The 144,179-nt window shown below is 41.3% G+C and overlaps 8 protein-coding genes across 12 annotated transcripts in view; 3 read left to right on the plus strand and 5 right to left on the minus strand.

Annotated features, from left to right (window-relative positions):
• Positions 1-5,929: 5,929 nt before the first annotated feature.
• rai14 (retinoic acid induced 14) lies at positions 5,930-34,526 on the minus strand. Of its 2 annotated transcripts, XM_079582966.1 has the most exons (21): positions 34,297-34,526; positions 33,047-33,121; positions 17,878-18,008; positions 16,114-16,202; positions 15,725-15,789; positions 15,536-15,593; positions 15,283-15,353; positions 12,420-12,526; positions 12,157-12,320; positions 11,983-12,008; positions 11,541-11,627; positions 11,283-11,372; positions 10,921-11,037; positions 10,499-10,600; positions 8,870-9,529; positions 8,309-8,781; positions 8,044-8,206; positions 7,803-7,970; positions 7,565-7,723; positions 7,422-7,487; positions 5,931-6,890 (listed from the first exon to the last, which is right to left on the minus strand). In XM_079582966.1, the coding sequence occupies exons 2-21, from the start codon at positions 33,080-33,082 to the stop codon at positions 6,804-6,806; spliced, it is 2,919 nt and encodes a 972-aa protein (XP_079439092.1). In that variant the 5' UTR covers positions 33,083-33,121; positions 34,297-34,526; the 3' UTR covers positions 5,931-6,803. The 2 variants fall into 2 exon arrangements, with proteins under 2 accessions (XP_079439093.1, XP_079439092.1); XM_079582967.1 differs by lacking the exon at positions 10,499-10,600 and having other exon boundaries at positions 5,930-6,890.
• A 1,068-nt stretch (positions 34,527-35,594) lies between these two features.
• scarb2c (scavenger receptor class B, member 2c) lies at positions 35,595-50,453 on the plus strand. Its single transcript, XM_079551595.1, has 12 exons — positions 35,595-35,818; positions 36,304-36,461; positions 37,192-37,336; positions 37,432-37,623; positions 37,734-37,825; positions 38,018-38,137; positions 38,549-38,727; positions 38,811-38,929; positions 39,513-39,586; positions 39,783-39,834; positions 39,919-40,071; positions 50,151-50,453. The coding sequence occupies exons 1-12, from the start codon at positions 35,696-35,698 to the stop codon at positions 50,187-50,189; spliced, it is 1,446 nt and encodes a 481-aa protein (XP_079407721.1). The 5' UTR covers positions 35,595-35,695; the 3' UTR covers positions 50,190-50,453.
• A 4,932-nt stretch (positions 50,454-55,385) lies between these two features.
• LOC306959876 (AP-4 complex accessory subunit RUSC2) lies at positions 55,386-65,188 on the plus strand. Its single transcript, XM_079552128.1, has 10 exons — positions 55,386-55,719; positions 58,041-59,318; positions 59,512-59,755; positions 60,254-61,135; positions 62,404-62,480; positions 62,593-62,767; positions 62,867-62,972; positions 63,557-63,603; positions 63,711-64,239; positions 64,322-65,188. Exons 2-10 carry the CDS (start codon positions 58,095-58,097, stop codon positions 64,431-64,433), a joined length of 3,396 nt encoding a protein of 1,131 aa, XP_079408254.1. The 5' UTR covers positions 55,386-55,719; positions 58,041-58,094; the 3' UTR covers positions 64,434-65,188.
• Positions 65,189-65,308: 120 nt separating this feature from the next.
• Positions 65,309-80,530, minus strand: cimip2b (ciliary microtubule inner protein 2B). The gene is made up of 7 exons (XM_079551828.1): positions 80,285-80,530; positions 68,914-69,010; positions 67,166-67,371; positions 66,247-66,401; positions 65,867-65,996; positions 65,520-65,726; positions 65,309-65,434 (listed from the first exon to the last, which is right to left on the minus strand). Exons 2-7 carry the CDS (start codon positions 68,979-68,981, stop codon positions 65,343-65,345), a joined length of 858 nt encoding a protein of 285 aa, XP_079407954.1. The 5' UTR covers positions 68,982-69,010; positions 80,285-80,530; the 3' UTR covers positions 65,309-65,342.
• LOC306959652 (uncharacterized protein) lies at positions 73,217-80,624 on the plus strand. Of its 2 annotated transcripts, none has more exons than XM_079551826.1 (6): positions 73,217-74,074; positions 76,930-77,073; positions 77,207-77,381; positions 77,459-77,550; positions 77,736-77,821; positions 80,521-80,624. In XM_079551826.1, the coding sequence occupies exons 1-6, from the start codon at positions 73,490-73,492 to the stop codon at positions 80,606-80,608; spliced, it is 1,170 nt and encodes a 389-aa protein (XP_079407952.1). In that variant the 5' UTR covers positions 73,217-73,489; the 3' UTR covers positions 80,609-80,624. The 2 variants fall into 2 exon arrangements, with proteins under 2 accessions (XP_079407952.1, XP_079407953.1); XM_079551827.1 differs by having other exon boundaries at positions 77,739-77,821.
• A 731-nt stretch (positions 80,625-81,355) lies between these two features.
• rnf208 (ring finger protein 208) lies at positions 81,356-93,640 on the minus strand. Of its 3 annotated transcripts, none has more exons than XM_079582977.1 (2): positions 93,414-93,640; positions 81,356-83,527 (listed from the first exon to the last, which is right to left on the minus strand). In XM_079582977.1, the coding sequence occupies exon 2, from the start codon at positions 82,781-82,783 to the stop codon at positions 82,004-82,006; it is 780 nt and encodes a 259-aa protein (XP_079439103.1). In that variant the 5' UTR covers positions 82,784-83,527; positions 93,414-93,640; the 3' UTR covers positions 81,356-82,003. The 3 variants fall into 3 exon arrangements, with proteins under 3 accessions (XP_079439103.1, XP_079439105.1, XP_079439104.1); XM_079582979.1 differs by lacking the exon at positions 93,414-93,640 and adding an exon at positions 93,143-93,401; XM_079582978.1 differs by lacking the exon at positions 93,414-93,640 and adding an exon at positions 93,093-93,401.
• Positions 93,641-99,319: 5,679 nt separating this feature from the next.
• slc5a1 (solute carrier family 5 member 1) lies at positions 99,320-107,515 on the minus strand (the record flags this gene model as incomplete). The annotated part of the gene is made up of 13 exons (XM_079551840.1): positions 107,438-107,515; positions 107,251-107,310; positions 107,071-107,175; positions 106,886-106,991; positions 106,185-106,265; positions 105,871-106,079; positions 105,467-105,602; positions 105,297-105,404; positions 105,067-105,217; positions 104,829-104,997; positions 100,835-101,050; positions 100,634-100,748; positions 99,320-99,531 (listed from the first exon to the last, which is right to left on the minus strand). The coding sequence occupies exons 3-13, from the start codon at positions 107,164-107,166 to the stop codon at positions 99,320-99,322; spliced, it is 1,599 nt and encodes a 532-aa protein (XP_079407966.1). The 5' UTR covers positions 107,167-107,175; positions 107,251-107,310; positions 107,438-107,515.
• A 16,754-nt stretch (positions 107,516-124,269) lies between these two features.
• gnaz (guanine nucleotide binding protein (G protein), alpha z polypeptide) overlaps positions 124,270-144,179 on the minus strand; it is a 23,183-nt gene continuing 3,273 nt past the window's right edge. The window contains exons 2-3 of the mRNA XM_079551462.1: positions 135,406-136,710; positions 124,270-125,722 (exon numbers count right to left, since the gene is read on the minus strand). Coding sequence (XP_079407588.1) covers positions 125,378-125,722; positions 135,406-136,128 — 1,068 coding nt within the window. The 5' untranslated portion in view covers positions 136,129-136,710 and the 3' untranslated portion in view covers positions 124,270-125,377. The remainder of the gene's footprint in view (positions 125,723-135,405; positions 136,711-144,179) is intronic.

A 144,179-nucleotide genomic window follows, 5' to 3' on the forward strand; every position in this document is an offset into this window, starting at 1 on the left:
TAGCTGAACTGGGCTCTAGAGTTCAGCGGCTTTAAGGAGACTGACATGGAGTTAAGCCTCTGACTATTGAGTTATACTGAGAGGATATTCCCAGTGCAAACACAGACGCGCTCCATTCTATAATAACTTCCTCAGCAGCGGCGGCAGCTCAGTGTTGAGCTATTTAAGAGAGCTGGCCTTTGAGGAGAGAGGCTTTCCCTTCCCCACCTCTCCCCTCCTCGCTGTGTCTCTCTGTCATTAATGATGTGATATTGTCCCATCTGTTGGGGGAGCAGCACGTGTTTGCAGTTAGGCTCATGAAAACCTTATGTGGAGCGGCTGGCGGGAATGAGAACAGTTCGGACTGGGAAGCCCGGCCGGGAATGGGAACGCTAATTAAATCTCAAGACCACTTCAATGCGCAGGTACTGTACACTACAAAGATATATGACTGATGCAGGCGGAGTCCGCTCCAAGTCAAGAGAACACATGGGACGGGTGATCCTGTGCCACTTTCCCATGTTTTCTCTCCTCCACAATCTTTGTCTTGTGGCTACGAGCCAAATGTTTACATGAACATATTCTCCAATATAATTACATTGTCCTCTCTGATTGGTGTACAAAGTAAGTGCCCTGGGACATGTCTGAATTGACAACACTATTAACATATTTGTAAGATGCCATCACGTAAAGCAAAACATGAGAATATTGTGATCAAAGGCCTTGTTCTACCCACTGCTATTACACCACCTCCAGACAGTTTGCTGCAATCACTCTGTGCTAAATCAAATGCAGAAATAAACATCTCTGGGGTTTGAGTCCGCAGCCAAAAGACTCATGGTTCAGAGAGCCCAGCCATCCCTCTATTTTACAAAGCGGTCTGGAAACATGCTTAGGATGCGGCGTGTTTGATAATTCATAATGTATTGCTGAGACTGTTGAAGACTTACGCCTCGTGGTGTTTGTACAGTAGGTTACTGACTATCATTATTAACCTTCCATAACAATACCGCTCTTATCTGCTTTGTTTGTGCAATTTGCAAACATTGATTTCAGTGACAATCAATATAGGACAAAATGCAGGCTAGTAAAACAACTACAGCTCTGTCATGTAAAAGTTATTTTCAAGGTGAGGTGCTTTGATTGTGACAACGTGGGGGTGTTGTATTGTTGTATTGTATTGTTATATTGTTAAAGGTTGTCACAGTGGGGTGGGAGAGGGCCCGATGGAAGGGGCTGGATGGGAAGTTTTGTTTCCACACTTGCTTCAGTCACAAACATGTTGTGACTGAGGGAGCAGCACACTTTACCAATTTTCGGCTACTCTGTCATCGCATATTTGTATGATTTAGTCCACTGCGATTATTTTCTGTGGGGTAATCTCCAATTCCTGGTTTATAATGATCATTCACAGACCCTGGAAGACCTACAGGATAACATTTCAACTGAAACTGCCAATGTATCAATGCTTTAGAGTGTCAATACATTCATCTGAATCAGTGTGTTGACAATAGATATTAAAAGATATTCTGTATCGCTTTATATTAAGGTGTGCTCGTTGATAATTGATAAGGTTGATAAGCATTAGGATTAGGGTAGGCCATGAATAACCATATTATTCATGGCGTAGCATGAATAACGGTATGGTATGGTATTCATGGTATAGCATATTTGCATGCATGAATCTCATATATATTCATCAACGTGCACTGTCATGACCAAATAAAACAACAAATAAATAAATAAAATTAAAACATGCAATTTTTCAAAGGATTTACATTGTGCTTGAACCAATTAGCAACAAAAGCTGCTCTGAAAGTGTGTTCTCCTCTCGATCGATTCAGTCCAGAGCGATATCAGAGCTAATGTTATTGTCACTGTCACATCAATCAGGCTCCTGTTTTTGTGTCTGTGAGCCAAAGATGACAGTCAGTAGATGTAGATGTCAGTAGACAATAAAATGTATTCCATTCTAATATTCTATTTCATTGTGCAGTTATTTTTATCACAGGTTTAGCACCGTAACCTTATAAAACATAATGGTAATGCATTCAGGATTTCTCTGAAATTTAGTATAGTAATTTGAAGAAAGTACAATAGAACTGAAAAAGCGTGACATGATTCAGAATGTTAGTGTGAATGTCTTTTATATTGCTGTATGTTAAAGTGACTAGATGCAAGTTGGTCATTTTATGCTCACGACTGCCACCTCTGGTCTTAGGCATAACTGCAGCTTCTATATTAAGCTTGTGCATGACGGCACTTCGGACCCGAATGAACAGCTTTTTGAGTGACAGTGCAGGATTTTAGAGGCAGTTGTGGTGAATCGGTCTGGGCTCATTCTACACATTAGGACATGACTGAAAACTACATATTTTTTTCATTTTTAAACTCGGTATAGTCCCTTTAATAAGAATTGTTGCATAATTTCTTTTGAAACAATAATTTGTATCTACCTATTTTTTTCTAAAGTGAGTCCTTTATATAGTTTATTCTTACAGGCACATGTGTGATTGTGTTGTTTTTTATGTGCATGTTGCTTTCAAGTGCCCGCTCAGATGTGTGTTGCGGGCCACAGTAGGCTTGAGGCCAAGTTACATCTTGTAGCAATTAAGCTGCATGCGTCTCTTACGCCCCTCCACTGGTCGACTGCAGGCTCTTGTTTCAAGGCCGTCTCACTCCAGACAAACTGACAACATTTGACGGCTTGGTGAACAGGGCTCAACAGAGCATTATGTTGCTCACATCAGTTACTCACCAAAAAGCTGGAGGTTTACAAACAGAGGGCTTTCACTTTATATAGCAGAAGTCTGTCAAATGTACAGCCTCATTTGACAGTGATGTATTCCTCTGTTGTCTTCATATAGTGTCTGAGCATTCATTACAATCACACCGAAATGTGTTAGCACTTCTGCGGTTTCAGAGCTGAGCCAAGTTTGAGAGTGTCGCAGAGTCAAAACGCTGTTGACAAGAGTTAGGTCGATTCACGCACCAAAACATCTCCAAAGAGGTTGTTATATCGGACCCTGCCAAATACTTGAAGAATGATAAAAATTGGATGTATCCCAGAGTACACAAATTATCAGATTAATTTATTGTTGTTAGGGTCATGTTCAATAGTAGTAAACAGCTAACCAAAGCTGCCATTGGTTCAATATTGCAAGAGCAGATCGGCCTGCTCGGTCTCAGCCAATGATATTAGAGGACAGGTGTAAAGCAGCGTTCACAGAGCAAATAGATTAGGAAATACAGGGAAATGTGCAATGTAAACAAGTCGTCAACACAGTGACAATTTAGGGATTGTCACATAAAAGTGAGTGAATGTTGAAAGCTATGACGTGAGAAGCTGTGGGTTCAGTGCTTTCCTTCTGTGACACCAGGATTGAACAGAATGGTCTCTAACGTGACTTAAAGGGATATTTCAGGATTTTTGACACAGGGCCTCTTTTCCTAGTTATCCAGAGTGTTGTCGATTACTGGACTTTTTTTTTTATTCATGCAGTCCTTATATTTGAAGAGTTAAGTGGTGCTAGGCTAGTGCTAGGCTAGTGCATGTCTATGGTAACTAGTAGCCTGCATTAAAAAACCTCTTCAAAATCATGGGGTCGTCCTCCAAACGTTGCCATAACTGATAATAAACAAGATAAACAACAGGTAATCAAACTACTGTAGATCCGGTAACCAAGCAGATCACTCCACCGCTGCGAGGCTTGCAACCAGGAAACTTAAAAAAAAAAAACACAGACATTTATATGGGTAGTCTGATGTTATAAGTGATTTGCCTCAGGTGCACTGTGCTCAGGTCAGACTGTTTTTAATGCAGGCTACTAGTTACCATAGACATGCACTAGCCTTGCACTAGCCTAGCACCACTAAACTCTTCAAATATAAGTACTGCATGAATAGAAAAATTAAAATATCTCATGAAATCAACACCTAGGAAGTGAGGCCCTATGTCAAAAATCCCAAAATATCCCTTTAATGTCGCAAGGTTTATATTATATACAACTTTTTCATTGTTTTCCTAACGCCCCTGATGGTAATTTTGTCTAAAAGCATAGGCTATATTGACTATAAACATTTAAAGAAATCATCATAATGCAAAATAACGTATTACTTGTATCGTTGGAGTTCCTAAATGCATCTTTTTTTTTTCTTTTTTCTTTTTGGCTCCAGTCTTTTCTCATTTCCTCTCAAAAGGACTCCTTCAGACCTGGTCCTGCTGGGTTTTGACCTGCTGCTGCTACTATTTCTCTGCTGTTCTGTCTGAATTTACTTATGTAGTTGTTACATAGTTGTTCAGTCTGTCTGTTTAGTTTTCCTCATACTTGCATTTTCTTAATCATACATTCAATGACAATGACAATGAAAAGTGATCCTGCAAGTTGCGAAATGTGCCTATAAACTGTGATAGAGAATCGTGATATAACAAATATGTCAGGAATGAGTTTGACCTCAACTAACATATCAATTTAGTGGCTTCCCCTTTGATTGTTTATCAAAATATCAGTCTATGTAGAAATAAAACATTTCCGTAAAGGCCCACTGACATTTTGTATAGCACAGCAGAAGTCCTAAGGTCTCCCTGTCCCCTCGGACCGAGCCATGGGAAAAAAAATATTTACAAGTAGTTGCTGTGTTTGTGCCATATATGTGTGCAGATGTGTTCGTGTTTGGCCAGTGGGCAGGTCACAGGGCCAGGGCAGGAAACAGAGCAGCAGATAAATGACCCAGAATGAGACTGGCAGATCCTGGACCATGTGTGTTGACACGGAGAGCTTAAGCCGACAGGGAAATAAACTACGCTTCTCCATATTTTGGAGCCACTTTTTGAATCACATGCACCATTGGACTTGACACCTCTTGGTGCGATCGAGAGAGATCTGCCTAAATTAGGTTGGGTTCATTCTTATTCCGAAGGATGTGAAACCTGAGTAAGATTAATGGAATATGTTGACACACATTTGTATAGATTGTAACACTTGTGTGTTCACATGTGGCACATAATGGGCCTGTTTGAATCATGATGTAAAATTGCACTAAGTTTTTTGTTTCTTTTGCCCAATTTGCTTTTTTGTTGTTGAAGATGAAGAGAGAAAGTATCATATTCATGGAGATTCAGCATGTCTGTCATCACAATTTCCAGCTTCTAGTCCGGTTCGCTGTGTTTATATTTCCACTGTTGTGGGATTTTCACGGAAAGATGAAAACTGTATATTTTTGGAAACCTTTTGGTATAAGCAATGAGAAAAACAATGTTTCCATTTGCCCTTGTCATTTGGTAAAATTGTGTAATTATACCATTTTTCCATTAAGGGAATTTTGGTCATTGCTATGGTAACACCATGAAACATGTGACAAGGGTTTCATTGACTTTTTTGATGGGAACGACCAAATGGAAGTTTCAAACTACGTTTTTTACTCCCCATATAAATGTTATCACACCTTTTTTCCCCCATATCAGAGTAAATGGAAACATTGTTTTTTCTGATTGCTTATTGCTTAAAGTGTTGCTTAAAGTGTTAAAAAATGGATAGTTTTGATACTCTCCACAGAAATGACATAGTGAATCGGGACTATTCTTTTGTTTTAAAATAAAGTAGTATTTTTAAAGAGCTGACATCCGTATCGCAGTTACAGTAGTGATTGTCTTCATTTCAGGTTGCAACTCATGCCTGCAACCAAAAATCTTATTTTGACTAATATTGTCCTCTAGTGGCCGTTTGTTGTATTTTTGTGGACGTGCCTGTGGCCATAAATCATTCAATTTTGTATCAAATAAAGACAAAAAGAGCAGAAGTGACCTCATAGTCAAGTACGTTGTTTAAAAAGTTTATTACAATAAAAATGCAATAAGAACAGTCTTTATGTCTCTACAAAACAAACATTAGTAATTCAATTTCCCTCGGGTAAAATAGACACTTTGTCTGTAAAAATGTCCTTATAAACAGACCGTTACTTGCTGAAAGAAAGTGTGCTTCGTGATTGTTGAAAATATTTGACATAAAAATAAATACAGTGCAAAGGCCATAGTGTACTAAACATGTGGTCAGTTTGCATTTTCAGACATTATTTTGAGTACCTGTGAAAACAAATGGGATTTTAAAAAATACTAAACGTAACCTGCTCGGTGCAGATACAAATGAGAAGGCAATGGTTATAAATAGCAGTAAAGTATACTTGTCGAAATTGTTTAGGATTAAAAAAAAAAAGTTATATTCAGTTCTATTTAAGTTTTGCTCACAAAATTGTAATTAAAACAGTCCCATGCATTTTGTTTTTATAAAACACAAACACTTTTGTAATTTCAGGTTGGCTTCAAGAACATGCATAAAAAACACATCACAAATAATTTAGATTGTTTTGAAAACTGCTGACCATGACACACGTGGACATGACTAAACAACACTAACACTGGTGCGCCATAAAAACAGACGATCGAACGCAACGCCGACCGAAAGTGATTATAAACAGTAACAGATTGAAGAGGCTGATGAGTGTGCACATATTTACATGAAAGTCTGATTGTTAGTACATCCACAATGTTTAATTTTAAGTTTGGCTAGTGCATAGAGGAAAGGCTCCAGGTTCATAAAACATAACACATCTGGAAGCTAAAGTTGACCAACAGTATCCTTGCCATAAGACTGATTGCTTGATACCTGAAGATGGGTCAAAGAAATTGGCAAAGGCAGCAGAAATATAATTGTAAACATTTCCTCATGTGAAGGTTGTCCAGAGGCATCGTACGCTGCCATGGAGTTTTCACAAACAACTTATGAATATGGGTGGTCACAACACTTTTGGAAAGCAGTCCCCATCTCTCAGCAGGCCTCCTTGGCTTGGCTAGGCATCTTACACATCAGGAGGATCTGCTTCAAGGCTTTCTGGACGTCTTCATCCATCTGCCCCTACAAGCACAACGGTCACGGTTCAAAGATGGAGAAAAAGACAAAACCCCTATTCTGACCAGAACATGTGAAAACACTAAACAGGATGTGACATTTATGAGAAACGTTCCAGAGCAAGAAAATAACTGGGCATGATTAGAACAATGATCATTTGGTCCAAATCCAAAACAGGGCGGAGCTATCACACAGTTCTGGGTTTTCAGCACAAACTGAGGAGACTTGAAAGACATCGCCATCTAGTGCTCAAAAGTACTATATAGAGTTAACGATACAAATCAAATAATGGTAAATATGTTACCAGAAAGTACATTGGTGCGTGTGGCGTATGTAGGGTTTTGATTTTGGGTTCCTCTTACTTTTTAGTTTTATTAATGAACGCTGCATCAGCTGGATTTAACTTTACATCAAAGCATATTCTGTACTGTTACCTTGAGTGATGTTAAGTTGGAAACTATTGCTTTTGTGATGTACATGACCCTGCAGACTTGTAATGTTGTATGTGACAACTGTTACTTTACATAAACAATGTACCTGGACCGCATAGAGCAGGTGCATTCTGTAGACAGACACTATCTCATGGTGCTGCTTCTTTGACTCCTACAAAAAAGAAAACAGCAGTAAAGTTAATTTGACTCGAGTCGTTTGTCGTTTGTATCACATGTAAAAGCACTTACTGCCAGCTGATACTGCAGCTGTTTAATCTGCTGCTGCATCATGTCCGCCTGCTGGACCTGCTGCTGCCTCTTGGACGGAGAGCTGGAGTTGTATGAGAGCTGTGACAGGCTATTTAACGCATCCTTCAGCTTACAGACCTCACGAGACAGGTCATCTATCTGTGACGGGACACAGGACACTTTAGCCTTGGGATCAACGTAGGACTGTCCTTATGAGCCCTGGAGCAGTGGCACTCACCCGTTTGTTCTTCTCTCTCTCCGAGGCTACATGGTTCTCCACCAGCTGCTTCAGTTGGCTCACAGCATCCTGAGACTCAGCCAGTCTGGAGGTCAGAGTCTGGTTCTCCTTCTCCCTCGACATCACCAGCTCCTGCAAAGCTTCTCTCTCAGCGCGATTATCACGAGCCTAAGGAGTTCGATTAAACAAAGTTTTGACCAATGAATCTTAGCGTTACATTTTTCCCCTGACTCTTCTGTACCTGTTGCCAGGCATCAGCAGCCTCCAGGGCCATCTCATCCTGCTTCCGAAGCGCTGCCTGGAGGAGCTGTGTCAGGTGTTTCACCTCACCCTCCAGCTGCTGTTTCATGGTCTCATGCTCTGCATAGGCCACTGAGTCATCAGGGGTTTCATCCTTTGTGTGTCTGTGAGAAGCAACAAGGTTTGTTTTACATTTGTTTTCTGTCACTTTGTCATGTTTTACTACACAAAGCCTCTCAACAAAGTGATTTGCCTAATTTTCTCACCTGTCTTGAAGAGCGTCCACCTGTTGTGTCTTCTGATGCAACTGCTCTTTAAGTGCTTCCATTTGGTTCTCCAGACCTTTAATGGCATTTCCCAGAGAGGCCACAACCTGTGTGTGATCTGTGAGCGACACTGAACTGTCCAACTGCTTCTCAGCCTCCTGGTGAAGCTGTGAAATCTCCTGCTGAGCAGCTGAGTACTTCTGCTCCGTGTCATTGAGAGATGCCTGAAGCTCCACCACTTTACTTTTGAGCACTTCAGTCTGGTCCTCCTGCTGCTTGGACGTCTGTGTGGAAGAGGCACTATCTGCAAGCTGTTTCTGGGCAGCACCAAGCTGGCTCTTGGTTTCACTGTAAGAGTGTGAGAGCTCCATCAGACGCCTCTGCAGGCCAGAGATCACTTCGTTCATCTCACCCTTCATTTCTTCAAAGTCTTTAGCTGCAGCCTCCACAGGAACCGTTCCCCTCAGAGCCTCCTGAACAAGACAATTAGCAAAACACCTTTATGGATAGAGTTTTGTGTGAGCAATCTAACAAAAAGACAACATTCATCTTAACATTTACCTGAAGAATTCTGATCTCCTCTTTGGCCTCTCTGTACAGGTTCTCAATCTGTGTTCGCTGGTCTTTGTCCTTTCCATTGCACTTGTTCTCTGCTCTCCTCAGGGCCTCCTCCAGATGTTTCACTTGTTGGAAAAACTTCTCTTTTTGGGCTTCAGTCTGGAGGAGCTGGACCCTGAGTTGTCTTACTTCATGTTCATGCACCCTCACGTGGCTCTGCTCTTCCTGTTTTTCCTCATTCTCTCCTTGTCCAGTCATAGCTCTCAGCTCTTCCACCTCCTCCAGAGCCTGATGGTATCTCTCTTGAGTGTCTGTGAGTTTGGCTTGAAGTTCAGCCAAACTTTCCATGAGCTCTGCCTCACGCTCTTTCTCTCTCACCGCCTCATCCTCCTCCCGTGACCGCTCCGGGCGCAGCTGGGCCTGGAGGGTACGGTTTTCTTTCCTGGTTTCTAATAGTTTGACCTGCACGCTCTCTAAAGCCTGTCGGAGCAGCTGGATCTCTTCTTTGCTCCCACCATTCTCCCGCTGACTGCCCGCCTCTTCAGTCTCTCCGTCTGCGTGAGATGGAGGAACCTCTAGCTCGTCCTGAGTGGAGTGGAAGGATGAGTTGGAGGTTAGGCTGTTGGGTCGACTGCTGTCTTGAAGTACGTCATTGTGGTATTGCTAAAAAAGAAAAGAAAAAAAGATGGGGGGAAAGACAACTGTAAACTACATATTGAGTCATATGGAGATTCTTTCTGGGCTGCTGATCTGTTATGTGTAATCTTTTCAAGCTCCTCTTTGAGTTTTATTTTAGTTAGTTGCATAATTTAAAAACCCCCTTTGGACAGGTTTTGTAATAGAACATGCATCTGGTTCGTCCAATGTTTTTGCTATGTCCATGTTAAATAAATAAATGAAGGATCTGGACAAGTTTGAATTCATTGTGAAGAAAATATGTAGGTGTTTCAAAATGTAAAAAATTAACTTATATGGCGCTTTTCTACCTTTATCAGACCCAAAGCACTTTACGGTAAGGAACCCACGACCTTCCGATCACGAGACGACCCGCTCTACCAACTGAGCCAACGTCGCCCCCAATACATAATATTGTTTGTAAATCTGTATTTAAGAATATAAAGAAAAGGCTATTGTTGACTAATAAATCAAATACAAATGAATAGCCTGGTTAGCCAGATGGTTAGCCAGCCTCTCAATTTAATAGTGTGTGTGTTTATCTTCATTACTATCCTACTATGCGGATCAATCAATGAACATGATTCATATTTGGTGATGGTGGTAATATTAAAAACAATCTCTATTGCCTTTGTGATGCCATTACCTTGCTTTTTTTTTATTTCTTTTTTTTGTTTGTCTTTGTTTTCTCTTTTCATTTCATGCTATAAGAAATACCTGGGGATTTTTGTTGCTGTTACATAATTGTGGAGAGATATTTGTCCTGTCTGCTTGTTGTTTGTTTCGAATGTTGTTTTAATTTGTTGTATTTTTTTGTTTTCGTTATTTCATTTTCTGTTCTGGGACTTTTGTGTTTAGGACCCCCGTGCAAACGTGACGTCACAAGCCTCAGAGGTCTTGAACAAACCTGTTTCTTAAGGCTTGGTTAAATGTTAACCCGGTTATTAAATAACTTACTTTATTTGTTCCTTTAAGTTGCTGGTTTTCCAGAGTAAGAGCAGTAATCTTTGCTTGCAAAGCAGAAATCAGGGCTGAAGATGCAGTTAGATTGTACTCATCCTGTTACCACGTTCACATGCAAAACAAAGAACAAAATGCAATGTTCAGGAGGACCACTCGCTACCTTCAGCAAAACAAAACAAGCCGTGACATGCCTTAAGCTTTAGTTATACCCTTACAAGAATGCCTAAGGTGAAAAAGTTCAACACTACAGATACAGCAAACATTAAGTTGAAAGAACATACAGTTTTAGTCATAAACCTATTAATCACTCATAGTAAGTCAGAGAAAACACATTAAGCGTGCACATGAAGCAAGACTTAAACTGGTTAATCTCACATTTGTTTAGAAATTAGTCGCACAAATTGATTAAAACTCACTCTTTCTGATTCAGTCCCTGGATGTTCCACAGTTTGTTTTAGGTCTTCAATAGTATCAAGCAACATAATTCTCTCGTCTTGTAGCTCTTTCTGTGCCATTCTTCTGAGCTCATCCTCCTTTGAAAAAGAGAGAGAAGGCAGTAGGAAGGAGCGGGAAGACGAGTGGGAGGGGGTTTAAATGATGAATGAGAAGGAGTATATCCAAGCGAAGGTGAGGGGAGAGAATATAAAAAGTGAAAATGGGAGAGGCTTTAGGCAGCCTGCTACAAACTCATCAATCATAATAGCACACAAAAATGAGTACTTAAAAAAATATCCTATAAAGCTTATTTATCAAGATTAGGGTTTGTTTTAACCTTCACCTTGTAATTGAACTGTTTTGGAGTGTCACTTTTCCCGGACGCAGGAGTGCCACCAGATGTGGCAATTGAGGGAGATGACGGTCCAGAGCTCTACAGACAAACATACATGCATACCAGATTAAGATGTATATATTGTATATCATTAATCATGTTAGTAACAGGCGTTCCACAATATGTTGTATGAGTGTAAAGCAAAACAACTTCCAAGCTGCATTTGACCCGACCACTCACATGCTGCCTGTGTGGACACACATTTACCTGCAGTGGGCTAATGGGAGGTGGAGGTGCTTTTCGTTTTTTGGGAGTTGTGATCCGTTCATCAGTTAGCTTAGCTACTTGATCATGCTAAGGAGTCAGCAAAGAAACAAGAGAAGCACAGAAAAGGATTAGTCTGATTGGTGCTGGTTAGTGTGAAGAGAATCGGTCAAGACTAGAGTTTTACAAAAACAGCAACTATGACATCATTAGGATCCTAAGAGACGAGTTAAATCACAGCTGACTAAGGCGGCGTAGACTATGACCTCTTGGGTGAAACAATGAAACTGCTTTACTTTCAGTTCATCAAAATGTGCAGCAGTAAAACTGTACAATAATGACTGGTTGCAGATTGTTATGTCATACAATGTGGCAAAAAAATATTTGCTCTTTTCATTTGTACTTTCTGACACACAGGTTTGAGAAATATTAAATCTAAAATTACCTGCGGGCTTCTAATAGGTCTTGGACCTGTCAAAAAAGAGTACAATTCATATTATTCAAGTAATGGCATACTACAAGTAACAATTAAAAAAGACACCAGCAGGAGGCAGTGCTGGCCACCTTTTATGATTGCAGTGATGAAGGCTCTACTACATGTACAGTATGATCCCCTCACCTGTGACCTGCTGCCCGCTGACAGCCTTTGCTAGAGCATTTTTGAGCTCAGAGCTGGATGATAGTTTGGCATAGGGACCAACAGCTGACAGATCTGCTCCATGCTGAACTAAAGTGTCCACCACAGCAGCAGAGTTGGACTCACAGGCCAGTATTAAAGCTGTCCTAAAACACAGGCATCAACATCATATTACTCAAGTGCTCAAATTACTAATATCTGGTGTTACAAGCTTTATGTTTGGTCCACGTGTTTTTTTTTTGTACCTGCCGCTCGTGTCAGAAGCATTGATTTCAGCTCCACAGTCCAGCAACACACTGCACACTTCAGCATGTCCGTGTTTGGCTGACAACAGCAAGGGGGTGAGTCCATCCTGGTGGAAAATAAGGGGGAAGGTTTTGTCAGAGTAAGGAAGATTTTGTCAGAGTAAATATTGATTCATGTCTCCACAAGTGCAACATGTCGCCCAACATTTGCTGAACAACATCTGAGAGGACGTAAACAAGAGCTTTGGTTTGGGTATCAATAGATTTGACTAACAATAGTCTGGCTGACAGGAAATCGCTGAATAAAGAATTGTAAAAGTGTATGACATAGCTGCGTGTTATATTACAAGACTGCTGTTTCCAATCTGACCACAGAGAGGCCAAACTATGTAGTGGGTTCCTCTGAGCTTTACCAAAGTCTCAAACAGCTCTGCCATTCTTAAAAGCATTACATTAGAAGCTTTTTAAACTTCTTACAAAAACTTATTATATCCAGTACATAGCAGGCCAGGAGTCACTGTCTTGGTGTTTCCTGTATCAAGAGTAAGCCAGAATATCAAACATGTTATGCCACGTTTCAATACATGCTGGTACATTTCCCTATAAAAACTCAGTGAGTCATGGCAACAATACTAAAACATAAATCAGATGGTGTGTCCAAACAATAACTCAGCCCTTGAGTATATTTTGGAAACTCTACCCACTTCTGATCCACACTGTGTTGAGCATCTATTATTATAGTATAGCGTACACGTAATGTGAACTTTAAGGACATCATGAATACAGTCAACACATTTATGGATTAAAAGGTATTTTTAGGCCTGCACTTCCTGTAAGTGGTTTTGATTGTTTGGCTTTGCAACTTAAAACTACAAAGAACCTTTTTAAAAGAAATTGTGAAGCTCTATAAACATTCTTTGTCCTGCTTACGTAAGATCTGGCAGATGTGCATGTGTCTTTCAATGAAATGATGGATGTTTACTTAAGTGTAATAAAGTTCAGGTGTGGATGCATGTATAAACTTTCACAGACCGGTCCATGTCTGTTAGTCACAAAATATATTTGGTAAAGCTTTCAGACACATGCTCCTCATTAACACCCAGTAGTAGGTCACTCGGATCTGCTCCGTGGAGATGACGAGACGAGGGGCTTTACATTAATTTTGTAAACCATTGGATCTTTTTACCCCGCTAACACTGACAGATGACTTGTAATGAACATTTCAGAGCCTATGAACACTATGTATGTGGGACAGACACACAGAACAACATGGATTAGTTAAATATTTGCCGTATAAGAGCAGTGGTACGGTCTATAGTGCTATATAGTGAGGAAATACAAAATGATGATCATTTCTGTTCTTAGGTTTCATGTTCTCACATCCCTGTTGGGTAAAACCACAAGCACCACTGCAATGGAGACCACATGTCTGCAGAGCCAGAGCTCAGTTCCCACAGTTACTGACCTGCCACTGGTCGGCTACATACTACTCTCACAACATTGGCACTATCAATCAAAATGTTGGCCTTCGGAAAGGGCATTTATTCACTAGGACTTCCATACTTTTGTGTAATTAAAGGTTTTCTGACTTTGTAAAGAACATTCTATGACTGCATGGCATTTTGTTCAGTGATTCTCAACTGGTGTAGCTTCAACTTCAAGACAAGTCAGTTTATCCTAATATATATTATACTACTAATAAAAGCATTTTGCAGTTTGAATCTATTATCACAACACAGTAATTCCTCACAGCGTATTGTTGATTAAAGTATCATCATGAGACTTACAGCGAGAACCAGATGTTTAAATACATATATAAAAAGACACCTATGCATTTTTTTCTGCCTGACATGAACACAATTAACTTTTTAGTTTTTAGGTTAGAATTTTCTAAATTATTTCTATTTGCTAAATAGTCATAAGTTTACATACACTAAGATTACTACAACTTTAAACAATTTGTGAAAACTCAGATGACGATGTCATGTCTTTGGAAGCACAAGTCTGGTTCATCTTTGGGTGTAATTTCAAGACGCCTGAAGGTGCCAGGTTCATTGGTTCAAACAATTATAAGCATAAGAAATGTCCAGCCTTCATACAGGTCAGAAAGAAGGCTGGTTCTGTGTCCCAGAGGTGAACGTGCTGTGGCCTGAAATGTGAATATCAACCCATTCTTCTGGCATTTAACAAATCGAAATAATTTTTAAAATTCTCTATCCATCCATTTTCTTCTGCTTTATCCGGGGCAGTATCAGCACCAGCAGAGATTTTTAAAATTAGAATTGACCTAAAAAAGTAAAAGCTAATTCTGGTTTCATATCAGACAGTGAGAAAAAATGCAAATGCCTATTTTATATATAGTGTATGTAAACATCTGGTTCCCACTGCACTTGCAAAAACAACCCAACAAACTAATCAACATGAAGAAAGCCCATCATGACCCGCTGAAAAGGGCTCCGCCACTCACTTTTGGGAGCCTAAACACACCCTAAACTTGTTTTCCTTTGTTTGCTTTCACAGTTTGTAAAATTTAAATTGACAGTTGTGTGCAAACTCATTCCAAACTTTCCTCACACATTTCAGCCATCCCAGTTCTTTAACAGAATTTATAAGCCTGTTTCACAACTTTAGGGTCCCTCTCTCTCTTAACTTCCCTGCTAGTTCTTGAGCACAAAAAAAAAGACAAATTCCCATAAATGAGATGATGCACATCGTCTTTTCAGAAATGTCTATTACAATTTACTGAAATAGGAAAAACAAATACATAATTTCACTGCCAGGTACAGGGCCTTTAAGATTTTCAATCCTATACAAATAATATAAAGTTTATAAAGGCGTAATTTAGTATATCGAAAGTACTTACGGCATCTTTAATGTTGATTAGAGACTTCAGTTCGCAGAGGAGTTGAACTGTCTGGACGCTCCCACTGGCAGCTAATCAAAAGTGACAAAAAATTACAATTTATCAAACTATTCGCAGGTAAGGCACAAATATTGAGTGCTTTACGGAGCAACAGCGTGGCTATTATGTTCACTCAGTGCGTCACCACGGTTACAATCTCCAAGCGAATAATGTGAAAGCTATAAAGTTAAATAGTGTCAATGCACATCCTTACCTGCATGATGAAGGGCAGTCTTTCTTGAGCTGTCAACGCCATCAATTGGACATTTGCTCTGAAAATTAAAGAAGATAATTGTACATTTTCAGATGAGGTTTGTGGTTCCATGACTTGACTTACTAGGGCTATTTATCGACCTTGTTGTAAGCTTTATTATAAACCTACACATGACCATTTAGCCCTTACCTGAATGAGCTTTTTGCAGCATTCAACATGATCGTTTTTGGCTGCCAGATGTAAAGGACCTAAACCTAGTTAGAAAAAGAGGTCATTAATAGTCATGAGCAAGGCTGCAAAATGTGTCAGAAAATGTGTAAATCTCAGTCAGATGGAAGATGCAGTGATTTTGTGATTAAGTAGTGGCTGATATGGATGTGGTGGGGGTTCACACGTGCTGGTGTTTTGACATGGGACGGGAAATGGACAGTGTTTATCTCACAGTGGGAGAAACAGTTTGTAGTTTGTCGTGCAAAAGCTTTAGAACATGCGCGAAGCTCCGGGCGATGTTAACCTCTCTAACCCCCACCTGTACCGAGCACATTTCCAAGTGTAAATGTGTTATTCAAGGTTTGTACCTGAAGCATCTGTGCTTGACAGGTCGACCCCATGTGAGAGGATAGCCCCCAGACACTCAGTCTGACCCAGAGCCGCAGCAACGTGAAGCCTGAAAAACACAAACATCAAACAATCTGATTACTTTGAGGGACAAAGTATCAATGTGGTCAATACTAACAATATAAAACCAGCCCTCGAGAAGCACCTTATGCATTTAAAAGGGACTATACAGAGTTTAAAAATGTTACAATTATGTATGTTCCTCCCCCCTACATGTCCCAACAATGTCTTAATGTGTCGAATGAGCCCAGACCTGTTCACCACGACTGCCTCTAAAATCCTGCACTGTCACTCAAAACGGTGTTAATTCGGGTCCAAATTGCCGTCATGCATGAGCTAAATATAGAAGGTGCAGTTACATGTATGACCTGAGGTGGCAGTAGTGAGCATAAAATGGCTAACTTGCATCTAGCTCCTTTAAGTAATTACTATGGGTTTCAATTTAATAAGAAAACATTATAAATTATAAATAAAGGGGACCGAAGCTTCCTAGATGGGGAGTGAAATGTTGACATAAATGACAATTGACAATAAAATCAATACCTATAATTGGTTACGGTCACATTATATTATACATGTCAGAAATCTCTTGCTGACATTTAAGCTCGTTTGCCAGGAATTTCTCACCTTTTTGCTCAATAAACGGACACAGTGGCAAAGTCGGAAAGAGCTCTTAATAGATTAATTTACATACCAAGCGAAACACTTAGATTTTGTAAAGCAGGGTAAACCTTTGTGTGCAGGAATGTCAAGTCAATATCAGTCGAGCTGCAAAAGTGCCCTTTGTGACATTAGGGCCTGTCCGCTTGTGCGAATGTGTGGGGTGGTCGATCAATGAGACCGTTTTCAGCTCCGTGGGCAGAATAAAAAGGCAAATGAAATGGTCTTGATGTCAGTCCAACTCGGCCACATGCCTTTCAGTCAGGTTTTATCGCCATAGATACTACTTTGTCCATCATGAAAAGAATGGTGAGAATGTGAGACAACAAAAGTGCTAGAGCTTTATGCAAAAATGTGAAATATGTTGGGACAAAAACCCACAGGATTGTTTTTTTTCAGAGTGCTGGACAATTCATGTTTTTCCTAGTTTATTTTTTTAATCGTTAAAGTCTGTTGAGTTTCTGAACATGAAGGTTGTTAAACATTAGGTCTGAGTTGTGGAGAACAGACACAACAGCAGTGAGCACACAAGCGCCTGTGCAGCAGAGGCCCAGTGCAGAAAACACTGTTTCAGCACAGGGCCATCCATTAAGAAGTCCCAGTAACGCTTATTTTTAGAACTATGTATTTTTAAATGACGTACTGCAGAAAGTACAAATGCCACTTGGAGCATTTGGTCTTTGGCTCAGCACAAATACGCTGTAAACTTTCCCCATTGTGCGTTTTTCTGATGGTAATTGTATCGGTTGCTTCTGTTCAGGCCACAATTTCACTGGCATCGGTTTGTTTGGTTACAACGTTTGTAGATGCGCCTCCCTCCATTCAAGAGTTTACAAAGGTTTTATTGTCATTGGAAGATAAGGCCATCTGTGGGCAACATTAATCTTACAGTCCGATGTCAAAGAGGAAAAGGACAATAGTTCCCTTTTCAAAATGTTGTGCTTCATCTTTTAAATTGTTGTACGTTTTTTAGGTAAAAACCTTGGCCACAACAACAACTACCCATGTTTTGTATGCACAATTTCTAATTTTGTAGATTGAGTAAACGAGTCGTCTGTACTTACGCTGATTTGCCTTCAGAGTCTAGTTTAACAGCACTTGAACCCTTCTTAGCGAGCAGGGACGTCACCTTGTCAACTTCCCCATGTTCAACAGCAGCAAGGAGACGCTCGTCATTTTTATTCCACTCGTTCGTCTGAAACACACAGGAAATAAATGACTCAGAGAGATGTCCAATAATAGGCTAGTTCTTTTTTTCTAACCAATAAATTACAAACAAATAAATACATTTAACTCCCATCACCGCACATAGCTATGATCTATGAAACATGTACATCATGTATATCAGCCAAACGCCGATGTTCTGAGGCTAATAAATAGGACAGACTTCAATATTTTTTCTATATCTTTAATGTTGTTAATAACTCAGTTACTGTCAATACAGTGCACTACTCTAGATGAGAAAAACATTTTAAAAATCATATGGTGAGGACTTTTTAAGAATAGACTGCAGCCCTTTTCCACTAGCGTAAACACATTCAGAGCAGTTGAAGTTACAGTACAGAGTTCACGCAGTACGTTGGTTCCGACCACCTGTGCAGATCAGGGGACTCTCCCGGATTAAATTTGACCTGATAGCCCACTGACCTACACGTGATAAGGATGTAAACTCACTGACTCCTCGAATAGCTGTTGAGGCACACTGACTGTACCCCATTTTAGGAGGCCACTAACCACGCTTAGTGATACGGAGTGTAAATAGCTTCAGTGGCTCACATCCAAATGCAATGCTGCTGGACACTTTGCACAGCTTGTGGAAAAAGCAGGGCTCCGACACAAATAGCCTGGATGTTCACCTCTAAGGCAGGGGTCTGACTAAATCCTGTGAAATTTGTTTGACCTGTAAGAAATGTTCATTGCTTGGATCAGTGAGAGTTTCGAGATCACTGCCTTTCCCAAAAGGACGCCTGGAAATGTGATTCTCATCCAGTTGTAAAATGAAGCACATACAGTATTTGATAGCCATGACCCCTTGTGGTGTGGACTTCAAAGTGGTGCTCATAATAAGAAATACTATTTGGGGCAGCCGTAAGATGAGTAGAAGGTGCCACATATTGGATACAAAGGCTCAGCTGAGCTCCGACAGAGACATACGTCTACCAGGTGTCCTGTAAAGGTCTGTAAATACTGTGCCACGTGCCCAAAAATATCTCAGTGAGTGAAAAAGATGTATCATCGCCAATAAATCTATAGAAGGATCATTGTCGTATAGAGTGTTTTAGATGAGATCATTTAAATGAGGGGATGTCCTTGACGTCTAATCACTCTTTCAGTGTTTGGCTCAGTGGAACACAGTAATGATGATCATGTCAGATACTGTTGTGGGCTTCATAGAGGTTCAGCCAGTTCAAACTTTGAAGAGCCTCATGATTTTCACACTGACAACCATGTGCTGTTCAGTCAGCAGGCTGGACCATCGAACAACTACAAAGAAAGTTGGGCAAAACAAACCAAAATGGAATCCAACAAGCATTCTCTTCCAAAGCAGTGCCCAATAATCCCTTTATCTTGTGATGAAAGGAAGTTACATTTTGATCACGTTTATTCTGTCTGACACAAATGAGACATTTTGACAACAGATACCTCAAACAAAATGAATTACAATTGTGTATCGTGTAGGACTACAGATGAAAATTAACATAGTGCTAAATCTGGTGCAGCCATCTTATTAATGTAACTGCACACTGTCCTTTAAACTAAACCAGATATTGGTATTTTAAATATGTCACACTTTATGAGTCAAGCAGGAATCTGTAACTAAATTCTTTACCGGGTGTTTTTACTTCATCTTGAAATGCCATCATGATGTACCCTGTAGTTCTTACAAGCTCTCCTTACAGAAAAAGCCACAAGCGCCGCTGTAAAAAGTGGTGAACCACACAAACCTGCAAGAGGCCTGAGAGGATCCTGGTGTAATAATGTTCACTGTGGTTTCACAGAGCAGAAGTCTCAGAGTCATGGTTGGACTCCAAAACAACTACCCCATGTTCTGATTCTAGTTTTTTTTACTCTCACTTGGCCACATTTTAGGTCATGCTGATGCTGCTTCAGTGATGAAGCCATTTTGGCATCAGTTTTACTCCATAATGCACATTTTAAAAGGTTTGCCTCACATGACCTCAGACTTAAACAGTGGCTTCGACCTCCTTCTTAACCATTATAGTTTTTTCTGGTTATTCATTTTCTCTAAAATATGTTTGCAAAGCACAAGTACAGACTTACTTCATCTGTATGGCTATGTAAACTACTTCATGCAAACATTTCAGTGCAGCCCCTGTGTCTGTCAAATGTTGGATGTTTGAGGATAACCTTTAAAAACTTGCAAAAACAGTTGAAATCACAGAGTTATCTTTAAGCTACAGGGCTAAGAACTACTACACACGAGGGAATAAAACCCAAGACATGAACACTACCTTGCCAATCGAGTGTTCAACGAAAACTATTATGAAGTGACGTTGCTCTAAATGTGCATGACGCATTGTATTGGACAGGTTTAAGTGGAGCGGAATGCACTGCTCCACTTTCAGCCACATTCCCATCTCACTGGTATGCCAGCACAGCGGATAATGAAGAGCTGTCGAGGACACAATCAACTCAGGCCAAGCTTTACAACAAGTGGCGGATGAAACTATGCAAGTTTCTCCAGGACAAAGAAGCGCCATTGGTGGAAGAAGTGGGAAAGAATAAAGTTCCCACATACAATATAACCTCTGAAGAGACGACAAACTCAAAGCAGCGACACTTGTAATTCACACCCAATAACGTTCAGAGTCTAGATGAGATAGAAAAGTGTCTGGATTGGATTCCCGGGCCATGTGGCTGGTGTTGGAATTTGCATCTTATCCTCGTGTCTGGATCAATAATCTAGGCACTTCAGACCACGGATGGCCCAAGGGAAAGATCTGGAGGTGGGTCCCACAAAGCCCGAGATCAAACCTTCTTCTCGCTCTCATTTACCTTGGTAGTCTCTTGAGCGGTGATAACTGTGTTTAGACTGGATTTGGGGCGTATTTGTTCCCTCTCTGTCTTTAGCTTGACACTCATTGGACGTATAAAGACTTCTGTGATAACCCAAAGTGTTTCCTGTTTGTCCAGGCCAGAGGCAGTCGACATGGTCAGAGTCAAAAGGAGAGGGGGGGGGGGGGGGGGGGGGGGGACGGGAAGAATCAATGAGCTGCTTGGAAGTGGCCTGCAACAATAGGAGTTTGGGCATGAATAAGCTCTCTTACATTTCCAGTTAGTGGATCTGTCAAATCACATCTTTAAGAGAAGCAGTGAAACACAGGTTTGTGAAGGAAACACCAGGAGACCAGCTTCCTCCTGCGGCTTTGTAGATTTAGGAATTTGTGGACTTAATCCACGGCACCATGCTTGAATAGTCCAGCAATACAAATATTTAAAAAGACAATCCCTATTAACATCATGGCACATGATGGACAAGCGACATTGGCTGCAGTGCTTGTATGCTGGACGCTGTATTGTAAATAAAGAAACTGGATCCAAGAAATATACACAGAAAAGGAGAGCTCCATATTGACACGTATAATAGGATTCTAAACCTAATTCTTCCATAATAGACACACTGAATGTCTCATGTCAGAAGTTTATAACTGTGGCACAAGGCCCACATAGACTGAAGTGGTATTCAGTACGAAGCCTTTGAAGATAAGGCACTGGAGGCTGTGATGTTCATGTGAACAGAGCCGTGCCACCAACGTGCTGAGAAGAAAGATAAAAGTGAATAAATGAAAAGTAGGTTAGAGGAGGAAATATGCAAACGACTCAAGCCTCCAATGGAGAGTAACTCTTGAACACATAAAAGGGATTGTCTTGTCTGCGCACAGAAAGAACCGTGTCCATACAGGAAGCATCGAGGAAGTGGGAACAATGTACTAAGAAAAAAAACTCTGCAAAAGTAAGTCATTTCCAGAGCGTCTGCCCTTTGATCAAATGGTTGTTAACTTCGGCCCCTTATCTCCGACAAAGCAGATGCTCGAATGTCCTCAAACAATGAGTCCTTTCTGCGGGCCACAGCTGAAAGCGCTTACTGCCCTCCATGGCACAGAACACGCTGCTTTCACATATGCACACGGCACAATAGTTCAGCAGGCCCTGAAACTCGAGCCCACAACAAGAGACGTTAAAACAGGCCTGTTCAACCAAAACCAGATGGGCACTGTCTGAATAAGAAACGTGCCTCCAAAACTGACCGGACTCCGTGCAGTTTTGGACAATAGTGATAGTTTTAGATTTGCAATTAATGTTTTAAAACCACACGTGTAAGTGTAGGGGCACGATCCAGGATAAACCGCCAGTCTGCACTGACCAGCCATGTTAAAAAATAGCTCAAAAGCAGCACTTCCTTCTGACACAAATAGCTTTTCCTGGGCCATAAATAAACAGTGCTTGACTTGGAAAGCACCCAGCCTCATTAAGGCTCGCGGCCGCTCTTAAACGGGGTGATAGTAGAAATGATATTGTGTTTTCACCTAAATCGCGGACGAGGGTATATTAAAAGTTTCTGTCAATAGAATTAGCAGCAACGTAAGAGGCCGGTGCCAAACATTTGAAAATGAACCGTGTTTCACCCTGAATCCATCCATCTTCTTGCAGTAATATTGTTCTAGTGATGCGGCACAAGCCAAGCTAAACAAACCGCTTGGGTCGGTCTGGAGACAGGGTCCGGAGTGCTCGACAGGGTGTGGGGTTTCTCTCATGCATGCCTTCTGATTCATTTGCTATTTCCTCATTTATCGCAGCTAATTCCTTCCTAGTTTTGCAGGAGCATTGCAAAATCCATGAACTCTGGTTCTTATCGCACACCTTTCGACAGTCAGTATTTTATCAAGTGGAGTCTGTGTGGCTGAATCTATTTGAGTTGTCAATTTTACCAGCAGTAGTATCAACTTTGTTACCTCTTTCTCCCCAAATCCCCCTGTTCCCAACCATTTTCTCCTTTTAGACCAGATTAGTCCTGATTAGACCTTGATCTAATCCAGGGAGTTCTTGGAATGTGAAATATTTTATGAAGTACTTGGTGAGAAAGTTTGAGAACCACTGCTCAAGAACAAGAAGTGACAAAAGAAAAAAAAAGTCATTCATTCTCCGCAATTCAGTTTGGATTCCTTTCATCAGAAGATCTGGGGTCCCACTATGGAGCTTTGGGGACCCCGTTTTGGTTCCCAAGGCCAAGGTTTGAAATCTGCCGTTTCCCACCAGTCTAAATCTGCATATGATTTTTAAACCAAATCATTTGACGTAAAATCAGCTGTTCGCCCACTCGCAGCAGACAAGCGAAGATGTGTATGAACATAAATAATCGTGGACACACACACACTGCTCCCCTCTAGGCTCGGAGCTGTATGTTGCCAGTGAGCAGGAGGTCAGGCTGTATGTCTGCGGTTTATGTAAACAAATGATAAGGAATAATGAGCTCCCATGGGGACTTCCTGCTCTAATTTCATCCGAGCTTCAACACACAACGGGGCCAGAAGATTGAAACAAAGTCAGTTTTTTGAAAAAGTAGTAAGGCAGGCACTGAATGATATGATGATAAAAATCGTGAGTCTGCAAGTTTGGAGAGATTGGGAAGTTTTGGGAAGTCTCAACGTACTTTGGATAAGTGACAGGGAAATCTTACTACTCACAGTGAAGTATGAACTATGATCAGCAGCAGCTTTAGCATTTAGCATGAGCCTGAACTTTGAGGAAATAAAGTAAACATTTCCACATTACGGGACAAGTTTCAATGCTGGTATTTTCTGAACAACAAAGCTAAGCATTCGTTGGGTCCTTCATTTGGATTTGCCAACTCCTATCTCGTCCCAGTTACATTTCCCTTCCTGCTTGAGATCAGGAACATTTAAACAGACTCAGGAGCCTGCCAATTTGTCTGGCCAGAATTGCACCCTTTCAGGTTGTGAAGAGGCAGCGTGAACCACTTCACTTTGTCTATTCCTAAAACAGAGGATGCTAATTATAGGGCGTGGCCCAGCACTTCAAGACCAGGCACTCAGTTTAGGAGGCAACATGTGTACTCCAAGCTAGACAATACATCGCCAAATTATCGTTATAGCAACATTAGGTGACATGACGCAATATGTCATGATAACATTAATAGTATAAGTTATTGTTTTTTACACATACAGCTTAAACAAATTAAGTTTTACTCAGACTTGTCTAGTTTTGCTTAGTTTTTGTTCTAATCTGGCCATGTTTGACACAGATTGATCGAAAAACAAACTGGTGAAATGCTGATGGTTTGGTATAATATCGCTATGATGTTATTATTGCCATCAGAAATATATTAAGTCAATGCAAAGATCAGGTATCCTCTAGTATGGTGCCAACTGTCATGCGTTACCATGGAGATCAGCTGTGATACGTCACTTTGAATACCGATAATGAAGTTATCAAAGATTGCAGTCGAATACTCTATTCTTTGCAAGATGCTGTAAAATGACATTTGATAGGCCTTAAAACTAAGTAACTAAGTAACTCACGCCCCTAGAGGCCATATGTGCCACTGCAGGTGTCGTAGCATGTTCGTGAGAGTAAATACTACGCTGCCAGAAAAGACAAAGGGAGAGAGGGATATTGTACATCCAAATTACACAATGGAGATTTTTTTTTTTCACTCAAACTTGGCTGTAAATACTGTTAAAGTGGTGCTAGCCCACAGTTAGCTTCACCCTTTAGCTTCTTCTTCGGGATTCTATTAGTGTGTATTGGGGCCTCTGACCCGGAGGCAGGAATGTTGCAAAAAAAAATTCTGGCCAGGGACACTAGGGGGAGATGAAAGAATAATCCCATTAACACTTGTATTACCCCCAGAGGGACTACAGAAAGGATTTATTAAGGTAAATAAGTTACTTGGTTCTTATTTAAACACATAGCAGTAGCACTAAATATAAAGTCTGGGTATAAAACAGTGGTTCAACAGGACCAATATTACTGTCGATAAATGGATTTGTAAGAGCCATTACCAGTGCTTGAATCGACAAAACTCTGAGGATCAAACTGCAAAATGTTTTTATTGTACTTAACTTGAAATGAATGTTTTTTTTTGACTGGGTCACAGATTGTCATGATAAGCACAGGTGTTAATAATAAAACATGCAGTGGCTGAATTATGTTGAACCCAGGTCTCGGTTGCATTAGCAATGTTATCAGCAACACCTGCGCAGTTCCTACAGGGACAAGGTGAAGTTTATCTATATCCATGTTTGCTTTGCCAAATTGGAGTAATGAATAGCTGGTTTGCTTTAGTTTGACTGGAAGGCATTAAAGCCACAGGCACAGCGTAAATCTTAACAGCACTTCTAACAAGGAGAAGTGCTCATTTAGCAAACTTTTCTAACAGCGCCGATAAATTACCTTATCAGATTTTATTACTCACCAGCCATCGACGCTGCATATCGGATATTACTGCAAATGCTAGTGTCAAACAGAACTACTCAGCTGCCTGCCTTTCACACTTTTATTTTGAGTGGTAGGCATGCTGCAAAAATATGCTATATATAATACAAGTATTTTTGCCTAAAATGCTGACGAATGATTAGCTTACAGGACAAACACAATGCAATGTAGAAAGCCGTCTAGTAAGTGAAAGATAGCTTGTAATTGTTGGAAGCTTTCCGTGTGTATAGAAGTGGTGCTGGCTAAAAAGCGGTTTTGTTTAATACTTAAGAGATAGATATTAATGAGTTTCTGTTATAGCCCTGTACGACGCTGACTGTTCTACAGCTGCGTTACGTCAGATTTAATAAACCAATCGTGACCCTGTTTGAGCCAGTTTCGTTAGAATTACACTGCCAACTTAGAGTTTGATTAAACATTTCTAACAATACTCCTCATACTAGAGCCTAAATAATGTTTTATGCTGGTCTGATTACCCCAGTCTGTGTGAACCAGATTAACTAGTGTCTCCTGCTGATACCCCCCTGATCCACCTCAGCCCCAGATTAATGTTGGTCTGTCTGGGGGGTTTTACTGTCACTTACTAATGCCATATAGCGCAGCAGCCAGAACAAACCACACTGTGCCAAAGAGTCCAGCCAGGCCAAGTCCAACAGAGCCAAGTGCAGACTGTTCAGGCTGTGTAAGGCATTTAAGAGAAGCCTCAAGCCCTCGCACATTTTAATGTTAATACCACTCGCATTTTTGACATTCACTAATGTTTATAACATACTTTTGTGCTGAGAAACACTCAGCCTTCAAGCACACACAGAACAAGAATCTGTAAATGTTTTCTAATGAACAATACATCACATGCTGTTCTTTAGAAAACAGAGAAGCAGAATCGAAAAGAACAGAGACAATTACCATAACATAACGCGTGTCCTGCCAGATCAGATACACCTTGTGTATTGTAATTGTACTTCCTGGTAGTTTGCAGTAAGTGACTCTATCCCCTATGAGTAAATTATCCTAATTTGCAAAAGCTCTGTGTTGACATAAAAGTGTAAAGTTTGTGTCTATTGTACTTATAGCAACACTAAGGAACTTGTTTACCTTAATAAATCCTTTCCGGGATTCTTGGGGGGTAATCCAAGTGTTAATGGGATGATTGGGGGTCTTTCATCTCCCCCTGGTGTCTCTGGCCAGAAAACCACCCTGGCAACTTCGCTGCCACCAGGTCGGGGGCCCAATACACACTAATGGAATCATGAAGAAGAAGCTAACGGGCGAAGCTAACTGTCGGCTAGGACCCCTTAAACAGTATTTACAGCCAAGTTTGAGTGAAAAAAATGATCTCCATTGTGCAACTGGATGTACAATATCCCTCTGTCCCTTTGTCTTTTCTGTCAGCATTTACTCTCACGGATAATTAATGAGTAAAAAAACACAACATGCTATGACACCTGCAGTGGCGCTTATGGCCTCTCGGGGCATGAGTTACTTAGTACTACTTTAACGTCAAATTCAGAAAATAAAGAAATTAGTCAACTTGCTAGTAAACTAGAAAATATCAGAATTTCCTCATAATTTTAAGTTTTCTTAGTCTGATTGTGTCAATAAAGCAGACTTAATATTGTGGCTGCTCTACATCACTTCAGTGAAGGATACAGTTCCATCAGAATCTGTATCTGTATCTGAAGTGCTCACAGCCAAGAGGTGCAGCCGAGAGAGTTTGAATCCGTCGGGCAGCTGTGCACAGAGAGAGGAGACAGAATAATCCATCCACGCATCAATTAGACACAGAGGCGGATGATGAGGGGGGTGCATGTCTCTGCATATACACCATGGGAAAAACCGGCTGTGGGCTTTTTGTGTGCGTGCATGTGCATGTGGGGAGAAGACTTGAGTAATCTTGCTCCGTCTAGCAGCTGGGAGGGGTGGGGGTGGGGGGTGGGGGTTTCTGCTTAAAATCGTGTAACACTAGGTTTAATAGCAGAACTCCTGTCAGGACCACAGACACAGGATTACTGTTGTGCACGTGCACACGCAGACTGCTCACGGATGTAATGCGCTCGGGGGTGTCAGTGAGGGGCTGAGAGTAAGATAATTGTCTAAGCAAATTAACTCATTTAGAGAAGCTCTGTTAAAACAGCATGGCACAGCTGATAATGAGCTCAAGGCAGAAGTGCATGACTTCATAAACAAACCTCAAACTGGCTTTAAAATGTATTTTTAGATTTTATGACTGTGTTGCATGTTTTCCATCGTACAACAGAAGGAAAAAGGCGCAATTGGCAGTAAAACACGTTTAACCTGAATGAGAATTAATGCAAAGGTTACTGCACACATTGTACCATTCACAGCCTTACATGTAGAATCTTGAGAAAGAAGCGCCGTCTAAACAGATTTTGAATCAAATTGTGATTGTGTCTTTGATCAGTCTCAGTTATCAGCAGAGCGCTTTTGTAACTGGTAGATCTAAAGTCAATCCTGCAGCAGAAACAGCCCTTTATTTTGAGTTTGGACTTTGAGAAATAAAATGGAAACTATTTGTGCGTTCACTTAAGCTGAGGGTCATTTTGACATTTCTCATGAACCACAGGCAAAGTCAGAATTATTTTGTCCTTATTTCTAAAAACTTAATCAAAAATCCAGATCGATCAATGTGATTTTTTAACATGCCGCCCAGCCCGAAATTAAGGACAAACGTTATTATGGGGGGGTTGTCGTTGACCGTTGCCGTTATTGTACAGATCCATGGCTGAAGAATTTGGATGTCTGTTCAAGTTACCTTTCACGCTTCCTTGTTTAACTTTGTTCAACTTTTTGTCTTTGTCTTTTAATCCGTACGCTTTGCCTTGGTTTCTTTTGGATAAAAAAACATGCCCTGACTGCACCTGAACACAGAACAGTTGTTTAATATGGTATAAGAAGAGGACGTCACAGCGCAAGCGATTCTGACAGCCAAAGCAAATATCTTTATGTAGCTTTTGTACATTCCCAAATACACTGTAAATACACTGTCTCTATTATTTCATTTGAAAGCATGTTAACTCTTTCATTTGGAGCAGTGTATAAAGCACGCAGAGTGACATCGCCTGCTAATTACATGTCCAAATTAGAGACCTTTTGGTGCATTGAGTTGCCTTGTGTATGAAATGCACGGTATATATAAAGTCGCCTGGACACAGCATTAAAGGAAGTTATTTTGTTGTTTTAAATGATACAAATTTAAAATAAAAAATCTTTTAACATTATTGTTCTGTTGAAAGGGACTATACAGTTTTTTTTTTTTTAATTATGTATTCTCCTCCCCCTGCATGTTCCAGTCATGTCCTAATGTGCAGGATGAGCTCAGACCTGTTCACCACAACTGCTTCACTGAAAAAGGTGTTAATTCGGGTTCGAAGTGCCGTCATGCACAAGCTTAATATAGACGCTGCAGTTACAAGTATGACCTGAAGTGGCAGTGGTGAGTATAAAATGGCAAACTTGCATCTATTAAGCTGTGTACATATATACAGGTGTGTTAGAGCTGTTTTTTATTGTCTGAAGAAGGGCTAAGGCCCGAAACGTCACTAACCTGGGGAGCATTAAATAAGCTTTGGAGCGACTAAGTTGTGCGGATCTTTTATTTATTTGTTTTTGTGACATTTTCCATTTTTTGATCCTGCACACTTGTTTAGAACTGTGGATGTGCGTGCCTTCACCCACTACCAACTTGCATCTAGCCCCTTTTAAGGTCAGGTATCGGTATCAAAAACCCAGTACCGGTATCGTAAATGACCGTTACGACGTCACACACACACAAAGAGTTCTCACAGGAACTCCTGCATCTCGCAATTTTTCTGCAATTGGCAAAGATGTTCAAGGAAAGCGTAGGAGACACTTGGCCAATCAGCGTGCTGTCAGCAGTGCATTTGATGACTACAAAGGTTCACATGGAGAACGTCGGTCTGTTGGCGCGCTCCTCGACAGTTTGCACAGTATTTCAACATGTTTCCAAAAAATCAGACAAGCAAGGCAGCCACAAAGGAATCACAGGAATCCTGCGGTAGGAAAGGTCTTTTGAGGTCATGGAAGTAAAGGCATGTTTGACAGAAAAAGCACAAAAAAAAAAGAAAAAAGCACACAGTCGTTTTGTCGCAGCTTCGTGTTACATTAGCTTGTGTTGTAGCGAAGCCCAGCTTGCAGTCCCACGGCAGATATTTTTAAAACTAGATGACCTTCAAACAAACCCTCAAGTGCCATGTACATAACAAGAAAGGAGGTAGTAGGAATTAGTCCAACTACCTTTTAAAACTTTTGTTATAGGAAAAACTCAACTAGCTAACGTCAAAAGGGTAAATGTCCTGTGATTTTTTGTAATATGAATGACAATGCATGTTTTGTCATTTAAAGCAGAACTAAGTAACTTGTTTATCTATATCAATCCTTTTCCTAGTCCCTCTGGGGGTTATACACGTGTTAATGGGATGGTCTCTGGCCAGGAAACCACCCTTGCAGCGTTCCTTGCCCCTACCCGGAGCCACCAATACGCACTAATGGAATCACGAAGAAGAAGCTAACAGGCTTATCGGGCAAAGCTAACTGCGGGCTAGCACCACTTAAACAGTATTTAAAGCCAGGTTTGAGTGAAAAAAATTACCTCCATTGTGTAATTGAATGTACAATATCCCTCTGTCGCTTTGTCTTTTCTGTCAGCGTAGTATTTACTCTCACGGACAATTAATGAGTAAAAAAAACGCACATAACGCACTTATGGCCTCTAGGGGCATGAGTCACTTAGATCAGCTTTAAGTAGACAAGTTGAACAAAGTAAAAAGACTGAAAGATGAAAAAGACACAGAATTGATATTTCCAGTATCTACAAACCCTAAAACGTAGATCTTAGGGTTTTGGGGTTTAATTTTTAGGTCAGATTTTAGTTGCAGCTTTGTGGAATCGTCAAAAACAGGGTTATTTTCAGATGTCCGTCCTGCTGTAAGGTCAAGACTCCCTTCAAGTGATTCTTATTATTCAATATGATTCCATCAGCATTTATGAAACAAGACTCTCTAACCTCACAACAACGACACATCCAAGTGGTGCAGTCAGTTTTCTTTCTTTTTTTTCTTCTCAGATGATCGTCACGTTGTGGTTCACCTCTAATTACAATTTAACCAATATCTTGACGTCATGAAAAAGGAATGTCTTAAAATGGAAGATTACAAGGGAGACATTCCAGTGTTCTGTTACTGACTCACAAGGCTTAAAATAGAGTAAGGAAATGTTTTGTTTCATAGTGTGGTGCCTTTTCGGTAATTGCTTAGTCTTGAAGAAATGTTAGCTTTGTCCACAAATAACTTCCACTATCTGCTTCCTCCTCTGGACATTCTCCTGGCTGGTAATTTTGGACATTGAGCTGCACAAACAAACCAAAGCCCGGCTCAGATCTTGTAATGTAAAAGAAAAAATTGGAATGGGCCTATCCGCATGAAACAAAAAGTGGCACAAATGTAGAGATCGCAAAGACGTTACTGTGAGGCACTTTTTAGTCACAAAACAACTCAAGACAAGACAACTAAGACAAACCCACTCGACCATCGGAGCAACTGCTTCATTATTAGGGTGTAAATGCTTCCGATTAGCTGTATTGTTGAGTTTTCTGGGATGGCAAAAGAAGAGTAGAAGCAAATGACTGATTTAACAACATCAAAGCGCCCAGTTATTTGTCGGTTAAAGCAAGACATTACTGTAATTTTGTGTGAGACCTTCAGGACCATCACAGCAACAGCTTCAGTCTGGTTTCCAAGCAACATCCACATCCAACTCTTCCTTTTCATCTGCAAACGCCTACGTATGGCTCTTTGAGAGTAGACGAGTCTACTACAACTGCCTACCTGCCTGTTATTCGGTGTGAGGACAGGTAAAAAATGCACAGACTTATGAAAAACTGCTGCGTCCTTGAACTTTGCAGAACATTCTCCTGAACAATGACCACCTCTGTTCTCCCCCACATTCAAACCAGCTGAATGAATTTGCAAAAATTATCTAATAATATGCCTGCAAGAACATATGGGGGGTTCAAAACTGAGAAGCAGCCAGGGCATCATTTTCTTGAAAGAAAAGGAAAAAAATACAAAAAACATAGCAAATCACTCATCAGATACTGTCGATCTGATGAGTCCTGTTGTGGAACCATATTATTTTTACGGGTGTATATTATGTAAGAGAAAGAATTTACTTGAACTTGCAATGCGCTTTAATGTGAGAAATGTTCTTGAATGTAATATTTCCAGTTTTGTTAAACATTATTATCTTATGTCTGTTTCTCTTTAAACGTTCCTTCCCGTGCCATTTTCTATTAAAACACTGTTTCAAAATGTGCTTCACTGATGTGTTGTGTAAAATATATCAATCAATAATAACATATCAATAAAACAAAGCCTTTTTACTTAATAAAACTGATCAATCTTAAAGTTACACAGTTTTCTTGAGTGAAAGTTGTTGCTGTACGTTTTCACATGATGAACAAGTCTTAAGTAACACTACAATTTTAGTAGACCCAAAATACACTCACAAAAAAGTTACTCAACAAAACGGAAACTAAACGTAGCCCTACATAAGCCCACAGTAAGAGTTTTGCTTCTGGTGTTCATAACTCTTTCTTTGAAATACTCTGAGTGTCCTCAACTCCTCTTCCTGCCTCTGCACACACACTTTAATCTTTTAAAGACAGTCTTCATAACCAAGCATTTCCCTCACTCCGCTCCTGTGGACACTCCCTGGAACATGCACGTTCATCCGGGATCCCTGCCGACTTTTTCTGTCCGTCCAATCACTCTGACGGCGCATGAGTCAAGCCTCACTTCCTGTCGGTGTAAAGTACCGGTGTAGACTCTGACCCAGTGATCCAGTCACACAGAAACCACTCCCAAATCTGATTCACGCTCAGAAGGATCATCTGCAGACACACCATGGGGCCTGATGCCTTGGAGAAGAGCTTCAAAAGTCATCATCCCAAGTGACTCATGATGAGGCTTCAGTTACTTTACTAACAACGTAAACCTTTAACCCTTTAAAACCCTTTTTAAAACTTTCTATCTATCTATTACGCATGAATGCAAACATAATAAGTCAATGGTTTGTTTTAGCTCTGGCTGTTGGTTCAGAGAAAGCACTCATTGTTGGTCATTGAAACACATATGGAAGCTTTTACTTTTCAGTCCTGTCTTGTGACAGCGTTAGGACCCCACAGTGACCCTCAGAGGCTTTGGCTAAAACCACTATTTGTCTTGCTTTGACCCACATTAGAGGCTGTAAAATCAATTTGAACATATATGGGTCAACTTTGGCTTAGAAGAGTGCTTTGATTGTATTAAAATACTATTGTATCCGAATTAGTATTGTTTAGGAAAGTTTAGGTCATTGAATGAAATAGTGAAGTTCTGATATACTGAATGGAATAGAAGTTTATTTGTATAGCACTTTTCACATGACACGAGTCACCCAAAGTGCTTCACACAGGAGGGGATTATATACGTGTGAACCTTATTTACAACAGAATGTTATGTTTCACTAAATCGAAAGTGGCAAAGGTTATAAAGACCATTTAATTGTCGTCATATGAAGCACAATGTTCCCAAGCCCTTAAGTGCTGCTGACCTCAGAGTTGGGAAAGTGGCATAAATCATAGTTTGAGCTACACAGACTGTGAGTCAGCTGCAGACCCTGCAGAGTCCACACGTGCTGTGCACATAGCAGCAGATACCTCACACATGTGTTACTTACATCAGTTTTCCTAAACTTGGCTTTGAGGCTCTTCATGTTCGGTCCGGTCCATGCATTCGCCCACTTCTTCACTCACTACAATCAAAAGAAAACAAAAGGTCTTTTACATACTATGTATGACATGTTGCCCCATGACACTGCTCTGGTCATTAGCAGGTGTCAGCCATGGACCTGGGCCCGTCCACAGCAGTGGACACACGACTTGGTGCTTTAAGAGATCACTCGTCTTAGGTGAAGAATCTCACAAAAAGAGCAATTCTATTGTTCCAATTATTTGTTTGCATTTACTTTGTTAAACTAACGCATTCCAGAACAACTGCTCTTTCTTATGACAAAAGCAGTATCTCCTTGAAATACTTAAAGGCACACTTCGCACAATTTTTTACTATATTGTTGCCAATATAAAACATGCTCCTGCACCAGTGAGACCGAAAATTATATTTTTGCAGTGGGTAATCAAAGAATGGATTTGTATGAGGAACTAACCTGTTTAAATCTCATATTTGGTCAGCGGCTCCATGGAGACGTCCCCAACCCAGCAAAGTTACAGTCCGGTCTCTGGAGAGGAGAGCCACTCACAGAATACACACGTTTGCTTTCATTTTATTCTTTTCATTGGGTGAAATGTTTCACTGTGTGGCTTTAAAATATTTATTTAGCAAACAACACATAGCCTATACATGCCATGTAAAATAACGGGAAAAAGTAGATGGAGCCTGTGGTCAGTAAGGTGTGAAAAGCTTCTGCCGCCGGTGGAAGCGTCGAAGATTGTCATGTCTGATTGTCAAACTGTTTTCTTTACTGTCTGCCCAACTCTCTCCCTTTTTAATATATCGTGCAAAATGTCACATTGAGCCGATTTTACATCCAAAGGGAGACAGTCATTGACAGTCGAGCAGCCTTTCTTGTGCAGTTCACGCTTGTTTGTGACATTAGGGTCGAAGAAGTTACTCGTGCGCGCATCAAAGTGTGCATGTCATCCCAGCGCATTACAGATCACAGACATTCACCTGGCGGAACGAGCTCCGGATCTTTTGTAGACAGCACCAAATGCACGCTCTCCATCATTGGGCACAAAACACAATATCAGATTTGACTCTGGTCAAGAGCGCGGAGCCGCTGAACAAAGCTGTAGGTACATTGGGCTGATTTAGTGCCGGCTGTAACCAGGGCTGACAAGCTTGAGGTGATCGCGCGCACCGAATAAGTTGTGGTAGACGAGCCTTTATAAAACCACTGGACCCTCTTACCTTGATACTAGACGGAGGAGCTCACACACAGTCTTGGCGAAGGATTGAGCGGCAACAACAGCATCGGCGACTGGACGGCGCGAGTCGCTGTCGAACAGAGCCGAGAGAGGCATAAAGGAGGAGAAAAGTGTTTGGGCTGGCGCTACCGGGGCAGCATACATTAAAAGTTGTGTTGTTCACTGAGCTCAGCTGCTGCCTGCCTTCGCTCGGGGCTCAAAGGCAGTCCGTTTCGGTGCGGTGACGTCACTCAGCTCCCGCGAGCGCAGGCTCCATTGTGATTGTTCCCCATTCTTGAGGTTCAGTGCCTCAGGGCAGGCCAGCAGCACGAGACACCTCAACATTTTACACATGACCAGTGACCACAGCACAGTGCTGTATCATGTATGCCAATACAATCTCACATTCGTATCTAAACGAATCTACCTAAAAAGTAAACGGAGCCCCAACCCGCTACACAAATTAGGATTTTCGGCATATTTTAGAGCCGGTCGCGCTACAAAGCCGGTCTGGACTAGCTTAGTGTTAAAATTAACGTGTTGTGCCTACGTACTCTGAACTACATTTTCGCTTTTGCGAAATAATCATGTATATTAGAACAATCAAAGTTGTGTTGGGTTTACAAGTAAATTTGGTCTGTATGTATGTGGCGCCATCTAGCGGTCACTGAGGGAAAACACTTTTTCCAAAAATGTTTACTTCAGAATTCTTATTATATATATATTTTTAAAAGAAAATCCCGTAAACTTCCAGATAAATAAAATAATTTATTTTAATATATAAATTAGCTACAGTTTTAATTTGTTCTGATTTTAAATGTCTTCATTTACATACTTCTTTTGTATGTATTGATCATTGTATTCTCTCATATTGTGTAGCTGGAGACACCAAATGTTCATAAATAAATGCACAAACAGACAAAGAGCTCTAAAGAAGCTATCTTCTCTAGATCTACCTTTATTAAACCAGAGATCACACCAGTTGTTTTGCAGACTGTTCGTGCTCAGGTCAGCACACTGGTAACGTAAAATGATCTCACTCGCGCTGTCATGTGATAGGAAACAAAGAGTGTATTACAACACGATGGAAATGTCATTCCGATTAAAGATCTCTTTTCAGCGTTGTTTAAGCTAAATGGTCTTTGGTGTCAAAAACCCAAACTTTCATGTTTATAATCGTAACCACAAACGTTACCGGCGCGAGAGGTCAGATCATTACATTAGAAAAGGGGCGGAAACCCCGGAAGTTATTGGCCATCGTCCACTGACGAAACCGGAAATGGTCGACAACGTATGTTTAATACGAGGAAACGGACTCATCAAAATAAACAGCGTACTGTCATTTCTGTTTGGCTTCGCGCAGCGAGTGACCGACACTAGCTGTTGAATAATATAGGTCAAATATGTTGCTGAAATCATGCTGCATTTACAGCACTGGAATACTTTCTATCTTAATTCTTATTTTGGGCATTTCATTGGTGTTGTCTAGTGTGTTTCCACACTTCCTTCAGGCCCTGGTGAAAAAGGTAAACAAAGATATTTTCTATGCTACTCTTAGCTTCAGATTTGTGTCTGTGTAGTGACCGTTACAGCCTTTCAATCAGCTTTGCTTTTCTGGTTTTGTTCGTAGTTTAGTTAATGTTAATGGTGTATGTCTTGAAAATGCGTCAGTATCTTCTTAACCTTTTGTCTTTGAATATGTAATATTAATGTTATAATAATCGTATATAATATGTTATATATGAGCTGCTTTATTATGTAGAGATGAAATATGAGAAAGTGTTTCATGTTTTTCAACACGTTGTTATTATTCTGTTTGACAATCCAAAGTGTGTTAGCTTACAAAGATAAAGTACCACAAAATAACTTAGTCTTGTACTTGTCTTGGCCTTGTGCAATGCCTGGTTTTATCATGGGATGTGTAGAGTGCTTAATCAGCAGCATATTCAGCTTAGAAGTCATATTTGCTTACTGCAAGACTATCTGACCCACTGCTATTTGTGTTTCACAGGAAGTAACTTTGAAGAATGGCACTGAAGCATTTGATGCATGGGGGAACCCACCAGCCCCCATTTACATGCAGTTTTACTTTTTTAACCTGACTAATCCATTTGAGGTGCTGAATGGTGACAGGCCGGCTGTAGTGGAGATCGGACCATACACGTACAGGTAAACATAGCTGCCAGTAGCACAAGCTTGATCAACATCCAGCACTTACACATAATACCCAGCGAATATCCAACCTTAAACATACTCACTACCAAAGAACGATTCAGGCTTATTTCATTGTATGTTGTGCACGGCCCCATTCTTTGTTATTTGTTATTGAGCAGATTGTAACAGTTAATCTTCTAAAGCAGTGGTTCCCAAAGTCAGGTCCAGGGCCTGTGTGTGATTAGGGGGGGGGGGGGGGGATTTGAAAGCAGATTTACAGTAAATGTACTTTTATAATCATTGACATGAGTTCAATTATGAGTATTAAGGTGCAAAACATAAATTATTTCAACTAGAGTCAATTATTATTATCAGAGGGAGACCCCGTGTGACCTTTGCATCAATAAGGGCTTTGCGACTCTAAACATAGATAGATAGATAGATAGATAGATAGATAGATAGATAGATAGATAGATAGATAGATAGATAGATAGATAGATAGATAGATAGATAGATGCTTTATTATCAGATGCAAGGATCTGAATTTTGTTTTGCAGTTCAGCAGCTTCGTATCAACACAAAATACAGACAAGACATACAAATGTAAGACAATTCACGAAGACATTATAAACAACATTATGAGCTCCTCATTTAGTTTCAGGATGGACTGATGAAATGTGTTTTTTAATCTGGATGGAATACAAATGAAAACATTTAATTGTATATACATATTGTTTCTTATTAGGGAGTACCGGCCTATGGAGGAAGTCACCTTTTTAGATAATGGCACCAAAGTGTCAGCTGTCAACACCAAGACTTACATTTTTCAGCCAAATATGTCACGTGGCCCCGAGACTGATTTGATCAGAACTGTTAACATCCCTGCTATGGTGAGGCAAATGTATTGTTAATGATGTGTGACTGAAAGGCTTTGATTTGATTTATATTAAATCAATGTAAACATATGTGTCTAATTTATGAGCAGACTGTCATGGATACTTTCAAAGACGATGCCTTTGTATCCAATGTGATCTCGGCCTACATGAGGTCCACAGGGGAAGGCCTGTTCACCACCCGAACTGTTGGGGAGCTGCTGTGGGGGTATGAAGACGGCCTACTCAAAGCACTCAAGCTGGTCAGACCATCCCTAGATGATGTGTTTGGACTCTTCTACAAGGTTTTTGGCTACCAATTTTATATACTGACTTCTGCATTGTTGCATGAGATTTCCTCTCCGATATTTTGTGTGTCTTACATATTTGTTATTTATTTTTCTCTAATTTGCAGAATAATGCTTCCAATGATGGAGAGTATGTTTTCTTTACCGGCCAGAAAAATTACAAAGACTTTGCTAGGGTGGACACTTGGAATGGTAAAAGGTAAAACTACTTGTCCTTGTCTGAAGAATTAAAGTAATTACAATCATGGATGCTGTGATAATATTGATTGTGTCAATGACAAAATTATTAGATCTTTTATCTACTCTGCTTGATGACAGTTAGTGCTACTTTTTCTTGGCGTATCACAAAATAGAGTTTTGGAGAGAATATGTTTTGTGTGTGTTTGCATAGCTCATTGGATTGGTGGACAACAGAGGAGTGCAACATGATCAATGGCACCAATGGAGCCTCTTTTCATCCTGTTATCACCAAAGATGAGACTCTCTACATGTTTTCCTCTGACCTGTGCAGGTTAGTAAAACAAAGGCATTTAAAATCAGCTGTGTGACCCGTGTCTGGGTCAGTCTCTCAACAAGGCTAATCCAGTCAAAAGTCCACTGGAGTCTTTTTCTTGGGGACTGAGTGGATTAAGGACACTTATTTAACCTGAGGTGACTCAAATAGTTTCAATATAAGCCAATAATTCTGCATTGTATTGTATTATTTTACACACAATTTCTGCACATGATCATAAGATGCAATAGCATAGAAAGTGAATTGCTTGTGCTAATAATGTCTCCATTTCAGAATGACTATATTTGTGGACATTTTTTATTTGTGTTGAAGAACATGATGGCTGTAGGGACAGTAGTGCAGTTTCCCTTGCACAATGGAGCTGCTTGATTTTGTCTACTTTATGTGACTCATCTTTTCCTTGTCCAGATCTCTGTATGCAGTATACGAAGAGGATGTAACAGTAAAAGGCATTGATGGGTATCGTTTTAGTCCTCTGAGCCAAGTCTTTGCAAATGCGACTGTCAACCCAGACAATGCTGGTTTCTGTGTCCCTGCTGGAAACTGCCTTGGCTCTGGAGTGCTCAATGTCAGCGTATGCAAACAAGGTAATTTCGTACAAGTGACAGTTAATTCACGATTTAGTGCATTGTAACATGTCATTATCTTTACGCATTGTTCTTTTGTTTAGGAGCTCCGATTCTGATGTCCTCTCCCCATTTTTTCCAAGCTGATGAGAAATTTGTCCGAGGTGTCTTTGGCATGAGGCCAAACAAAGAATGGCACCAGACCGCCATTGATCTTAATCCAGTAGGTTTTCTTAACCACTAGATGGCACACTTGCACAGCTAGAATGATCCATGCTCCTTTTTAAACAGTGGTTAAAAATTAAATCATTGGTGCATGACTCCAAGCTCCCGCGACTGATAAGCACCTCTTATCAGGGTTAATAGGTGACCTCGAGGTAAATCTTTAATCAAGGGAACATTACTTGGCCTTTTGAATTTAACATGTTTCTTTACCCGACAAATGCATTTGTTAAAGGAAAAAAAGATGAAAAAAATAATACAATAATGGGTAAAATTTAAGGACTTTATTGGAAAAAAGAGTTTATAATAAGAAGATCTTACATTATTGTGACTTTGAGGAGGACAAGATCGTTCACTTTCCCGACCAACGGCTGAATGTCACTCAGATTCAGAGCACAACTGAACTGTAGACGCCTCTTTCAAATCTCTGCATAGTGTGTTAAATCAAAATCCCCGAAGGGCCTAGTTTGGCCTGTGAGTCCCACTTTGAGCACCCATTAAGAAAAAGCAGCTTCAAATTCTTAAAGATAGACAAGAAGAATATTAAGATTTTGTTTTGTTAATTTCTGATTTTTGTCTTGCAGCTGACAGGCATTGTTCTGCAAGCAGCCAAACGCCTTCAAGTCAATGTTTTTGTACAGAAAATAAGCACTTTCAGGTAAGTTTCAAACTCCATTTGTCTTTGATCTTCAACATTAGTCACAGCAGAGTCTGCCACCATCATCATTATGAACGGACTTTTGGACGCTGCCAACTTCCTTCTTATGAATGCACTTGACATTTTAGTTTACTGTAAAACCTGCTTCAGACTTTCACAGAAAGTGTATGTTTATTTGTTGTTTTTTCTGTTGCAGCCAAACGGGCAACGTAGACACCATTGTCTTCCCTGTTGTTTGGCTCAATGAGGTTTGTAGCTGAATTTTATACACAATACAAAAGCAATGAATGTGATTTGGATTTTAAAATGTAATACTTTCCTCCTGGTTTCAGAGTGTTGTCATTGACGATGGTTCGGTGCTGAAGTTAAAGACTGTGATGCTTGAACAGGCGGTTGTGGTGAATATTCCCTTCATGCTGATCGGTCTGGGCATCCTCATTGGACTGTTGTATATGTTCCTCATGTGCCGTCAGAAGATCCCTGAGGTAACTATGAAATCCTGGCAAACAACATTCAACATTCACAACAATTTGCCTCAATGTTTCCTTATCTTGCTTAATTTATTCTGGGTTTAAGTATTTGTTTACTTGTCAAGACCCTGTACCTTGATTTGACTTTCTCATAGAAGAATAGAATCTCAATTTAAACTACCTGCAAGTAGAGCTGATGTGCTGTCAGAAGGCTAAGTGTGATCTCTGTTTCAGGCAGCAGAGCTTTTAAACTAATCCTTTTGAAGAGTCAGGATGTCAGGAATGTGTTAGGAAAGTGTGGACTGTGCTTCATTCACAGTTTACACTTAGCTTTCTGTCAAGGTTTGAAAATGGAAAAAATCAGGTACAGAGCCCTTAAGCATTAAAATATCATGTTAGAATTTAATAAGTATTGTTTAATATGTAGGGTATGAGGGTTTATTAATCAATTAATCTGTTTATTAATTAATTAATTAGGTGTAGATTAGCCTTAAAATTTAACGGGGCACCAGTTCGGAAAGCGAACAAAATAAAAGTAAGAATAGGAGGCTAAACTACAGATTTATCTGAAGGAAGTGAGGTCTTGGACGTACACATGGACCCTTAGTCTGAATAATAAACACAGACATTACCAAAGCAAACTGTGGTTTATGGAGGTTTAATGATCAAAATCAATTAACAGACGGCATTAAATATTAAAGTGCAAACAGAATAACCTAGAAGGCTAACAGGATGAATAATCAGATAAAATGTTCTAAAATTGTATCTGAAAGTCAATAAGGTTTTCTGAGAAGTTATGTGAGTCTTATTAAGCCAGGTCGGTGAGATACGCTTACGACCGTGAGAATGGTTTCCACGCCAACATGGTCTGGTGTTCCAAATCCTGGTGTCCGACGGCCTGTGGTCTCTCGCGTGGCGATTCTCAAGCTGATGTAGGCGAGGCTGGGGTCTCTCTCTCCAGCTCCTCGGGGCCTTGGGGTTTGGATTGACCAGCTAGACTCAAATTGGTTTCGCTGAAAGCTCAGCGATCAAAAATGTTGTTGTCTTGTAGGAAAAATGCAAATGTTCTTAAAAGAAGTAACTGGTAGTTACAAATCACGTCAAACGACGGGCTCCAACTTAGAGTTCTTGTGGTCCATCTGAGACAAAGGAGAGGTCAGAGTTCAGCGGGGGATGTCATGCCATGTGCTCCCGTCCGTCTCTCTCTCTCTCCGGTCCAACTCAACTCAGAAGCGGTTTCAGAAAAGAAAAGCAAGGGTAAGGGAAGTTTCTGGCTATTTCTCCTTCCTTTATACCAAGGGGGCGGCCCCTTTTTCTCCGCGAGATTCGACCAATCCCTTCGGTCCGTAACTCGATATGACGATCCCAAGTGGGAATGTCTTTGGGAGAGAATTCAAGAAATACATTTCTATTGCGATAAACACATTAACAACTTCACAACTTTCCAAACAACATTTTGACAGTTTGTTTGTACATTGCGTCTTTGTTGACCTGGGGAAGAATTCATCATTAGAACAGATTGGTTGAGTTCATTCTCACTGTCCATGAATTGAAGAATTGGCTTATTACTCAAATCGGATGTTTGAGATTCAGTCTTTAGTCCAATTCGAAGGTCAATACAGAGTTCTCATCTCTGGTTGTGAGGGTTAGGATAGATCGTCACAGTCTTTTTCTCCTGAACTGTATTCGATCTTATCAGCCATTCACAAGACAGGAAGTGACGACATCCCAAAAGTCATAAAATGGCCTAGGAGTTTTGGAGTGGGGGTTGAGCTGCTCTCTGGAATGCGTTAACAATGGCGAAAGGCAATAGGCGAACCTTCACACGCTACAGTCCCCTCTTCGTGGCAGGCTCCACCCTACGGCGGAGGTTGGCACGCCATTTCCGTGATGTGATGGGATGGCCGTTGACTGAAGACGATGCCCGATGTTCATTGACACAGAGTCGGCTCAGGTGTTTGCTAACTGTGGCAATATTAGGCTAAATGTGTGTAGCAATAGGCAAGTGTGTTTACAGACTAGGTTTAGTCTTACGTGTTTGTTGCTGTGGCTACAATCTTAGCTAGAAGCTACATGTGTTGCATTGTGTGCAACTATGCACGACTTAAGTCCTAAGGGTTCAGGTTTGACACCTAAATTTGGAAAAGCGGTAGAAGCGCTAAATTTACTGAGGCGGTCCATTGAAAAACAAAGTCTCTAGAGTTGCTGATATCTAAGGCTGCGAGTTCACCAAGATTTTCTTTACAACAAAAGATTTTGCACCATGGATTGAAGAGTCTTAAGCAATACTTGAGCATTGACAACGGACTGCTGATTGAATGGTATTCTGTTGTTCAGAGTTTAACTGCAATCAAACTGAAAACAAAGCCTCAATGGTTATGACAGCATGCATAGAGGGTAGCAGAGGTTAGTGAAAAGTTTAAAGTAGCTCCCCCCTTTGGTTAGAGAAGGAATTGCTATTGAAAAACTTTAGTGATTGCTATTGACACTGAATAGACTGGCTAGTGTCTATTTACAAACAGGAGCTGTGTTTCCTGTTTATTTACAAGTGTGCATCTGGAGCACCAAGTTCATCTGTCCAGTGGACTAGATGTTTTGTTTCAGAGCTTGGAGGCAGTTGCGATAACTTACCTTGTTCCCTGATAACTTACCATGCCATACTGGTTTGGTAATGGCAGGTGTTAAGTGTCTCTGTTTTTGGAGATCGTTCTGTTTGTCTCCAAACATTTGGTTTGTGGGCTTTACCCATTTCTTCAGACCTGATGTCTGACATTGGCTGCAGGTTGACCTGTTAATCGTGCCTTTATCATATGCATTTGTACATGCATGTGGGCAGCAGGATTCCTTTTGCCTTATTTCTCGCATTGTCTGAGTGCCTTTGTGGGCTGACAGAGAGGATTTATGTGCTTGAGCCAGCGCTACCCCCCTGTGGTTCGGGTGCACCATGAGCATAAGAGAAGTGAGTGTGTCCGGGCCAGGCTGGATCCGTTGGCGGGACCAAAGGCCGAAAACATAAGGTAAGGATCGTTCACAAGCAGTGTCTGTGTTAGGGACGACATTGGAGAAGGCATCAGACCGAGGTGAGGCAAGGTCTGATAAGTGTGAGCAGGGAAGCTCAGAAAGGGTGGAGGAGGGGGTTGAGGTGGCCAATGAGGCAGCGTGAGGGGCCACAATAGAAGATAGGGTGGGAAGGGTGGGAAAAGGCTGAACAGAACCTGGCTGGGTGAGTTGGGGTTCTAGGCTAGCCTTTAAAGCGTTGTCATCAACGACTGCCTGCTTGGATAAGATCTTCAATGAACTTTGAAGTTCATTGTTTTGTCTGGGGTCACAAGGGTGACCTTGAGTCTTCTCTGGGTGCATTTGTGGACAGTTCAGCTCAGGTAGAGCTGTGTCCTTGTACAAGAAGTTGGTTTGGGGTCTCCAGACGTTATTCTGAGACTGAGTTGGGTCAGAACCTGACTTCTTGTGTTTGTAGTCCTTATGTTTTGGGACAGGTGTATGTGTTAGAGTGGCACACTGAAAGATCTCACCATAATTTCCTGGATGTGAGAAAGGCCAAGGTTTCAGCACCTGTGCATAGAGTATTGATTCTTTGAAATCAATAAGAGGCTCAAATCGATTGAGGAGATCCTTTCCGATAAGGAGAGGCATCATATCAAGTGGAGACACAAAGAATGGATGGACCACTGTCATCGGTCCAATTGTCAAGTGAATGTACGCCATTTCTGTGAATGCAGTTTGAATGTCTGCATATGGCTGGATTTCAAGGAAGCAAGAGTGAAGATTTATTTTTCTTCTTTTATGTTGTAGTGCTTCCTGAATTTCACTAAAAAGAGAGGTTGACATTATGCTGACGTCAGCACCTGTGTCAAGCATTGCTTCCTCTTGGAGAGCATTCTCAATAGTGGTTGGCATGTAAAATTTTCCAGCCAAACCTTTTTCAGTGAGATTACACAGAAAACGTTTGAAAGGTTGTTTAATTGACATTTTATCACAGCTCTGATGGATTAAAGAGGCTAATGAGGATAGCTCAGCTTTACCATCATTGTCTGGAGTTTGTTCAATAAAAGTGTCATTTTCATCACTGAAGTGAGTCAGATCAGCTGAGCTGTCAAGTTCACTGACTTGGTTTTGAAAGCCATGATTCTGATTTCTTTCATGTTCTCCTGACGAGAAGAATTGAGAATTTTTGTGTATTCGGAGATGCTTTGTGCTATCCCGATTTCCTCTGTTCTTTCTGTGATGAGTGTAATGACCCCCCTGTTGGAGATGCTGCTTTGTTTGGCACTGTTTGCCATAGGCGGGGTTTTGCCTACACTCAAGTTCAGGGCTGGAGAGCAGCGTTTGCTTATGCTTCTCATTTGTCTGTTGATATTGAGCCGGTTTTACTTCACTTCTGCGTTTCTTTTCTGGAGAAGAACGCATGTTTGAACTGCTTGACTTGCAGTTTTGTGTTCTTATCTGTTGTGAGTTCTTTAACTCGAGATTAAGAACTAGGGAAGGTTCTGGATGTTTTATCATCGATTGCTTGTGTTTCATGAAAGCACGCATCGCTAGTTCACGAAGCTGGTAGCTCGTTTGAGTAGCGGGATCTGCGGTGATGCCAAGGTGGTACTTTGTTGTGGGATGAAGATTTAGAACAAAAAGTGATTTAAAGTGGAGATTTTCCTCCATCTCAAGTTCATTCGAACTGAAGTAAGCATCGCGCAGTCTGCAGTAATAAGCCTGTGGAGACTCTTGTCGAGTCTGCTTCACATTTAAGGCTGCAGTTAGGCCAGTAGTCAGGCAGTTTGAGAACTCTTTTGTGAGAGCTTGGCAAAGGCGACCATAGTCTGCCTTTGTGTGACGCGCCTGTCTATCAATGAAACTTCCCACATTTCTACTTGAAGTAAACCTGATTAGGTAAATTCTATCTTCTGCTGTAGAGTCTGGAAATCTACGCAGGTAAAAGTCAATGTCATTTAAGTAGGTGCTTGTGTCGTTAGCACCATCAGACTTGGGTTCAAAGCGAATGACATGTTGTGCAATTCTGTCAAGATCTTTGATTGGAACACGATATCCACGCTCAAACTCACCAGTGGAGATCTTGACGGGATCGTTTGTTTCCTGTGAAGCATAACATTGATCAGGTGGCTCAGAGATGAGCCTGTCCAACCGCTGCAGGTGCGGTGGCTTGGGGTTCAATGTTAAAGCAGGTGGAGGAGAAAAGTCCCTGAAGAACTTCTTTGTTTTCTCCTGAAGTGTTCCCAGGGGATACACTTGAGATCTTACTCCTTTTTCAGGAGGATCTTCTTGCTCTCTTTTAAAGCTCTTTTCTTCCTCACTGATCGTGCGCTGTAGCGTCGTGTGATCTATTTTAATCTGAGCTGCTGTAAGCTGGCTCTGAATGTGAGTTTGTTTTGTTTTGTCCTTTTCTTGGTTTTCTTGGAGAATCAAAATTTCCGATTTTAAATCTCTTACCTCTAGGGTGGCTTTATTGAGCAGGCACTCAGACCTGTTAAGGTTCTGAGTCGTCCTGTCTAGCTCAGCATGGGCTGTCACTAGCTCCACTTCTCGTTCCGAGAGGGTTCTGCTAGTTTTGTCAAGTTCTGAATCTGCAAATTTCAGTTCTTGCTCTTGCTCGAAGAGTTTTTGTCCTACCTCTTGATGTTGGTTTTCTAGATGTTTAGTTTCTTTGTCATTCATAAGCTTTGCATTCTCTTCTTGGAGAGAGGCATTTTGTGATGCAAGTTCATCATTTTGTCTCCTTGTGTCTGTCAATGCTTCTTGTGTTTGTTTAAGTTGTAAATGCATTGCAACTGCCATTTTAGCTAACAATGTCAGACTCTCCTCTTGTTTTCCTGTAAGTGATGTTATACTTACTAAAGATGTAATTATGGATTCAAGTTCAGAGGGATCTGTTCCCTGCATTTTGTCTACACAGTCAAGGACGTCTCCCTGGCCTGGTCTGTAGACAGCGGCTGTAGACAGGTTCTTTAAGTTTCCAGGAGGCATGTTGCTTTATCAAAGGTCTGACAACTTTAGAGTCTGACTTGACCTTCTGTGGGTCACAATGACACAAACCAGTTTTAATTGTGCTTAACTAAAACCAGGGTTGATAGATGGAATGAAGCAAGACATGAAAAGGGAATGAGACAAAAATGAATGAGAAGAAAGGACATGGACATTTTGGAGAGTGATTATTGAATTAAAATCAAATTAATTAATTAAATTCAATATCAAAATTTGACTTAACTGATTGGTGACTGTCCCGCAGTCAGTCAGTTAAAATTGATTTCAAGAGGTGGATGAAAATTCACTAAGTTTTACTTAGAGAGGGTGACTTTGAATTGAGCCCTTTAGCTTAAAAATTGTAAAATTTTATGTGTTACAATTTGAGATTGCAATTTAAATTGCAAGGCTGAGCATTGGTCTAGATAAAGGCAAATAAGAGCTTGTAGTGTGGCCACAAAACAAGTCATTAAGTTAGACCCAATCAGAGAAGACCAGTTAAAGCCGAAGACAAGTGTTAGTCTTGAGAAGGAAGAACAGTACAGTAACTGTTAAAGATGGAAAAGGACAATGTTTTGGCTTTATTTTCAATAAAACAACAGTAAACTAAGGTACAACTGAATGTGTATATAGTTTAAGTTTTATTGTCTAAGTTACTCAAGTAAAGCTTACTTACTTGGAAGAGAGCGTTGTGATCAAAGCTCACTTAAAATCACTTCTGCCTCTGTCTCCTCCTTCACGGTAGGGGGCAGTGATAGTGGCACAGCCTTCGGTAGGCGGGCTCTAAGGAAGTGATGTCATTAAGACCGGCCCACTCTGGGGAATGATTGACTCATTCTGGCGCCAAGGGCCAGGGGTGAAACATCTCCTTGACCAGAGCTGTAAGGAGGGGGTCTCAGGGGTGTTATCTGAGCTCCTGCAGGGGAGGACAGTTTAACACCGATGCAGTTTAAAGTTACAATTTCTGGAAAACTCGCAGACAAATTATATTACTTACTGCAAAATACAGGTAATTTTTAATACTGGAAAATTCGCAGCTATTACAATTTGATTACCTTAAGGCCTTTGAGAATTGTGCTTTTGATAGCACAAAGAGAACATGCATGTTTGAAAGTCACATTTAAAATAATGTGCTGCGACCTATAAACGGTAGCATTGAGAGAGAGTTGCGCAGAGAGTTTTGTTTTCAATGGACACCTTTAAAATGCATTTTCTTTCTTTTTCAACAACTTTTTGATAAGATTGAACCTCAAAGTTTGCTTTGGAATGATCAGTGATCATTAATAACAGATAGAGTTTATGACGCCTCACACGGGGCACCAAATATGTAGGGTATGAGGGTTTATTAATCAATTAATCTGTTTATTAATTAATTAATTAGGTGTAGATTAGCCTTAAAATTTAACGGGGCACCAGTTCGGAAAGCGAACAAAATAAAAGTAAGAATAGGAGGCTAAACTACAGATTTATCTGAAGGAAGTGAGGTCTTGGACGTACACATGGACCCTTAGTCTGAATAATAAACACAGACATTACCAAAGCAAACTGTGGTTTATGGAGGTTTAATGATCAAAATCAATTAACAGACGGCATTAAATATTAAAGTGCAAACAGAATAACCTAGAAGGCTAACAGGATGAATAATCAGATAAAATGTTCTAAAATTGTATCTGAAAGTCAATAAGGTTTTCTGAGAAGTTATGTGAGTCTTATTAAGCCAGGTCGGTGAGATACGCTTACGACCGTGAGAATGGTTTCCACGCCAACATGGTCTGGTGTTCCAAATCCTGGTGTCCGACGGCCTGTGGTCTCTCGCGTGGCGATTCTCAAGCTGATGTAGGCGAGGCTGGGGTCTCTCTCTCCAGCTCCTCGGGGCCTTGGGGTTTGGATTGACCAGCTAGACTCAAATTGGTTTCGCTGAAAGCTCAGCGATCAAAAATGTTGTTGTCTTGTAGGAAAAATGCAAATGTTCTTAAAAGAAGTAACTGGTAGTTACAAATCACGTCAAACGACGGGCTCCAACTTAGAGTTCTTGTGGTCCATCTGAGACAAAGGAGAGGTCAGAGTTCAGCGGGGGATGTCATGCCATGTGCTCCCGTCCGTCTCTCTCTCTCTCCGGTCCAACTCAACTCAGAAGCGGTTTCAGAAAAGAAAAGCAAGGGTAAGGGAAGTTTCTGGCTATTTCTCCTTCCTTTATACCAAGGGGGCGGCCCCTTTTTCTCCGCGAGATTCGACCAATCCCTTCGGTCCGTAACTCGATATGACGATCCCAAGTGGGAATGTCTTTGGGAGAGAATTCAAGAAATACATTTCTATTGCGATAAACACATTAACAACTTCACAACTTTCCAAACAACATTTTGACAGTTTGTTTGTACATTGCGTCTTTGTTGACCTGGGGAAGAATTCATCATTAGAACAGATTGGTTGAGTTCATTCTCACTGTCCATGAATTGAAGAATTGGCTTATTACTCAAATCGGATGTTTGAGATTCAGTCTTTAGTCCAATTCGAAGGTCAATACAGAGTTCTCATCTCTGGTTGTGAGGGTTAGGATAGATCGTCACAGTCTTTTTCTCCTGAACTGTATTCGATCTTATCAGCCATTCACAAGACAGGAAGTGACGACATCCCAAAAGTCATAAAATGGCCTAGGAGTTTTGGAGTGGGGGTTGAGCTGCTCTCTGGAATGCGTTAACAATGGCGAAAGGCAATAGGCGAACCTTCACACGCTACAAATATGTATTTCTGAGTGTTCTGAGTTCTTGACTAATGCTTTAGCATAGAAAGGACTGAAGAAAATTGCCAACTATTAGAAAAAAATAATAATAAAGGCGAAGAAGAAACTTTATTTATATAGCACCTTTCACAGATAAAATCACAAAGTGCTTCACAAGACACAAAAGCAACGGGCTACAGAAAGATATACAAAAATATACACAGAAACAGTTTACAGCCTCGTCAACTAAAAGCTCGTCCGAAGAGCCATGTCTTCAGCTGTTTTTAAAAGAATTGACAGAGTCGGCTATATGTAGTGACAGAGGAGATTTAGGAGCAACTGCTTCAAAGGACAAGTCTCCTCTGGTTTTAAAGCGGGTCCTCGGGACAGTGAGGAGGTTCTGGCCTAGGACCTAAGGGACTGTCTGGAGGAGTGGGGGCAAAGCAGGTCAGACACATACTGTATTTGGGAGCCTTACCTTGCAATGCTCTAAAAGTCAAAACTAAAATCTTGAATTCAATTCGAAATTTGCAAGTGCGGCCAGAGCCGAAAGTATAAAATGGGAATAATGTGTCTAGATCCTGTTAAAAGCCGCGCTGCAGCATTTTGAACCATTTGGAGACGATGCAAAGCAGATTTGTTAAAACACGCAAAAAGGGAGTTACAATAATATACATGAGACGAGACAAAAGCTTGAATCACCAATTCAAGATCAGTGTTGGATAAAATTGGCAATGTTTCTCAAGTGGTTAAAACAGTTTTTGACCAGAACCAAACGTCAAGATTTCTGATGCACCGAGGAGCCCAGAGAACCAAGGTGGTTCACAATTGAGGAGATTTTTTGTCCTGGAGCAATTATCAAAGTCTTTTTAGAATTCAACTGAAGGCAGTTTTCACAAAGCCATGTCTTTACACTAGAAGACAATCCATTAACTCTGACAGTCTGACAGTCTGTGCATCTCTGACTCCTTAAACGAAAAGTACAATTGAACATCATCAGCACAGAGATGATAAGAAACATTTTAAAGCTGATGATTTTTCCAAGAGGGCTGATGTACAACAAAAACAAAATAGGCCCCAAGACGAATCCCTGAGGAACACCATCAGACATAATGTTATTTATACACGCAGAGAATGTTCTATTGGTCGAATAGGACGACAACCACTTCAGGACTGTCCCAGATAGTCATTATTGAGTCTCTGTAACAACAATACAGAATTTGTAGTGGTGGGAAATGATCAGTATAGTGTCCAGTGAAACTCTGGTCTTTAAAAGTGCAGCTGTTGGGTTTCATGTTTTGTGAGATCTCAAGACTCACTGAATCTTGAGACTGAGCGATGTATAAATAAAGTTAATTGTATCATTTCACTTTATATTTTTCAGAGTACTGCTGCTGAAAGAGAGCCCCTTCTCTCGTCATAGCACTTAAACGAAGCATGTGAAGTGATCCTCGACTTCCCAGTGCTACTAGTACCACTAATGCCAAGCGTTGCACTCATTTTACAAATGTTTATGGAATGAATTTTATAATGTGTACATAGGTGTCGTTTTGGCTGGTTTGTCCTTTCAGATTCAGTTAATTGGGACTTTTTTATGTACAGAAGCCAAAGTTTTATTTCATGCAAAAATCTATTAGGATATATTGAATTATTATGTCAATAGTTTTAACACAGTCGCCACAGTTTTTTTTTTGAAGGCAATTTTGTATCAATCAAAATTGGCAAACTATAAAATGCAAATGGAATAAACTTGACCAATTGTAGTCACTCAGCTAAACTACATAAAAATCACTCAGAATATATTCTTTATTCAAATCAAACTTGTTTTTGCTTACAAATCTTTACCGTTTGGAGACCGGCAATGACACAGACGTCAAAGAGTTTAACAAATGTAATGTATGAACAGTTTGCAGTGAGATAGTTAACATAGATAGTTGTCCTCAAACCCTTCAAAAACAAAAGCTCAAGATCCAATGAGGGAAAAGAAAAGGCCTTTTTTGGCGAGTTATGTTGGTGAATAATTGAGCTTTTGACCGGAGTAGTATTTCTGTTGTTGCCTGGTTTATTTTTTTTATTCCACTTGTCTGACTGTATTTGTGACATGGTGCTTATATTTGTTCATACACACCACTACATCACTACAGCTTCTGCAGAAATATTAAACATCCATAGGTCAAATATCTAACAGTGTGTTTTGTTTACTCAATGGAATTCTAATAAACAGTAATCCATTTCGTGAAATGTGTTGACTGTCATTGGTGTCATGAACCTCACTCTATGCTGAAATATGGCTTTTGTTTTATATAAAGCAACAGGCTAACTGTTGAACCCACAAGGATTTGCAGAGGAATCTTGCTGTTGAGTCATAACAAACATGTTATGATGGCATAATGTGACACCGCCACACTCTCCAAATCAGATCTTACAACGTGGAATGTCCTTAATTGCCAGGATCCAGTGCACTTTGCCCCTTATTAATAAACTGATAAGAACCAGCGCACGGCCAGTTTTGCAAATCACGTCAATAAATTGCTATTCCGAATATCAATGTCTAATAGTGACTCCTCCTATATTGGAGCCTATAATACAGGGCAGAGCTGGCCCTGCTCAGAGCAGCTCACCGGCTCAGCATGGCCCCTCTTCAGCACACCATTGTTGTTCTGTCTATTGTCCTGGTGTTGATCTCTGCTGTCCAGGTAAGGCACCGTTCTCCCTCAAATACTTTAACATGTTCATATTTAGGTTTTGTTGTTGTTGTCATTATTGTTTTTATAAGAATATTTTTGCTCATATTTACAGGTTAATTCAATGCCTGTCCCGGAAGACTGGACTGGGGTGATAGTGAGGACAAAGCGTTCCTTGTTGTGGCGCTGGAACAGTCTGAAAGCTATTGGGACGAGCTGCAGGGACCACTCCGAATGTGGCACACAGTACTGCAGGTACGTTACTGCTCTTGACTTGAGCTCTGTTTTTGTTGTATCAAATTAGTTTACATGTTATTTGACTTGTGGGGGTGTTGCTTGTTATACTAATTTTGATTAATTGAAAACATTTGATCTCCACAGAAAGAATATATGTTCCTTTTGGACAACGCCTCTATATTGAACCCTGATCCTTCATGTCAGACTTCGCCATGGACCAAAGTTACCTGTTTAGGCTCTGAGAGAGGACTGCTTTAATCACAGAGCTGTAAAACTAATCTCATCTGACAGTGAACAAATAGCTGTAATCCCTGGCACCACCATCCCGTCTATGTTCTGTTTTAACTGTGTCAGTCAAGATGTGCTCTCTGCATTTGGTTTTTAAGAAAATAGATGTACAGTATTAAAAAAAAAAATCATGAAATATTTTTTTCTTTATTGTGAACTGTAGCCTGCATAATGTGAATTTACGATATTGAGTGATGTGTTTGTAACTGTACTGCTAAAGCATTTGATATAAAACTCTTTTCTTTTTTACAAATTTGAATAAAAGGGCATTTTATTATGCGTGGGGGTGGGGGTGGTGGGGGGGAATATTACAAAAAACAGGCAATACTAAACCCTAAATCACATAAAGCCTAGCGACTTACTGACTAAGAAACTGAGCTAAAAAGCCATGGAGTGTCATTTACTTATTTGGCCTAACCAGGAGAGTCCCACTGAGATTTCCAGGGGAGTCCTAGTCGCAGATGGGGAACACGGGGTGGCCCCTGTCCAGCTCGGGGATCGAACCCGGGACTTTCTGGCTGTGTGGAACGAGCTGCACCACAGTCCCGCCCAAATATAGATATAAGGCATCTATTTCTGCCTTTGTTTTGGGCTTTGCCAGTTGGCATTGTTTGTTTGTTGTTGGCAATCTTTTATTTTCTGCTCTATTTTTTCTCCCTTTTTTGAGAAAATTTATGAATTTTCAAACTGCAGAAAAAAAACGGGGGCATTATTAGCACTGAAGTTAAAACAACTAAAGTAAAACCTGTATATCCATGATACAGGATCGCGATGGATCATATATTTTTGATCAAGACAAAATAAACTCAGCGTTTCACTTATTCTATTACAAATTGCATATGTCTGAATGTAATGAGGGCTGCAATGCAAAATGATATATCACAATATATCCCTCCCTCAGGTAAAAGAAAAAGGTCAGGAATTCCTGGAAGCAGACTTGGATGAAAATGAAATAAAAGGAGCCATTAAAGCCCCTGCTCAGGATGTCAGTGGCATAGAGTTTTACAAGTGTTTCCAGGATGTCCTTTTTCCAATTCTTTTCATTTTATATAAAGATATGGTTGTAGGTTGAAGATTGTGTCATGTAATTACAGAAGCCGAATCTCTTAGTCATCCAGCAGTTTGCATCATTCTCCGACGCTGAAAAAGCGTTTGACCGGATTGAATGATCATATTTATTTAACGCACTATTGAAATTAGAATTGGTCCTAAATGTATTCAGTGGGTCAGAGCAATGTAATAAACCTGGCATCTCCTTTTTGGCTTTTGGAGATCCACAAAACAAGGGTGTCCGGCCTCGCCAAGTCCATTTATCTTAGCTTTAGAACTCCTCGCTTGTGCCATCAGGTTAAACAAGAACAAATCTGGAATCACACTTTACAGTCATGATTTCAGAATGAATCTCTTTGCTGACGATGTGCTCATGACTCTTTCACAACCAGAGGAATCAATCCCTCACCTACTGAAACGTATTATAGTGATTTTGGAGATCAAGTGAATGCTTTCACATATTCTTCAATATAAAAAAAAAAAACACATCAATGATATGAAAACCATGAGGGATGACATATCTAGGTATCACTATAAAATCACCAGTAGACATCATTACTGAAATAAACTTGCCAAAACTCTTTAAAACAATAAAAGAAGATTTAAAAAGGTTGTCAGATTTTGGAATTGTGAAAATGAACATAATGCCACGTCGTTCTTTCCTCTTTTCCTCATTCCCTATAAAAAAAAACACAGAAATGGTTCAATGACATTAATATTTCTATATGAAATTTCCAATGGAGAGGAAAGGTAAAGATTAATTTGAAAAAAGAAAAAATGTCAGTTTCAAGGGCACAAGGGGGGTTAGGAGTACCAGTTTACCTTCTTGTATTATTTTTCATCATTGTCAGTATCCATTGTCCTGGGCACACAAAACCGACCTCCCAAAACCGACCTCCCAGTCCCACTGATGGTTAGACCAAGAAATGGTGAAGGATAAATGTGTCTTTGGCCTCACTATGGTGTCACCCTAAACTGGATAAATGATCACCTTTTCTTGTGAAGTAGAACCTGTTAGTGGCCTATTTACAACAATCCATCGTTCACAGCTGGCAACAAGCCGCTTACAAATGCAATCTGGCAAAGGAAAAATAGAACACGTTTGGGCCAAGTTGTGTGAGATGGAGAGTTTATACCATTTCAGGATTTACAAACAAAATTCACTGTTTATTCCAATATTTGCAATTAACATGGATGAACCTCTTGATTCTCAATTGAAAAGAATAATTAACGGTAGGACGACGGCATCGAAAGTCTACAAGTTATTATGTCCATCTATCTTTAATTGTAATCAATTCTAGACCAGACGTGGGTGTAATTATTATGTGTAAGGGGCAATATGGAGATAAGATACAGATTATAAATGTAAAGCTATAATGGACTCACGGCATTTTCCAAATAATGTTGTTTTCTTTTTTGTGGTTGATATTTAAAGATCCCATTTACATTCATTGTAAAGGTAACTATGTGATGCAGTAGTTCTCTGCTTTTTCACACCCAATGGGACATAATCTGCTACTACTGCAGCTTTACCCAAATCTAAAAGCTCCTCGACTGGAGCCTATAGGCCAGCGCAATGCCTCATTTGAAGGCTAAGAACTACAAAACTGATTGTGACTCTTTTTTTTTTTTTTTGCATTGTCGCCACATTTTTGGTCATGTTTTCTTCTCTTTTTCTGTCTGGTTTTCGTAGTTGTTTTTGTCATATTTTTTTTTTCTCACTTTTTTAATTGTGTTTTTGTCAAGTGTCATTTTCGTCGATGTTTTGGCACTTTTTTTTCAAGAGGCTTGGATCAAAAGTACAGAGCGCAATTGTGATGCCATAATTGTGTGCTGCTCCCCCTCTCCCCTTCATCACACCATGGTTTGTTGAAATTTGTATTCATTTGTATGTATTGTTCATTTTTGCTTATAATATAGAATATTTCAAAAATAAATAATAATAAAACATTAAAAAAAATCACCTCAAGGGGAAAAAAATGAAATGGTTTGTTCATACTTTCATTATTTATACATTTCATACTTGCGATGCTGACTTCAGTCCCTGCTGAAACCACTAGAGGGCGAAACTTCCCATGTTTCCTTTATAAAACCATTGGGAAACGCGTGAAAAGAGTATTTTTCCTGGTCTCTGTTAGATCTTTTGTCTTCACGGTTGTGGAAGTGATGTTTACATCAGCTCCTGCGGCTCTCAAGGCAACTGGCAATGATTTCCTCATCATTTACAAAACGTATAGAAATAGGTTATCACTGTAGAAACATCTAAAGAAGTGAACTGCCTGCATCCTCCCTGGTGCCAGTGAGTGGACGAGCGCCAGTGCCTGCTCTGTTTCCATTGGAGCAGAGCGTAATGACGCAGCGCCTCATCCAGCGCGGTGCTGAGGTGGTGGGTTGTTGTGGACCGCTGTTTGTCCAGAGCCGATGTCGGACCGGTCTCGTGTTACCCAGATGTGTGAGTTATAAATCGTACGCATCAGCTTTTACTTAGACAGCGGGAATCAGATCTGCAGCACAATGAGCTTTTATCACAATGGTGGTCTGGATTTTGCGCCGCGCCTCGTCACCATTTGACAAAACATTTGTTTCAGTTTAGTTCTGATTTATCGAGCTTTCAGGAAACCTTTGGAGCCAAAGTGAAGCTGAGGACGATTATGGACAATGGAAAAACAACAAACGAGCTCAAGCTAATTTTATGTAAGTATCTTATGAGCCTATTTAATCACAATGTAAAGATGCAAATGTGCGTAATACTGTATTATTACTATATTATGATGATGACTGTTCTCTTTGCCCACCCTCATCTTTTTATACTCGCACGCTCCTGGAACGACGCTCTTTATTTGTTTTTCTTTGTTTCACTAGGCTGTTCACTTTTATTTATTTGCTCATTTAGCCCACATAACTTCCTGGTTAATTGTTTCACAAAAGGCCTAACTAAAGCACATTGTATTGTCTCTGTGAACCTCAACGACACATGCAGCTACTGTCAAGCTAAGATGTTTCAGCTTCCAAAAGGCACAGCCAAGGAAGCCATCATCAGATTGCTTTCAGAGGAAGAAAACTAAGATGTTTGAAAGGCCTGTCTGAATCCAGTCGAAAGTCAATGGGAAGATTGAACCTTTATCATTATTGTGGTAGAATGGGCCAAAAGGATATACTGAAGTTTCATCTTCGACAAAGGCTTTGTTTAATATGAAACACATGTATTTGACTTTATTACACATGATAATTCACTCACATGTATGGCTCATTGCTTGAGTTACTCACATCTCACCTGTTTACTGAGGAAAATAGTGCGTTATGTGCATTGGCAAAAGCGCACGTGCAGGTTTACTGACTGAAAGTGCTGAACATTTCAATATTCATTTTCAATTCCAGTTTTATTTTCCAATATGGTGTCCACAGTCTGTTTGTTAATACCACTGTAACATGGCGACTCGTAGTGTTGTCCCAAAAATGAGTGGAACTGCTTCAGTGTAAACCAGGAATAAGGGGGCAGAGTTCTGATGATGGAAGCGAAACATCTTCTCCGCTCTTCTTCAGTCCAGTCAACGGCAATTTGAAAGTCTCCACTGCGATGGGAAAATTCCTGGACGACTGAGAGCCTACACATACAAAAGAATACTGCATGAAGGGCAAACCTGTATGCAGCTAATCCCGTACCAGGATATAACAATCTGCCACTCCAGTGTCAGTCAAATGACAAAATCTGCTCTCCATTTCCCTTCCAACTATCTTCCACTTCTATAAACATGTAAGAGACATAGCGACTGGGCTCCTCTTTTGTGTCCTCCTCACAGTCAGTGTAAGTGGCCTACTTTACTGCAGCGTCGAGCTATTGAACTGTTAAATAAAGTCAAACGAATTAGGACTCTGGTGCTCATAACGGACTTGAACTGATGGAGTTATTACTGAGTGTAGCCAGTTTAGGGGGAGGTTGTGTTTATGTGTCTGCTGTGTGGAGAGAGATTCTATTTTTGTTGCGAATGTTATTATTATACGTTTGACTGAAGATTAGGCTCTTCACATTACATAAATATATCTGGTGTCTTGAAATGGGCTCGGGTTTGTGCAGCTCAGAGAAATGTGACTCTTGCTCAAGGATCAGACTCTGCCTATATAATACTCACGTGAAGATCCGAGAAACACGGGCATAGAAATATGTTTAGATTAATGCGATTCACAACTAGTGAATGGAATATTTAAATGTGCTCTGGTGAAAAAATGTGTTTAACCGGTTGTATGGACAGCTCTCGAATGACATAAAATAGATCCCAGCTCCCGCAAATGCACACTGTCGTTGTGTCCTTGGGCAAGACACTTCACCCTCCTTGCCTCCAGTGTCTGCGTACATTGGTGTATGAATGAGAGTGTGTTTGGGTGACTTGCTGTAAAGCGTTTGGGCCCGATGAAGGTAGAAAAGTGCTGTATAAGTTTGAGTCCATTAACCATTTACCATTTAGATGTGTCTATAAAAGCCCCTGTACTGCGATAACTTAAATTAGACTAAGGTTATGACAATCAATCCACACTTAAAGTTGTAATTAAGCTGGATCAAAAAGAAAGCACAGTGTGAGAGGTTTAGAGATCACACGTTGCCCAATTTGGTTGCATGATGCACGAGGTTTTGATTTAACATTGTAATACACAAAGACAAAAAGCTAAGACTTCCCAAAGCAGGGGAGGATTCTCTGTCCATTCCTTGTTGTACCGAGGCCAGCGAGAAAAGACTAGTCCCTCTGTAGTTAGTCTGCTGTGCTGCTGCCCTAGTTACAGAGGCGCTGAGTAAGTGTGAAGCAGTGGTTGGTTGAGGCTCTGTGGGGCGGGGTGTGTTTAAATGGCGGTGGGCCACGGTACATTATAGAGACTAAACTGAACAGAAGCACAGTCTCATCGTGCAGCTGTATTCAGATTGCACCATCTCGTACCACAGCTGAATTCTTACATTGCTTCAGCTCAAAATGTAGTGCTTTTGACTTCTGTAAATCTGAAACAAGTTTTACTTTCTTTTGCAGCACCCATGTGGCAGTTATGAAGAGCATCCCGATTATCCATCAACATTTAGCATTATGATTGGACCGTCTCGCCAGTCGGGAGACACACTGATCGCCTTCCACTTCCCTCTGGGGCAGCTCCCCTCGTGGCAGCTCCCTGTGCAGGCCTTGTGCAGCTCCGTGAAGAGGCCCAGCCGCTTGTGCACAGCGGGACTGACCCGAGCTGTGTCCCTGCCTGAGAGGGACTCTATCAACAGAGAGCATGCTGTTAATGCTGTCCACAGACATTCCTCCAGCTATGCCAGTCTGACAGAGGACCGCGCAGAGGAGGAAGGCACCAGTGACAGCAGTGGCAGGTACGAGCCCTCATCCTCCCCAGAGGACATCAGCTCTCAGCTCAGGAGGGGCTGCTGCCAGGGTAAAGCCAGTGTGCGTTCTCACAACTCCTTCCTCCCCAATTCTGAAATGGATGAAGATGAGGGAGATGAAGACAGTGATGGAGATAATTTGCACAAATATCATGAAGATTCTTCGTTTGTTTTGCACGGAAGCACAAACTGGCCAGTAAGTAATGATTTAGCAGACTTAAATTGTTATATGGACAGTGACTGGGGAAATGACGCAACTACATTTGGTTCTGAGCTTGACCAAGAATGGATTTCAAACCAGCCAAGCCAGCTGGACGATCTGCGGGCAAAATGTCAATGCTATCACGTGGGTGATGCCAGCATTTCTCTCATGGCGAATGGACAGATCCCAAACCAACTGACAAACAGCAGGTCCTGCTGTATTCACAGTCTGCAGAAGTGCTCTCCGGAGCTGTTCTCTAACAGTGACTCCTCTTGTAACAGCTCTGAGGGGGTCTTGGTCAACTTCTGCTCTATTTACAACAGAAGCAACAATCCTGCTACTCCTTTGGACCTTAGCAGTCCCGCCTCAGAGCCTGAAGAGGGTTCGGTGTTTCTAAACCTCCAGCCTGTGCCACACAGTCCACCACATGAGCACTCAGTGGAGGTGGGCTGGTCCCCTCACAGCCTGGACTCCAACTGTAACCTCTGCTTTGTGGAGCCTCTGCCTGCAGGTCTTTCCTCTCTGGAGGCTTCAGATCTGAATGCCTGTCTCCAAAGCCGAGCCGTTCTGCCCACAGGAACCAACCAGAAGTACTATAAACTCGTGTCATGTGACCTCTCCTCCCAGTCACCCAGTCCTGCCTGGGCCAGTTCCACCAGCTTCCCTGAGGGACTACGCAAGAGCAGCCCTGCCTCTGCGGAGGACCATCAGCAAAAAGATCATGACAAGGTACATGGATTTACTATGTTCATATTAGAAAATGACACATAAATGAACAGCCCAAAATACAACAGGTTGACAAGCACAAGTTTATATTTTATATTAGAACAGAAATAACATTGTCTAAAAATTTGTTGTAATAACAGCATGATTACTCCCATGTACAAGTGAGTCAGTGAGTGAAACTCTGGCGTGTTAACAGGACAGAGTGGAGCATCATGTGGAGGGGTGCCTCTCTACAGTAGATTTCCCTGTCGCCTCTACCTCCACAACCCCCTGCAGGAGGAAACACACCAGCCTCCAAAGCCTCCTCCACGCAGCATGTTTGCTGAGCTCCAGCCAGAGCAGCCCACCAGGCAGTAAATGCCAGGGTACAAGCACAGCGACTACACCACCATCTGGGCACTTGGACCATGATCACAGTGATGCACGAGCCACTGACAAGGGTAAGAAGTGATCACTGTCATTACAGGATGGCAACAAGAAAACCTGTACTTTAGAACAACAAAAGACCGTAATGTCACCCATTAAGCGCACACTTTTATTCCACTATTATTCCAGTTGTGGAATAAAATTTGTTTCATCATTTAGTATTTTGAAAAAGCTGCCATTTGTGGAATAAAAATAGCGTGTGCTTGTAGGGTTCTTTTTCACTAAAATCGCAGCTCAAGCTGGTTAGCTTTACCTACTGTACTCGCAGTATGTGTGGACATGCCACACCTCATGAAAGTGCCAAACCTCCAGAATTGAGCCACTAACTAATGGAGGCCTTCACAAGCACTAACTTTGACCTGGAATTTAGGAGCAATTTTGTCTTGTCCTCAATCTCAAATATTGAACTATAGAGCTTTTGTTCATTTTAAAATGTTCTGAACTTTATTTAAATGTGATGAAGCAGGAGTTGATGTCACTTAATTTCTCTCCCTTGCTGCTCGTCCTTACAGGAATGTGCTCAGGGCCGTCTCCTGTGCTGCACTTCACCAAAGCCCAGCGGCCGACCTCGCTCCCCATCCAGCCGTTTGTTCTGGCTCCTACAGAAAAGCCTAATCCTCACTCTCAGCCCCTGGGCAGCCTCTTGGAGCAGTACATCCAGCAAAAGAGCAACAGAGGAGCCAGTTCCCAGGCCAACTTCACTTTTAAGGGCAAGAGGAGCCAGTGCTTTACTAATCTGCAGCTCTCTCCAATGGGCAGCCAGTGTCCCGTCTTCTTGGAGCCCCCCTCCAGTTCGGACACCTGTTCCACCTGCACCCCGAGCCCGGACTGTTTCCGACACGTGTGGAGTCGCTCTGGGATCAGTCCCTCCATGCTACAACCGCCAAAACTCACATATGATAAAACCAGCCCTTACTCTGACAAAGATGTGCGTTTACCCCCAAATAGAGCCACCCTTGTAAAAATCCCCACCTACCGCAATCTTATCCAACTCAGTCCCGAGCAACAAGACAACAGGTTAAACAGCTCTAAATGCAGTAGTTCCAACAGCTCTGTGTTCGCCATGACCCCGCCCACCTTACCTTTAACTGATGACCTGGTGTCGCTGACCCCGCCCTCTTCTGTATCCGCCCACTGTAAGCTTCCCCAGGATCACGCTGAACCTGTCAGCGGGTTCCTCCGCAGCACCCTGACAGCAGCAGCGTCTTCAGTGGCTCCTCTGACGTCTCTGCTGAGGTCTTGGACTTCCACCGGGCTCAATCCACAGCAGGACTCTGTTGGAGCCAATGGCAGACACGCCCAAAGTCAGTGCAGCGAGAGGCCGCCTGCAGAGTTCTGCCTCTCCCCGGATACGTCCTACGAGTCTATGTCCATCAGCCATCTTCAGAGGAGAGGTACGAGTGAGTCAGGGCACTATGTGTGTAGCTGTGATCATTCAAGGCTGGTTTATATATTTGTTCACTAACGTAAAGGGGATTGAGATTCACGGCTCAGTTAGATTCATACGTCAGCTGTTGGATCCCGACTCCAACCAGTGAAGACTCTCTGGCTCCTTGGGCAAGACACTTCACCCATTAATAATGATCCACAGTTTGTAAAGCCAATACATGCCATCGTCAATGCATTCTTTTTTATATTAATAATTGGTTTGTATTGTGCTCATGGTCACAATAACCTATTTGGAAGATGAATTTATTGTGCATGCTTTGGTTAGTGGGGGAACCTGCTGCACCCAGAGGAAACACAGGGAGAACATACAATACAAACTACACATGTCCTTTCGATCTGGGGGTGGGACCTGGTACCTACTTACTGTGAGACAAGAATCTAACCACTTAGCCACTGTGCCTACTAAAGATATTGGGAAAAATGCATTACTTACTACAGCATTACTACAAACAACGATATAATAAGTCAATTTGATAAAGGTGGATGTTAACTCTGTCCTTTAACTGCGTGGACACATTATACCCGGTTGAATCTGTGACTGGACTGTATCTGTGATCATGAGCTGTGAAGAACCATGGTAAAGGCTGACTGTGCTGCAGCCTCCAGTCCCCTGAAGGGGCTTCCTCTCAAACATGACCTATTTTTAACTCTCGCGGCTCAGGATTGGCTGAGCCCTCTGCTGTGTAGCCTATGTGTGTAAGACTCTGATGAGACCAGGCAAAGATGAGAGGAAACGATGAAGCACACGCAAAGCCTAATGATTTAATATTCTCTTTGTCATTTCACTTTAGGGCCACAATATGCAGCCAGTTTAATGATAGAACATGCCATTCTGGGATGCACTGGTCGTGGTTTAAGCAAGAGCACTGGAGCACTGCAGGCAGCATCCACACACATTAAGAATTTACTGTGACATTTGCAGTGACGAGTCAGAATGATGTGAAGGAGCGAAGTCACTGAAGATAAACGCTCAGATATTCTGCACATTTCTGCACTAGGATAATCAACTGCAAAATACTTTCCCATGATTCATTGCCCTGACCCAGTTTTGTGGAAAACGCATTGAATTTTTTATTATGTCAATCCACCTTGTGCTTCACTGAAGAAAGCACCAAATGATGATGTTTTATTTGCATTCTGTCCTTTGTACTTAGGCAAGTAAATTATGACACATTAATTACAAGCTTGTGCATTTCCTGCTCACATATTGTAGGTTTGTTGAGGGCTGTTAGCAGAGCGGTGGATTTGATCCTGGTGCATTTTGGCAGCAGCCGAGACCCAGAGGAAAAGGTAGGATTTGGCACACCATAAAAGCTCAAAAAGACATTAATAATAAATAAAGTATCTTGTGACATAAACATGTATAGAGAGCAATTACTAACTGTTTAAATTTGCAATACAGATGCGACTGGGTAACAGCTCCTGCAGCCCGACCATTGCTGGCCTGGTTCTTGAACATTTGTGTCCATCGATACAGAACATTCTGGAAGACGGTCTCAGGGACCACAAACTAGACCCAATTATCGGTCAAAGGCGAACCCACTCGTGGAGGGTTGTGGAGCTCTCCACCAGGATAGGTATGTGGTCAATGTGTCTTTGGCTCTTTGAACAAGTCCAGCAGTGTTGCATGTGATTAAGGCTTTGTTCATTTTGGCGTTTTGTTACTTGTGTTACAGGCTCATCCACCAAAGTGCTCAACCGCCTGGTCTCCAAAATTGAACAGTATCCACAGCTCACAGACCACTGTATGAAACTCAGGGCCTTCGTCATGGGACTTCTCAAGTAAGAGGAGTAACCGCTCACACCAAATACACCACTTAAACAGAACAGATGAATAATAGCTTACAGAAAGTTACATTGTTTTAGTAATACTCTTAAATATGTTCCCTCTGGGACAGGGGCTCCCCTGAAAAATGCCGTCAAGGCCTTTTTACTTTAGATGGACTAGATGCAAGTTGGTCATTTTTATGCTCGCTACTGCCACCTCAGGTCTTACGCGTAACTGCAGGTTCTATATTAAGCTCGTGCATGACGGCACTTCGGACCCGAAGTAACAACTTTTTGAGTGACAGTGCAGGATTTTAGAGGCAGTTGTGGTGAACAGATTCTGAGCTCATTCTACACATTAGGAAATGGCTGGAACATGTAGGGGGAGGAAAATACTTAATTTTAACATTTTTAAGCTCCGTATAGTCCCTTTAAAGTAATGGGAAAACATGAAAGAAAATTAATAAATAATATATGAACTCCAAAATACACATTATGCAGTAAAATATATGTAAATGCCAAGTGTTTGTAGCTTTGGAGCAAATGTTGGAATGTTCTTTGCTGTTGTAATTGTGTTTTGTTTGTATTATTATGTGTAGCCTCAGATCCTTGGAGTTCTGGCTTAGTCATCTTCACGCTCAAAAAGGTAAGATTTTTGTTGCCTATGTTTTATCGTTACTGTTATTTGTCTTCACAATAATTTCACTTCATTTGAAAGATTAGCTCATGTATATTTTTCTGCTTCTCCCGTAGATGTGGTGGGGATACACTACCACTCATGGGGGTTCCTGTCGATGTCGCTGGGACGCTGTCAGCCGCTCTTCCAGGAGCTGTTACTGCTGCTTCAGCCACTCTCGGTGCTGCCATTTGACCTTAACTTGCTTCTCGAGCCCAGACTCTTGTGCAACAGACAGCAGCAGTGCCCCGAAGACCAGGTCTCTCCCCCAGCTCCTTCATCAGGCCTGTTAGCCACCAGTTGGCCACTTTTGCAGGCTGACAGGAGGGAGCACAGTGCCCAACAGATACATGTCCACACCTTTCCACATCAAGAACCTGAGCCTAAAGATGGTGTGTCTGAAGGCGAGGACTGTACCCAGGGTGAGGCTGACCACTGGTCCCAGATCAGTATGGAGAGCAGACAGGACGAGCGGAGGGACACCTCCATCCTAAATGAAGGTCCGTGTCAAAGTGGCCTACGCTGGGCCAGTCTGTTTGGAGCAGCAAATCTTTCAACAAACCCAGTCATGGTTTCGCAAAGTCATACTAAAGAACAAAGCAAACAGTAAGAAGCATTTTGTTCTGTAGGATTGAATTACATATGAACTACTCAACAATGCCATAATCTAGAGTATTTTTGTCTGCAGGTTCAGCAGGAGACCATCAGAATGGCTGCAACTGGACACATCACAGCTCGGACTGTTGGCTCAGTCCCTCATGTCCATGAGGCTTGGAGTATCTGTGAGCCATACACATTAAAATGAATTGTGAGAGAGAACACCTTTTTAATAATGATACAAAAATCTCTTAATACACAGCGCTCAATCGCACAAATATTAAAGTTATTGTGTAATCATTATCAATATGAATTATGCTTATTGATATTTTAGGTAATAGATACATTGTATTTATCTATTGAGTATTTTAGACAAATTCTATTTGATATCAGTACAATTTGAATCTGTTTTTGCACTAGCAGACTCCAGCAGTCAAAATAATAATAGTCATAACTTTGTGGTGTACCACTTAAAACTGTACAAAATAGACTTCTGCAAGGGCAACAAAACACATTGTTTTTGTCATGAATATCTCTTTATTATAAGTATCTTTGGTAAAACTCTGTTTCCTGTGACTGATGTTTTTTATTTTTATCAACATGGTCATGTTTATCCTAGATTAGAATACAGTGTCATACTATGTTACTAAACACAGCCATGTCCTTTTCTGTATATTGTTTTCAATGTGCTTGATTTAACCATGGTTGCATGGCCTGCATTATAAAAAACCTGAGGTGCTATAATCTTTACTACTTCCTACTGTCTCACCCTTCAAGGTTTTGGACATTGTAGCAGTAACTCTGAAGTGTGCAAGGTTTGTCTTCCAGTGAAATGTTAAAGTTCATAATAAACCGCCATCTAGTGGCTGATTCAGGAATTTCGGTGTTGGAAATAATATGGAAACACAAGTTGTATTTTTATGCAAGCATCTTATTTTGCCAGATGACAATCAAGTCTAAAATTAAAATAAAACGTATTTAATATTGTGCTCAAGGAGTCCAGAAGTTCTTTGTTCAAATCCCACAAGCCATTTGATTTTAAATTACCTGTGAGAGTTGACCTAGATGATTTTTTTAGGTTCTTTATTGGATACAATTAGTTTTTGCCATCATTACTCTGTCCAAGCAACACGTTTGTTGCCACTCTTTTCCAGTGCTTTCTGGGATAGCTCACCAAATGTTTGTCCATACATGAATCTGTATCCTATACATCAGCAAACAGAGACACAACTGTTATACTGTACGTGTTATTTATGGTTCATAACCTGTGTAATGCCTTTGGCACTGACCTGGGATATGCCCTGTGAAGGATGGCAGCACTGCCCTGTTTGGGTGGTGGGGGGTGGAGGGTGCAGATCTATTCAGCCTCTCGACTGTTTGCAGATGTATAGGTTCATTGCGCTGCTGTTTTCCAAACTGGATCAGAGCCGTCTTTGTAGTGGTGGGGTAGCCATTTCCAATGAGAAAGCGGGCCTTTGGCACATGTCCCGTGAAACCTATGCAGACACATCAAGTCAGCAAATGTTTACAACTTTGAAAATAGGTTTGACAGTATTGTATTATCATATATGTTTATTTCCGTCGCCGTATGTCCTGGGGGACTTGGGGTCACTGTAGACCCTTCACTTGTCCTTACCTGGAATAAAATACTTGTGTGGGTTATTATCATCCATAGAATATGGTCTGCCCATGGGGGTGAAGGGCGCTGAGGGCTTGTAGGTGATCACAGTGTTCACTGCTGTCAGTGGAGGCGATGGTCCATGACTCTAAGGCACAACAAGAGTTCAGAGGAATAAACTGTATGATCAAATTAATAGGTAGCTCAACAGTTAATTTTCTCATAATTATTTTTTTGGATCTTTGTTGTCATGATGTCAATCTGAACTGTGTGTGTTGGGAAGGTGACTTGCTTTGTGCCTGTATTATCTTACAGTGAACTGACACTATGGCATGGATAATTAAACGAGTGACCCGTATCACATGGATATAAGCAGTAGAAAGCACACGAGACATTACTTCAAACGCATGCCCGGAGTACTCAGAGATAATAGGCAGTTTGGCTGACTTCTGCTGGCATTTCTGCTGCTGCTCCAGGTAGAAGTCAGTGAAAGCTTTACGGCACACTTCTCCATAGCTGCAGGCAAAGTGGCTCTGACTTTTTGGAATGAAACCTAAACAGGAACGGACATGAACAGGGTAACACACGTAAACACAACAAGTGGAACAGTTGATGCTTTTTGTAACTATTTGGAAAATTGAAAGGTGCTTTCAACTCCATATGAGGATACAGACACAAGTTATTTTTATTTTTTTTACACGTTTGCTAAATTTAAAACAGGATTAGGGAAGTAAGAGAGAGTCCCTGTTAATTTCCAAACTAGTTTTAGCCAAATCTGACAACTCAATGTGGGATCACTCTGGGTCCTGATTGAATTATCATTTTGAGAAACAAACCCCCCCAAAATGTAAACGTAAACAACTTAAACTTTATGTGTTTGCGAATGAATTAAGAATTACAATTGTGATCAGTAAAACCGATATTTGATTTCATTCTGTATGCCTTATATCTGGAGACGCAAATAGGTCATGTTCAAGAAACATATAAAAAATCAATCAATCAAACTTTCCTCCAGTGTCTTTGAATACCAGGTGCAAATTATCCAAAGCTAGGAATAATGCAATTATACAGAGATAAAGCATAATTGTCCTTTTGCTTTGACTTTCTACATTTACAGAGTCACAATGCACCCATTTTCCAACTCATGACACGCTTAATAATTCATACGCTGAATGGAGCACATGCAGTTCACACACAGGTTAGCCAGCTCACTATTGTTGTTGAAGCAACAATGTTGTTAAGCATTATGATCTCCACAGAGCAATGTTTCCATGGTGCACCTCTTATTACCTCAGAGTGCAGGTATGTAATATCTACCTGTGTATCCTGGAATCATCTTCCTGACGTGACAGTCTGAAATGCTCCTGCCGATCCCGGAGCTGGCAGCCTCTTTGGAGCGGGACACCCCGGAGAGCATGAGGCGGGTGGAGTGGTTCACCTCAGGACTGGAGAGCAGCTCGGACGTCAGCTGGCCATACGACTTCCCAATTTGGAACTTCAGCTGTGGACAGTGTCCTCCATACCTGAGCAACAGAAGCTTGATTCAGCAACAGCAAAACACAAGGCTATGAAAGACATAATCCATTGTATGTTTAAGCCCATAACTGCAATGAGCAAGAAGCAGCAGTCAGGACAGGTGTGTTTCTGAAATTATAAATAATAAACAGTAACTTATAAGTAATTTTATAGGCTATTTTAGTTTGCCATGTTTGTTTGTTATATACTATATGCTTGGACTTTTAAAAATACAAACAAAAAAAGACCTACTTCTACTTATTTTAAATGTGTTTTCGCAAATTAGCTATGCCTTGCCATTCTACATTATTTTTGTAACAATAAACAAAAAACAGCAAACCAGCATTAAAACTGGATTGAGTAATTTGACTATATTTAATTTGCTACATGACCATCAAAGTCAGCCTAGCCGACCCTTTCTGTCTAACATAGACTCTCTTGCTTGAGTAGCCCCTTGGTTTATACAGATGAGTAGTTCTGAAACCTTTCACACCAAGTATCTGCTCATGAAAACCAGGACGCGCCATTTGATTTCAGTATTTTTAGGGTTTCTGGTAAGTTTTGTGGTTGGAATGTGTCTGTAACCATGGAGATCCATCCGCAGTGAACACCTAACGTTACCATAAACCCTAATAAACAGTTGGTCCCACCCAAACAGCCACTGGGTCACGGAAATGTCAAATACGCATTCATGCACGTGTTTAATGAGGAAAAATAAATCATATATGGAAGTGAACTACATTTTAACCCCTTAACTCCCACCTGAACCGAACACATTATCACCAGCTTTACCCCAATCCAAAAGCTTCTGGAAAAAAGGTGTGAAAATAGCAACAAAACTGAGACGAAAACAAGGGTGAAAATGTGAAAAAAGTGAGAAAAAATTGACAAAAAAGTGACAAAAAATGTACAAAAAATGTACAAAAAAATGACAAAAATTGACAAAAATTTGACAAAAAAGTGAGAAAAATTTGACGAAAAATTGAGAAAAAATGGACGAAAAAGTGACAAAAAATGGACAAAAAAGTGATAAGAATTTGACCAAAAAATGTGAATAATTTGACGAAAAAGTGACAAAAAATTTACCAAAAAATGACAAAAAAAGGACAAAAATTGACAAAAAAATTACAAAAAAGTGAGACAAATTTGACGAAAAAGTGACAAAAAATGGACAAAAAAGTGATAAGAATTTGACAAAAAAAATGCGAATAATTTGACGAAAAAGTGACAAAAAAGTCAAGAAAATTTGACAAAAATGAGATGACTGCCCAACAAAAAAAAGTGATGAAAAAAAATCTGATGATGTGAGGAAAAAGATCAATTCAGTTTTGTAGGTCTTAGCTTTCAAATGAGGTGTTACACTGGCCTACAGGATTTGGGTAAAGCTGAACTGGAGTAAATGCTCTCGGTTCAGGCGGGAGTTAAGAGGTTAACTACCATTCACTGCCATCTTTCACACTATAACGTAAGCCTGATGCAAACGAGTATTTCCCCCCCATTACTCTGTATGATATTTCCGGTCATCCTGCGCGTCTGTGGAGAGCACTTACCCCGGGATGTAGTGGGGGTCCGGAGTGAGAAGGACTTTGCTGAACTTGGGAGGGTAGGTGGTTTCCATGTCGAGCGCTCCGCAGTGCGCCTCTGTTGCTACACATTCAAACACAAACAAAACTGCATCGAAACCAAAGTTTGTGCGCACGACGACAACGATGGCGCCTGACCCTGTGTAAGACTGTGGACAGCGGCGCACCTGCTGCTGCTGCTGGGTTTATGGGTTTACCTCCCGGAGCCGCGCACGGGATTAGGGCATCGCTGTAACATAAACGCCGACTGTAACAAGTGAATTTCTCCTTTGTGAGATGAATAAAGGTTTATCTTATCTTATCTTATCTTATCTTAAAGCTCACTCTCACCGTGTTGTCTGCTCATCAACTCGGGCTGATGGGTCACTGGATCAGATAGCTCATTACAAACACTGTGGGGCATTCCGGGTTATATTCAGGAGCAAGCTTGAGGGATTCAAGTTAAATAGACTTCGGTGTTCCCAAAATCCAAGCCACAGTGGGGGAAAATGTATTACACTAGCAGACTAAAACACACACTGTGTTTGGGTCACCGAAATAGTGGCTCACATGGGCATGGTCTTTCTTAGGGTGCAAACAGGCCAGAAGATGAAGGCACCTAAAGGGAGGCACCCCATACCCCATCATTAATACGATAGCCATTGAAAAACAATAAAATTACCACATAGCAGGGGCGGACTGGCCATGTGTCCATTCTGGAAGAGCACAGAAGGGCCACTGGCTCTAGGGCCACCAGTCCCGCCTCAACCGAGCTTTACCCAAATCTAAAAGCTTAAAAGAAAAACATCAAAATAGCGAGGAAAAGAGGATGAAAACAAAACAAAAATGTGAGAAAAACACAACAAAAAATATGACAAAAATGACGTGACAAAAAGTTTCCATCACTTTTGTTTTGTAGGTCTTAGCTTTCAAATGAGGCGTTACATTGTTGCTCTCCAGTCGGAAGCTTTTAGATTTGGGTAAAGCCCAGTATAAAAAAACATGAATCTTAAAGGAATTCCGTGGAGTATGGTGTGCCACAAGGTTCAATTTTGGGACCATTATTATTTCTTATTTATATTAATGATTTTGCTTCTGTTTCTACGACCGCCTTTCCCGCTCTTTTTGCTGATACCAGTCAAAAAAATAATAATAAAAAGCCGAACTGGTGAAAATGCACTCGTTAATGTTAAGGCGGGAGGTAAGAGGTTAAAATATGTATTTGTGGAAGTGCACAATTACGCTAATTTGGGCCAGGCTGGTCAGAGTCCAGGGCTGTTTTTCAGTCCCAGTCCGCCCCTGCCACATAGAAATTTGATGCAGATTCAACAAAATAGAATAATTCTGAATAATATGTAGCCTATGTATGTATACCCACACCACATGATACTCATTTCAGCATGATCAATTATTATGATTAACAATGGCGAATTATTATCTTTATTATTACTGTTGTTCTTATTCTTTTTTTTTATAGGAACGGAGAGAAATCAGCATTATTAAAGCCTGGAAAGTTGGCTTTACAATCCAGAAGTTTCCCTTTGGAGTGAATGTAAGTTTGTCACCCCCTCTCTGTGGATTCAATCACTGTGACTCTTATTTGGTGATGTTGGTGTGACCAACAGTGTGGGTCTTTTTTGTGTTCTGTCTACCTGTCCTTTAATTTTCTTTTTATTCTGCCAATGTAGAAGCATCCACACTATAGTATTCTACAACTCATGTGTTACATTTGGCTTTGGTTTTACGATGATTCAAATACCTGTCCATACATGTTTGAATGATGTACATTTGTCAGTGTGAATTGCCACTTGAGTTTATTACTTTGGGCCTTTGTAGAAAGATAAGTCAGAGGTAAGTGGCGCCTTGGCCTGATTACTATAACAACTTATCATCCAATAAATGAAGGAAAAACAATGTAATTATCGTCAATACATTAATTTACATTATTCCTTTTCTTTTATCCTATTTTGTAATACTTGAACCATTTAACTGGAGTTAACTGTGTTTAATGCTGTGTAAATAGAACAAAGGATTACTGAGATTTCCATTTTTTATAGGCAAGTTTCAGTGGCATCGAGTGGTCCTCAATATTTTCCTGCCTCAGTATATTGAACTTCAAATTTTATGACAGGTCCCGTGGCTCCTCACAGTCTTAGAGCAGGAGCACACCAGAAACAGAAGACAGGGAGATCATTCTCTGTCACTGAGCTGCTTCGTCACGAGAGCAGTGAAACTGTTGCACCTTGATAGCCTACGGAAACAAACGTGCTCTATTGCTCAACTCGACATCAACAATGCTGTGTGTGCTCAGTAGGTTATCACCTGTAGTCAAAGTAAAGCAAACTTATCTCAATGGACCTGCTCCCAGTTATGGATTAGAGGTGAGCCACTCAGAGCGAAGGTTTAGTATAGACAGCCATAATAAAATAAATGTATTGTATTCTATTGTATATACCGGGTGTGCCTTTAAAGATTGGCATTAGGTTTTAGCCACTGTTATTAACCTGTTACCAACTTACTCTATCTTATTAAGACGTTGTATTATCATTATTCATTTTTAAAACAATCTCCTTGACGCCCAAAGGTGGATAATTACAGGCAAAAATGTCTTACAGTATAATTCCAATGTGTTCTGCTTGTTTGGCCCATTGCAAGATTAGATTAAAGGTGCATTTTGCAACTTCTTGTAGGGAAAAACAGTTACCATTAATGTGTATTTGACCTTCTTTCAGTGGCCCAGTGGCTGTAGGGGTGGTTAGCATGGCACCTTTTTACTTTCCATTCCGGTTGCCTCTGGGATACACCAGGACTTGTTGTTATTCAGGGTTTCTGGCAGGTTTTCACTGCTGATGGATCTGTGTCCAGGGTTGACGTATAGACACCATCCAGAAAACCTATACCGGATATCTTAAAAATCCATGCTAACCATACAGCCACTTGGTCACAATCAGATAGACTGTAATATTATATTTTTGTATGCATAAAAAGTTGCATAATGCACCTTTAGATAATGTACGTCTTCCTCCAGTTTTGCTTTAATATTGGCCTAATAACTGCAGATAAAGAATTAAAGGATGAGGTTATGTGAAGCTGTTTAAGAATTGGGTACAATAATAAAGTCACGCAAAAGAACACGTTGATAACATTTCATCAGAAACATCAGTCACAGGCCGGTACAGAACAAAGAGCGGCAGATCTGCAGGTCACTGTAGCGTACAGTCTCTTTGAGCAGCAGACTGTGGCCGGCTTCAAAATAACGCTTTTGTTTTTCCCTGAATGTGACTAAGGCTCGCGCTGCGTTCACTGACCTGAGCTGTCGTCGTTCACCTGGGAACGCAGATTGTATCAGCCCAAAGACATTCTAGACATTCCTCTATTGCTCTCTCATACTATATCCTCCTGCTCTGCCCCAGTGACCAAAGAGATATAACTTACTGTTCACTCATAGGGCTGCACAGTATTGACGTGTGATTTTTTTTTTTTTTTAAAGCTGTGGTAACCAAATTATTTTCTAGAAGTAGAGTGAACTTCTTTTGGCGCCAGATCAATGCCCATGTGCGCTGTTGTGTGTCTAAATGTAGCGCGAACAAGGAATAAGAGGCTAAACTATAGCACAGCGTTAGCATTAGCGGTCCGCCCTGTTCACGTCTCGACTCGGTCTCGCTTTGAACTCCGACTGAGACGAGCTTCTAATCAACTCACGAGGGTCTGTGAGAGCTAGAGTTAAATACTCAGCTACGCCTTTCGCGGTTTGATTCAGGGAGTGCTGCTTTAAGTTCGAGTTCATTGCACATTTTAAACACTTTCTAACTTCCATAACAGAATCACATGTGATCATATATTTGCAGAGGTACACGGTTCCGTAGATAAATCCTGATGGAAACTAAGTGTGTGTATTTTTTTCTGATTATTATATTAGGCTGCATAATAATGTTGAAATTGACCACCAACAATCTAGCCTTATGGTCTTTAAATGGGAGTGGGCCAGCAACTTTTTGGTCGAAAAGTGCTCCAGTAACTCTTTACAAGTGATTTACAAATAAAGCACTGCCCATAAGTTATATACTGAGAAAAGACAGAGATTTCTCAATAACGTTTCCAGTTTCACCGCTGGCTGTAAAAAGGGGAGATGCTTTTAAAGTTAGATTCCACTGCACTGAACCTGGATAAATGCCTTTGCTGGAACACAAACAAATTACCATTATCAGCCCCATCTAAGACAACGGCGCAATATGAGTCACTCTTACAGCTTGTTTTAATTACATGTTTTGAATTTATGCTGGGCGGTGCTGGATAAATCCGAGTTGTCAAATAGCATTGCAGCTGAGTCAGTGCTTTTCTCAGAAATAGTGGCAGGACGGAGCGGGTCTCAACTTGCAGCAGGGAGCCATCTGACAGGACAAGCGCTGATCTGAAGGTGTGGTGAACCAAAAGGAGGCGGGCCAAAGAGGATGTTTTGAATTCTGCATCACCGGCTCACCTCTGTGCCCTGTGTGGGCCGTCCCAAACCAACGTGCTTCATTCCTCGGCTGCTCTGTGAACGGCTTGGATGTAGTTGGAAGACATGAATTTATACCGGAGTTTCGGGAATCTTATGGAGGCCTGGGTGAGCGAGGCGACCCCGCGTCAGGACTGGTCTGAGCGTGCCGAGGACGACCCGCCGTCGGACGTGGAGACGAACGTCCGCTCGGAATCAGTGGACTCAGGAGTGGAGACTGCCAGCTCGGACAGCTCATTCCCAACCCCGTGTATGTCGGTGGAAATGGATAGGCCGACATTCACACTGGAAGGTCCAGACACTCCGATGTGCCAGTCTCCTGTCCTGTCATTGCCAGCTCCATCGTCGTCATCCTCTTCTTCACCTTACCTAATGCCCAACAGAACAAAGGTAGAACAAGCTCTGTCAAGGATTGAATCGCTAAAGGACAAGAGGCAGGAGGTCACAGTGGATGAGGTGGTCAGGAGGAGGCCCCTGTCATCTCTGCTGCCCAAAAGACACACATCTGATCTGATGCGAGGTCAAAGATCAGGCAGCTTTGCGCTCAGGAAGACTCCGAGTCCATCTGAGTTGGCGCGACAGATGTCAGAGGTACCGAGGCGACCTCAGTCAGCGATTTACGACAGGCAGACATCAGACACCATACCAGAGGTGAGACTGAACTATGTGCAGAAAACAATGCACTCTCCTCACTTTGCTTGACATCTGATAATTGTGGTAATTCCTCAAAATGTCTCAGTGTGTCTGGACCCGGTAATAAACTAACAGATCAAATTCCCCAAACCCAGAAAAACAGCATTTTTCCCCGAATGTGACGACATTTAGGGTTTTCATGTTGAGGTTATTTGGAGTGGTTCTCTCGAACATTATGCACAGAAAAATAAATAATGTGTCTGTTAAAATTGCTTATTTAATGCTTGTTCAACATCATATATAGTTTAGCACAAAATAGCGACTAGCAAATTTATTAAAGATGACCTGAGAACACCTGATAAGACATAAAATGCCACACAGGGAGCCATAAAATAAACAGTCGTGTAGGTTTTAATGTTCCTTAGACGGATTTTCCATTGTATGAACTAGTCATGTCCTGTTTTGATTTTGTGAAATCTGATGTGTATTTATTATTTTTAGATGAGTGTTTGAGAACTACAAAGAAAAATGAGCCGGGTATAGGGTGTTAAATGCCAAACAGCCCACATATACTTTCAACAACGACCTCCCAATTTCAAACATTGCCTGACATTCGTAAGCCGTCTTTGCTTTATCTCATGACTGACTGCTTCTTTTTGTAGGGCCTCAGCGGTTGCTACATAAATGTCAAGCCTGTATGGTCTTGCACGGGACAGACTGAACTTAAAAGGGAAGTCTTAAAGAAAGTCACCGGAGTGCACACAGGCCTCTACTTTACCTGTAGTTAAAGGGTTGCAACACACAGGTAAAGCCAGCGTCACACTCAAATTAGGCCGGGCATGTCTTTCATGCTCACGGGGGTGTCTGCAGCGTCACAAACCAGTCGGCCCGGGTAACATACACTCAGAGGCATTTGAGAATAGAGACCTACAGACATCTCTAGTGTTTTCTGTTGTCTCAATGAGAAAGACATAAAGGCCACATGATGAAATCTCAGCTTTATCTTAAATTCTTTTGTCAATATTGTTAGAAAACAAAGTCATAAGCTCTTACTGCTTTGGAGTTTTGCCAAGATTTATTGTGCCAATTCATGTCATGCATCGAAACAACTGGATTAACTGGAAGACTAGTTAATTAGCCTAAACCTGTTGGTTTAGTGCAAGGGCGTAGCAGCATCTCTTTCTTCATAAGGAAAAGATGCCAGGACTAAGAAAAATAAATCACTGCCGTAATTATTTTATGATGGACTGATGGATACTTGTGCAGAATTGGATCATAGTGCAATTGTGTTACTGTTCAAAAATCGCTACCTGAAGAGATCTATTATAGGTTAAGTTGTGCAGTTTTGCAAATTTCTTGCCACAGTGTTCGAAAGGAAAACAACTTGAACAAACAAAACAAGCCAAAAAAAACAACAACTTGATATTGTCATTGTTTGCGGTGGAGCAAATAAGGAAAATAAAACCCAAAGTCCAAAATAACAAAATCCAGAGATGACAAAATGGTGAAACAAAACTTAAAGGCACCAGGGCTGACACTGACAATGACAAGGGAAAACACAGGGGTCTAAATACAGCTGAAACTCGAAAATTTGAATATTGTGAAAAAGTTAGTTTATTTCTGTAATCCAACTTAAAATGTGGAACTAATATATGAAATAGACTCATGACATGCAAAGTGACCTATGTCAAGCCTTTGGGCTGTGAGAAAATCATCAAAATTAAAACAAACAAAGTCAAAATTCATAAGATTAGAATGTTACATGAAATCAATACAAAAAAGATTTTAAACAGAGAAATGTCGGCCCTCTGAAAACTATAATCAAGCATATAATGATATGATGATATAATCAAGCATATAATATGTACTTGCCTCCTTTTACTTGAATTACTGCCTTAATGCGGTTGCGTGGCATGGATACTCTCAGCTTGTGGCACTGCTGAGGTGTTGTGGAAGACCAGGATGCTTAAACAAGTGAAGTCCATGTCAGGATTGATCTGTGTGTGGTGGCTCTTGATGCACTGACTCCAGCCTCAGTCCACTCCTTGTGAAGCCCCCCCACACTTTTGAAAAGCCTTTTCCTGACAATCCTCACCTTTTGAGGCATTTGTCAATGATGATTTTCTGCACAACTGTCAGGTCAGCAGTCTTCCCCATGATGGTGAACTACTGAACCACTGAGAGACCATTTAAAGTCTCAGGGACCCTTTGCAGGTGTTTAGGATTCATTAGCTGCTGACAGTGTGACACTTTGAGCTACAATAATATAGTCCCTTTTCACAATATTCCAATCTTCTGAGATTTTGAACAAGCTGTGAACCAAAATCATCATGCAAAGTGAGATATATCAAGTCTTTACTTGTTATAATTTTGATAATTGTGGCTCACAACTTGTAAAACCCTCAAATAAAACATCTCAGAAAGTTAGAATATTTAGAAAATGGACTGTAAGGCCACAATCATCTAAATTAAAACAAACAAAGCTTTGACATCTGTCACTTTGTATGTCATGAGTCTCTATGTCATATATTAGTTTCACATTTTAAGTTGTATTACAGAAATAAATGAACTTTTTCACGATATTCTACGTTTCACCTGGAACAGGGAACAGGTACATCAGGGTGGGGCAGGCACAAGGGAGGCAAATTAAAACGCAAAGAACATGAACAGGCACTGGAACAAGAACGCTACAACACCAAGTGGGAACGGAACGTGAACCATGACAGATATGTGTATTCAATCAATGTGCCAGGACAATTAAAAATCTCCAATAACTTGAAAATAGTATAGTGCTATAGCTGTTGGATCGTAATAATAGTTGATCAATTCTGTCATGTCATCATTTTTATTCCTGTATTGTCACTTGTCCCCAGGTGTTTTTTGGAGCAAGAAAGTCCGAGCTAAGTCCAGGCCTGCAGTATCTGGAGCAGGTTTGTCAAATGCTGGAAGAATACGCCAGAGAGCAGCTGCAGCTCAGCACTCAAACTGAAGCCATAGAACAGACTCGGGAGGAACAGGTGAGCACACATACTCAATGACTAATATGCCCCTCTCCTCTGTGTTATAAACATATGATTCACAAGTGAACTTCTCAGTATTGTAGAGTTGGTTCATAACAACAGTGTCATTCCTATCTCCTGACTCCTTTAGGATACAGGCACGTGTCGAGCTGCGGCTGTTGAAAAAGAGGTGCCCACATTTCCATTCCTGGAGAAAAAACAAGGGGACACCTCATCTAGTGTGCGTCTGGAGAGAAGAGAAAGACCCTACGGCCACTTCAGGCAACGGTCATCCTCAGAAACCAATCTGGCAGCGCTGCATTTACGTGAGTCGAAAAGGCTTGGCTACATGTGTGACTTGTTGTGACGTTTTGTGAATCATGGCGTGCGTGGTATGTTGCAGGACAAATGAAACTTGATTTCAAAGACCACAATTTGAGCTCTCGCGACCTGCAGGAAGCCGCTGAGGAGGATGAGGAGGATCAGGAAAATCAGGTAATAGTGGAACTTGTATCACAGTGTCTCATGGGCCTAGGAGAGAAAAACTTGATCTTTGAACCATCAATGAACCTGGAAATAAATCTGAGCTGCCATTTCATTGACATTGAATGAGAGCTCTCTGTGAAGCTCGTGTTGCGCTTTGTATTTGTGAAAGCTTAATTTCCTCTGTATGTTTTCAGCAGTGCCGGAATGATGCGTTAAACAAATCAAAGAGCTACTGGCGTTTCAAGTTTGGTTCTGTGAGAAGAGTGGAGTCCACAAAGAGGTGAGGTTCCTGATTGTCTCCAGTGGGGGGCAGTGTTAGCCATGTCACACAATGCATGAGAGCGGAGCCTCCTTGTCAGGTCCTCAGGTGACTCATCGCCACATAATACAACAGGCAGTAGGGTGGTGTCTCCACTGTTTTTACCTACGTTATCAAATATGTTGACTTTATTGACGTCTTAACCCCCACATGAACCGAGCATATTTTCACCAGTTTGGCTGTACCCAAATCTAAAAGCTTCCTGAAAAAAAAATCATCAAAATAGCGTCGAACATGAGGATGAAATGCAACAACAAAGTGACAAAAAAGTGACAAAAATGAGACAAAAATGCAACAAATAAGCGACAAAAAAGCAACAAAAAAGCAACAAAAACATGTTAGAAAAGCAACAATAATACAACAAAAGAGTGACAAAATGTGGCAAAACAACAAATAAACCACAAAAACAGAAAAATGCGACAACACGACAAAAAAGTTACAATCACTTTTGTAGGCCTTAGCATTCAAATGAGGCGTTACACTGTGTCTCCCCAGGTACTGGAGAATAAGCACTCTGTTAAGGTGGCGGGGGGTAAATATAACTGCCCCAACTTTTTTCCTGATCTTAACCATTTCTAATTTGTACCTAAACTTATCACAGCAAATAGCCACATATCACCATCAAATATGCTATAGAACCTTATGGCATTACAGAATAAGGTGATGACCATTGATCTAATAGTATAGATCAATGGTTATCAAACTTTTCACGCCAAGTATCACCTTATTCAAGGGACTATACGGAGGTTAAAAATGTTAATACTAAGTATTTTTCTCACCCTACATGTTCCAGCCATGTCCTAATGTGTAGAATGAGCCCAGACCTGTTCATCACAACTGCCTCTAAAATCCTGCACTGTCACTCAAAAGTTGTTACTTTGGTCCGAAGTGCCGTCATGCACGAGCTTAATATAGAAGCTGCAGTTACGTGCAAGACCTGGGGTGGCAGTAGTGAGCATAAAACGACCAACTTGAATCTAGTCTCTTTAAAGTAATAGGCCACCGTTTTTACATACTAAGATATGTTCTTAGCTCACTTTAGTCGAGTTAATATATCCCCGTCTGGTCTTTGTCCGCGCGCTCTGTCACGCAAACGGAGCACATACGCAGCCTCTCCCACATGTCACATAGCTCCAAAAAAGCTCACGATAGAAGCTACCAAGCTCTTCCACGTGTTCCCTATTTAAATAAAGTTACGTGAAGTGTTTTCATGCGAAGTATATTTACCCAGAAATGTAGCATGTCGATTTTATAAGCAAATAAAAAGGGGGACTATATTGTGAGGCGTAATGATACGAGGAGCACAGCGTCCGCGTAGTAACTCCTAAAGACTTCCCCCGCTCACTTCCGTCAATAACCTTTAGGAGTTACTGCGCGGACGTTTTACTCCTCGTATCATTACGCCTCACAATATAGTCCCCCTTTTTATTTGCTTATAAATTCGACATGCTACATTTCTGGGTAAATATACTTCGCATGAAAACACTTCACGTAACTTTATTTAAATAGGGAACACGTGGAAGAGCTTGGTAGCTTCTATCGTGAGCTTTTTTTGGAGCTATATGACATGTGGGAGAGGCTGCGTATGTGCTCCGTTTGCCTGGCAGAGCGCACGGACAAAGACCAGACGGGGATATATTAACACGTCTAAAGTGAGGTAAGAGCATATCTTAGAATGTAAAAACGGTGGCCTATTCCTTTAAGCGTCTGACCTTGCAAGCACCACCTCCTTATAGACGCCAAGCCTTGACTAAGTTTAAATCTGGACTACACCGGGTCTGAAAAGGGTCTAAAATAGATTTAAATTGTACTAAACTGTGTCGTAACTGGATCAAACTACATCTAGACGAGAAAAAACTTAAATCCATCACCAAAGCATTAACCTGTTACTTGCCATTGGGATTAGGTTTAGGATCAGGGGTTATGGTTAGGAACGGTGAATGTGATGTAAGTTGTGTTTCACTCACACAGATATTACACATATTTGTTGAAACTAGAAGGTCTTGGCTTTCAAATGAGGTATCACACTGGCATATCGACTGTAAGCTCTCCAGTCGATGCAATTCGAGATCTGTATATGCATAATTGGAGAAAATAACTCTAACTCCCTAACCCTAAGATGGCAGATAACAGGTTAATGAAATGATCTCTAACGTGAATGAATAAAGCCGCAGGTGACCCAGACCAGATGACCATCAGTGGGACACAGTTTGAGACCCACTGCTTGCAGATCTATTTCACATCTTTCTAAGTCCTTTAAGTACACCGTTATGAAAGCATGTTTGAAACTGCTAATAAATCTGATCAAAATCACAAAAGCAGATGATAAACGAGGCAAAGTGATTTCAGTTTAGAATTAAATTTACTGGGCTCCTTGATGTCTTTCGCTCTAAAGTAAACCTTCATGATAATCCAGTCAGGTACCTGTGAGTGGGCCCGACACTGGCAGTCTAAATCCAGTCCCACTTGATCCGCGGTGCAGCCCTGCAGATGGCAGTCAGCCACAGACTCGCTGGGCCTCACATAATGCACAGTCGATGAAGAGGAGTCTGTGGAGCCTCGCATCTGTTCCTCGTGAACACTGTGTCCTTGGTTGCGCACACTGCCTCAGGACTTTCGCATTTTCAGCCCTGTGTCTGATGAATTTTTTATCTGTGAAGCCAACAGACGCTGCCGTTGGAGAAAAGCTCCACTCGCCGCCGGTTGACTCAGTTGTTCAGGAGAAGAAGGAAAACGGGCCCTGTTTAACCGGACTGTACGCATCGCCTTTATTTATTCTGCGGGACTGTTTACTTGTTTACACTCTGCGTTTCCTGTGGAAGTGCAGAAAATATCACTGTATAATTGTAAAGCATTGCCATGTAACTGTGTGATTTTGTAATATCCATATGTAGCATTCTGCTGTTGTTATTGCTATAAATGAACAACGAATCGAGCTGTTGTTCTGTTATGCTGCCAATATGTTAATGTGGTCCTGGCACCATATCCTTCAGACACTCCTTTGTATGATCGGGCCTGAAATATAATGACGGAAGATTATTTGTAGCATGTAACAATTTCAAATATTTCTAACCCTGAAAATTGTGTGTCAGTCATTGGATTTCCAGGCAACATTATTCGAAGTGATTCCAAATAAAATGAATGAATAAATTACAGTCCCAGTTGGATTTGGATTTGAAGACTTGAAAACAACTGTAAATACATTATCTTCAACGACTGGCCATTATAATAATCGCGGTGCAGGCCTTTGCGGGAGACGTTTTCCAGCACGATGAGAATGAAACGAAAGTTATATTTAGAAGCCACACATTTCAGATTCATAATATATTTTGCTCTTTATTCACCTAGATTGGGGGGGGAACAGATTTCCCCTGGCATTCGCATGTAGAGATGTCAATGACAAACACGACCAATCAAACAGAGAAGGTGAATTTCCAGTCCATACATAAAATACAATATTTACTTACTATATTTGTCCAGCAGTAGCAGCGTTCGTTTATCCCACACAGCGTCCTTCTGTGCTATTAGAGATAAGTGTGGAGGGGCTTATTAACTGGTGGTGGTGAGGGGGGGGGAGAGCTTATATCAGAGTGGCCACAGGGGGCAGCATCGAGTCATGCCTGCAGTACCCCCCACCCCCACTGTTAAACACTGTATATAAAGATGGGCAGAGTGGCGGGTCTCATGGTTTAAGCCCATTTGTCAGCATTTACAGGAGCTGCTGTTCTGGTGATTTGGAGTATGGGGATAACATATTACAACCTGATAGAGAAGTCGCTTTTGTTCATTAAAATTGATATAATGCACGACAATTACCTAAATCTGTTTGTGATCACTTATACATTATGCATAGAAATAACCTTGTCAGCAGTGGAAGGATAATGCTTTTGGTTACATTGTGCAGCTAGTGTCGGGGGATGTTAAGAATAAGTTACGCAACACATTCCTTTCAGGTGATTGTTTTTGATGATCGACTCTCAGCCTCTACAGACAACCTCATGTAATATCTACATGCTGTGTGTTTCAGATGTATTGTATGCGTATAGATGTGGCAAATTGTGTTGCCTATTCTGCAGTCGGCCACTAGGGGGCGATGGTGTTGAGAGAGAACACTCTGTCCATGTTTATGTACAGTGTCGGTGACTACATGATGCCACAGGTGGACAGGGGGTTGGTGATGTGGCAGGTGCAGGCTGACTGGCAGTACTGGCGCACAGTCTGATAGCAGCTGCGGTCCGCCTCACCCCCCCACTGTACTGGCCCGTTGGGGTCAGACGGCAGCCGGCTCAGGATGCTGGTGTTTATGGCCAAAGCTGCCAGGCCATAGTCAGTGAACAGCACGGTCTCGCGGCGGCACGTGGGGCACGAGATGAACTTGTACTTGGGACAGGACTCGTAGAGAATCTGCAGGCACTCCTCACACACCGAGTGCAGACAGGACAGGATCCGGGGACGCTTCCCTGCAAAGTTGTATGTGTGTCCACAGGTCGGGCAGTCCAGGGGTTCGCACGGCATGACGGGTCCGGAGCAGGAGGACGACGACGAGGTGGAGGAGGAGGTGGAGGAGGAGCGCAGCACGTACTGGTTCACAATGACGTCGTCCATCTTGTAGTGGAACTGGTGGTAGCAGATCTCGTTGGCACTGGGTTTGCGCTGCGCCAGGAAGCTTTGCTCCCTCCGCATGATGGGGGCCGGTGGGGGCAGCATCGACCTGGGAGAGCTTGTTATGTCCAGGGTCAGATCACTGCAGGCCTGGTTCACGATGATCTCGCCCTCTCCACCACCATCCCATGCCACTCGTGGGGGCGGAGCATACCGTGGTTGGGTGACTGGCACAGGGCACTCCCTCGGAAACTTCTCTGATTGGATGATTTTGACCGTATCCATGGGGATGGTGACAGGCTGGCGCCGTAGGCAGGACATTCGCCTTCTTTAGTTGGAAGTGAAAGATTAAATGTTTTCTGGCTCTACCTTGAGTTCAAAGGGAACACTGGGCGTCTTTTTTCTGAAGTTAGCCATTGGATGGGACATGAGGGCGCAAGGCTCTGTCCATCATTCAGTCTCTTTAGGTCTCGGTTTAGCACAAAAGTTCAGAGCACCAGAAACTGCACCAAATTTAGAACAGCTTAGCTAGCAGTGTTGATAGAACCTTGTTGTTATCTAGCTTAGAAAGAATGTTTGCACATAGGAACAGTTAACACTTAGCACCAGATCCCACTCACTTATTACATGAATAGTTAATGTGCACAGCAGTACAAGGGTTATTATAGTCCGAAGGGGCTGTCTTTAAACTGTCCAGGAGGTGTTGTCATAGACTGTATGGAAAACTCCAGCTACTCAGGCTTATATTCACATTTACCTTTTGCATGAAATAATGGTTTACTTCCTGTTTTTGGCAATCCTGGGTGAGACTTGTCTCCCCTTGGCTTGTTGTTGGGCTCAGGGTGGTCAGTTATCCTCCTCTGACCCTCTTGGAGCAGTCTTGATAAGAAAAGGGAGGTGTCCTCAAAAGCTGCCGGAATAACTCCTCTGATGCAAAGCTTTTAAATTCCTGTGCGGAGGGAGTGGAGTATGAGACAGTCTCCCCAAGTGGCTCAGAGTTGATAACAGTCTGGAACGGCTTGTTTTTACCCGGATGTTTCCTTAGCTGTCTTCTGTTCCATTTATCTGAAAGAATAGGAAAAACAACAACAAACATTAGTTAATATGCTTTTTATTCAGGACATTATTATACTTTGCCACATAAATTACAGAGAAATGTGGGCACACCTTTGGCATAAAGGAAGACGTTTGCCGTAAATCAGCAAATGCAACTACAAAGCCATCATTTGACAGCATTAGATCAACATATCTACAACTGATACAAATGTTAAACAACTATAAACTAGTCCAGTTGACAGAGATTGTTGTTTATTCATCTTTTGTTAATGCTAATGGGTCGCGCCACCGCTCTGTCTCAGCATCAGAGCGTAACAAAGACTTGCTAATTGAGAGATACTACAAACAACTTCACTCTCTGAGCTAAAAAGGAACTTCTGCCAATAGAAGCAAAGCGTCTTCAACTCACAGGGCCACAGAGTTAGAAGTGACCCAGCTCTAAGTTTCACTTTTGTCATTTGCTCGGCCCATGAGGCGACTGTCAGCGTTGTCTTGTGAACCACTTCCTGTCAACATATCTTTGTGTGCGAATGTGTGGGATCTGTAATATTGATACAGAAGTAAGTATTTCAAGAGTTTATTCAAACTTCAATTAAGAAAAAACATTTGAAATCATGTTTTTTTCCCCTCCATTTAAAGTGATAGTCTGTAAGTTTGCAAAGTGAGGAGAGCAGAGTAAAATGTGAAAGTAAACAATCCAATTCCTCCCCTCTTTAACCAGAAAGCCCTTCTTAGTTTGGAAAATGTGGAGAACAGGAACTAGATTTTCAAAAGTAGACGGCCAAGCTCCTCCCCCTCCCTCTTGATTGGACCTGACAGGCTGGTTCACAGGAAAAGCATGTTTCATTGGTCGACGCGGGAGGATACTAGACTCTGATTAGCTACTGGGATCCGGGTAGGAGGGACTTTACAAAAAAAACAAACAGATATATCATTACTTACGTTACATCCAAATGCAAGACATGGTGGTAAATTTTGCACATTTTTATACAATTTGTAAAACACTCAGACTTCCAGACTATCACTTTAAGTATACATTTAAATGAGTTGCTGAAATCTGGGGAACATTGTGCTTCTTCCTAGTTGGCTTTTTGCCGTGTACAGAGCGCTCCAGTGCCATTGTGACCGTGTGTGTGCGTGGGCTCCCGGCAAAAACAACAAGTGAATAGCTGAGGAAAATCAGAGTTTGCATCACACAATGGGATGACACATCATTCACAGTGTGCGCAGAGTACAGTGATGATTCATTAGAACCAGGAGGTGACCTACATGCGGAGGAGAGCGCAGAGGAGGCGAGCAGAGGAGGAGGAATGAGAGGAGGGACACAACTCTCGACACTATTTATGGTTTGTTTATCTGCACCTCTCTGTGGTTTCCTGCACCCTGCCCCCAACTGGAGATGGACCAAAGAAATAAAGAGGTGCACCTGACACATGCTCGCCATGGCTGCAGAATAATCCAATTTGTCTGTCTATATGTGGCACCGCTACCAAAGGGGATCGATATATATTTCTATTTTTACCACCACGCCAAGACAGACCCATTCATTTCCCACGTGAATCGGTTTGAAGCTCCATTCATGAAATGTAGCCGGGCTCCAGACTGACCTTTGGGGCTGATCGAACCGACGATGAACCCAGGTTTTTCATGCAGGTGCACCAGGACATCATTTAGGCCAACCACTTAAGAAATACTTCAGTCCATCTTCTATAAAACCAGGCATTTTTGCGTAATGATAATTTAACAGTGAAATTATTCAAAAAAATATACCTATATATTAACAATTACATGTAACATTAATTTAAAGGCACACTGCGTAACATTTTTGACTATACTGTTTCCATCAGTGCAAAACATGCTCTTAATGACCAGCTCGACATAGAAAATGCGATTTCTGCAGTGGGTCATCAAAGAATGGATTTGGATGCGAACATAATCTGTTTAAATCTGTCTTTAGTCACATCTCCATGGAGACGAGCTGGAGACGCACCCACTCCCGGTAAAGTTACAGTCATGTCTTAGGAGAGCTGCGCCGCTCACAGTAAAAGCTCACGTTTGTTTGTACATTTATAAGGAATTTTTCAGTGATGGAAATATCTGTCGTAATATATATTTTTTAGTTTCAATTTTAGTTTTTGGGTAAAATCTTACGCGGTGTGGCTTTAAATTAAGACCTTTGTTTTATTATACCATTTTAGCACTGGGTCACGTCTATGAATAATTATAGCTTAATCTGTGTGCTCATCTATTCAAGCTCTGACTATTGAACTCATCAAAAATGACATGAAATGGTTTCCTGTTGAAAATATTAGTTTTTTTTTTTTTTTTGCTTTTTGCTGCTAAAATAAACAAATAAAACAAAACAAAAAACTAGCCACAATTTATATATAATTTTAAAGCGACACATTACAGTACAAATTGTATTAAGCCTTAAGTTACTTAGAGTCCAGTTCACTATGTATTTTTGCTGGATTTTTGTGGAGAGTATCAAAACTATACATTTTTGTAAACTTCATCAGAAAAAACAATGTTTCCAAAGATAGCAATAATAACATTTATATGGGACACTAAAAAACATAGTTTGGCAGAAATTCACAAAATTTGGCAGAAAATTCCATTTGGTCGTTTCAATCAAAAAAGTAAATGGAAACCCTTGTCATATGTTTCATGGCGCTACCATAGCGATGACCAGAACTCCCCATTTACTCTAATGAGAAAATGATATGAATGCACAAGTTTACCAAATGACAAGGGCAAATGGAAACATTGTTTTTCTCATTGCTTATACCATATTATTTTCAAAAATATATAGTTTTCACACTCTCCAAGACAATCCCACAACAGTCGAAATCTAAACATGTGAACCGGACTATTAGCAATAATCCAGCGTATCCCCCTCGCGTTCACCTGACTGACCAAACTGGGCGGACATGTGGATCCTTTTTCCAGACACGTTTGAACCGTCAGAGCTGAATCACCCTCCGTCTTTGTGAGAGCTGCACTATGGCAACGCTTCCCCCAAAATAGCCTCTTTTTTTTTTTTTTTATCACTTTCTCATTCTCCGAGGCAGTTCGAAGGCATGAAAGAAGCTTAGCAGCAAACCTAACCTAACAAGTGTTCGTTTCTACCAAGGCACGTAAAGCATCGTGTCAACATTAAACTACATAAATGCAATGACATAGCTTTAATATGTTTAAAATCACATATGTTATGAGCTGCAGCAAGCGTGTTATTCCAGTGCTGCAGCATTTGTCTTCACTTGTAAGTCACCAATACAACACATGACTTATTTCTAGTTTAACCTCTTAACCCCCGTCCACCCCCGAGCACATTTTCTCCAGTTCAGTTTTACCCAAATCCAGAAGCGTTTCGGCTGGAGCTTAGAGCCTATAGGCCAGAGTAACGCCTCATTTGAAAGCTAAGACCTACAAAACTGATTGCCGCTTTTTAGTCTCATTATTTAAGCATGTTTGTCGTGTTTTGGTCACTTTTTCATTAATTTTTTTGTTTTGTTTGCTTGTTCATCATTCTTTAGTGTTTTTTTGTTATTGTCGCTTTTTCGCTGAGTTTTTATCACATTTTGGAAGTTTTTTTTTTTTCGTGTTCTTGTCTTTTTTATCGCTTTTTTTGTTGTGTTTTTGTTGCATTATTGTCACTTTTTCATCTAATTTTTGTGACTTTTTTCATGGCTTTCTTGTGTTTTTGTCAAATCTTTGCCACTTTTTGGCAGCTTTTTCATCTCTCTTTAGTCGTGTGTTTCTGTCGCTTTTTTTATTGTGTTATTGTTGCTTTTCCGGCACGGTTAAGAGGTTAATAACGGTAATACACTGTAAACACTTTCCTCTTCCATGTTATTTCTCTGGTCAACCATTGTCTGATAATATACACGAAATAGATAGATAATAGTTAGAAAGTGGGTCCGAAATAGGCCTAAATTGTGTCCAAACTCGATGGATCAGAGACATCATATATGAAATAATCCTTAAATCGAATAAATAAAGTCTGAGGAAATGAGGGCCCTGAGTACCACCTGCAGTTTGACAACCACTGATCTAAGCTAAACAATCACAATCAGCCCTCTGACATATCTGGTCTAGACACGAGTGTGTAAAAACATCTGAAACGACATGTTAGTGCTCAGGCAGGGCTCGGGTAGATAAAGTATCCAGACTGCATTAGGATCTGTGAAAGCCTCAGGGGGGGGGGGGGGAGACGGTGCAGCTAAAATTACCTTCTAATTTGGTGACAGCTCTATGAAAATGCCAGATGAGTGATGCGCACGGCCCGCTGATGGGCTAACCTCCTCCTTTAATCGACCGAACCCTCTGCGCTTATGTAAGAAGCTCATCTCCGACCCGGGCCCCGCTGCAGCGCTAGCACAGTCCACAGAGTCAGACATCATGTGTGTTTGTGGCCCTTGGATGCTCTCCCCCTCCACAAATTATTACACTAATGAAATCATCGCAGGCATTTGACCTTGTCATCACAACTGAGAGGCGGAGGGGGCAGCTGACCACAGGCAACTGACCAGGCTCTCTCAGCTCCAGATTCCTCATGCCATTAAATACAATCTACGCAGCTTTATTACGTTCACCGCTGAATATGTGAACAGGAAGCACACTGAAGGCTTGCACCACATCAAAGCGTCGGCAGGAAGTCGAGTCTGTTGCACAAACGCATCTCAATGTTCAAAAACTCTACAACATGGCTTCAGTATCTATATATGAACTCTCGACCCACTGCGCTGAACATGGCAGTGTTTGACTTTTAAGATGCATCTTTTAGTAAGTTCAGTATATTGTTCTGCAATACCGATACTGGATAATATATTCTTCTTTCAGGTTTTGTTTTATATAATTGAGCATGCCTTTCCAGACCCAGTCCTTTTAGTTTAGGCACAAGATAGGCTGCTCTCTCTTATACTGTACATACCGTATTTTCCGGACTATAAGTCGCTCTGGAGTATAAGTCACACCAGCCAAAAAAATGCGCAATGAAGACGGAAAAAAAAACATATAAAAGTCGCACCAGCCTTGGCAACTACCTGGGCATGGAGGCGTAACTGCACCCTTGACAAGCCTCAGCACGTTGTTCAAGCACCCATTTGTAAAGTCGTTCCTCTAGCTGTGGCCATCTAGCTTTTAGCTCGCGATTAGCTTTTGTTGTTTTCTTCATTGCGGTAAAAGTAACCTCCGCTTTTCGCCAGCTCGATTGCTGCTCGATTACCTGTTGTTGTTTTTAACATTTTCAGTAGTACAGGCGTAGCAGATACTGGTACAAGCATGTGAAATTGTATATTTTTATGTATAAGTCACACCTGAGTATAAGTCGCACCCCCAGCCAAACTCTGAAAAAAAGTGTGACTTATACTCCAGAAAATACGGTACTATACCTGTATGTAATAAAGAGAAAGCGCATTATTTTATAAACAGCATGTGAAATAAACAAAAGAGATGACTACAATTAGAAAATTAAATAGCGGTGCGGACTTCATATGATAATCTCTTCTTCCTCACCAGTAAAGATGAGGCAGCAATGATAAGAACTAAATATAATTATGACGAGTTTGTTTGGCAATAATAAAATCCAAGCTGCTTACCCCACAAACAGCCAGTGCCCACCCAAAAAAAAAACCATCACACACACTCATCCTTATTCTTTGGCCACTCCATTCCCAGCATCATCGCATACCAGAAAACACTGAAAACAACACTGTGCCTCCCTGCTATCGGACACATTATAGCCGCACTATAGTGACGCCAAACAAAGGGACACACATATCCGGAACATTCCTCATTCTCAGTTATGATGGCCCCCGGTTTAGCTCTGTGTCCACCGGCGCGAGGGGAAGGGTCTCCGGTGAGTCATAGACCTGCACGCTTCAGCCGGCCATCAATAAAAACCTCTCGATCGTTCCCACCTCTGTCGCTGACAAAGAGCGGACGGACAGAGGAGCCTTCACCGTGTGCCTCTACACAACAGCCTGGCAGTATGTGAGGCATGTCAGCTATGTCGAGATTGGGATCCAAATTCGTGTCTGAGCTGACAAAAAGCAATGCCACAACCTCACGCACCGCGCTGACCCGGGTGGGATATCACAGCGTGTCAGGGTTACGTAAGGCAGGACGACCTCTGTGAGATTTGAGGAGATTTATCATGTGTTAGGCCTGACTTTGATTTACAGTAGGGAGTACAGAGGGAGAAAGTTTGTATTTTTGTGTCCTACAATCCAAGGTTATTCGCAGTAAATGTTAAACGTTTCAGGTTTTGGTTAGTATAGGTAATATCATAGGACAAAGATGCAGCATGACTATGGCAGACAGAGCTGGTGATGCCCCAGAGTCAGGTTTGAGGAGGAATGAGCCCACTCACTGTATGGACACATTTTCCTTCTATTGACTGGGTGAAAGTTGTATGGCTTAACCTCTTAACTCCCACCACATTTTCTCCAGTTTGGCTTCACCCAAATCTAAACACTTCTCAACTGGAGAGCAACAGTCTATAGGCCGGAGTGACGCCTCATTTGAAAGCTAAGACCTACAAAACTCCCCGCAACGTTTTGGTCCCCACGTTTTTGTCACATTTTCGAAGCATTTTTGTCGCTCTTTTGCCGCTTTATTGTTGTTTTTTCATCACCCTTTAGTCATGCTTTTTGTTGCTTCTCCGGCTTTTATTGTTGCTCCTTTCGGCCTGTTGTGATAACAAATTTGAAATTCGATATATTGAGGCAGGAAAGTATCGCGATTAACGATATTATTGACTAACGATAGATACTACTCTGAGGCATAAAAATTACAGTAAACCTATTTTTGTTTGTTTTGTGGTTTTGCTGAGGGGAAAAAGAGAGTCTTTAGAGAAACGCCGTTAGCATTAGCCCGTTGCTAACATGTAGCATCACGCTAGCATTCTCCGTTATTTATGTAATTATGGGCTGTTGAACCACTTTGCTCCTCTCCATGTCTTTGCATCTTTATTTAGTAGAAAACTATATTCATTATTCAGCATTTGTTAAAGTAGTTTTTGAATAATTAGAGAAAGTTTAGATTTTTCTCCAAATTGTTTTCCCCCTTAACTGTTTTCAAACATGACCATATATGGGCAATACCAGAGATGCCGTCTGTATATCATATCCTACCACACAAGCTGCAATAAAGATGAAATATAATGTATAATTTTGCGTCAGTTAGAAGTCAAAGTTTTACAAAGAAAAACATGGGGGGGAAACACAAATGTACAGACGACAAATATCGAGCCCAAAAAATGCATCGTTTATCTGTAAACGATGAGTTGATACAGTAATTACCGTGACAGCCCTGCGCTCCTTTGACGCTTGATGTTACGTTTTCATCCCTGTTTTTTGTTGTTACTTTGCCCCTTTTTTTTCCCAAGAAGCTTCTAGATTTGGGCAGAGCCAAACTGGAGGAAATGTGCTCGATTCAGGCGGGGGTTTAAGAAGTTAACCTCTTAACACCCGCCTAAACCGAATGCATGCTGTCCTCTTTGGCTATAGGCCTGTGCAACACCTCATTTGAAAGCTAAGACCCACAAAACTGATCTTTTTCCTCGCGTTGTTGCTGTGTTGTGGTTTTTTTTGTGTGGAGTTTTTGTCATTTTATTGTTGAGTTTTTGTCACTTTTTTTTTTAGTCACTTGTTGGTTGACTTTTTGTCACATCTTTGTTGAATTTTTGTCACATTTTTGTTGAATTTTTGTCAGTTTTTAGTTACGTTTTCGTCACATTTTTGTTGAATTTTTGTCACATTTTTGTTAGATTTTTGTCACTTTTTTTGTTGCATTTACATCCTTGTTTTCTTCTAATTTTTTGTGGCTGTTTTGGTGCTTTTTTCCCCAAGGAGCTTTTTGCTTAGGCTAAAGCCAAACTGGAGGAAATGGGATCCCTTCAGATGTGAGTTAAGAGGTTAAACTGGACATGTTCTCCCCGGGTCTGCGTAAGTTTCCTCCGGGTGCTCCCTACCACTTTGGGGAACGACGGATGGAAAAAAGCCCATGGCGTGGCGTGTTTACATGCATGAGTCCCGTGTGTTCATTAGCATGCACTGTCCCAAATAAACAAACAACAAATAGATAAGGTGGGGCAGTTCCCAAGTTGGAATATTCTCTCTATGTCTCTGTTTCCTCTGATTACTCTGTGTTTTACTGCCATACCACTTGAAACATGTACAATAGCCTCCCCTTTCAGGCCATGACTCCCAGTAAAACTTACTCTAAACATCAGTGGAAACATTCCTGGTCAGACAAAGGTCGAGTAATGTGTAAAACATGTATAATAGCAGTTAAAAGTGTCCAATTCCTCTAATCAGGCTGGAAAACAAATCCTTTTTTCGCGCTTTGTTCCAGTGTATGACTAAAACTCAATCATCACACAGACTAGAAGCATCCGCCATTCTGCTGTATTCATGCTCCTATGGTGAAAACACTCCGCACGCAACATTGCTATGCTCTCCTCTGTCACCATTTGTTTTTGCTACATTCTAGAGCACTTAGAGTAGCCGTCGTATTTTTTAATAATTCATCTGACGCTTACTCACATCAACAATCAGCCATTTTGCCTCTCTATTCATTTACACCGAGTGCTCTTTGTTCCTGCCTGTGTAAGCTCCCATGAACGACATGGCAGAGCTGCTCAGAGCAAAAACACAAGCTTGGCTGCAGCCGCCTTTGCACATATACGAAGACCTCATGGGAGATTTATGAGGAAAAAAGGCTCGACAAATACCCGGCTCTTCAATAACAACAGTCTCTCCATCGATTAAGGGCATTGATTGATTTTATTTCTTACTTTTTTTCATCAAGTCTGCCTCACCCCAGGTTGAAGGTGGACTGTTGATGTTGTGACTTTGGCGCTTGCAGATGAGTTGGACAAAAATATTTGGGCAGAGGATTTGTTTTATGTGGGAGGGGTGCGTCCATGCAGGAGAGGCTGTTATGCAATCGCAGCATGGTGTATAGCCCCAGTTCTGGACCGCAGCAGCGATATGTGGCACTGTAGATGCCCTAATGCTGCTGACACCTACAGAACACACCGTTCCTACTGTCCCTATCACCCCCCCCCCTCAATCTGCCCCCACCACCAGGCAGTCTACGTACACAGTCCTGCTAATGTCACAAGCGCCTATCCAATACCATCTAGACCAAACACACTCATGACCTATTCACATTTATGACCATTGTTTGCATAGGTTATCAGTCATGCCACACGAGCCATAACAACCCTCATCACACGCAGAAAGTCTGGCATTCAGGCACACTATTAAGCTTTAAATTGTGTTGGTTCCTCATCCAAGATTAGCTTCATAATCCAATCATCTTTTTTTTACACACAAGTTACACTACACAAGAATGCGACTTCCATGTCATGCCACCAAAATGGAAGCCCATGCTGCAACGGCCGTGTAACTCTAAGGCAAGGTATCACACGTATCACTGAGATTTAAAAGGATTTCAGCAAACTGCCACACCTACAGAATTGCACGATTCAAAGCAAAATAGGGATGTTATCCACACAGACCACGGCTGAAGCTAACGCATGCAGCCTTCTCTTGTTGTCAGTCACCTGTTTGCCCCTGCACACTCAGATCATTCCAGAGCTTTCGCCTAAATCACCTCAGTCATGCTCCTCTGTGAGAACAAAAGCCCAGGTCATGGTCTGCGGCTGGTGCTTGTCAGATGAAGAGGCTCTGGCAGATACAGCCGAGCCGTTCTCAAATGGAGGAGATGTAAGATGGAGGCAGCAGCTGGAGGTGAAGGCGTCATTTTATGGATGAGATGATCTGCTGCTGAAATGTCCCTGAGAGCTCACGCCTTCATCTCCCCATCCCTCCTCACACAGAGTCACCCGTCTCACACGTGAGGTCCGTGAATCCAGTGTTCCTACCTGAGCCTCAGTGCGGTCTTCTTCATGTGTTTCACCCTCTCCTCTTCCTCCTCTCTCAGCTGCCATTCATGTCTCCTACATCGGCTCCAGCAGCATCACACATGCGCAGTCACGCCACACACACACACTCAGCGTCTCTGTGGGCTCCGGCTCTAGCCTTATGTGCAGGCTGCTTGTGCCTGTCACCCTCCCCCTTTCTCTCTCTCTCCCTCCTCCTCTCTCGCTGCACTGCAGTGCCTCTGCAGACAGCATCACATTTTCTAGTTGCTGGAGGATTGTTTTAACCAATGAGGGGCCTTGCCATCATTCACCAGCACCCCATCTTCAGCTTATGCATGCAGCCTCATACATGTCTCTGTACACAAAATACATACACATTGTTTTTAGAGCAACTCATAAATCATAATCAAAGTGGACATATGCACAGACATATGGCCAGAGCAGCAGCCCAGCACACAGGAACTATGACCACAAATAGATCTACTGTAGTGTATGAGTGACATTAAATGACCCCAAAAAATACCAATATATCTAGATACTACATAGCTAAATGAAACTTTTTTTTTATGTTTTAATGTGACTCAATACAGGTTTCAGTCAGGCAAGGCTTTAAGGAAAAACTTTAAAGGACGAGTTGAACACAGTGCTGAAAACCTCTCTGTAAATTTAGTCAAATACTTGGAAACAGCGGCAGCGGCCTAATCGCCCTGCATACACAAGCAGGGCATTGCATAATCTTTGATGCTGACCAATATCTAATCCTCAGATCAAAGCAAAAAGGCTTGATGTGATTTAAATGTCCAATCAATCTAAGAGGGTTACGTTTTGCATAATGTCGGTGCATCATGTAATGACGGCGAAACGCAGACCGTAAGATTCTGTACTCATTCAACACGTCAAATATTCCATTAAAGTTTATAAATCAAACCTGCAACAAACAGCTCCATCAGTGTTTTTTGTTGTTACATTCGTAGTTAACCAAAACTATATGTGAGAGAGTTCAACGTAAATGTAGGCTCTACTATCTAAACCATTCAAGAACTTGTTACAATGTTCTTTGCACAGTGCACCTAAAATATATGTATTTATTATTTATGCATCTTATGATTTAAAAACATTAGGGCTTTTATGCATCACTCTGCAGCAAAGGCCCCAGAAAATAGAATTCAACAAATGACTTTCCTTCACTTCAACATATGCTTGTGTTATGTTGTTATAACCTGTTGCAATGAAGAAACATATTTCAACATGTTTCCTCTTTCTGCACTGTCGACATCGGGGGTGACAGAAACCTGATGTTTCCAGCTAAACCATGGACTGCAAACACACATTTTTCATTATTATTACGCTTGAGGTTAATTCTCAATCCATCTCTTCAAGCTCTAAAAGCGTTGTGTTCTACCTGCTGACGTCATGAGGTGGGGGCTCCTCTGTTCCTCTGTGTCTGCTGTCCAGCCCTTCACTCAAACGACCTCTATTACTTTGTCTTTCATGCAATGTTTTTACGCTACGACCTTTTAAAGAAATATAACTTACTCACGTGCTATAAAGTGACTCCATATTCACGGAACATCTAGAATAACAAACAAACAAACCAGAATGGGCCTAAATGAATGCATGAATAGTTATGAAAATATTAAGGAACGTGCTCTGGCAATGGTGGTTGTGCAGAAGATGAAGTGTTTTCTGACCTCACAAACCACATGTTGAAGCTATAGGAGACTTACGGCGTCTTACGCAGCCGAACTTAGAACACAGGCAACAAAATGTGGTGTGGTGTCGAGCAAACAAGTCAAGACTACCCAGAGGTAAATGCTAACTTCTTGCCTGCCGACACAATAATGCAATAATGTGATGAAACCTCTGTGATGCATTTCCTTCCCACTAGAGGGCAGCTTTGACACAAACTATCTGCTCTTCTAAACTGGATATTTCAGTGCGTACCTTGAAAACTCCATCATTTCATAAACTGGTGAAACCTCAGTATTTTGATATAGTTTGTTTTTAATTAAATATTCTCATTTTATCTGCTAATCTTATTAACATGCAGAAAACTATGCAAATCAAATGTATTTTACTAGCTGGAAGACTGGTATTTGGAATAACAAAACCTCCAACCTATATTAATTTGTTAGATGATGTAATGAAACACATATCAAATTTGAATTAAAAATCTTCTTATAAACAAACTGTTCTTCTGAATGTGTTCCCATGTCAATTCTATTAAAAAAAAATATATATATATATATATATATATATATATATATATATATTTGTTTTGTTTTGTTATAAAATACAAAATAATAATAATAATAATAATAATAATAATAATAATAATAATAATAATAATAATAATAATAATAATAATAATAATAATAATTAAAAAAATATTTTTTTTTTTTTATTTTTTTTTTAAATACAAAATAAAAAATAAATAAAAAATAAATAAATAAATAAATAAATATTTGGTTGGGACGGTGCATTTTAACGAAAAGAAACACGCCTCACTGAATTACCATTGTATATTTATTGATTGTCATTTCTCCCTCCTCCCCATTTACATTAGTTACTTTGAAAGAGACGTCTTCTGAGTCTCCTCTGGTAGAGCACGTTCCAAAAAAAGGCAATATGTGGTGAAGAGCAGATAAAATAAAATAAAGTTAAACAAAAAGGTGTGAAACTCGGGCAGAGCAGCAACAAGTCTCCCCAGTGCTCCATGGCCTGTCAATCAAAGGGCAAAGACATAAGGCTTTAACCATAGACTGTATATAACACTAAATGTAACGTAACACCGGCGTGATTGAAAGTATTGTACTCTTCTCATCGCTCTTACAAGAATAAACTGTATTTTTTGAAAACAATAAAAGGATTTTAAGTTGTATTTGACACGTGCAAAGTCTCCATTGGTTTTCCATGTATCATTGACTCTCCTGGAGTGGCCACTAGGAGGCGGTATCGCAGCGATGTCAGCCCCCGCCATGAGAACCAAAGAGAAGCACTTTCCTCACCCAACACTGCTACACAGTGATAACAGTGACAACAGGCTAAAAGAAACATAACTGTTCATATTCCTCTATGAAGCACTTGAGCCATGGAGAATGAAGAAGTTTCTAAGATGCAATGTGACGTTGGCCAATTTTGCTGAGTCAATATTTGTATCGGCAATAAAACAGTTATAAAACAATGAGTGCAATTTCAAAGAACCTCAGTGACCAAGTTCAAGGCCACAATAATAAATGATTGCAAAGTTCTTTACATCATAAAAGCGAGATAGCATCAAATAAAAGGCAGAATGACCAAATAATTGCTGTCATTAGGCCAATTATGTTTGGGGTCAAGATGCAGGAAGTACCACAACCCATTCCAGTGATACTTTTATTCATTAACACTTAAAACAACACCGGGACAAACGTGAAGTCTGTGGGATGTGAAAGCACGCATGGACTTTGAGATAGATCGATGAGGTAGCAAACACAATCATTCTGAGAAAGACAAAGGAAATTTTGTTAAAAAAAAACCCATTTAAACAGATAATATACTGTTTAACCAAAAAAATGCAGGACAAATACTTCAAACGTACAATCCCGTACAAAGTGTTTAAAAACATAGAATCCACCATTTTATATCACAGGTCATCCGCAGGTTAACGTTATGACAGCTTTTTATGACTTAGTTTGATAGTGCCTGTGGTAATCATTTAAAACCAGTGATGTGGTCATTTTCTGTCTAATTTCTGAGAGGTATAAATGTATGTTTTGTAAACTCCACCTTTTAGAATAATTGCAAAATCTTAGATATAATTTGACATCGCTTTACTGTGAATATATTGCAGATGAATGGAGTACACCTACTGGTTGCTTGATAGGTAATTAGTAACTACGAGGTAATAGTTACCCAAGTTATCGCTGCATTACATCATAATAAAACGTGAATAAAGGCTAATGGTTGAACAAAACAAAAATGGAAAGTACGGTTAGGTAACTGTGAAACTGAACATAATGGCACGAGCTGTTCTTGGGAGTGTATTTCCCACCCACATCCATGTTAATTCTGCCTAATGGCTAAAATAGCCAACAAAGCAAAATAACTCCAGGCACTGGCTTAGGTTAGCTATGACATCCACAATAGGGGAGACCACATGGGTTGGTTGTCACATTGCTTTTTAAAGCCACCCTAGGGGGCGCTGTCACTTGATTTTGTTATACATGCATTTCCAATGATATCAAACATAGTTTCAGCAGCCATTTTAAATACCAAAGTAGTATTATGCAGTTCTACAACATGTAACAATATCTCTACTCAGGATGAAAATGAAAGGCAACTGATTGACAGCGGCATTTTTATTTACTCGTAATCACTGCTCAAGAAGATAACATTTAAAACACGGCCCCAGAGACGCACGTAAATGTGGCACAGATGTAGCAGCTCTGTCTGTCGAGCTACAGCAGGATTTACTAAGATCTGCTTCACTCTGAAGACTACATCAACACATCAAAGACGAAACAGAAAACCTTTCACTGTGATTATTACAGTTTGTTATGTCAACAGTCTCAGTCTGAGTCAGTGTTTAAGCTGCTCAAGACGTTAGCATGCAACCGGTTAGCAACTGTCAACAGCTTCAACACGATAAACACATGTGTGACTCACATCTATGAACACTGAGGAGATTCTACAGTAACAGCTCAGCTCTGACCTCTATCACATGTTGTATCCAGGCTAGATGTTTGGAGTGTTCAGGGCTTTCTTTTGGAGAGGCTTATCTTGTTGAAGACTTACTAGTTTCTTCACATAAACGTGCACTCTATGGGGCCGTGTTTTAACTGTTTTCTTCTTGAGCAATGATTACGAGTAAATAAAAATGCCGCTGTCAATCAGTTGTCTTTCATTTTCATCCTGAGTAGAGATTTTGTCACATGTTGTAGTACTACATAATTCTGCTTCGGAATTCAAAATGGCCGCCATAACAAAAAAAGTCACATGACTGAAAGGCATGTATAAGTTAAACATTGTGTTCCTCCTGCTGTAATAGGTTTCACCCAAAACAAACATTGACATGAGAAGATGATTTGTCTTTTTGGAGGGTCTGACCAGTTGTTCAAGTTTACTATGTTTCTGGATTTAAAAAGCCTGTAGGTGGTTTCTGAAAAAAAGAAAGAAAAAAAAATCATACCATAAAGATGATAGCTCTGAGTTGAATGATTATTAAGCTTTGGAGCTAAAGTCATGCTTGTCAGTTGGGGCTGGTTGTCTAGCCTGGGGAAGGGGCTGGTAAAGTAATTTCACACAGTTAGTTCAACTTAGTGGGAGGGACACATCGGGCATTGTTCAGTGAGCATTCTTAATTCATCTGAATAACAAAACAACAAAAATCCTATTCATAAAACTAGGGACAACCAACCCCACACAGTGTGACACCCGGCCCTGCACGTGCGGGGCAATGTTACAGTCAAGATGTCTTTTTTTTTTTACATCATCACTTGAATGTTGTGTAAAGTAACTTGCAATGTATAAGTAGCATGCAAGTATATTAATCAACTAGTAAGTGAGCATGTGGTGCATCTTGTAGAGACAGCTGTATCTCACAGTAAACATTTATTTGTGAAAGTTCTTGTCTGTGGCAGTAACTTCTAACAAGGGTTAAGGCACAGATTTATAATACAATCTAGATCATGGTAATTCAATGGAACGAAGCATCCAGCTGTGGCTAATAGGACGCTACTTATTATTGTGACTTCTTTTAAGTTTGTTTGATTTATATGTGTGTTCTGGTGAGAGGGTCCGTCAGAAGTGAAAACCCACTAGAAACTCTGGAAACAACTGATCTTGGCCACTGTGATGAAAGGCTCACTGAAAGGTCAGCACACAGAAAAAGTGACATAATGCAGCTTTTAGTAAAACTGTGTGTTTTATGCGTAAAATCCGTGGAAGAAGACGGCCACACAAAGCAGGAGGAGGGCGTTGGCGTTGGCCACGTTCCTCCAGAGCGGGACCTCGGTTGTGTCTGTCAGCGCCTTCTTCATCTCGGCCTCTTCCTCTGGGCTCAGCTGGACGCTCTTGTTCTCCTCCAGGCCGCAGAAGCACATGATGGCCCTCTTGCACAGACCAGGCCGTTCCTCATCTGCAAAAATCCAGACCACATTGTAAGTGAAGCCGCATCATTTCATCAAAAACTATTAAGCCTTTCTTAGTTAATATGGTTCGCAAATAGGAATACTTTTTTTCTTCTTTTTTGCTTGGTTGGTTAAATAACAAATAACACAAGAACAAGATAGGGTATAGCTGAAAACAGTATCATACAGGCAGTTAAAGGACAAACTTCTTAACTCAGAAATGTCAAAAAAAGTGACAACAAGACGAGGAAAATGATCCATTTACATGTGTTTTGTAGGTCTCACTCTGGCCTACAGGCTGTAACCGTTTAGATTTGGGTAAATGTGCTCATTTCAGGTGGGAGTTAAGAGATTAAACATGGACTGTGACATAATTAATGTGATATGTTTAAACAATAATGCTTTAAAATGACAAAATAACAAAAGTGTAGTTCCTCCTCCTCACCACCAACATGCACGATCAAAAGAAGGAAGCCCTGATACCAAATTATTGATTCTGAGATAACCGATATTTCCCAGCAGTTGTAAATGGGAGGAACTATTAAAGGTGGAGTGATCGGTGATAACACTAAATTTGTATCAGATAATTCTGTTTACATCAGAAGCTTAATGAGGGCAAATAAATGGAGATCAATCGTCAATCATCCATTTGTGTAAGACCTGAGTCATTCTCTACAGGACTCTGACTATGAAAGAATCAAGCAGAGACCGAGGTTTACCCGTTTCAACTTTAAACGCTTTGTAAGGCCATTTTGACGTCCAGATGCAATGCCACAAGTGATACAGAAATCAAACAAGCAAGAAATGATTTAAATCTTTTGTAAAACTGAAACTTTACAGGAAATGTCAGTAAAACATGTAATTGGATCTATTTTGGTTCATGTTTTTTGTATTTTTGACAAACCTGGAATGGAACGGAATAAAGATTGAGCTGTGTTATTATTTTCAAAGCAAATGTCATGCTTTTAAATGGCATTTAAAGACAGTCCATTTATTGACTTTTAATCTACACTTTTTAGTACATGTTATACTTTAATACTGACACACAGTACTGCACCCATTGCTTTAAAATGCATTTCATTTTTGGAGAATATCAGTAAAAGGTCTCACCATGGTTTGTATCGTCTTTATTCATATCCTCATCTTGATTGTCGACCCAGTCATCTGCCTCGATGTCGACCCGCTCCTCCGTGCTGTTCCTCAGACTCCAGCACAGACGATGCAACTGGGCAACACCGAACATGACGGTTACGATTTGGTTCATGGCGTCATTTACAAATAGAGCTTAATGTAAATGGAGTGTGCACATACGTGCTTGTCGTCAATGGGTTTGGTCATGAGGGAGATTCCCAGGATGAGGATACAGGAGAGTGTGAACAGAATGATGCCGAAGTACAGATAGTGGACGCCGCAGATGATGGTGGGGCAGTCACTGGGGTTTACACAGCTGCCGGTTCCGTAGATAAATTCTGCAATCATTCGGGTCAGACCAATGACCAGGCCTATCATCAGGCCGTAAAAAGCACCCTGAGAAAAGAAATGCAAGTAAACAAAAAGGGCTAAGGGGCTGTTACATTGATTTAAAGTGCATATGACACATGAGTCACAATTTTTGCTAAAACATACATAGCATATATTTAAGATTTTACTAAAAAAAAAAAAAAGTACCCAGCTTTCTATAGTTTCACCAAACAATTTTAAACTGTTGCCGTGCCAACCATGTTATGTCAATGGGAAATGAGTCAAAGTGCTGTATGTTAGTGAAGTGATGATGTCATCGCTCCGGGTCCAACTGAGCTTTAGCCGTATTTAGCCATAATGGGATTTAGCTGATTTTAACCTGCTGTAGAGCCGACCACAAGGCTCTTTGTGAACATCTGATCACAAATAAATATCACATTTTCTCTGGATTTTCTTTAGTAAGTCTTTTCTGACATTAATTATAAAATGGTTATTTCCATACACAATAAAGTCACACCACACCTCCACCTGAGCACCCACAGGACAGAGACACCTCCACCTGAGCACCCACAGGACAGAGACACCTCCACCTGAGCACCCACAGGACAGAGACACCTCCACCTGAGCACCCACAGGACAGAGACACCACACCTCCCCCTGAGCACCCACAGGGCAGAGACACCACACCTCCACCTGAGCCCCCACAGGACAGAGACACCACACCTCCACCTGAGCACCCACCGGGCAGAGACACCACACCTCCACCTGAGCACCCACAGGACAGAGACACCTCCACCTGAGCACCCACAGGACAGAGACACCACACCTCCCCCTGAGCACCCACAGGGCAGAGACACCACACCTCCACCTGAGCACCCACAGGGCAGAGACACCACACCTCCACCTGAGCACCCACAGGACAGAGACACCTCCACCTGAGCACCCACAGGACAGAGACACCACACCTCCCCCTGAGCACCCACAGGGCAGAGACACCTCCACCTGAGCACCCACAGGACAGAGACACCACACCTCCCCCTGAGCACCCACAGGGCAGAGACACCACACCTCCACCTGAGCACCCACAGGACAGAGACACCTCCACCTGAGCACCCACAGGACAGAGACACCTCCACCTGAGCCCCCACAGGACAGAGACACCTCCACCTGAGCACCCACAGGACAGAGACACCACACCTCCACCTGAGCACCCACAGGACAGAGACACCACACCTCCACCTGAGCACCCACAGGACAGAGACACCACACCTCCACCTGAGCCCCCACAGGACAGAGACACCACACGTCCACCTGAGCACCCACAGGACAGAGACACCTCCACCTGAGCCCCCACAGGACAGAGACACCTCCACCTGAGCACCCACAGGACAGAGACACCACACCTCCACCTGAGCACCCACAGGACAGAGACACCACACCTCCACCTGAGCACCCACAGGACAGAGACACCACACCTCCACCTGAGCACCCACAGGACAGAGACACCACACCTCCACCTGAGCCCCCACAGGACAGAGACACCACACCTCCACCTGAGCACCCACAGGACAGAGACACCACACCTCCACCTGAGCCCCCACAGGACAGAGACACCACACCTCCACCTGAGCACCCACAGGACAGAGACACCACACCTCCACCTGATCACCCACAGGACAGAGACACCACACCTCCACCTGAGCACCCACAGGACAGAGACACCACACCTCCACCTGAGCACCCACAGGACAGAGACACCACACCTCCACCTGAGCCCCCACAGGACAGAGACACCTCCACCTGAGCACCCACAGGACAGAGACACCACACCTCCACCTGAGCACCCACAGGACAGAGACACCACACCTCCACCTGATCACCCACAGGACAGAGACACCTCCACCTGATCACCCACAGGACAGAGACACCTCCACCTGAGCACCCACAGGACAGAGACACCACACCTCCACCTGAGCCCCCACAGGACAGAGACACCACACCTCCACCTGAGCCCCCACAGGACAGAGACACCTCCACCTGAGCCCCCACAGGACAGAGACACCACACCTCCACCTGAGCCCCCACAGGACAGAGACACCACACCTCCACCTGAGCCCCCACAGGACAGAGACACCACACCTCCACCTGATCACCCACAGGACAGAGACACCACACCTCCACCTGATCATCCACAGGACAGAGACACCACACCTCCACCTGAGCCCCCACAGGACAGAGACACCACACCTCCACCTGAGCACCCACAGGACAGAGACACCACACCTCCACCTGAGCCCCCACAGGACAGAGACACCACACCTCCACCTGAGCCCCCACAGGACAGAGACACCTCCACCTGAGCCCCCACAGGACAGAGACACCACACCTCCACCTGAGCCCCCACAGGACAGAGACACCACACCTCCACCTGAGCCCCCACAGGACAGAGACACCACACCTCCACCTGATCACCCACAGGACAGAGACACCACACCTCCACCTGATCATCCACAGGACAGAGACACCACACCTCCACCTGAGCACCCACAGGACAGAGACACCTCCACCTGAGCCCCCACAGGACAGAGACACCACACCTCCACCTGAGCACCCACAGGACAGAGACACCACACCTCCACCTGAGCACCCACAGGACAGAGACACCACACCTCCACCTGAGCACCCACAGGACAGAGACACCACACGTCCACCTGAGCACCCACAGGACAGAGACACCTCCACCTGAGCACCCACAGGACAGAGACACCACACCTCCACCTGAGCACCCACAGGACAGAGACACCACACCTCCACCTGAGCACCCACAGGACAGAGACACCACACCTCCACCTGAGCACCCACAGGACAGAGACACCACACCTCCACCTGATCACCCACAGGACAGAGACACCTCCACCTGAGCCCCCACAGGACAGAGACACCACACCTCCACCTGAGCACCCACAGGACAGAGACACCACACCTCCACCTGAGCACCCACAGGACAGAGACACCACACCTCCACCTGAGCACCCACAGGACAGAGACACCACACCTCCACCTGAGCACCCACAGGACAGAGACACCACACGTCCACCTGAGCACCCACACGACAGAGACACCTCCACCTGAGCCCCCACAGGACAGAGACACCACACCTCCACCTGATCACCCACAGGACAGAGACACCACACCTCCACCTGAGCCCCCATAGGACAGAGACACCACACCTCCACCTGAGCACCCACAGGACAGAGACACCTCCACCTGAGCACCCACAGGACAGAGACACCTCCACCTGAGCACCCACAGGACAGAGACACCTCCACCTGAGCACCCACAGGACAGAGACACCACACCTCCACCTGAGCACCCACAGGACAGAGACACCTCCACCTGAGCACCCACAGGACAGAGACACCACACCTCCTCTTTGCTGTTTGCTGTCAATGGAACTGTCAACAGTTTGGACCCTGACTTCCTGTCAGTAGCTTAAAAACTGAAGTAAAAATAACTTTCTGCCCAACATTTCTTCATTAAAATTGCTGCTTCACTGAATATTGTCCATCAAAATAAGTATTTTCAAAAGCATTAAAACCCGTCATATGTACTTTAAACATATTTAAACATATTTAAACATATTTGTTGAACCAAAAACCCACAAAAATGTGCTGAATACTCCATTAATACAAGCCTTAAATTTGAGCGATGTCAATATATTTCAGAAAACAATTATATTTTTGTTCTATCAGCCATACTTTTTTCATCCGATGTGTTTTCTGGGATTCCGCAAAAGCTACGTGTGCATATTCTAATCTAATCTAAAAATAAGTCAGTTACTTACCGCCTCATTGACGCGCTTGCAGAAGATGGCCAGCATGAAGACGGCTGCGATCGGAGGCGTCAGGTAGCTTGTGATCGACTGAATGTAATCAAAGAGCTGTCCACTCTGAGCATTTTGCACCACTGGGATCCAGGCAATGCTCACACCAATCAGGACCAAGATGAAAATTCTACAGCAGAGCAGACACGTTTCTTAAATGATCAGTTCAGTCACAGGTGTAACTTTTGTTTGGAGTTACCTTCCAGCGATCATGAGCTCCCTCTCAGAGGCGGAGCGTCGGACCTTGGTATAAATGTCCATAGTAAAGAGAGTACTGGCGCTGTTGAAGATAGAGGTGAGAGAGCTCATGAGGGAGGCCATCATCACAGACAACATCAGACCACGCAGACCTGAAATATATACAACACATCATAGATCGAATGTAGTATGTGAATATTTTTATGTTAATATGTGGTTTATGCAACCCACCATTAGGCATCAGGTCCACCACTAGTTTAGGATAAGCAATGTTGGTGCAGCCCACACTGGTGCCACAATATTCTTCACATAAACTTGGAACCACACATGCTATTTCATCTAAAAGGACATGTAAATCAGTGAAGATGTTTGGTGATGTTGAAGAAGCACAGAGATTTTACCTGGATATAGAATCCTGCTGATCATTCCAGGGAACACCATCAGAAACATGGGCAACAGCTTCAGGTAACCACACAAGACACAGCCTCCTTTAACATGAGACATATTCTTGGCAGAGAGGCAGCGCTGCACAATAACCTGCATTGATATTTGATATTGTTAGTTTTGTCATTTTATGTGCGCTATTCCATGTCTTTACTTTTATTCAAAGGCAAAGAAGTACTACATCTTATTCCGCTGATCATAGGAGCGTTTAAGTAAATGGATGTTCTCTCTGAAGAGGTAAAAGGCACTTTGCGTGCACAAGGGCAACACCATAAAAGCATCAACAAATCAATTGGATGACCTGGTGATGGTCTTTATGGCGATCATTACATGTGCCTCGTCATCACGGTAATGTACTGACCTGATCTGTGCACCAGTACCAGGTGGCCTGAATGGTGAGCCCAAATACCAGGCCAGGCCATGGCAGGTCACCTGTGATTGCATCCCTGAAAATATGGAAGGAATCTGCACGAGGCTCGTAGCACGCTGCACTGATGTTAGTTGTAACCGAGGGCACAGCTGTCATGTAGCGCTCCTGGAACTGCTCATAGCCTCCCACCTCATTGAAGGCTACACACAGGAGAAAATAGGTATTTTTAGGAAATTGAAGGTAAATGTACTTGATAATTCTAAAAGCACATTATGATTCTTCAGGAGATGGAGAAAATGTATTACCGAATCCCATGAGGATGAATGATCCAATTATCATGATGATGGTCTGTAGTGTGTCTGTGTAGATCACTGCTGCTAAACCCCCTAAAACACCGAGCGATGAAGAGAATTCATTAAAGATACAAAGTATGTTGAAACACAAAACACTCAATTCACATTTCAGAAAGTGCCAGTGAGCAAATTCAATTGTGCACATAAGAAAAGTTGTTATCAAAAATAAAACAAGGGAGCAAAGTTTACACTCTGAAATACAGTTCTGGGATTGTGTGTAATTTGTGAATCAAGATTAGAAACCTCATCAGTTAAACAATAATTTGATTATGTTTATGAGCAAGTCACTAAATAACATGTGAGAAATTCCAAGTTTATGATATCTTGGAGTTTTTATGATGATGAATGTGTTTTCATCAAGTGCCGTAATTACTTCATTAAAATCAGTATGAGAAGTTGATTTTTGTTGGAGTGTGCAGTGTTATGTCATAGCTGTTGTTACAGTAAAACTCAACAGAAGGCCAGCTCTTGCTTATCACCTTCACAGGTGATTAACCACAAAAACACACAGCCAATAAAAAACTCACTTCTCTACAAACGGTTCTGGTAAGACTTTGCCCTAGACCTGGAGCCATTCATAAAAGAGATAAGACCACGGCTTGTAGTTGATTTTGGATGAGTTCAATGGAAAAGGAAGCAAACAACACAGATACCTGTGACAGTGTATAGTGCGGTAATGGCCAGCAGTGCAATAATAGCCACGTAGATGTCCAAGCCCAGGGCCAGGTTGATAAAGATGGCACCAGAGAACATGTCTGCCTTTGAAGAGAACGTGTGCTTGTTATTGCACTTTGCCGAGAGTACTATTAGATTTGATTGTGCAGACAACTGGACTTACTGAGATCTTGGTGAACACATAGAGGGCGAGCGACAGCACGGACAAATAGATGCGGATGCGCTGGCCGCCAAACCTCTTCTTCAGATACTCAGGCATTGTCACAATCTAAACGCACATAAAAACTGGATTGAAATGACACTGGAAGACGTTTCACAAAGGAGTAAGAGCAATGAAGTTTACCCCAGCCTTAATGTAGATGGGCACGAAAAGCCATGCGAGAATGACAACCACAATGAGAGCCTGGAAAAAACATTGAAAAGAATCCTCTTGGTCATGTTGGTCTTGTATGTAGAAGGTCTGACCATATGATACTCTAACATGGTTAAACCGTAAATATAAAACATTTGTGTAACAGGAGATTACTTACATTCCACTCAAATCCACCAATAGCAATACCTGCGGCTGCACCTGTGCCTGCGATTCCCACAAAGTGACCACTGCCGATGTTGCTGGCAAAGAGAGATGCTCCAATCTGTCAAGGCACAAACATATTTAAATAAATGTCTTAAATGAGAACATAACAATAACAACAGAGTTTTGATGAGAACAAACCAAAATCCATACAACAAAATATCGTAGGCTAATTCAAGACTTACGTATGTTTGACCCCAGGAAGAATAGTCTTTATAGAGGCTAATTGCAGTCCAATGATAAACAATCTCAAACAATTAAGCATTTTTCTTATTTTCTGATAAGGTCACACCCACCGGCCACCACACCATGCTCCTCCCGGCCAGGAAGAAACCACCAACTGTGGACCGGTTGGTTCGCACCATAGCCTACAACCAGACCAAAATAACAACCAAGAAATCATTGTGTTATTGTGATTTTGTTTTTTATCTTATACTTATGCACAATTCCACTTTATATGTATTATCAGTTAAAACCACTTCCCAATGTTTTTGTATAATATTGGTCAACTATCATGATACTAAACATTATTCATTAATCTATTGCATTGTGGAAAATACAAAGTAGAGTATTTTTATTTTTATTATTTGAAAGTACAACTTACACACCCAAAACTCAGGTTAACAATTCACAGAGACTAAGAAGAATGGTCAACTGACTTACCCAGATCCCGACAGCCAGCACAACCACAAAATATATCACAATGACAGATATATCTGCTGCATTGTTGAGCACCACACTGGATGTGCCATTTCTGGCAGCAGCCTTGGTGTAAGAGAATCCAAAGTAATCTCGAGACATGGTTACGAGCAGAACACAGCAGACTGTCCCGGTCCAGGCACCTGTGGCTGTGCACCTCTCAGGTGGAGGAGTGTCTTTAATCTGTGTGGAGTACGTGTGACTGGGGGGATGGCTCAGAGGGAAACACATTACAGCAATCAAAGATAAACATTAGATTGACCATACAAACTAGAACAGAGCTTGGCTGCTGTAAAGTACAAAAATAATAATAATAATAATAATGATAGTAAAAAAAATCTCTTGCATATCATCATGAAAAAACAGATTTTATGTTTATATCTTATTTCTTTTTCTGAAGGTAACTGAGTGATGAAGTGTTAATATTGCATTCTTGTATCATTTATGTTTTTGTGCTGTTGTTTCCAAAGAATCTACAAGCGTAAATACGAGCCACTAGAGGGCTCTATAGTTTACCAGGAGCAGCCCTCTGAGCCAGCCTTGTAGGAAACAGATTTACATTTCAGTTTCATTTTCAAAATATCACTTTATTTATTTGACTTTAAATGCCTCAGTTGCCTCTCCATTGTCTATGACAACAAAGTATGGGAGGTGGCAGCTCTTACTGTATATCAAAATAAAACAATTTTATAAAAATTAAGAATACAAACAAACTGGGGACATGTTCTTCACCATGTGACCAAAGGCAGGGAACAAACTACTACAAACAAACATAAAAGTACGGATGGAACACGGAGACCTCATTGGGATGACTCGCTCAAATGTGCGAGGACACCTATCAGTGATTAGTGATCACATTGATCTGTTCTGAAGTAAATGCAGTCATCCTAAACATAGTCATAAATAACCTTGTGCAATAAAGGACTAGGTCATACAGTTACTAATGTTATGAATATGAAAGTGTACTTCAGTCATAATTGCCAAGCTCTATTTTACAAGCACACATAAAGGTATACGAGTGACTTGGTGGACTTATCAGTCTGATGCTGTTATGGCTGCTTGAAATCTCTAAATGGGGACAATCGATATTCACTTGAATGAGAATCAATGACTGGAATGAGGCCAAATCTCTGCAGATTAAGGCCCATACACAGTGAAATTTCAGACCTTTTCACCAGATAAAAAAGCTCCAGCCCGCGCAGGCAGAGACTTTCACCATATGTAGTTGTATTCATCGGATATCTTCAAAGACAACACAAACCTGTGAAAGAGAAACAGAGAGAGGGAGCGATAGAAGAAACTGATCTTCTGTAACAAGCATAGACTGTAAAGGTAAAGGGACGATACTGAAGCTGCATTTGACAAAAACCATCATTTCACACCGTTCTGTTTGATCAAATCAGCAATATATGGAAAGCCTTGTCACTGCTGTTTGGATATTTATTTAACCAGGATAAATCGACTGATTATTTGATCAGCACACTGCTTTTAAATGTAGCCTAATTTGTGAGTTTATACAATGCAGAAACACACACACACGTTTTATTGCTGCTCAAATGCTTATTAATTATTTCCAGATACACAATGGGCCCATATAAAATGTAAGAAAATTGATAAGACTACACACAGCTTTAATTTGTAATTGTGGAAAAACAGACGGTGTGAGATGACGGTGAACCTATAACAGCATCAGCAGCTTGTGCTGTACTTACAGAGGGAAGTCCAAGCCAATCCCGTCCCGTATACCCGTGCAATTAAGTTGATAACCAAGAATGTTTTGAAATTTGGTTTAACTTAGAAAACCTTAGAGCACTCCAAGAGTCTACTGGACAAGGAAGATTAAACATATTGCAACATATCAGCAAGTCAACAAACAAGAACAAGTAGGCTCTAATGCTTGGATTTAGTTAGTTAGTTTATTATAAATTATTACATTGATCAGACTGTCAGTGTCGGTCTGTTATCATGGACTTGTGGACTGTTGTGAGCGAAACCACCTGTGCTTGAACACCAGCAAGACGAAGGAGATGGTGATCGACTTCAGGTCAGGAGGAAGAAACTACCACACACTGCTCAACATCCAGGGGGAGGACATTGAGGAGGTGGACAGTTTCAAGTACCTGGGTGTTCACCTCCACAATAAACTGGACTGGTCTCACACCACCAACGCCCTGTACAAGAAGGGCCAAAGTCGCCTCCACCTTCTGAGGAGGCTGATGTCCTTCGGAGTGAGCAGGCCTCTGCTCAGGACTTTTTATGACTCTGTGGTAGCCTCTGCTCTCCACTACGCTGCCGTGTGCTGGGCCCCGGGCAGCACAGAGCGGGACAAGAACAGGAGGGCCCCCCTGGACTCTGTGGAGGAGGTATGGGACAGTGGGGCATTAGCCAAGCTCACCTCCATCATGGACAACACCTCCCACCCACTGCATGGGACTGTAGAGGAGCTGAGCAGCTCTTTCAGTGGAAGACTGAGGCACCCTCAGTGCAAGAGGGAGCGCTTCCACAAGGCCTTCATCCCCACTACTGTCAGACTGTACAATAAGACTGTAAAATAACATGTGCAATAACCCCTTTGCAAAACTACGTGCAATCATCTCTGTATCAGCGTCACTTTATTCTCTGTATTATTAGTGACAACTACACTAAGACTGTAAACTTTGCACTGCCAATGCTGACCTTGATATCTATTTTTTATGGTCTATTCTGATCTTATTGTATATTTTATTTTGTTTTTATTTTCCTATTGTTTATATTTCTGCCCCCTTCATATTTTTGCTCCCACTCATTGTACATAAGATACCTCCTTTTTTACTATTTAACTGTCTATTTTGCAAAAGGGATGATGATGAAAGTACAGGTAGGGTCGGTGCTTTGAAGTTAAATTGCTTCAACCTACTCCTCTGAGCTTTTTCTACGTATAACTGAAAGCGTGAATGCTAAACTTAACCTAAATAAAAAAGATCATCAGTCCAGCTTCAAGGACTAGTGTGCATGTTTTACCACCAGGGGGCACAGTTTCGCACGTCTCCATTTGACGCTTGTCCTCGGGGGCATTTGGGCCCAACTCACAGTATGGTGGAAAAGTGACATCGCATCAGCCATTGCATCCATTTCTAGCTTTGACTTTTTTCTGTTTTCTCTACAGTCGGATACAGAGCGACTTTCAGTGTTTGCTGCCCAAGTAAGTCAGACTTGAGATGACACAATTTGACAAAAATGTTGAGTTTCCTGTGACATGATCGACTGATACGGCTCTGCCTTCTCGGTACTTTTACACCCTCCATATGAAAGCGGTTAAATCAGAAGATTATTTCATATTTTTCTTTCCGCCCTTCGCTCACATGATTTATTCTCTGTTTATGTTTCCCCTCTCCATTTCTACATCAACAAGTGCAGTCTTCAGCTGTAAGCCCATAGGCTCCAGTCCTAAAATGGCCATGAATGAACCTGCCCTGAAGCTTCTTTTTTTTGTTTTAAGTGGGGTCATGGGTAAGTTGCATTTCCTTTTCAAAAAGAACAATTCAGCTGTTTAAGTAGAATTATACTTTTTCTAATAAGCTAAGATCAGGCCACATTTGACAAATGAAAGAAAGAAACTGGGCTAGGCTAACACCACGTGGCAATACCTTCACACATGAGTAAACAGAATGACGGAGGCCCGTGTGTCTCATATCAACACAACTGCTGCACTTCACACATTCGTAGTTTAGTGGCAAACTAAGGAAATGCAGCACTGCTGCTGTTGAAATAATGAACATCTGGACAAACAACATTTGGGAGAAAAATAATACTCAGGAGATGAGCTCACCTTGGCTTTTCGGTCATTTTTAGACCAGGCCACACATTCTTATTAACCCTCAAATCAAGTTTCATTTGTTAAGACCAAGTTTCGTTTCTGTGGGAGCTGAATGAGCCTGCTTCCTCTGAACTTTGACTGTGTAGCTATTATTTTCAATAACATAGATGGCCTTTACCATGATTGATTGATTGATTGATTGATTGATATGATTTGATCGGGACAAGTGTGAAAAATAAGTAATACCACATTTATAGCCAGGGCTTATTTGCGGCTTATTTGGTCTGCCCTGTAAGGGTGAACATAACTGCAGCAGATGAGATTTAGACACGTCTCAACTCCAAAAATTCCACTTTTTAAAAGTAAAAGTTGGGGGGGATATGTGCTAGATCAGGGGTGTCAAACATACGGCCCGGCCCGCGAGATGATTTAATCCGGCCCCTGCCCTGTAGAGCATAAATTCCAGAGTATGTTGAAAAAAAAAGTCTCTAGCCCATTCCTGTGCGAAGTTATGATTTTTTATGATTTTTTAAAGAATAACCAGTATGCTAGGGGGCCTTAAATGTAAAAAAAAAAGGAAAAAAAAGACGTGTCCAGCAGAGGGCACTGACATAATAAGAGCTCAGGAAATGAACACCACATTATATAGCCACCTGGTAAATGGACAGTCTGCCCCAGGGCTGCTGTGGCTTCAATAACAGCTTACCACCACCGAGGGTGGAGTGAATGAATAATGACTACTATGTAGTACTTTGAGGAACTTGTGACACAGGCTTGTAAAGTGCAATACAAGTGTAAGTGTACAAGTGTATTAATGAAGCTACAGTTAAGTTGGGGTTTTGACCAAATCACAGCTTATTATTATTCATTTATTGGGAACATTTTCTCTACTATATGCGGCCCGCGACCCGCCGTGGGAACTTAATTTCGGCCCACGACCCAAAATGAGTTTCACACCCCTGAGCTAGATTGTGGTCGTTTCTAGACGTTGTGATTGACAGACTTTAATGTACACTCATGTACTGTGTAGTAGGTAGAATACAAGGAGCATTTTGGAAAATGTAATTTCCTGTAATGCATTTTATCCATCCATTCTTTTTCTTTAAAAACGTTTTCCTTCAATCTTTTGCAGACACGTGATGAACAGCTGCTGCTGGAGACTGCTATATTGATGGCAAGTCATGTGACACCTTGATACAGCACCACCAGAACGGCGTCATCCAGTCGGCCGGATGTGACGTCAGAAAGTGCAGCATGAAGAGGTAGAATGTTTATGTCTGTATGGCAACATTACTGTCAGAAATCTGACTCACTCATGGCTCATTGGCACAACATGGACGGCAACCATATTGTGCCAATGGGCCTTGAGTCAGAATCCTATGAAATGTCCCCTCTTCCTATGTCACCGATGTTAACTATATCAACATTACCAATAATTGTCATTAAATTGTCATTTTACTGGTGTAAAACTATGATTAATTCTTACCACAAGCAGAAACCCATCAGGAATAAATATGAAAACTGGAACGCCCAGTAGTCTTTGACACTGGCTGCTGATCAGCTGTCCAAATTCTGTGATAGTGGTTCTCAGTTTGGGTCCAGGTCCTCTGCTGCTCAAGCTGTCCAAACTCTGCAGCCTGACACAAAGTAGGACATTTCTCTCAGGAGTCCTGGCCTCGTGTTTTATTGTGCCAATGATTCTACAGTAATTAATTCTTCTTAAAAAGTAGATGATAAGTTGTTGAATATTATGTGTAAAAAAGCTTGAGGCGTGGAGAGTGTCTTCCCTGCGCTCGCTGCTTCATGAACCTTTGATGACGTCACTTTGTGGAAACAACACACGCTCCGAGTTGCGACTCACCAGTGCACTTTATCCTGGTTAAGGTTAAGGTGGTTCCATCACCAGTAAACAGTGCTTCAGACAGGGCACAAACGTAAACCTGCGAGCCTTCAAAAGTGTTGGCGCTTACCAGTGTTTTGACCTTCAGGAATGTCACATTTAAACTGTCTACACAGTTTTCTTCAGGCTGAACCTTTGCCAAAATATGTTATGTTGTGATGTTGTGGAACGGTTGTGACATTGAAAAGTCTAAACTGAGGTTGGAATGAATCATGGGGCTGGAAAAGGATTGTCTCCATGGAAAATAAGATAAACAAGATAAATTAAGAAATGGTCGCAGCTGTTTTATGTTGATGTGAATTAATGAAGATTTACTTTCATTTGTATTATCTTGCCATCAAAGCAGGCTTTTAATTGATAAAAGGTACATGGGGAGGGGGCCGCACAGTACATGGTTTACTCAATGTTTTACTTGAGTTCCATTTTAAACTTCAGTTTTAATCCAGGCCTGGTATCATTGGAGGGTCAAACATTAGGAAAGTTTGAGAACCACCGCATTATTTTTTTATTAAACCACTTCAAACCACAAACCAATTCAGCTTCTGTTATTTTAAAAGCTAATTCAACCACTCTTTTATTTAGTGATTTTTTTTTTTCATAAAATGATTTTGACTCTTTATAAAACCAAAAGATGTTTCTCTTATTTTACCATTTAACAAGACATGAAACTGAACTAATCATATTTGAATCGATTTTGTACATCGATTCACATTTTAAGCAGTCAGAAATCGATTTTTCCCCTTAAGAGACCTAGATGACCCAGATGATACTAAAAAAATATATATATATGGGTATTTCCCCTGTGCCACTGAGTGTGAAGCGTGCACCCAACGGTCTGGCCTGCACCTTTTGTCTGCGCACATCTGTCACTGTGCAGAGTGTTGCATCTCGCCCTCTGCTCCCCCCCTGCCCTCTTGTGTGGCCCCTTGTCATCCCCACAGCACGGTTTGTGACCGGTGCAGAGTGGAGCAGCCGATCATTGGTCAGTAGCGGCTTGGTTTTAGCCCAAAGACTGCAGGGTGTTAACTAGTAGTGTAGTTTTTAACCGGCCCGCCCGCTTCTCTCGCTGCCCACCCACAAATCCTGGCGCCGCTGCTGGTGTGAAGGGCTCGAGAACAACTGCATCACATTTATTTATGTATCACAGTTAATTATTTATTTAGTACACTTGCAATGGATGGAAACGTGATCTTTAATTATCACAATTCGAATAACTATAGTAATGTTACGTCTGTACCACATACTCAAACTGATAAATTATTTAGAGAAAGCCTTTCTGACCAAGTCCATTATATCTTTGTGTTTGTAATGTACATCTCTGAGAAAAGATGCAGCTGTTTCCATCAAGTCCATATAGTCCATGTGTTCCCTTGCAAACATATCAGAGGTGATCTTTTAAATTTCACATGAATAATTTTCAAATGAACGTGAAAAAAGTGTTAACCTTGGGGCAAAACCACAACAGATGTATTGGGGGGCCAGACTTCCTACTCCCAAACGCAGTTCTGAACGTCAGAATTAATTTGATTTAAGTAGTGTGAAAGAAAATCTGTGTACATTTTTGAATTGCATGATTTTATACCTCACACATTTTTGTTTTTTTAAATAATTGGAGCTTTTGAGTATGGCACCCATCTGTTGTCAATATTACACCAATATCTCTTTTCCAAAGGTCAAGAATTGATTAAAAATAGTTGGACATAACATCTTATAAAGCTTCGATACTGCCTTTTAACATTTGGATACTCTTTTCAATTGAGATTTAAGGGGTTCACCCATATGTTTGACTGCATAAAATAAAATAAATTCTGTTTTGATTTCCTGAAATGATATCAATTTTCTATCTTTCACAATTTGGCATATTAGGTTTTTACTTTGCCAAATTTTATTGTAAGCAATGGCCGCTGGTTGCTCTGTTTTATGATCACGACACTGGGGGCCGCCATTGCTGTAGTACCTCCATATCGCCACTAGGCCCCCATTGAAAAGCATTGGAGTTTAGACATCTTAAAAACAACTTTAACACCTGGTTTCAATTTTTTCAACACTAGACTAGGCTAGACATCCCTCCTGAGAAAACGCTGGGTTAGTCACAATTTATGAAACCAGGCTGGTTTTCGTAAGAAGAATTTTAGAAATCTCGTACTTAATGAGGGTCGGACTGTTAGCATTGGAGCAGCGCGAGCTACACGTCACGCAAGGGCCGAGTCTACGGTGAAGATCCCGCACGTGTGTCCTTTTTAGGAACATGCTTCATCAGAGCTGGGGAGGGGGAGCCTGTAAATCCGCCATGAATTCCCCCATGACCGTGGTCATTATGGTAAACGGGGAGGAGTGAGCAGAAGCTGTCCATTTATATATACAGTCTATGTTCGTAAGTGGCTTGTTGCCAGCTGTGACAGATGGACATGACCAAAGTGAAAGATCATTGTGGAAATAAAGCTCAACCTAATTCTGAGGATAATATTAAGATTAACTGTTCATACATATGTTCTTCTCATCTCTTTTTATCAGATAAAGAAGATTTCTCATTATACACTGTCAAAAGCACAGGGAAAGAAGAATAGTTTTGATTAGAACATGTACAAAGAATTGTTCACATACCTGCTGCAAGCCTGCGGTCAGATGTACGAGATCACAATTTCACAAAAATCCTTCTTGTGCAGCTCTTGATTTGTTTTAGTCCATGCAGTCAGCTGCCAATCATGTGGCAGAAATGCTCTTTGAATGTTGCCGACATCAACAAGCACTTTTATTAGTGTGCTTTCACCCGCACAAAGTGTTTTCGAACATTATTTTATTATTGTACCATTTTGGCACTTCTTAGCCAATCAGCAACAATGCTGCTAAAAGTCTGTCCTCTTCACAAGAAAGCGAGTTTAACATGAGCCATTCCAGACTGGTAACACTGTGCTAATATTATTTGCACTATGATATCAATACGGCTTCTGCCAGGTTATACTTTCCCTGTGGATTTACATTTTGTTTTGATATTCCTTACAGGTTTCACTGATCCCCTCAAGCACCACATGGATACAAAACCCAAGTAAGTGCATCATGGTAGGTGATTCACAATCAAAGCACACAATTGCAGTCTGAAGGCTGTGCCTGTTGTAAAGCTGCGATTCTCAACTGGTGGGTCGAGACCCAAAAGTGGGTCACGGAACTCTTTTCAGTGGATCACGAGCCCATTCCAGGGAACTTTTCAATATTTTCTTTTTCTATGGAGCCTGTTAAAATGTATGTTATTGTGTTGTTTTGATCATAATTAACCTCATAAAGGAATAGGCCACCGTTTATATTATGTTCATACTTGAGCTTAGACAAGTTGATACGTACCTGTCTGGTCCTTGTGTGTGCCCGAGGAAGTCTCTTGTCTCGGCACTTCCGCTGTATTGACACTTCCGGTCGAGCACGAAGCCCGTTCATTTAAACGGAGGACGAGGGGAAATGTTTTCCGCTAAAATCTGATGTTTAGTCGATTGATTTGTGTAAAATGTCCAATGTTCATTTGCACCAACATGTCAACACTGCACCGTTTCTCTGCGTTGCCTGAAAACGGCTTTGTTTTCGTTTAGTGACTGATTGTATCTGGACTTCTCCAGCCCCATGTTAACTGATAGGAAAAAAAGAGGCGAGCACAGTTCATGGCAGCGCTCACGCGAATTTCCGGAATAAGGTGAATAGGAATACATTAGGAGAGGCCAAATGCTAACAACATCCTTGGTCGTTTTGCGTGACTGAGGGCACGCACAAAGACCAGACAGGTGCGCATCAACTCGTCTAAGCTCAGGTAAGAACATATCTCAGTGTGTAAAAATGGTGGCCTGTTCCTTTAGTTTAAAGCAGTACTAAGTAACTCATGCCCCTAGAGGCCAAAAGTGCCACTGCAGGTGTCGTAGCATATTGCGTTTTTTTACTCAGTAATTGTCCGTGAGAGTAAATACTCTAAATACTTCGCTGACAGAAAAGACAAAGGGAGAGAGGGATATTGTACATTCAATTACACAATGGAGATGATTTTTTTTTGCTCACACTCGGCTGTAAATACTGTTTAAGTGGCGCCAGCCCACAGTTAGCTTTGCCCATTAGCCTGTTAGCCTCTCTCTAGTGATTCTATTAGTGTGTATTGGGGCCTCTGATCCGGTGCAGGAAAGTTGTAATTGTGGTTTTCTGGCCAGAGACACCAGGGGGAGATGAAAGACCCCCCAATCATCCCATCAACACTTGTATTACCCCCAGAGGGACTACGGGAAGGATTTAAGGTAAACAAGTTACCTTAACTTGTTCCACACAAATTTGTATTTTCCAAATTTGTGTGGAAAATACAATATTGTATACTTTATATGACAAATTACATTTTTATTTGGGTGGGTCCCCACTCCCGAAGCCATGCGACTTGAGAACCATCGGTTTAAACAATTAAAAGAAACTAATTAGAAAGGACGCTCTAAAAAGAATAGCACTCTGTATTGAGTCAAAATTGTTAAGATATCTGGGATTAGTGGCACATTCCATACAAAAGCCAATGGAGATTTTAAAATGTAAAATACTAAGTGTCATTATTTGTAGCAAGATGCAAGTTGAAACATTTTATTATGTCGTTTTAACCAATGTAAATCTGTACGTTGCTGACAGTTCACAACACATGGAGGATTTTCACCATAATGTTCAACTTATAACATGTCATCCTGAACTTTATACACTTTTATTTACCTTTTATTTTATGGAGCTATGGTTGTATTACTGACAGTCCACATTTTATTAGAAAACTGTGGCAGCTCATGCAGGTAGTGTGAAAGTAAAGCAGGCATAATAGATTTCAGATGGGCCAGGAAGCCGTTTTGTGAGACCAGAGGCATAAAGAGTCATGGTTCACAGAGCCAGATGCCAGGGAAGAGTCGAAAATCAGGCAGAAAGCAGATTCATTGAGACACTGAGAAGGCGGAGGGTTCAAGTTGGCTCATGTGATTGTTACGACTTCACTTTGGATGGGATTAAGGAAGGAGAAGAGTATGAGGCCCAAAGTAAGGCAAGAAGGGTTTTGTCTCCGCTGCCCTAAAAGGAGAGCTCTTGATTTGAAATTTGAAATGATTTGACACCACAAAACAGGGGGAGACAGTCCGTAATGTAAAGTCCTCAAATATGATGCCATACTGCCTGACTGCTACATGGTTTTGTTTGCCTAGTAGTCATTAGGGATGCACTTATACCACTTACTTCAAGTACTTTCTTTTGAGTACTTGCAGAGTACAAGGCATTTCTTCAAACATTCAAAAGTGTACGCTATAGACGGTTTATAGACTTTCACAGCAGATTGGTTACTCACTTTACTCATTTACATTTCCTTGAGTAAAGCACATCAAGTGGCATCGGTTTCTGGTATCGGGACCTCGTGAATGAGTACAACTATAGGTACAGGCATGTGGTATACCCGATACTGGTATTGGTGTATCCCTTGTAGTCATAGCCAAGGTCAAAGAGCAAACATGAAGAGGCCCACAGAGAGGATAAGATGGTCAATACGTTGTGGAGGCCACTGAGGAGACTAAGGATAAGATAAGGAGTTCGCTGTTGGGAGAGATTTGGTGAAAGCTGAGGACACAGGGACATAGATGTGATCACGGGATAAGCAGGACCTCATGGAGAGTTAAGGTCCAGCATCTACACAGTGGCAAGAACAGTTGTCTTCTCAATAGAATGCGTTGAATGTTACAACATCTACACTCCTTGATTATATGGGGAATTGTTGTGTTCTTGTTCAACATCAACATTTCAAGAGTGAGTGCAGAGGTGAAGAGTCATAAACTTTATAAAACTTTATTGAAGACATGAAAACTTTTGAAATGGTGGACTGCACGGCTTAGGCAAAAGTACTACATGAATGCAGTAAGAGCTGGATTCATTGACAAAATCCTAGGGGCCAGTTCCATGTTTTACCTTGAAATATGCTAAAAGAAGCTGTAGTTTGATGTATGTGTCTGTTACACATTGGGCATGTCTTTGAAATAAACCTAGACAATGCGAAGTGCACGAGCACATTCACAACATACACAATGCAAAACCCATTTCTATCTCAGCTGAGTACAAACACACATGCAGGCGTCCACACAAAAGTTTCATGTTGTTCAGTGGCTATTTAGGCTGTGCAAAAGCTTCTGTGAGCAGAGGCAAATCCAAGCATACAGGGGTGGGGCATTGTAGTGGAGCCACTGATAAAGAAACTGTCAGAATAAGCAATAATAAAAACACTGCATGGAAAAACAGCTCATGTTCAAAAGACTCCCGTTCCATTTTTTCTGAAGGAGGCCCCCCGGATCCCCTGCCCAAACATACAGTCTCAGTATAACGTCTTTGGTGCACAGACTGTAGCCTTAAAAATACATTTTTTAAATTCTATGACTACAGAATACTGATCAGACTTCAAATCCAAATGCAATTGAGTTTCATTGGTTCAAACAATGATGGAAATGACCAGTCATCACACAGATCAGAAAGAAGAAGCAGATGGGTCCAAATGGACAATGATCCAAAGCAAACTGCCAAACTGGTTACAAAGTGGCTGAAGTAACAAAGTCAATGTTTTGAAGTGGTCGTCTAGTCTAGTTGAAAATGTATGAGCAAAGCTGAAAAGGCATGTGCATGCAAGGTGGCTACAAATGTGACACATTTACACCAGTTCTGTTTGGAGAAATGGACCAAAACTCCTGCAACTATTGTGACTTGTTTCACTCTGGATGATGACAAACTCTTACCGGCTTCAGCATCTTCACCAGGTCTTTTGTATTTGTTCTTTAGTTGATATTCACATTTCAGACACAGCACGTTCATCTCAGAGACACAGAACCCATCATACAGAATCTGTATAATGACTGGACATTTCCATCTTTTGCATAATTGTTTTAACCAGTGAACCCAAGGATGAACCAGACTTGAGCTTCCAAGGTCATGACATCGTCATCTGGTCTTACACATACAAATTAAACTTCTGACTTGTAGAAAGAAGCAAAAAAAATCTATAAGAATCTATCTCTCTCTCTTCTTGCATTTAGCAAATAGAAATTATTTTCAAAATTGTATTTGATCTAAGAGGAAGTGAATTCTGGTTTCATGTCAGACACTCAAAATGCATAATGTGTCTTTTTATATAGTGTATGTAAACATCTGGTTCCCACTGTGTGGCTTTGATATTACCCTACATTTTCAAAAGTGCAACATTTTGAACTAGTTGTAGTAGTTTTAGGAAGTAGTTGTAAATTTTCAAGTAGAATAAACATATTTTGATAGAAGTATTAATAGTCCCACAGCGAAAGTTAGGCTTCACTCTGACGCGTATGACTGATTGAAGTGGCCTGCCGACTAAAGCGTGACTTGACTCGACCCCATAACCAACTGACTTGCTTGGGACTTGGGACCTGGAACTTCATGACTTGGACTTGACTTGAGGCTTGCGTTGACTTACTCCCACCTCTGTTGGCAGATCATCACACATTTTCTACATATGTCAAAACTTTTTTGTGCCTTGGCCATGAAAATGTCAGCTTCTACTCAAACCAGGTGACTTAGACTCTCTGCAAAAACAGCATTTCATTTTGGATGAGTGAATGTTGCGACCATCCTCCCATTCATTGCTGGCACAACCCCCAACCACATGACTGTCACAAGGCATGATTTCAGGGAAGCTCTGTCTAAAACTCGATTATAATTTATGTTCACTTCCTCCATGTCTTCAATGAATCGATGGTGAATGTAGATGTGTACAGAAGATGTTTATCAGCCAGTTGAGTGTACACAATTTTATCACATGTCGCTTCATGGGAAATGTTCAAACTTGTACACAAGCTGAGCAGATATGTCAGCTCCTACATTGGATCAAAAAAGACTATTTGATGTGTGGGTTTGCCTCATGAGCTTGTACATGTTTTATTGTGCCTCCTCAGATCGTGTGTTCTCTCTTTCTTACAAAATCATTTCTTATCTAATTTGTACATGTTTCTCGTTTAATGCTTTACCGTGACAAGCATCGAGGGTCATCTGGGGTTTAGACACCAATTAGAGTGGAATCTGGACATACACTCTCGTCACATCACACATAGGCCAAGTTCATTCAGGAGTAATTTAATTGCATACTTTATGTCTGCATTACTGTTGCCCCAGTGGCTACATTGTACAATGAGGACAAACAATTATTATGTCATGATCTTGGACAGTGGAGCACGCAGAGTGAATTTGGACAGCATGTTCTTTTCAAAGTGGCAAATATTCTGATGCAGGGTGATTTGGGAAAAGAAAGAGTAGAGGTGTTGACCAGTTTTACACAGCAGATCACCATGAACGCAAGCTCTTGTCGCTCGAGCAGTTTTTTGTTGCCCACCTTAGCCTTGTAGCGCAAGCTCATGCTAGCGTGGTAATTATTAGTGTTGTTCCGATGCTATCCGATTCCAATACCAATTCTTACGGTTAGTGCGCACATACCGAGTACCAGTCCAATAAAAACAACCAACAAGGCCAGTGAGAAAGACTGTAGAAGCCTAAAAGCACGTTGATGTCCTGCTTCCCTTTAAAGACTTAGTGATGGCATCAGAAAGGTGACATCAGTGGCTCACGCGTTGACAATGAGACTCGCACATTTCACCTCTATTACACACTCACATACCACACCTCACATTTCACCTCAAGAAAAGTGCTCCAAGATTTAATTTTTGAACTTCATTAATGTGACAAATTATATTGGCCTCTTTGGGGTGACTTGTTTGATCGACCACAACCAACATCTCCGCGCTCACGTTTGAGCTTCACCTTCTCCCCAATCCAGTCTTGTGTTTCTGTGGGAGACGGCTGCTGTCATGAGCGGGTGCGAGGAGAAGAGAGGTCTGCTGCGGGGGCTCCAGTCATGTGTCCGCTTCGTCTCAGCGAGCCATGAGCAAAAACATGATGAACAAGTTTTATTTTATGTGTGCAGCAAGGTCTGCTGACTGCTGTAGATGCGTTTGACATGGTTTAGTCTGGCTGCTCACACACACACACACACACACACACACACACACACACACGAAAAATACAGTATCTCAAGCGGATACATGGAAAAAACTTTGGTATAAAAATAAAATGTAATTCCAGTATAGGGATCAGAACAACACTAGTAATTTTCAGGGTTTGCCCATGTCAAACTGAGCCTACTACTTTGTACTGTTAAAAAAACATAATAAAGAATTGAATGGGCAAAAAAAAAATGCTTTCAGACAAGAACTGTTGTATATTAAAAAGAAACAGCAAATTATGTTGCATATTAGACACAACAAACGCTCACAACTCATTTACCACACAATAGAAATTTGCATAAGTTTCATTTTATTCATTGTTACGGTCATTTTTAATCATATTCTTAATGTCTGTTTTTTTTTTTTTCTTCCGTTTGGTGGACATCCTGTAAAGTCAAGCCTTGAGCCCTTAGCAGAGTTATTTGCAAATCAGTTGTATTTAAAGAATGAGAGGAGTATTGTCTCCCCTCATGGACATGCCTTGTGTTCACTCTCAAACCCACTCAAAATACACCAAGGAATCAATCTCTTTGTTGGTGCAAAGTCTACCTTGTTGTATATTTACACATCAACTGACTGACTTTACTGGCTTCCACTTCAATAATTGGAGAAAGATTGAAAGTTGAAGGTTCCTTTTTTCCCCTACAGTCTTGTTCTCCTTTGAGCTTTTCTCATGCTAACTCTGTGATTTTTCTCATTTCCTTTATCATCACCACAGTCATTGTCTTCATCAATATTAGAATACTATTTAACCATTTATATTCATATAACTCTTTTAATAGACCTCTCTTAACTGTACAATCGTACACAGTGTTTGACTTTTATATATTTTTGGGAATATATTATTTAACCAAGAAAATAGAAACAAAAGCCAAATAAAATATATTAATATCCAAAGTAACAAAACCATGCATGCTTAAAATATTCATCCATATGAACAAAAGTTGTAGATGGGATTTGTGTTTATTTACATTCGGTACTTGGCACTGTTTTGTCTTTTAAATTGACAACAGCATGACATTTAATACTTTTGACCGCTTTAGTAACACTCTTCAGGTATAAGAAGAAATAAATGATAGAACCTAAACTGAACAGACCTATGCCCAGATGTATAATAGAACTCTAGATGGGACGTTGTCATGGTAATCCAATCGGTCTAAACATCTGGCAGCCATGTTGTGATTGTGGATTATCTTTTATACTTTTAGAAATTATTAGGAGACACTACTTATTATTGTGATTTATTTAGTTTTACTGTCTTCAGTGGACTTTGACACATGGACTGATTTGATTGAGCTGAGGACATTTCACTTCTATCTTCAAATGCTTCTTCTGAAATGAAAAGTTCAAGTCAATCAAACTAGTCCAGATATTCCTGGATTACTGAGACCCTACATAATCATGTGTGTCCTGCCTAATTTGCATGTTCAACCATACTACAGTGAAAATACATTGAAAAATTATATAAAATTTTGCTCTCAAAATTTAGCATTAATACAACAAATTGGTGTAAAATAAATTATCAATTATCAATAGATCCATCCATACAGAGTGTTGACATGCCAACACACTGTGATACAAAAATATAGAGAAGTGCAGTGGAGAAGGGTTTTCATGTTCATATTTCAGAGAATATACGTCCTTACAAAGAAAGATGGATGTATCTCCATGCTTTAATTCAATGAAATAAGTGTCCCTCTTTTTACCCTTGTTTTCATTTAGGATTTGGCTGATCACATGATTTGCCATGATGACAATTGTCATGACCTCTCTTGAGTTTTATTATAACTCTAAGGAGCGATGACTGTGGGTAAAACAAAGCTTTGTGTAGAAGAAGACTCACGTGGGTTAAATGTGTGGCAGTTTTCTCTTTCAGGCAAAAGACCTGTGACATCATCATGTACTGACTTTTTTTTTTTTTTTTTTCAGACATACAACTCTCCTTACATCACATCAAGTGCACTCACTGCTAACCATTGTTGGGTGAAAATTCAAAAGAGAACATTAATATTATATTTGACTTGTAATGCAGCATAAATTGACTCAGGCAAATAAAACAAGAGACCAAAGTTACTGAAGCCCCAGTAAAACCTGAAGTCTGTGGTTTGGCAGGCTATGGACAGCGGTTTAACAATTCCAGTGTTGCCTCGTCTGACTGTTATTCAAAGACCATATGTGAGCAAACTGAAAAGTGTGGGTGTTTGGGTGTCTCTGCATACTCATATTCAGTGCAAACACATTGGGGCATGTTCCCATCTTGACCATATAGTTTCAGTTTCACTCACTGACTCTACCTCTACAGTAGTATCTGTCTGAGCACCTCTTAAGACAATTCTCTGAAGTTCACGGCTGCAGCTCCCAGTGGATAAAACAACAGGCCATCCATGTCACCTGCCCAAAGGCTGGCTAGCAGCCACACAGAGGCTTGCATTACTTGCCCCAAATCCCAGTCCCAGGATCCTAGCACAGTCCAATGTACTTCAGATTGTTCTGGATGATCACGTCCGTCACAGCGTCAAACACAAACTGGATGTTGCTGGTATCAGTGGCACAGGTGAAGTGTGAGTAGATCTCCTTGGTTTCCTTATTGCGGTTCAGGTCCTCAAACTGCCGCTGCACATAGACAGCTGCCTCCTCATAGGTGTTTTGACCTTTGTAGTCTGGGAAGCATACTGTTAAAGGAATACGCTTGATCTTCTCAGCGAGCAGGTCCTTCTTGTTGAGAAACAGAATGAGGGATGTATTGGTGAACCAGTTGTTGTTGCAAATGGAGTCGAACAGACGCAAACTTTCTGCCATGCGACTCTGTGTGGAGGAAAAACAAGGCATTAAGACCAGCCTCATGTGATTCAGTTTAAAGAAACATTACATTAGGCATAGCAACATTCATTAAGGAGTAACGGAATGAGTAAAGTGAACCAGACCAGAACATCTATTCATTCAGCTGACAAGCTAAAGGTTCAGGTTTTGTGTTTTGTCAACAGAAGCAGACTGGATTTGAACTGCACCTCTCATTGCTTTTCTTACTGAGTGGGGGAATCTGGAAAAAATAGATCATCCTGCAGTCTCAAGAAACCTGTTACAGAAGAATCTGGCTACATGCCTAAAGATTATGTAGTAATTCTATATGACATGTATGAATCATGTGGTTATCAGGACAAATACTGACCAGAAGCATGGTTATAATAGAAGCAAAACTCAAGATTTGATTTCAAATCTCCTTATATGAACACTGTAATGAATAAATAATGTCTGAGTGCGGGGGTTTCAAAAAAAGCAGCGTGAAGTAAAGTTGGACTGGGGAGTGCCAGCTCACAATTTAGCAATTTTTGCACTTAAAACCCACTGAGACTCTGTGAAGCTTTCACTTTTCATTGCGTAGTTCACGGTAAGCATCAACAATTATTTTCTGAGACCATCCGACAGCATGGCAGCAAAGGAAAAGCCTCTGATCTGACGCTGCAGACAACTGCAGACAACAGCGAAGCTAAAGCAGCAACTAGCATGTTGCTAATCCATGATTATGGAGCAATGGGCCCAGCACTTCAAGAGGTTATTCGTATGGAAACAGTGAAACACAAAGCTTTTTGTGGACAAGCCAGAGCCGATTTCCCAGTTCCTGCAGGCACAACAGGAAGAGCTATAGAAACATAAGATGTGCATCACAGAGGTCGAGGCACATAGAGGATGTGTGCCCACGCTAGAGCTGGGCAATTAATCGAAATTTTATTCGCAATCTCTACTATTGGTCAATCTCAATAATCGTCATAGGACTAAATAATAGACAGGTTTACAGCCATTTCTTTGGCACAAACAGTACCTAGTTTGGGAGTTTGGATGAGACAATGGGCCATTTTCGTGCGTTAAATGAGACTTGATGAAAGCATTTGTTTTTGTTTGAGCTGAAGTTTGAATAAAGGATTGAAAATCGAGATCGATGAATATGAGGAAAATAATCGTGATTATTAATTTTTCTTTATTGCCCAGCCCCAGCCCATGCATCTCAAGCTGGTGGGAAATGGTGTGTGGAGCTTGTTGAACGCACTGACGAATTGGAAAACAGAGGAAGATGCAATAACGTTCGGGTCCTCAATCTGCCAGAGGGTCCCGAGGGCAGCCAGTGACCCTATGTTTTTTTTTTTTTGAGTGATGGCTCCCCAAACTACTTTAAGATTGAGATGAAGACAGGTCGATGCGGCCTGTCTTTGTTGGCCACTACCTCGGCAAGAGGCCGCTTGCCAGTGTGGTGAGGCTTAAAAACTATCAAGACAAGGCGCTGTAGGACAAAAGCTGGAATAACCAGCCACTGAAGTAAGGTGATGAAACGGTGATCTTTCAAGATTTCTCGGCAGCAGTTGTTTATAAAGCCATGTCAACCTTTAATATACACTTGGAATGTACATGGTATTCATACACTTATCAAATGGAGAAAGGTCTTGAATTATCTTCAGAGGGAACAGATTCATAGCTTTGTTTCAGGAAACACATTTAGATGCCAAAGACCATGCTAAATTGCACCAGGGTGTAGCTCTGTTTCATTCTCCTCTTTCTCATCCAGGAGTCGGGATGTGTCCATTTTAATTAGGAGAACATTGCTTTTTAAATGTGTGTAGACTGTGGAACGCAGGTGTCTTATAGGAAAGAAATTGCATTTATGAGTTTGAACGGGCCCCTGGCCAGACGGGGAATTACTTGGTCTCTGTCGTAGTGACATTCCTGGACGAATGAGAGCCTTCACAAACATATTTGTCTCTGCTCAATTGTTGAGGGGATTTTAATTGTAAACCCACTCATGGATAAAGCTATTTCTTAGTTCCAAAAGTTGTATTACCGCCCATTTCATATGATCATATCAGATCACGTAAACAGACCAGATGGTGGCATTTCGTATCATTTATATTGTATGAAAACTTACATCATACTTTGCGGAAGAATTCAAGCAGCTTTTATGCATCAATGCAGCTTCTGCTGATGCCCCATTGTTACCGTGGGAGACGTTTAAATCCTATACCAGGGGTCTAATTACCTCTTAAACAAAAAGGGAAAAAACAACTACAAGCAGAAGAGAATAAAAATTGGAAAAAGCTGAACAGGATTACCTCATTAAATCTTTGAATGGTAACAAAAAAGTTTGCAAAACATAAATAATATCAACATGGCAATAAGCCTGGAAAATATTTGGCATAGCTAACAAAAAAGAAGTTGTATTCACAAAACATCTCACAGGACAATGGCAGACAATGTTTTGACACAGCAACAATTAATGACATATTTAGAAGGTTTTTTTTTATGAGAATCTATGCATATTAATACTTTTTTCCCATTTAAATAAGCATTTAGACACGTACATCTCAACTGCACTTTCGGCTCCACTTTAATACGCGCTATCGTGTTTGCACATGTTAGAAAAACAGGCCATATGTAAGGAGACTAAAAGTATATGGAAATTAATGATGAAGATTGGGAGACGGCATGGAAAAAATACTGTTGTATTATCACTATCACTGGAAAATATGAGAGGCAACTTTACATTCTGTATGAGGAAGTGTATTCTCAATTGCATTACAGATAAAGCACCTTGCAAACCTCAATGGCATTGTGCAGTACTCGAGTATGTGTCCTTGTGCTATTTAACCAGCAAGTTGCACTGTAGAGATGACGTGTTTCGCAGAATATGGGATCCGTTTATGCTGTAGATTGATGTGGACGGTTCTTCTACTCTTCTTAGAGGCACAATGTGAACTCGTATGGTATTGTAAGAGTCCTACACTGACAGACTTGTGCGGCACAGCACGTCCCGTTTTCAATTTCCACCTGGGCGGGGTCTTTCTGTGTGGAGTTTGCATGTTCTCCCCGTGTCTGCATAGGTTTCCTCCAGGTACTCCAGTTTCCCTACCACTAAAAACATATACAATAGGCCAGGGTGAATGAGAGAGTGTTTGAGAGTGCGCATTGGGGACAACGGATGGAAATTAGCCCAAGGCTACAAATGTTTACACGCGTGTTTGCATGAGACCCATGTATGTTCATTAACATGCACTGTCCTGACCAAATAAACCAATGAATAAATTGGGTTAATTGGTCGGGACAGTGCATGTTAATGAACAAGCCAGTCCGGGTTGTAGCATGGGCTAATTTGCATCTGTTGTCCCACACTCACACTCTCAAAACCCCCCTCTCAAACATCCTGGCCTATTGTACATATTTTTAGTGGTAGGAGAAACTGGAGTACCCGGAGGAAACACAGACACGGGGAGAACATGCAAACTTCACACAGAAAGGCCACGTTCATCCGGGATCTTCTAGCTGTGAAGCACAAGTGCTAACCGCTGCGCCAATGTGCCGCCCTCTCCACCTGTCTTGGATGTTCTGTTTATTTATTTATTTATTTTCTCTTGCTTTTTCTCCGTATGCAAACTAAAATCCTATAAACATATAAACCAAAAAAATCTGTGATTTTCAAATTATTATCTTTTAAGCTCCAACCCCTAATTGTTTGAGTAGTCACAAAAACTCTCCTGAATTATTTTTTAAAATTCCAACAACATTTACCCAGGCCTCATTGACCTTGAGGTTTACCACCGAGAAGGCACTAAGTCAAATGGGTCTAGAAGCCTGTGGATTCCTGAGGTAGTGTGTTCGAAAGACTAAAAAGACTCCAATTGTGTCCCATGTTGTGTTAAAATATATACATTTTGTTCACAATTAATTTACATTTGCTTACAACAACTACAAAATAGGTATTGGAAGTAAAAGACATTTTGTTAAGGATAGATACTGCAGGTGAATAGGAAAACATTTTAAATTTAGAATCAATTTTAAATTTAAAACACCCCCAGAGTGGTTTTTGGCTTCAATCTTGCAGTTCTCAGCAATCCTCCTGAATCCTGCTCTCTGAGCAGCTGCTCCGCCCATTGCTGGAAAACCACTGAGTTGTGACACTCTGACGTTTTTTACGTGAGAAAAAAGAAGAAAAAAAAGGAAGTGCCCGAGAAAGCAAATGCACTCCCTGAGCGTCTGAACAGATGTCATATTTGCACTGAAAGTTGTGAGGAAGGAGCTCTTTCTAACCTACTCTGGACACCTGTTCTTTATTGTTACCTAATGATAACATCATGGAGAAAAATGCGTTTGGCTACAAGGATTCAACCTTCCTAAAGAAGAGGCCACTCGCCAGAAGTTGGAATTTCTTTCCGGGATTCGGCGACTATCAGCCAAAATATTGTTTTTCTGTGACCGTCTGTGATGGATGTTTGGTGAACCTTCGCCAGAATCAAAGTGGATTAACTTTTATAACCAATGCGAGTCCCATATTGTAAACACCCGATGGACCAGAGCGGTGAGTCAATCCAAACGCGTGTAAGCGTGTGTGTTAGCGTGTGTATTAGCTTGTGTATTAGCGTGTGTATTAGCTTGTGTGCTAGCTTGTGTATTAGCTTGTGTGTTAGCGTGTGTGTTAGCTTGTGTGCTAACTTGTGTGTTAGCCATTTATGAAGCTGTGTTGCAGATGTCAACTCCTTATAACTGCATTGTGAAGTAACTTCACTTATTGCTGTGATCTTTTCTGTTCTTTTACTGCTAATGTTGCATGGGCGGTTTAGCTCGGAGAGAGGGGGCGGAGTTAACTGAATCCAAGCATCGTGTCCGGGTTTGCAAAATACCCCCAGAAAACACTTATATTTCTGTTTTCTGCCAAAAAATGGCCAAAATTCTCCATATATTTAACGATGAAATCTGAATAATGGATCAAGCCAAGTCTAAATTTATGGTTTTATTCCATTGATATTTTTTGTTGAAAATACTTTTTCAGATGGGATTTTGGGATATCTTGTTTTGTTTTAAAATAAGATGTTTTTAGTGGAAAACCTTTAAAAAAAAATATGTTGCCTGTTTTGTTTTAAATTCAACTCAGTAAAGAGGCTGGAAAGATTGAAGTCTGTAAGTGCTACTGACGTGGAGATATTGTCGCATCAATGAGAGAAAAATATATTTTGAGCTAATGGCTTTTGAAATTACAATTTTTTAAAAACTTAAAAATGTATAGAGAAACACTGAGTCAGTGCAATAACTACACATGTTATTCCAAATATTGTGTTGTTGTTTTTTCTCCAGGTGAAAGTTTATATGTTAAGAGTGAGAATTTTATGCATGCAATGAGGTAACGATGTTAAGCGCTGTATTAACATTTTAAGGAATTACATAGAAATGTTGTAAATGTAAAATATTGTTGTTTTATTTTCTATGTTTCTTTTCATTTCAAATCATATTTGCTTTGTTCATTCCCAAATACAAAGCATCTCTAAGGGTTCCCTCGGGTAAAACTTTAAGGTCGATGAGACCGTGATAAAAAAAATCACCAGGAGAGTTTTCTCTAATATTGCAATGAATTCCAAGGGTTGGAGCTTAAATTTTCTACATTTTAATTTTAAGGACCACCCTAATGTCCACGCTCTGTTACTAAAAAGCACTACAGGAAATATCTTTCCACTGACAAAGTGGATAAAGTATGTCCACACGCACATGTCTGCATACTTCACAATCAGGGCTCATGTGACAGTCGATGTATAAGAGAAAGGGAATAAAGAGAAAGTTGATCTTCTCATGGCAGCTGCTGGCATATGGCGACTAGCCAGGAGCTTGTGACTAGAAGATTTTCAGATCCAAGGCTGTTGTTCAAAAGGTTACAGAAACAAAATGATGCTCTGAGCGAATCACAAGATCTCGTCTGTAAGAAAAAATACAAAAAGACGCTTTGCGTCATATATCCTGAATTGTTGGTGGTGTGAGCTGTATGAAATGAAAAGAAGTGAAAGAAATGCCAGGGCATTTAAGCAGATTTCTAAAATGTTTAACCATAATGTTAAATTACCCTTTTATATTTGGCTAAAGTAACATTTGCTTGCTGTTTGACCTCTGTCATCTCACAGTGTGTCAAAACAAGAGCCCAGCTGCTAAGTGAGTTGGACAGGACACGGCCAGCTGAGCTCTGGGAGTCCCACGTCTCTTCACCTGCCAACGGGGTGCATTTACAGTAAGTTTGTTAATGGGGAGCTGGAGAACAGGAGGAAGTGAAAGAGCCCAGGTGGGCTGAGACTGTCAGACGTCCTTCCTTTTCTTTAAACACCTCCTGGTGCAGTGGCCCACACTAAGCTTCCTCTCGCCTCCGCCTCTCAAACCACTCCAGAGGCACTCATCTTATTAAAAGGGGGTATTGTGCTTTTTGCAGGTAATTGTTAATAATGTCAAACATATCTTTATCACTGGCACTCCGATAGTATTAAAAGTCATTTAGTAAATGGGACACATGCCGATGCGCTTTGGTCACAAGAACTCAGTCACATGATGTAGTCACATGACTAGCAGGGGGAACATAACACCCAAAGTACACAAAAAGGACAAATAAAGATATATTATGGTGTGTGTCCACCCATGTAGTGACAAGTGAAATAGAACTGTCAAATAGGCTACTACATGAAAGATGAATCTACAACATCCATAAACTTGTCTCGTGAAAATGAGCAAGTTCGATGTTAGCGGAGTCTCCGCATGGTCTCCGAGAGGTCTACATGGTCTCAAGCAGTTGTGGCAATGTTGCGAAGACAACCTGTGAGATGTTTCTGTGACGTCCCAAGGAGATCTAAAAAGAGACATGCGGATTCTCTTTGAGCTCTCCTTGATATCCAACAGGTCTCAGAATCTTTGCAGAGACGTCATAGAAAGTCTCACAGGTTGAGGACAACAAATAGTATCCGCAACGCAACTACTTGAGACCGCGCACACATGGAGACTGCATGGTGAATTGGTAAAGTCTCCATGCAGTCTTTGCTGAATTCAAACAGGTTCATTTTCACCGAGACTACCTGGCGACTAGCCTTATCTCCAGGGGACGTTTCAGAGACATCTCTGTGACCAGCGCCAATTCAAGTGTAAAACTAATTTCCCGGTCGGTGAGATTGGCCCTTTAGTGGATGGGTTGCAGTGGTTGCATGAGCCACACTGAAAGGCACCTATAGGATTTTTAAATAATGTTCTTGGTTGAGGAGGAGATCATTCCTGACCAATTTATCTTTGAGTGTGGGGGCCCTTTTCACTGCAAGTAGGGAGGATTCATAGAAAATAGAGGAGAGTGTGGCATCAGTCGGATTCCTCAGTTCTGCTTAATGATTTTTTTAATGATTTTGGTTTTTATTGCACCCTCCGTTTCTGGGTTTAGTTTTGTATAGGTTTCTTCTTTCAGTCAATTTAGTTTTTTAATAGGGCTTGATTCAAAGTTTCATTTTCATAATCCCTTTGTTTAAAGCGCTGGTACATATCATTGGACTGCACTTCAAAGTCAGTGTATTTATCCCATATCACAGTTGACTTTTCTCACGAAAGCATTCAAATATTGTTAATACCTGGACTGGGCTTAAACAGGGATTGTGGTATCTGTGTGTTTGGAGTGTCCGTCCTGGAGGTACTGATAACACAGTGGGTTGATTGTAGTACCATCCACCTTCATTTGAAAGACATCTGTTGATGTGTAGGAGCAGTTTAATACTGTTATGTTGATTCCGCGTTTTTTGTCTGTTATGGAAGGGCTCAGTCTGGGTTGAACGTCCATGTTTCACCTTCTTTCTCGTCCTGCGCCTTCTCTTTCTCTTTCTTTTTAATTGTTCATTTCCTCTTGTGCCCCTAAAAAAGGACTCTCGCTTGTTGCGCTGCTAGACATACTAAATGACACCGAGTTTGAGTCTGTTCAACTGGATGAGTGATTTGCATAGTGATTTTGTGCTGTTTTATTGTTGACTACGTTTATGGGTGTTGTAGATTCATCTTTTATGTTTTAAACAACAGTTCTATTGCACTTGTTGTTTCTACATGGGTGGAATCTTTACCATACCACATTTCCTGCTCGTTTTACAAAAATTGCATTTTGCTAGTCATGTGACCCTCCCTCCTCTTGCTCCCCTTCGCTGTGCAGCTGTTTCAATAAAGGGAAAACATAAATAGAAATACACCGGTCCGGTCGTGTGGCTGTGCTGCAGATATGGCGAGTGCTTTTGCCACACGGTGAGAGGATTAAGCTTTGCCAGAGATTGAGACACGAGGAAAGCATTTCCTGGATATGTAGGACCTCAGACTTTTTGATAAAAGAGAAACTTAATGGGAGCTGTTGCCACGCTGCTAAGATAAACCACTCAAGAAGATCCAGAGATTACTTGAAGAAGCGCGAGTGGCTCGAAACACAACTCCACCTATGTTTTTGATTGACAGACATTGTGACATTTTGCATAATACCCCCCTTTTAAACAAAGGTATTAATGATTTTCTCCATTCCAGAACCTTTGTTATGATTTTTTTTGTTTTTGTAGCCCATAAGGGTTGAAAACTCATGACAACAAGACTATTGTGCTTTTTATTTGTGTCGGACACCTGAAGCTGTTTGCACAATGGTCAAATACATCAGGCTTTGCTTTAGTGGTTGTACAACATGAGGCTCTGACTGAAGCCTTTCACTTGATGATTTGGTCTTGGCTATGGCCTTGTAGAGTAATGACAAAGGTCCAACTGCATTGCCTGATTATTGCAGTATTTATTTATTCATTTTTTTTCTAGGCGCATGTCCCAGAGCGTTTCCACTTCACATACAGCTCCAGCTCTACTGGATATAAACTTGCTGTCTACATCAGTAAATGGCACTGCAATAAACACATAGTGCCTGCGCATATATATTTGATGTTTTTAAAGCCCCTCCTCTTTTACTTCCCTCCACTGCGCTTGCTTCTCATCCTCACTTTCCTAGTCACAGCTCACTGTCAGCAGCTCAGGATTAGGAGCATTTGACTGGCCTGTTGCTAAGCAACAGTAACTATGGCAACGATTCATTATGAAGACAGGGATGGGACAAGGAAAATACATCAGGGGATGGGTTGATGGGTAACTGCTGTACTGTAATTATATGGTATTCTCTGTCTTGTTTGAGTTTGATCCTGGTGACTTTTTAAGAAGAGATGAAGGTTAGTATGAGTTAGAAGTAAGATGATGGGCACAACGGTCACAGTGTGTTGCTATAAGCTGTAATAGTAAATGCTCAATCCATCTTTTAAAAATATCGATAGAAGCACACTTGGCTGTAACTTTGTGCCTTTTGTTTTTTCTTGTGAACTCCCTTAGCTACACAGTGCCATCACTATATGATAATTCTCACAGGTACAGCCTCGCACTTTATTCTGTGAACTCAATTAACACCATGCTGGATCTGCTCATAAGGCTTTATTTTTAGCTCATACAAGTAATTGATTTCATGTTCTAACCTGGTGCATCAGCACTTTGCTGATTCCTTGTAGCCCATTTACCAAAAGAAAACTGGAAAGTAGTGTTAGAATCTTGTAACTGTTACTAGAGTATCACAGTTGTCTAGTTTGAAAAGTATGTACTAAGTAATAAGACATGTGCAATAAGCTCCTCACTGAGGTTGAAATGAGTTGAGACTGTGTTCATCTTACCGTCTGGTTGTCCTCATAGAGTTTGAGATCGTAGCCACTGAGTTCCACGCAGAAAATGATTGCAGTAACGCCCTCAAAACAGTGGATCCACTTTTTTCTCTCAGAGCGCTGGCCACCCACATCCACCATCTTGAAAGTGAGCTCCTTGAAGGTAAACTTGTTTTCCACAATGCCTGTGGTCATGTCGCGGGATCGTAAGATGTCCTCCACAGTGGGGATGTACTCGAGTGCAGAAATGCGGTCCAGGTCGTTCAGATAGTAAGCAGTGTTGTCCTCTAAGTGGTACTCGTTGGATCGTTGAAAGCACTCCTGCACCCCTGAGTCTGCCCACAGACGTTTCATGACCCCTTGTAATTCTGGTGTGATCTCCCCCTTGCTCTCAGCGGGCCCAGTGAGAGCAAAGAGCTGTACAGCATCATAGGCCCGGTCAGGGTTGTGAAAGTCAATTTTGAGAGTGGTGAGAGCCCTGATGATGCGAGTGAGGGAGTCGATGGCATTGTACAAGATCAGGGGCTTGTACTCCTTACAGGCCTCCAGGTTAAAGCCTCCACTGTGGATGATCTTCATCTGTTTGACTATGGTGCTTTTCCCAGAGTTACTGGTGCCCAACAACAGAAGCTTAATTTCACGTCGCTGCCGTTGGCTTTCGGACCGCAGATGGCGGTCGATTCGCCGTGAGCGCCGTGCAGCTTCTTTTTCCTCCGAACTTTGACGACATCCCATGGTCCTCCACCACGTGGTAAGCACAAAAGAACACGTGCTGCTGTTTGTTGAGGGGCAATTTATGTGATAAATTGGTTTCCAAATAGTAAATGATGAAAGGTTTGGAGAGGTGATTTCAATCAATTTTTGGCAGTCAGTGAATGCACAGATTCAGACCAATTTAGTGGGAGATAGGAGCCGGTGCACACAGGAGTGACTCAGGAGTGTCTCATTCTCTTAATTCAGGGGCAGCCGGAGTCGTGTGTGGGCTGACGCCAGACTGGTGTGATGCCCACACAGTGCCTGGCCCTGGGGTTGGGACTGCCTCTGGAGGCCAGTGGAGCCGGGCTCATAGTAGGGTCCCGTCAGGCACAGCTTTGGGGTGGGGCGGAGGCCTGAGAAGTCTGCTGTAATGTCAGTGCAGTAGGACTTTGAGCAGAAGCACTAACACTCTCTTCTCCCACATGACTACTGAGTTTAACTGCCTCTGTTTATCTACTACAACAATCAGCTTCAGCTCGATACTTGGCTCCTTCACTTGAACTCTCAGCGAAGATAGTTCTGATGTGATGTTATCTCCCACACATGCAAAGGCTTCAGAGTCTGCGAAAAAGAAAAAAAGATAGGCATGAAGAGCAGTTCACTTCATCACAAAGACATTTAAACATTTTTTAGGTCACAATTACTTCTAAGTTCAGTATAATATACCGTACAACACACAACTTGGTAACCTTAAGGTTTGGTTTCATTACTACTTGCTGTAGAGTGTGGCCATTTCCTTATTGACATTGATCACAAATGCATCAGAATAATCATTAAATGAAAATAGTAAAGAAAAATGTCTTCACTTTCCTTACTACACCAGATACACATTATTTTGTTTTTACTATGCACTATGCTACACTATGCAAGGCAGTTAAAATTGCTTCAAGACAGAGCCAGAATACTGGAAATAAGCAATAATAGATAGTAATTATTGTAACATTGTTACATTCTGTTTATTCCACCCTTTACATTTTTCCAGAAATTTTCCAAAACCTTTTTTTTTTTTTCTACTGATGATAAAATGATCTTGGTCATTGAACAGAGACCTCACCACTTGACACATCTTAATTAAATTTATTAAAAGGATATTTATTTGTGTGTATTAGTGTTTAGCGGTGGTTGGAGAAGCCTTTTGTGCAGATTTACAGCCACGCTTTCATTAGTTGACCCCAGGGTGGGTGTGGTAGATACAGAGCTTGTCGGGAGTGAATGAATAACGGTCCACTGTAATAATAATAATAATAATATAACAATATTTATTCACTCCGTACTCTGTAGTTGTAAGCTACTTTTAGCCACAGCTTTTCAGGGGTAGACTGACAGAAGCGATGCTGCCAATGTGCGCCAGTGGCCCCTCCGACCACCACTCACTCACACACCGTTCACAATACAATACAAATTCAAGCCATTGTTATTATTAACACTTTATTTACACAAGAGTCAACTTGTTTTTTTGTATGCTCATAAGAACATTCTGTACTTTTAGAAATACAAGCAACTATACTCAGTGATGCCATAACCTATACCATATGTTAGTCACAAGTCAAATCAATATTTTAAAAACCTGGATATTTGCTGCAGATGCCTGTGATGAAGGAACAGACGTAAATATGGGAAGTAAAAGCGTAGAGCACAGGTGTGCATTAGTCATCTTGTTTCCGAACAAGGCATACAGGAGGAGTGCTTGTGCTTTGTCAACACTGAGAGCATGCACCTCAAGCAAAACAAAAATGGTAGAATTAATTAGTTATGTAGAGAACACTTAATTGTTGCTGACAATTGCCTAACTCATCTTAAACAGCTATTGGCATCTAAGCCGACTATCTGTGATATCCACAAGCTCCTTTGTCACTAAACTAATTAATCTAAGTGAGAAGCCCATAGCAAGCTATAGAGAACTTTAAAAAACCCAATAGAATCACCCTGAACTGAGGCCATCTTGTCAAAAGTGATTTTGATGTAAAGATATTAATATGACTAAGAGGTTAGCAGCTTACTGAAGCCAGGCATAATTACTACATTGACATAAAGCTTATGTTTCAGCAAAACATATTTGTATTTGACTGTACTTAAAGGGACCAGAGGGAATTTGAAAATGTTGAAATTATGTATTTTCCCAAATATATCAGAAGTGTATTGCCGGGGTCCTGAAACAAAAGCTCTAGTAAAATATGTTTTAATTGGGGAAAAAACTATTGAGGAGCCTGACAGGACTGTAGCCTAATAAAATGGCTTACACTTGCATTGCACTTTTCAAACCTGTGTCATAAGTTTCTTCTACACTATAGTCATTATTTATTCACGCCACACTTGGTGGTGTAAGCGGCTATTGTAGCCACTGCTGCAGACTGGGCAGACTGTAGATTTACCACATGGCTATAATGGGTTGTTAATATCCTGATCTCTTCTTATGTCACTGTCTGCGGGAAATGTGTGAATTTTTTTCCTTTCTTTGTGTAAGCTGCCCCTTAGCGGCTGGAGTAATTTCTTCTGGTTATTTCTTTAAAAAAAAATCAGAACTTTTACATACTCGAAAAAGTGTGCTCTACAAGTTGTGGGCCAAATTGAATCAACAGGCCGCCTGTTGGAGACCCCGGCCCTACATGCTCCAGCAATGTCCTAATGGGTCGAATGAGGTCAGACCTATTCACCTCAACTGCCACTAAAAGCCTGCACTGTCACTCAAAAAGTTGGTAGTTCGGGCCGAAATGTATCTCCATCGTTACGCACAAGAGTAACATAGAGACTGCGGTTACTGCAGATTTCTTGATTAAACCACTGTTTTGGTACTTTTGACTCCACAAGCATTTATGTGTGACATGATGTGCTTAATTAACCTGGCTAACACCATGCTGCTGTGTGCGCTCGAATTATTTCGAACTGCACAACAGCCTGGGGACCATAGCCGACATCTCCGGTGGATTTGGGAACCAATCACAGAGCGAGGAGGGACGGCAAGACGATGACGCGCTATTCGATATATGGAAGCTTGTAGTTTATTTACGGATAATAATAAAAAAAAGTTTATTTACGGATCCAACATGACAGCAGCAGACACGATGGTATTTTTTGATCAAGCTTTAGACCTTGTTCTAAATAGTTTATATTCAAAAGTTTACAGCGGGTACGTCATACGTCATCTCATACGATGATACGATTGGCTGTGGCTACGTGCAGACGCAAGAGACTTTTTTTTTTTTTTTTCGTATCGCCCAATAAACGAGTATGGACGATCGTAAACCACACCTCTCCTACGAGAAAATGAATTGGTGGTCCCCAGACTAAATATCACTTGTGATTTTAGTCTGGTGTTAGCCAGGCTAGTGCTTAATATCCCACCGTTAAATGGTAAGTTTCATTGTTTTCAGATTTTTTTTCTCCTGGTAATAGGGTTGGTGGCCTTTGAGCTACACAGTGTATTTACCAAAGACCTTCATGGTGAGTGACACAATTAAACTCTCCACTAATAACGGCAATAGATTAAAAATGATGGGAAATTGGAATTGATGATTTGCTCACATTGGAAGTTCACGTGAAGAGAAACAAAACATGTATATTCTCAATCATCCAGGTGTCACTCCGGATGGAGGGCACAACGTTGAACACCTTTTTGAATTGAGCTGTTTTTTGTTTTACCTGTTTGAGAATCACATGAAGTGAAACACAACTTTCTACATGATAAGTGTGCATAAATAATGTTAAATCTACCTGAAGGCTTCACCTGCTTCCACCTCATGCACACACAGACACACACGCACGTGCACACACACAGACACACACGTACGTGTGCACACACACGCACATGCACGCACATAAACACACAAGCACACACACTGAGTCATGGCAGTTTTAGGGATGTTTTGTTTGTTTTAAAAGAGATGGAAATTTTGACACTGTTGACAGTAAAAACAGGTCCTATCTGCCTGTGTCCTGTAGCCATAATAACTACTAGTATAAACAGCAGCATGCTCTGTGGCAGGTAAGGTGCACTTAATGTTCACACAAAGTCTTGCATTTGGGCTAAGTGAGGCTAAGATAAAAGCTTTGTGAAAATGTTTTCGGGAAATTTCATGCAAGCCTGAATTGACTCAATGGGCCTATGTAGGTCCAAGATGTTATCTGTTCCTAGTGTAATGACACTAACATTTCACATTTTAATTTAAGGCACTTGTTTCATTGTGTGTCATTTCTTAGCCTATCACATTAATGGTTTTAAGGAACAAAACGTATAATTGAATTGAAATCATGAGGTTGTTTTAATTTAACAAGGTTTAGCCTTAATTTTGAACCACAGCCTTGTAATGGAGTACACATGATGCTATTCTAGGGCAATTAACGTCCCGTGCAGCTCAAATCGTCTGTGGCTACTGCAACTATTCCTTGTTTGAATTTTTTGTTCATGCTGCACACTGTTTATAATCTTTTTAGGTGCAATAGCAATGGTTAGAATGGCTTCATGTTGATTTCCTTTCTCTTCTCAAACGTGTCTGTTTCATTTCCACTGGCCACGCTCTTGGTATGGAAAGTGAATTAGAAATTCTAGCAGCCCGGCCAGATTTCCAGGAATGCTTATGAGCAAGCTAATAGTGTAAAGGAAGATCTGATGGGACTTGTATGTCACAGACAAGGTTTGTAGGTCTAACACTTTGTGTGTTAGACCACTTTGTATTGCCTTTTTTTTTTACATCATGATTGTTGTGTTGTTGTTGACTTTGTAAAGTCACAGCATTGCATTTTGAAATACATTTTAACTATAGAAATTTAGACATGCTGCATCTTAAAAATAGGCTACATCTACAACATTGTACAATATGGGCCATAATGCAGACAGTCAATCTCACGCTTCTTGCAGCAGCAACAGCGAGTTAGATCAATGTCACCCCAATGTCAGCTGCACCATAGATTCAGCAGATAGCACTGTATCATGTGAGGGCTCTCTGTTGAGCTAATAATAAACTAAAGCATCATGCACATATTGCACATATTACACACTGGACTGGAGCAAGGACTTTTCCATTTGTTCACTGCGAGTCAGATCTTAAAGACTCAAGGTGTAAATGAAATCATGGACGTGTAAGCATTTCTCTCTTAAAATATATTTCTAAAAGTGCTCTTGGTTTTAATTGTTGTACATTTTTTATTTATTTATTTATTTTGCTAATACAAAGAGAAAAAAAACAATCACGTCCTTAAGTTAAGTTACCTGTAAATAAAAAAGCCTTTCCCTCCTGTATTGTATTGTTTAGATTTAGCCTCATCCTTCCATTGACTATATTTTAGATTCATGTACAGCCTGACAATTTTAGGATTTGGTTGTGAACAGTCATGTCAATGTTCCAGAACTTCATCAAATCCTTCAGTTGCCAATATTTTCGTCCTGCAGGATTCCATTGTAGATGACCATGGTTCATAAGGTTTAAGCTTCTTCTGTAATCAATCAGATAGTTTCCAACAATGCTAATTTAAATGCAGCGATGCTTTTCTACAAAAGTCCACTCTATCGATGCAGCTGGGCCTTTTTTTTTTTTAAAGACGGCTAATTTTTCAAATATTATCCCATTTTCTTCATCAAAGCCAATGATGTGAAGTCCCATCAGATAAGACTGGACGGTTGAGAATTGATTATTGAAGTCAACTAGAGTTTGTGTGTGATTGTGCATCTCTTTACACATATAGCAGTACAGTGAGCACCGCCCACCATCTGATGGGACTTCACATCCTTGGACCTGATTAAGAAAACTGGATGATTTTCGAAACATTGGCCGTCTTAGTCACCAAAGATGCAGTTGCTTCGATTAAGTGGACTCTTGTATATACTATCCTTGGATGATTGACAATTATTTTTGAAATACTTTTTCTGCCACCTCTTTTCTGTTGCCACCTTGGACACTGTAGATTGAAAATGACCACTCTTTGTTTTCCTAAAAGGTGGGTTTAGACATCAGAGAAGGCCAGTAAACCAAATGCATCAGAGGACACTACTCATTCATTAAAGAAAACAATGATGGGCAGTGTTCTGTTCTCCACTCCCTCCAAACAGTGGCCCGTTGAATGTGGAGATGGGCTAGGGGTGAGCTCTCTGTATGCTAGATGCTTTTGTGTGATAATGTTCTGTTGAACATGGCTGATCTCAATGACTGTATTCCTCATTCTTCAACTGAAGGGTCACACGGAGTCATAAGGCCAGCCATAACAATGGCAGGTTTGTGTAGCCTGGCCAGCCAGCCAGCGACTTTCTGTTCAAAAGCAGAAGTGCCTGGTACAATCAGTTGTTTAGCACTCCAGTCACAGTGCTAATTTGTTACACGTCACTCAAATGCGAAAAACTTTCCCCTCATGATGACCTCACCTGTATTTAGGAGAGTTTAGTCGGTCGCTTATTGATTTGGAAGAAGATGGTACTGTTTTTTAATCTTGCTTTTAATCTCACTGCAATTTTTATTTGGTATGTGTTTGAATTTCGCACTTGGTTAATCCACCGTGTTGGACAGACCATGCATTTCTCTGACTGGTTAATCCGCCTGTCACAGACTTCGAGAAGATTACGCCCGGCCCAAGACTATCCCTCTTTGTAAAGAATATGAAATGCATGTTGTCAGCCTGGCCAGGTCACTGGAGTTGCTTCCCTGGTGAAGGGTTGGGTGCAGCCTGTACAGATCTAAGAGAGATGTTCTTAATCGAAAATACCACACTGGCTAAAACCATCATGTTAGTGTGAAAGGCTTTTTGATATACATCCACACGAACTGAAACACCGTGCTCATTTGCGCTGTGACAGATAAGAGATTGACAGGCAGTTACTAGCAGCAGAAGGAAATTACGTGCTCAGCCTCATACAACCCACAGATGCTATCCATAATAAGTCAGTTGATAACTAACACTGCAAATGAGTAAGATGTTTCATAATGCTTGCAAAAGCGTCTGTGCTACCTTTGCATTGCATCTGTAGAAATGTCAGTTACACAAATAGATCAATAGGTCAGATTAAACGTTTCTGAATGGGACATACTTGGTTACAGTGCATCATAATGTTTTATCATTATATAAATATGTTTTTCCATAACAGTTCCATACAACTGTTATGGTTATATACAAAGTTTATATTTGCCCCCAATTATAGTCCTGATCAATGCTAATTTATTCAAAAGTAGAGAAAATCACATTAAGACAGGGCAATATGGCAAACAATAATTACATTCTTTTTTTTACAACAGCTTCTGAATGATGGGCAGAACCAAGCACAAAGCTGGACAAATTTGCTGACTGTAGGTGTCACATACAATTTCCTATATAAATCTATGGGGAAACATTGAACCAGTTGAATATTATGCTCTTTACTTGTTTCTAGATGGAAGTTTATATGTTAAGAGAAAGAGAACAAACTAGCCGAAGACAAGTGACAACAAATGAATGCTTTCCTCCACTTATCGTACCAAAAGTTCCCATTTCATTGCTCCAAAGTTAAAACCAGGTGCTGTTACTGCCCAAGGATTGGCTGATGGACCAGTTGATTGCCAGTATTTGACAGTGACTGCATTTCAGTTAAAACTTGCACATCCATTACTGCTGTGTTTTAAAATCGTATACCCTATTTTCCTGTTAGCACATTTCACTCCCCACCGCTGTTGGTAGGACGCTGTATCACTCCCTCTTCATCCCCTCTCCCTTTCCACCACCTCCTTGTTGTCATATGACCACTGTTATGTGTGTGCAGTGGAACACAAAGTTGCTCTGTTTGTCCCCTCTGCTCTGCCCCTTAGATTTGAGTGTTCCGAGTAAGGCCCTCTCGCTCTCCGGACTAGGGCAAACAGACAAGCCCCTGTGTGCTGCAACCAACAAACATCAGACAACAGTGCATAATGAAAAGCAAGTGGTGAATTGAATCAACTATTTTACGCAGACCAACCTAAAGCCACTGCTCTCAGTCCAGCTTGAGCTTAGTTTGAAGCTTTATCTGCTGTAAGTCATCTATGGCTTCTCTCTTCCTGTCCAAGTTGCGTATATTGGCTGTCAGACAAGTGTCCCGG

The sequence above is a fragment of the Gobius niger genome, assembly GCF_951799975.1.
Source record: "Gobius niger genome assembly, chromosome: 2".
NCBI lineage: Eukaryota > Metazoa > Chordata > Actinopteri > Gobiiformes > Gobiidae > Gobius > Gobius niger.

Bases quoted from the DNA above. Each gene is read 5' to 3' on its own strand.
- scarb2c (XM_079551595.1), top strand. From the start codon at position 35,696: ATGTTGCTGAAATCATGCTGCATTTACAGCACTGGAATACTTTCTATC. The intron at 36,462-37,191 runs GTAAACATAGCT...GTTTCTTATTAG, and splicing joins ATCGGACCATACACGTACAG to GGAGTACCGGCCTATGGAGG. The intron at 39,587-39,782 runs GTAAGTTTCAAA...TTTCTGTTGCAG, and splicing joins CAGAAAATAAGCACTTTCAG to CCAAACGGGCAACGTAGACA.
- cimip2b (XM_079551828.1), bottom strand. From the start codon at position 68,981: ATGGAAACCACCTACCCTCCCAAGTTCAGCAAAGTCCTTCTCACTCCG. The intron at 65,997-66,246 runs GTAATGTCTCGT...GTTGTGCCTTAG, and splicing joins ACTCCGGGCATGCGTTTGAA to AGTCATGGACCATCGCCTCC. The intron at 65,435-65,519 runs GTCAGTGCCAAA...GCTGATGTATAG, and splicing joins CTTCACAGGGCATATCCCAG to GATACAGATTCATGTATGGA.
- rnf208 (XM_079582977.1), bottom strand. From the start codon at position 82,783: ATGTCCTGCCTACGGCGCCAGCCTGTCACCATCCCCATGGATACGGTC.
- LOC306959652 (XM_079551826.1), top strand. From the start codon at position 73,490: ATGAATTTATACCGGAGTTTCGGGAATCTTATGGAGGCCTGGGTGAGC. The intron at 77,551-77,735 runs GTAATAGTGGAA...GTATGTTTTCAG, and splicing joins AGGAGGATCAGGAAAATCAG to CAGTGCCGGAATGATGCGTT. The intron at 77,822-80,520 runs GTGAGGTTCCTG...TTATCTGTGAAG, and splicing joins AGAGTGGAGTCCACAAAGAG to CCAACAGACGCTGCCGTTGG.
- rai14 (XM_079582966.1), bottom strand. From the start codon at position 33,082: ATGAAGAGCCTCAAAGCCAAGTTTAGGAAAACTGAT. The intron at 7,724-7,802 runs GTGAGTGCCACT...GTCCCGTCACAG, and splicing joins AGAGAGAGAAGAACAAACGG to ATAGATGACCTGTCTCGTGA. The intron at 7,488-7,564 runs GTAAGTGCTTTT...TCTTTTTTGTAG, and splicing joins AGCTGCAGTATCAGCTGGCA to GAGTCAAAGAAGCAGCACCA.
- LOC306959876 (XM_079552128.1), top strand. From the start codon at position 58,095: ATGATTGGACCGTCTCGCCAGTCGGGAGACACACTGATCGCCTTCCAC. The intron at 59,756-60,253 runs GTAAGAAGTGAT...TCGTCCTTACAG, and splicing joins TGCACGAGCCACTGACAAGG to GAATGTGCTCAGGGCCGTCT. The intron at 62,768-62,866 runs GTATGTGGTCAA...CTTGTGTTACAG, and splicing joins GGAGCTCTCCACCAGGATAG to GCTCATCCACCAAAGTGCTC.